The 144,179-nt window shown below is 40.6% G+C and overlaps 4 protein-coding genes across 10 annotated transcripts in view; 2 read left to right on the top strand and 2 right to left on the bottom strand.

The window, feature by feature from the left end:
- pitx3 (paired-like homeodomain 3) overlaps window positions 1-20,570 on the bottom strand; it is a 23,406-nt gene extending 2,836 nt beyond the window's left edge. The window contains exons 1-3 of one of the 3 annotated variants that reach the window (XM_018694671.2): window positions 20,329-20,570; window positions 12,876-12,993; window positions 5,679-5,884 (exon numbers count right to left, since the gene is read on the bottom strand). In XM_018694671.2, coding sequence (XP_018550187.1) covers window positions 5,679-5,884; window positions 12,876-12,984 — 315 coding nt within the window. In that variant the 5' untranslated portion in view covers window positions 12,985-12,993; window positions 20,329-20,570. Of the gene's footprint in view, window positions 1-5,678; window positions 5,885-12,875; window positions 12,994-15,239; window positions 15,301-16,915; window positions 17,047-20,328 lie in introns of those variants that run through there. The other 2 variants (XM_051076782.1, XM_051076781.1) reach the window with 2 other exon arrangements.
- An 11,361-nt stretch (window positions 20,571-31,931) lies between these two features.
- Window positions 31,932-108,809, top strand: gbf1 (golgi brefeldin A resistant guanine nucleotide exchange factor 1). The gene is given in 42 exon segments (XM_051076441.1): window positions 31,932-32,221; window positions 34,735-34,839; window positions 36,586-36,652; window positions 65,993-66,124; window positions 73,515-73,570; window positions 73,572-73,634; window positions 74,285-74,393; window positions 74,948-75,008; window positions 78,765-78,819; window positions 81,941-82,088; window positions 82,329-82,558; window positions 82,768-82,936; window positions 83,193-83,404; window positions 84,028-84,126; window positions 84,239-84,433; window positions 84,751-84,943; window positions 85,171-85,308; window positions 85,404-85,492; window positions 85,595-85,797; window positions 85,973-86,096; window positions 87,633-87,758; window positions 90,275-90,357; window positions 90,903-91,139; window positions 91,799-91,892; window positions 92,927-93,103; window positions 93,300-93,364; window positions 93,624-93,747; window positions 94,541-94,612; window positions 94,982-95,076; window positions 95,184-95,337; window positions 96,510-96,735; window positions 97,034-97,191; window positions 97,437-97,686; window positions 98,776-98,993; window positions 100,506-100,656; window positions 101,217-101,347; window positions 101,599-101,700; window positions 102,715-102,828; window positions 103,981-104,158; window positions 104,346-104,394; window positions 104,436-104,536; window positions 105,719-108,809. Coding segments are annotated over 41 exon segments (5,598 nt in total). The 5' UTR covers window positions 31,932-32,221; window positions 34,735-34,743; the 3' UTR covers window positions 105,973-108,809.
- A 2,261-nt stretch (window positions 108,810-111,070) lies between these two features.
- On the bottom strand, window positions 111,071-122,404 carry LOC108895758 (core histone macro-H2A.2). The gene is made up of 9 exons (XM_018694662.2): window positions 122,199-122,404; window positions 120,585-120,762; window positions 117,400-117,506; window positions 116,567-116,764; window positions 115,942-116,046; window positions 115,625-115,724; window positions 115,437-115,526; window positions 113,017-113,191; window positions 111,071-111,634 (listed from the first exon to the last, which is right to left on the bottom strand). The coding sequence occupies exons 2-9, from the start codon at window positions 120,754-120,756 to the stop codon at window positions 111,469-111,471; spliced, it is 1,113 nt and encodes a 370-aa protein (XP_018550178.1). The 5' UTR covers window positions 120,757-120,762; window positions 122,199-122,404; the 3' UTR covers window positions 111,071-111,468.
- A 5,902-nt stretch (window positions 122,405-128,306) lies between these two features.
- Window positions 128,307-140,711, top strand: LOC108895760 (cationic amino acid transporter 2). 5 transcript variants are annotated; one of them, XM_051076874.1, is made up of 12 exons: window positions 128,307-128,477; window positions 128,623-128,993; window positions 131,421-131,576; window positions 131,678-131,843; window positions 132,854-132,990; window positions 133,120-133,342; window positions 134,140-134,318; window positions 135,117-135,219; window positions 135,365-135,489; window positions 137,531-137,697; window positions 138,097-138,205; window positions 140,210-140,711. In XM_051076874.1, exons 1-12 carry the CDS (start codon window positions 128,467-128,469, stop codon window positions 140,230-140,232), a joined length of 1,770 nt encoding a protein of 589 aa, XP_050932831.1. In that variant the 5' UTR covers window positions 128,307-128,466; the 3' UTR covers window positions 140,233-140,711. The 5 variants fall into 5 exon arrangements, with proteins under 5 accessions (XP_050932831.1, XP_050932830.1, XP_018550181.1 ...); XM_051076873.1 differs by lacking the exon at window positions 140,210-140,711 and adding an exon at window positions 139,633-140,044; XM_018694665.2 differs by lacking the exon at window positions 140,210-140,711 and adding an exon at window positions 139,633-140,043 and having other exon boundaries at window positions 134,140-134,276.
- The last annotated feature ends 3,468 nt before the right edge of the window (window positions 140,712-144,179 follow it).

The raw sequence follows: 144,179 nt of genomic DNA, 5'->3' as shown, positions 1-144,179 counted from the left end.
ACAATAGATTAAATATAAAAATGACAACCAAAACAACAAAAGTAAGCAAAACACAGTGTAACTGTAATTTTAAAAACGGAGTTCTAAAAGTGACATAAAACATCTGTGTGTATTTGTAATGATTAAGGCAGCAGTCCATCTATTAAGATAGAAGGGGTTAAATTGTAACTGTGGAGGCTCATGCAGTACACACAAACACACCATTAAAATGCTGCTGGTCAGGTGAGGTCATGGTGAAAAGGTAAGGTGAGTCTGAAAGTTGACAAATGACAGTGAGAGCCAAGCGACCGGCTCACAGCCAGTCACTGATGCAGCAGGTGGATGGAGTGAAACATTTCCCTCACTTTGCAGTCAGTTAGGAGACATGAGACGCTTTCAGAGCTTCACTTAGAATTTAGATTAATATTATTTTTTGCGCACAAAGAAAAATAGAGTGAAGAAGTTATTTTCAAATGACTTTTTCTTTAAGAAATCAGAAAGAGTCAGGAGTCAATAAAGTTTAATTCTAAAACACATCCAGTCAGAGTATCATAACTCCTCTCAAATACTTTCAGTAATATTGTGTGCAAGTGTATTCAGAATTTTTGACATAATGATCCCAGAAAGTAAGTTGAAGTGTATCATCAAACAGTCATATTAGGCAAGGCTTATTAAAACTAATCATTGACTTATTTGAATAATGAGATCCCAATGAAAGAAATGTCAGGGAAGGGCAATCTTCACATTTGTCATTTTATGGTCCTATATTTGGAGGATATGAAATGGATTAAAGCTTTAATGGAAAACTGAAGGTTTTTAGAAATGAAAACCTGAAAGACTCTGTGGGTAAAAATCTGGACAAACTTTTCTAAATTAGACAAAAACCTTTCCTTGGAAACGAAAAAGGACAGAAATAGAGTATCTGACAGAAGCCTCGTGGCCATCTGTTAACACTTGTGTATTTGTTTTACATTAAAATTATTTGGTATCAAATAGTTCATCTCTTTAATCCCCATAAAACTTTTACAGGCACTTCCTGTGTTGATACTCAGCCATCTCTCTGTCCCCTTGGCATACATGCTGTGTATCATCCAATCCTCTGTTATTATAGCAACAGAATGCTGTTGATCATTAATATGTGCGTGTAAAGTTCATGACTCTGAGTTTTCCATCTCCCTCAGTGACAGCAGGGGAACCCCCCATTTTTACTGTGACTCAGTTTGAAGGTTGGTGGAAAGGGCCGAACCTCAAGGTCATGCAGTGGCTCATCTGCTGCCTCTTTATATGTCGTCAGTGAAACGATCAAGTGACTGAAAGAGATGGAGGTTGTTGAAGCCAAACTTATGATTTGATATCATTTTTAAAATGTGATTTTTATGCATACATATAATTAGTCAATTAATTATTGCTAAATTATTGTTGGAGATTTATTGATGAATTGGAATGTGGGGGCACAGACATTCCTATTTAGACAATCTGCAATCAACTGATCGAGGCAGTCGGCTGGTTTATAACAGCTCTGTCATGGAGCCTCTGTTTCTTATTTGTGGTAAATTCAAGCTGTTTTCTACTTTCGTATCAACTGTTCTGTACATGTCTGCTAGGAACCATGACATTTGTTTCTGGGCAAGAGGGGAAATGCATTACAATGAAGACTAAAAAAGAAGGAATGAATTAAAATCAGGAAATCAGTGGACTGAGAGTGATTGATATCTGAGCGCACTGACCCAGGCGCATATGAAAAGATGAGAGTGGAGCAAAATGACTCTTTAAGAGATCAAAATACTTTCTCTTAAAAAACTATGTTCAGCTGCTAGTCGCTAACTCTGTCCTACCATAACCATTCTGTAGTTTACTGCAGGAATAATTTAGTGATTCTGTATTTCAGTGATCCTGTGGGTGAGTGGGTACCTTAATATTCAACACCCCCCTCCCCCTTCACTCTCTATCAGGGTGATCCACACACCACTCTCAGCAGGGGTCACTCCCCCTCCCCCTTCCTGCCTCTCCATCACGTCTGACCAGGTGAGGAGGGAGGAAGGCGAGGAAGGCATCAGTGCCAGACTGTTCAAGGACTGTTCAGATCAGCACTGAGGGGTTTTTCTGTACATCTCCAAATTGAGCCTCCGTCTGGAGAAAGTTCCGCTCCTGTGGAAAACATCCTGCGTGGTCCCACAGGTACAGTACTGTCCCCCTTCCTCTTTACCCTGTACACTTCAGACTTCAGACACAACACTGACAGTTGCCATCTCCAGAAGTTCTCCGACGACACAGCCATTGTTGGGTGTGTCTCAGGGGAACGATCTGGAGTGCAGGGAGGTCATCGCTAACTTTATTGACTGGTGTGGTAAGAACAATCTGCACATCAACCCCAGCAAGACGAAGGAGGTGGCGATCGACTTCAGCAGGAAGTCACTTCTCACTGCAGCGGTGAACATCCAGGGTTTGGACATTGAGATCATGGAGGAGTACAAATACCTGGGTGTTTACATCAACAATAAACTGGACTGGTCTCACAACACCAACGCCCCATACAAGAAGGGCCAGAGTCATCTCCACCTGCTGAGAGGACTGAGGTCGTTCGGAGTGTGCAGGTCACTGCTAAGGACTTTCTATGACTCTGTGGTGGCCTCTGCCATCTTGTATGCAGTGGTCTGCTGGAGCTGTGGATGCTCAGAGAGAGACAGGAAGAGACTGAATAAGATGGTCAGACGTGCCAGCTCTGTCCTGGACTGGTCTCTGGACTCCACTGAGGAGGTGGGTGAGAGGAGGATGTTGGCCAAGCTGACGTCTATCATGGACGACCCCTCCCACCCCCCTGCATGAGACCTGAGTAGCTCCTTCAGTAACAGACTGCTGCATCCACGGTGCACTACTGCAGGTCATTTATTCCAACAACCATCACGACTGTACAACACCAGTCTGACCCAACAATAAACCTGCACTCTGGACTCCACTTTCTGGTCACTTTATTTGCACATACCTCACCGATTATCACCATTTTCCTATATTACAAACTGCACATTTAGTTTTTTTAATGCTGATTGCTGCACATTTTTTTTTTACCCTTTTTTATTTATATATATATATTTATATATCATGTAAATTTCCCACAAGTGGAATAAATAAAGTCTATCTTATCTTATCTTATCTTATCTTATCTAGCATACACCATGTTTCCCATACAAAAAATAGTATAGCTGGAACAGATTGGTCACATAGGCTCAGTGCAGCTGCGGCTATTTTGCCCTGTGTCAAAGAGCTGAATAGGTTTTGCATGTGGGGTACACCCTGGACAGATCACCAGTCTATCACAGGGCTGACACACAGAGACAAACAACCAGTCACACTCACATTCACATCTACGGGTGATTTAGAGTCACCAGTGAACCTACGTGTGTTTGGACTGTGGGAGGAAGACAGAGAACCTGGAGAGAACAGGAAGAACATGTAAACCCTGTACAGAAAAGCCTCTAGCTATGAGGTGACAGTGCTGACTACTGGTCTACAACAAACTTTTTATATTATAATTAGTAAAAAGTAATTCAGATTCTCTCATTCTGGGCTAGTAACATGGCTGCGGGGATGTCATGCTGTCTATCTGGCTCCAGCATCAGGTCAGAGTTTTACTTTGATTCTCATCAGCCCTAAGCTGTACTTTGCACCGCACATGCTAAACACACTAATTTAAACTGTGGTGAACATTATCTGCTAAACATCAGCATGTCAACGTTTTAACTACGAGCATGTTAGCATGCTGACCTTGGCACTTTGCTGAAAGCTTAGCTGATACAGCGGGGCTGTACACCAGAGCAGATAGCACAGGGGCTGATTTTGTGTCAGAGGCTTCTCTGAATGTCCCTTTATATGATAGTGATAAAATGTACCAGTGGAGTGAAGGCAGTTTTATTTATTCTGAAATCACAAATCAGACATTTGATTTCAAGGTCTTTACAGTCTGCACAGCATACAACTCCCTCTATGTTCTGTCAGGCTGCAGCTCTGATCATTAACAACAGCTCTCTGACAAATCACATGAATCAAGCTGACAGGTGAAGTATTTTGGGCATGTGGGAATTTGCCTACATGCAGGGGTTAGAACGGCCACTGATAGACATTAGGAACGAGACAATGTGTAGTCTGTTGTCCTTTCAAAATAACAACCAAGAGTGTGCGCTATGTGACCTTTCATGCAGCCAACATTAATTTGATCCATTACTTGTCAGGCAGGCCAGCGACTGTATTGTCATCCATCAGAATGTGTGTCCTCCTGCTCCATATAGCTACACTGACCAAACCACTGGGTGTGGGCACATTCTCCTGCACCTTTGACATTTAGGTTTAGTGTGTGAATTGAAGCTTTGATAGAAGGGAATAAAACATCTTACCCAGTAAATGAAATAATCTTTTTATCCTGTATTTAAAAAAAAAAAAAAAAAACATTTAGGAATCCTTTTCCCTGCAGGTACATCCCTGGAAACTGATTAATGTGATCTCACTGAGGCCCTCATGACCACAGCATGTCTACAGACCAGTATTCAGCCTTGGGAGTGATTATGGCATATTTCATATTATGACATATTTCACCCACCTCCTCAATGGAGTCCAGAAAGCAGGATATATACCTTATTAGGCATGGAACATGGGGACATGGAACACCTGCCTCCATGAGGTGATTGTAGCCATTGGCTTTCTTTTTTACATTTTTTTTTTATATACCATTCAGATTTTTCAGACACAGAGCAGCATTCTTATTAATTATGTGGCAGCTTTAAAGTTGAGCATGGAAGTTGATTCTCAACCTTAGAGACGGCAGTTTGACAAAACTAAAAGAAAAGGTTTTAATCACATCTCAAAGTCTTTCTCAGCTGATGGAAGACGACAATGGCACATGGTTGAAATCTGTGGAGACTCTAATGAGTGGTCTTAGAGTAACAGTATCTGCCAGACCTTAGGGTTCAGTCCACCCCATGATTCAAGAGGACTAACAGCATATTGAACATTTTGACATTAACTGAGGGCAAAAGACTAAAGTTAGAGTTAAAATAGTGGATAGGGCTGCGTTAGTGGGGGTGTGCTGAGCAGGAATGAGACAATGAAATTTGACTGGAGAAGTCCAGTTGGAGTACATTTATTTTTTATCACAATAATCATGAGGTAATATATGTAACAAGGTAATCTACCAGGAATGTGGGTGACTGGTGTTGTGTCAAAATGTTAATTGTCAGATGACCCTGCCTTATTTTACTGGAGCCCTCTGCTTTGGTGCCCTGCTGTGCAGATGGATTGAATCTTTTTTTTTTTTTTTTAATGAAGGTAAATGTTCTAAAAATGGCCTAAAAATGTTTGAGGGAGGCACCAAAAGTAGGACCATGGGGTCTCTGAGATTAGTTTAAATCCACCTTGGCACCAGAGAAAAACTCAAGGAACATGTGCTCCACTCTACATTTTGTTATGCACAGGATACAAGAGGGAAATTTGGCCCAATGGTGGTGCCAGATGAAAGGTAATGAAGATCGTCATGAGTCATAATCAGGGCACCACAAATATGCAGACCATGTGTCATGGAAACGTGGCCAGAGTGTTGAACAAATAACCTTGTTCAGTAACACAACACCTCACTGATCAGCACACCTTCAACCTCATCACCGCAATCAAGCTGTAACAAAACCACGCTGAGACAGTGTGTGTGTACCCACCCTGACCCGTGCCTCAGTGAGGTTGGTCCACACGGCAATCTCCTCTCTGGTGCTCATGTCAGGGTAGCGGTTCCTCTGGAAGGTAGCCTCCAGCTCCTGGAGCTGCTGGCTGGTGAAGTGAGTCCTCTGCCGCCGCTGCTTCTTCTTCAGAGAACTGTCCTCGGCACTGGACTCATCCAGCTGGTTGTGGTGGGACTTCTCTGTGTCTGCAGAGACGCAGGAAGAAAACTTATTTCATAAGGACACTGGGAGGTAGGAAGATAGGTAGGAGCAGACAGAATGACAGGATACACCAATAGTTCAACAAAAAAATGATGATGACCATAGTTTCCATGCCTCCAGGTAAGTTATATAACAACAAAGTAATCATGCAAAGTTATGAATTTCAATATTTTACAGTATTAACTTATTACAGTAAACTTCATTTGGTAGGCTGTATAAAAATTGAATGGATGAAAAAATAGAGTTTTATTATTTTAATATTCTCTAGGTTTATTTTTTAGACATAGCAACAGTTTCACTGATATGAAAGAAGATCAGGTGGTAGTGCAGGCGCTGCCCTCATCATTCCACTGTGTGATGTGAGCTTGTAAGAATCAGGAAAAAATATGGTCAGGTAACATATAGATACACTGGTAAAATATTCAGACCTTTTACTACACTAAAATTACAACAACAACAACAACAAAGTTCTGCATTCTCACTTTAGTCAAAGTGCAGCAGTGTTATCAGCTGAATCAATATGAAAAATAAAAGTAATCTTTAGGCAGAATTTCCATATTATTGTGTATATTAAATCACTGGATTGATTCTACTGATAATTTAATGTGTAAGCAGCATTTCAGTGTTGGTGCTGGGGGAGGTGGAGCCAATTTGATCAGTTTAAACTATACATTTTTTTTTTTTTTAAATCATCCAGTACAGTATGTTTGGTGTGTAAATTCTTAATCTGCATAGTGACCATTTTTACTACTGCTGTCAATCTCTCACTCTGGGGTGTGGTGGAGTAGAAGTATGAATTGACATCAGATGGAACAGCTAACGTAAAGTTTTTCCACATCTTCGCTTAACTCTGTTGTCTATATTTAAATGTACATGGTTTTAACCCTGTGGAGAAAATAACACAAAAGAACTGCTCAAAGCCAAGTAGCTGCAAAAAGTATTTAAACCAAGATAATTTACAATGATGAATATTCACTTGTTGAATTACATGCTTGATTTTTGATTTTCTATGCTTTGAGTAAAAGACTGTCTACCTCTTGGGTTTTGTTCCTGTGATGTTCCTTTATTTCTAATAATTCCAACATGTTTTGTTCCTCCATTTGGAATTGTAACTTATTTGTTTTTGAGCAAAATAAACAGTGTTCAGCACTTCATGTAAATGGAACAACAGTGGTACCAAATAATATCTGTGGTGTTCCAAGTCAAACTGATGTGGCACAAAAAATGCCTGACCAGACTCTGCACTCAATAAACTACAAGAGGATTTATTGGACCTGTACACACCAAACAGTAGTTCGACACAGCTAAGACCATGTTTTCTATTGTCTCCATCAGAACAGTTCAAAGCAGGAATTGATGTCGTCAGTCTGGGATATAGCACACTTTGTCAACCCCCTGGTCATCCTGACAGCATTCTCAGTCAACAGTCTGCCTCTTTGGAGAGGTCAGCTTAAGCTGAAGACAAATTCCCATTCTTTGACTTCCGGGCACAGATCACTGATCACTTCTCACACAGTCTGGATCATTCTCTGTTGTCTTCCACCTCTGACACTTCCTCCTCTAATGCATCTGCACTGTCAGCTTCATTTTCTCCACTTAACCAGTGTCATGATCAAAGATCTGATCATGAGCCTCACATAGAGTCAGTTGTCGTCGTTGTGACGCCAGAATGAAATGTGAGCAATGTCCCAAAGAATATTTTTCCAAACAAGGCTGCAACTGTTTGCGTCAATGACAATATTCCCATATGTATGATATTTTGTCTGGAGGGGTTGGTTCCCATGAGGGGTTCCCAGAAACACAGGAAGGGGCTGAGGTCTGTGTGTGTGTATGTACACCCAACAAGCACTTTATTAGGAACACCCTATTAATACTGCAAACTGCTCTCATGGCAGTTAGTGAAGTAGTCACAACATTTAATGTACTGATTCATTTACAATTCATTTCACAATGTGTTGATTTAAATATAATCAAAACCACCAACTAACCTTAACCAAAGTGATTTTGTTGCCTAAACCTAACGACAGGCAGGACTGGGTGTGAACCTCAGTCTCTCATGTTATTATCTGCCATCCACCAACCTGCCTCTTTGCAACTCTGCTTCTTATAGTGAACATAGCATTTCATTCAAAAATATGGCTCCAATGAAATACATGAGTTTGAAAGTCATGCTTACTGTCATGAGAAATGGCAAATTTATGTCAGTTTACACAAAGTCATGAGACAGGGTAGTTCCTCCCTGTGCTCTCTAACAGCCTCAGGTCTTAGCAGCATAGATTCAACAAGATGTTGGAAACTTTCCTCTGAGATTCTGCTCCATGTTGACATGACTGCATCACATCATTTCTGCTGATTTGTCAGCTGCACATTCATGCTGCCAACCTCCTGTTCTACCACATCTACTCACATCAAAGGTGTTCTACTGGATTCAGATCTGGTGACTGAGGAGGTCACTGAAGTTCACTGAACTCACTGTCATGTTCATGAACCCAGTTTAAGACGACTTTAGCTTTGTGACATGGAGCATTATCCTGCTGGAAGTAGCCATTAGAAGATGGTAAACTGTGGCCATAAAGGGATGAACATGGTCAGCAACAATACTCAGATAGACTGTGGCATTCAGACCATGATTGATTGGTGTTAAAGGCCCAAAGTGAGTCAAGAAAACATTCCACACACCATTACACCACCACCAACAGCAGCCTGGACTGATGACACAAGGCAGGCTGGCTCTATGGATTCATTCTGTTGAAGCCAAATTCTGAGCCTACCATCTGCTGCCTCAGCAGAAATCCAGATCCATCAGACCAGGCTACATGTTTCCAGTCTTCAACTGTCCAGTTTTGGTGAGCCTGTGTCCACTGCAGCCTCAGATTTCTGTTCTTGGCTGACAGGAGTGGAACCTGACGTGGTCTGGTGCTGTTGTAGTCCATCCACCTCAAGGTTGGAGGTGTTGATCACTCTGAGATACTTTTCTGCTCAGCGCAGTTGGAAAGAGTGGTTATCTGAGTAACTGTAGTCTTTCTGTTTTTTGTTTTGTTTCTGGCTCCATTCTGAGTAAAAACTCTGGAGACTGTTGTGTGTGAAAATCCCAGGAGATCAGCAGTTTCAGAAATACTCAAAGCAGTCTGTCTGGGTCAAAGGTCAAAGTCACTGAGATCACATTATTCATTAACTGAAGCTCCTGACCTGTATCTGCAGGATTTTATAAATACAACCACACGATTGGTTGATTGGACAATTGCATGAATAAGCAGGTGGACAGTTGTTCCTATTAATATACTTGGTGAGCGTGTGCGTGAGGTCTGTCCATTTGATGGATGGAAATCTTCCTAAACTCAACTTTGATCTGAATTGTAATGTCAGCCATTCATTTCCTTCGAATGGTCATTTTGGACAGAATTTAAATTAAATGGTCAAAATGTGTTTATGTGATCTGTGTGAATGATATCAAGAAGCATTCTGCCAGTCCAGTGAAATAAGCTACATTTTCACATTTGACCAGAGCACAACAAGATGGACATTTAGCAACTGAATCTCATCTCCATTCCAACTAAGAAATTACAGTTACATATCAGGTCTTTTCTGAGCGATACTTAGGATACTGTGGGACTGGTAGCATGTGATGAAACCAGTTAATGCGCTGTGAATTTAAAAAGTCCATTCACACACTCAGAGAGTTACTAAAATTTAGACAGGAAGTACCTAAAAGCTGGGCTCTTTTTGAACAGTGCTCTTGTTCCTGTAGAGTCTAGCTGGCTGAATTCTGCATAGAGAAGCAGAAGTGTCAACACTTGAAAGGCTAACACATTCTGTGTGTGTGAAACAGTACATTACTCTGACACCTTTCACCTTGGATCAACACTATCCAGTCCCAGCTGAAACCCACCAGATAATATTTTCAGATCAAACATCATGACAAGACAAAAATGACAAGGCTGGGTACGATATTGTCAAGAGAGAGTGATTCCAAACACTGCATTACAGTCAAAGATGTGCAGGAGCAGCAGGTGATTGCATTTGGTCCCCAGCACAGTGATTTTAAAAGACCACACATCCATGTTATGTCTGCCAGGGTTCCTCTCTGCCAGATCTGACTCCCACAATTTGAGGACCTCACAGAAAGAAGTGAAATTAGTTTGCCAGCTAATCCGTTGGATCAAGCTTTTGTGACTGGGGCAGGTTGGGCTCTGTTTGGCGAGGGCTTAGCTCTCTGGGAGCAGTTCAAAATGATCAGCGGGGTTTAAAAAGAGGCTCCACAGGGCCACCAGCAAAACCAATAAGGGCCAGGCCGAGGCTGTTATCTGGCAGTAAACTGACACTGGGTAAGCTGTCACTTAAGGCCAAAGTCTATAACACAATACAGAGGAAAGGGCAGCCCTTTTTAGAGCAACGCACTGACCAACAATAGGAGCAATCTGACTGATAATGCGGTGACATGACAGAGTTGTTCTAGGTCAGCTTCTCAGAGTGCTCTAATCTGGAAAATGACTCCAAGAGGCTTTTAACGAAATCACTTTACAACATCTGGAGAAAATGGCAAAATCCAGAATCAAAGAGCCTTAGCGAATTCACATGGACCATTAAATACATATTTTTCTCCAGGTCAGAGCTTTCAGAACTAAAATCAAAGCCAGTTTTTACAGGAGCTGCACCTTTTTTTTCAGAGAGAAAGCTTATTATAAAGACACACACTCAGGTCATTCAGTCATGGGTGTGAGATATTCACTTATCCATGCCTGCAGCATGGGCGTCAACTTGGTGTGGTAAGGTGTGGCAGCCATATTATACTTCACAATAACTGAATCCAGATGTAAGGTTGTACTTTATGATCATTATAAAAGAGAACAAATGCCAACAATGCACTGGAAGAAATGTATTTATCTAAAAAAAATAAAAAAAAAATCTGTGTGTTCATGAAGGGCCATAGATAGGACAGCAGACACCAAAAACCAAAATAAAAGTCTCTAAAATCTCTAACCTGGATTTTTCCAATTTGTTTTATTAAATGTACAAAAACATTTGAAATTGTAAATCTTATGTGCCACACTGCCAGTAACAACATTTTGGGGAGAAATTCTGACCTCTCTTCATTATAGAGTTATTTTGCTGTCCTCAAGGTTTTCAGATTTGAACATGTTAAGTTAATAAGTTTATAAAATACCCCCAATATTTTTAATTGTAAAATGTTTTGTCATATTATTAATATTTCATCACATTCTATTGCACAGCTGTGTTTTATTGAACAATGCAAAAATGTAAATATTTGAGGCTTTTACTATGAAAATTAGATTAATAAAACATGTTAATTGGATTTAGATTTACATATGGGCAAAATTATTAATTGTCCAATTTAAAAAATAATTAAACATCATCACCACATTTTCTTGATAGGGTGTCCCACAGTATTCCCTGGGTTATAGTTTATATCATGAAAATAAAAGCCTTCTATCAGTGCAAAGGAAATGTGCTTCTTTTCCTCTCCTAACAGACACCATCTGGGCTGGTTTTAATATAATCAATGTGACATTTAGGCTCTATAAAAACACACTGGTCCCATTAGAGGAATGGTTTACAGACAAGTCTTCCTCAGGACTAAACTCTTTAAGACTAATTTAGCTCCTCCTTAGGAAGAGCTGGAGATACAGTATGTGACAGCATTTTACACCTCATTTCTTTCCAAGATAGTTTGTGTTTGACAGTTTGTTAGGGCTGGATTTCTAACCACACACAGTTTAGCAATTAGACTGGGTTACACATACAGCAACACACTCACACTCACACACCACTGGACACAGAGATGGTTGGGTTAAGATGTTTGACAGAGTTCAGAAAAATCCAAGCAGGCGAATATTTGTTAATTGTATATAAAACACTGGATCATACAGTCGCAGGTTTCAGAATGAGAGGAGCAGGGTAAATCTTAAATCTTAATCTCAGTTAGGAAATAATCAAATATGATCACCTGGTTCTTATACAGAATTATCACTGACAAGCCACAGCTGATGAAGGCTGTGACATGAGGCTGAAAGCCCCTGAAAAACTGCAAACATTTTTTTTTTTTTGTCCCAGTAGCTTTGAGTTTAATGTCCTTCAATCATCAAACACTCCGCCATTTTCCAACACAGGTCAGTATTATATTATTTATTATTATTATTACACACAGAGAATTGAAATACACCATAGATCAAATACAGACCATTATCTCCATGATTAGAAATGAGATATTTCTTGACTTTATGTTGTGCTGAATCAAATCCGGCTCGGCGGCTCGGTTTCATTCAGCACGTCTCCTGAGAGCATCAGACATGGGTGTCGCTCTTTTGCAATTATTTTCATATTCAAAGTCAAATGACTTATATGTTATCACAGCCCCATCATCGGCTCCGGCTTCTGAGAAGGTCAGAAACCGGCACAAAATAATGAAAAGGATCAGAGTGGACTCCGTGGACTTCCGGATTGTGCGATTGCATTTAATTCCTCTCAAAGTGGTTTACAAGCTACAGACTCTGCGTCGGTAAACACATGTTGTTGTTTTGTTTGTTTGTTTGTTTGTTTTTTGTTTCATCGGCTCTGATTATTGTCGCCGTGTGGGACTGGTTCTCCTCTGTTACCTCTGTATGATCCGGTGAGCAGCAACACCACAGGCTCAACATCATTACTGTCTGTTTGGTTTGGAGCCAGTTTGTCCCTTTAATTTAGTAAAACTATAATAATAATAATAATAATAATAATAATAATAAATGAATAAAATTATTATTATCATTATTATTATTATGCTATCCTTGTTGTTGTTTTTGTATGACCTTAATATTATTACAGTAAACAGTGTGATCGGACGTTTCTCGCCTGTCTGTAAATGTGACCGTTTTTTCTTGACGTGTCAGAATAACTTGGGTCGGTCCAGTGGTGCACCAGGCAGACCGGGACATCCAGTAAACATCAGACACACAGATAGAGACGCATGCAACTGACCGCTGTTGTCCTGGCCTTTACATCCCTGGTCGTGCTGCGGGGTCCCGGAGTCGGAGAGCGACAGCGCCGGGCTGCGGGCTTCACTGTCCGTCAGCAGGTTAAAATCCATAACCAGGCTCTGCAGATACACACACACACACACACACATAAACACACACGTCAGGTTTCATGGTCCCAGCACCGACACATTGTCAGTCAGCGGGGAACAGGCCCTCTGTGACCAACAACAGCAACGTCGGCGTTTACCGCGGCCGCGATGTCTTTGTTGTACAGGCGCAGATTAAATGCAGGCCTCCTGTGTGATAATGATATCATATTATGACCGCTACAAGCACCATTATAATATCTAAATGTGATAATAATATACAGACGGGAGTGAATTTCCATTTTCTATAATATTTCAGTCTGAAAATCATTTTCGTTTCCGTCATTCTCCTGAGAACATGTTTATAATATTCATCAGGAAATGATGAATATTCTACATGAATATGTTGTTGTTATTATTATTATTAACCTGCTCAGTTCTGTCTCCGCTCCCCGAGATGTTTTTTTTTTTTTTTAAAGCTAATAACATGTAGAATATCCCAACACGGCACGGCACGGCACGGCTGACAGAGGATGAGCGCATCTTACCCTCTGTAAGATGTCCAGTCCTCAGACTGCCCAGCTGCCTGATACTCTCATGTCATCCTCATGCCACCGGTTTTTTTTCCTCTCTCAGGCTTCATCTTGACCACCCTGACCTGGAACTGTTGGACCCTCACAGTCTAACAGAACGTTTGCTCTTAATGTTTTTCTTAATGTTTATTCTCCTAATCTGAGACTTAATAACACAAAATGTGGTTTGAAGTACAGTTACTGAAATAATAAAATGAAATAAAATATCTTTAGTCTCTGTTTCCTCTACATTTCCTATTTTCCTGTAAAGTATCAGTTTAATAAAATCAATACAGACTCAGTGTGAGTGGGTTTGTGTGCATTTGTTTAATTTGTTGGTGCATTCTGTTTCTATTTTCTCCTTGATCTTTCCATTCACCCCTGGATGAGGTTGTAATCCTGATCCCTTTATAGGAGCCTGACATAAGCAGCTATAACAAGACCTGCCCTGAACTGCCTATTTTGAGCCTCATGTGAAAAGCAATAGAGTTATTGCTGTAAAATGTACAATGACATTTCCAAGCCAAATTCTAGCCGGTGAAGTGGTGGAGCCCAAAAATAGCATTGTTGTTTATTTATCTGAGAGCAGTTAACACCTGGAGATGTTGTGGGACACACACATTCTGTTGGAAGTGAGAGAGATTTAGAGAGTTTTTACAAAAGTTTTTAAAACGCTTATAGAGTCAAAAAGAAAGATTATATTTGTCTTACACTTCCAAAAAACTTCATAATGCACACACAAAACAATACACAATACAACCATGGCCTTATAATGTGCTTCTCACGTTCTACCTGTGATCTGATGTCAAGTCACATTTACAAGTTCTTCAAAGTATGAGACATAAGAGACACTCGGATTTAAAACCACTCTGTCAAACGTAGGAGAGGTGTATTTGCGTAGAGGAATAAAAGGGATAAAGCAGGAGTAAAGTAAAGGCTGAGCCCACCTAAACGCAGCGTGGTGTCACTGTTTACCCTCCTTTTCTATTTACCTTGCATTTCCCAGGACATCAGCGGGTAAAACCTAAAGTTTACAGCTTCAGAGCAGAGTCTTAAGGCTGCAGCAGACTACAATGAATCTATGTCATCAAAGATTTAAAAAGGTGATAAACCTCAACCCTGAAAATCAAACGCTGAGTTTGAGCAGGGGTTTAACCATCCCTGCTGCCTGTTTGGACATTGTCGGTCCCTGTGTGTGTAGTCAGCATTGTGGTTACGAGCTTTATACTTAGAAGCAGAGTATTTGCCCCCACCCCCACACCCCACCTCTCTTCGCCCCCTGGAGAATGAGCTCCCTTGTTGTGTTTCCCTGCGGTCTTTTTGCCATCATGCCAGTCCTTTGTGTGCCAGTCACATGTGACTTGTGCTGGGGTTAAATTTGAAGCCTCGTGGGGGGGTGGGGGTGGGGGGTTCAGGGTATGGCATGATGTCAGACAAGCCCCCACCACCACCACTACCACCATCAACAACAACACCACATTCTACAGCTTGGTTTAACTCCTGAACCAGAATCACTGAAGATGATTTGAATCCTCCTTCTCAAAGTCCAACACACAGGAAGAAGAAGATTCATTATTACGATGAATCAAATGCTTTTAGCCAGTAACAGTATAATTGTTTATACTTTCTATTATACTTTCATTTCATTTACTGTTTTGCTTAAATCAAAATCATCCAAAAAAATATCAGTCACCCTTCAAAACCCACCATGACTGAAAACTCCTCTTCAGGTCATTTAAACACCCAAATTCCCAGACACAGTATTGAGCACATGACCTTAGAGGGAGCTCCACCTGCCAGTGAGGACCCGGGTAAAAGTCAACATTCGATGTTCAAGACTCCTACAGGAATAACACAGTAAAATATGTTTTAGATGAAAGTTCAGTCTTTTAGAGGATACAGAATGAAATCTGTACACTTAATATTTGGCTTCTCACTCTGACCCTCACTGCACAGAGCTGCATCTCCAGTTTTCGTGTGAAGAAAAGAGTGAAAAGGAGCTTTTCTTACTGATGGCCAAACATCTTGAAAACACATCCAGCATATCTGAAGGGCGAATGGATGAATGAATATGAAATGTTTGTTTCAAAGAACCAGAAAAGCCAGGAGATACTTAACACTTGTACTGATTGTCTAAAACATATCATGTGTTTAAACTGTGTTTTTTTTTTTTTTTTTTTTTTTTGCAGTTCATAAAAACTGCAAATCAAATAGAGGCTGGTTTCATTTTTTGTCCTTCCAGGTTCCACAGAGATCCACATTCTGCTGCCGTCACTGAATTTAACACAGCAAAACACAAAAATGACCACCATCATCACTGTAAGTCATTAGCATCTTCCTTTAAACACTTCCTGAGCCTCACTTAACATTGTGTCGGCCTCTGTGACAAAGCAACACAATGCTGCGCCGAAGCCAACCTGCGTATCCTGATTAAAGGTTTAGCACCTTATTAGCACAGAGTATCTGTGACATCTGAGAGGTGGATCAACTTTTTCTTCTATCAAACACATCTGCCATCTTATTTTACTCAGACAAACAACGCCTCAGCTCTTAAAAATGCTGCCTAATGCACATTTAATATTTCACTGCTAACACAAGTAACATTTGCCGAAGACTTTAAAGAAGGAACATCTGTTCTGTGTTTAGTATCCGTGAGAATGATCGGAGCATTTCACAAAAGATTAGAAGACATGAAACCAGCCTCCGGCTGACAGCAGAATATCCCTGGGAAAAAAGATGCAAGACTGAGGATAAGGTCAAGGCTCCCAGTAGAGAGATTACCTTGGTAAGCACGCTGCCTCTGTGTTGTGGCTTTGGATTAATAAGCCTCTGATATGGATTTGTGGGTTAAAGTTGACTTCTGGGTCAGAGAGATCTGCTATCCCCTTGTTCATAACCACACAAATATTGGTATGTTTTTTTTCTGTTGTTTTGCAGAACGGCTCAGTAACAGCAGATGATGTGTGTCTGTGTTGGATTTCAAAAGGCTGCAGAGAAAATGTGACCGACTATTTCAGTTTAAGTTCATTTGTTGGCTTTTCCACAAGTGGTGAGTTTTGCGTGTTTGAGCGAGAACATTGGATCGTCCATTTGTCTCGTTTTGTCTTTGAGTTTTTCAAACGGCCCTGATCTGACCTTTCAGAGCTGTAGCACCGTGTTCATAACCTGCCCTGATAAACTGTTAGCAGCAAAGTATTCTTCAACATAACCGGCCATCACACCTTTAGGCTGTTATTATATTTATCTTGTTGAGAATGAGGTGAAACTGAGGGTACCCTTTGTTGAAAGTAGAACTCAGGGTAAATGTATGAATCCAACACACAAGCAGTTTCTATGTTTAAAATAAAGAGTAGTATTGAATTTTCTGTTTAAAGCAGTGTTACCTTTGCTGGTGTGTGTTGAGCCGCTTTAAAATCAAAGACTCTCCACAAATGGGTCGCAGTGACTGGTCAGGGTACTCGCCCGACAGAGCAACAGCTGTCCCTTTGTGAGTGCACAGCCCTGCCTGGTCCAGTATTTTGGTCAGAAATATGAATGTGAGCCAGTCCAGGGGCTATATCCACTGTGGCAGTGATGGATGGACAGACGCTCTGGTGTCAATGTGGTGCTGAGAGGTTGGCTGGCTTGGCAGCGAGGGGAGTGCGGGTGATGCAAGCCAGTCATTTTGCCCAGAACAAGGTGTCAGCGGCCCCTTTTACCCCCCTCCCCATCGCCGCAACCCTCCCTCACCCTTAACTCCCAGCTACAGCACATCAGGGGCTCCACATGATTATATTTCCAAAATCAAGCGCAGTTCACCCGCTCCCTCTGAGCTCAGTATGGCCAACAGGTCATCACTGAGATAAAGACAGTATCTGACAGTCTGATCACTGAGCCTCTGTCACTGCCACACTTGTGTTGTTGACTTCCCTCTGTGCTACATCCCACTGAGAGGTCACTTCTGAGTGATCTTCATGGAAATCAAAGGTTAACCTGGTGCATCTACCACAGTCTAGGCCCAGGCTATTTCCTGGAGCACTTGTGGCCACTGAAGCAGCCACCTTTCATTTCTCCATCCACCTGACCTGCTGTGTCCCGCTGCCTCAGGGCTTAGATAAAGCCTGAAACATTGCTGGGATGGGCCTCAGTGTTTACTCCTCCTGTTCATAAATGGACGCAAATCAACAGCGAGATGAGAGTCTCTGGTTTGCATAAGCTGCAGCGCTTTGCATAAGCAGTCGCCCCGTGAAGGCGAGCTCATTAAAATATATATTTGGTAATAATAATAAAAAATAATAATAATGGAGGCAAAAAAAATCCTCTCATTTTTCGGGAGATTGGCGGGTCCATCTGGTGGTGCGCGCGACAGACTGCTTGCATTTCCACGGACTGCAGGCATTAGCCCGGGAATTATTCATAAACGCTTCAAGAATTAATTCCCGGGATTAAGAGTTGATTAAGATGTGTGTCACTTTGCTGTCTGAGAACTTATTAAGGACCTCCTCGAAGAGGCGGCAGATGGAATTTCAGTCCAATGTTTGTAGATGTTAATTTCTGCCCTCCTCTAACAGCCATTTGCATATGATTGAGGCGGCGAGGCCGCGGCAGTCCTGCAGCTCACACTCTGGCTCCATGCAAAGAGAGCCGGGGAATAATTGGCTGTGCGAGCCAACACAAGTCCACAGCGGTGATTAACACACAGCCTGACTGCATCAAGAATTTATTATGGCTGATCAAAAATATATTTCACCGATTCCACTCAGTCTCTGCGTGTAAAACAACAAGGTTTATTCCTCTGATTCAGAAGAAACCACTGAAATTATACAGAAAGGAAGTCAGAGAAATCTATCGCACATTTTAGACATAATGAAGAGCAGGCCGAGATGATTTCATTCAGTCTAGTTTAGGGGTTGATGTTACAGGAATGTGATTTAATTACGTTTTAAATAAGTTCATAACAGGTAATTCATGGTTTTACATGAAATGAATGTGTAGAAATGAAAAATCACAGCAGGTCGGGTAAAGACATATTTCTGTCTGCACATTCCGCTCTGCTGAATATTTTTCAACGCCTTGTTAATATGTGATTTAATTGAATTATGGTAGTTGAGGCCAAATGCAAGTTCCCGCCTGTCAGGAGCTGATTTCTTCCGTATAATAACAAACTAACAGGGTAAACAGGAGTCCTGTGTATTTACAGAGAAACCTGGACGTCCACATGTTTTCTCGGACTAACAGACGCCTCTCGCCCTGTCAGAGCAGCAGGCCGCGGCCTCTCTGAGCACGGCCGGTCCTGGAACACTAAAAGAAATATTTATATTGCGCCCTGAGGCCAAACGTGAACTTCGATTAAACAAATCTTATTTTCATATGTTCTGACCTGGGAGCAGATGCAAAAGAGGCTCCTAACTGAAGGGGAGGAAATCTACGCAGGTGATTCCTGAAGGTAAATCTGGCCAGCCTTTGATTTTTTTTTAATTTTTTTTTTTTTTTTAATTCAAGAAAATAATTTAAGGAAATAAATTTTAGTAAAAGAAACAACACAGCCTGAAGCTTCAAAAACGGTACATGTATTTTTTATATCTATAAATATATAAAATATGAAGACTAAATCAGAAACCTGTGGGTTACAAACAGACAGTATTTTCTTCATGTATTATTATTATTATTATTATTATTGAACTGATGAGACAGAAAAAGCTCCAGGTTTTAGACTGGATCAGACCGCTCTAACCATCCTGGGCAATAAGACAATAATAGAAAAACTGATATGTCCAAAAAAAAAAATCAAAAACATCCATTCAGCGCTACAGTGAGGGCCTTACATTATTATTAATAGTATTCATTCACATATCATTATTATTATTATTGTTATTATTGTTATTGTTGTTGTTGTTGTCAAACTGAGAATAAAAATATTTAACATTAAAAAGCGAAATATTCCAGTCAGAATGATTATGATATTGATGTAAATATTGTAAATATAAACTAGACTGATACTGTGTGTGTGTGTGTGTGTGTGTGTGTGCGTGCGTGCGTGTGTGTGTGTGTAGACTGGTGTTTTTCTGTCCGCGGCAGCCACCTGCCACCTATCAATTTCCTCCACATCCCCCAAATATTTCTGAGCTCCCAGATATTTTCACAACGTCCGTTTCACTGATTCCCAGAGTTTTGGAGGAAAAGCCCCGGGCCCGCAGGGCAGAGGGGGGTTCAGTACGTTAACCCTCCACGAGAAACAATCCGTTTTCATAGGGCGTGGAGGATCTGCTTCACGCGCTTCCTAAACGCTCTGAACCTTTTTTTTTTTTTTTTTTTTTTTTCCCCAGTCAACAGGCCGCAGACACAGAGAGAGTCCTCATCCTCTGACTTTCATTTTGTTAGAGTTTGTTATCGCGGTGATGACTTTGTCTGAATGAAATACACGCAGTACACACTTTTATAAACCTGTCCCATATTTATTCGGCTGTGTCTCCTCTCATCAGCATCATGATCTGCTGATCGACACACACACACACACACACACACACTGAGAACTAAACTCCTGCTCTTCACTCTCCTTTTTCCCTGCGATTTAACTCTCAGACCCCCTGACAGCTGAACATGAAGAACCGGGCTCTGCTGGACTCATGGAAAGCTGCATATTCTACCCTAAAAGAGAGTTCACGAAGACTCTCCTCTACACCTCGGCAAGATTTTCTCAACTTTTACGCACATTTTTTTTTTTTTTTTTTTTTTAAATGGCCGCATGGATCCCAGATGTACTGAGACAAAGTGAGAGATGAGAGAGAAAGAGAGAGAGAGAGATGAGAACACTTACGTCGAATCCCGGTCTGGTTAAATAAATCCGTGGAGAAAGCAGAGAGGTGTGCTGCAGGCTGATGGCTGTCCTGGCCTCAGGTTTACTAGTGACATGGACAAAAAGTTCCCCGACGCGTCAGAAAGTCAGAAAAAAAAAGCGTTCAGTCAGTTTCCTTCTTCTTCTTTTTCTCCTCTCTGTGTTGTCAGACATGAAGGCTGTGGAAGAGTGAGGCTTGATCCCCACACAGAGTATAGCGAGGGAGGGAGGGGGAGGAGGAGGGGGTTGACTTCATGCTAAATATTGTGTGTGACAGGTCCACTGTAGAAAGGACGGCCCCCTACTCTCTCTCTCTCTCTCTCTCTCTCTCTCACACACACACACACTGAGCACACTCTCTCCATCTTATTCTCCCTGCAGCCTCCACAGCGCAGCTTGTTATTTTACCTGCACTGCTGTCAGTCAGTTCCTCACACAGCTTATGTGTCAACATTCAATTAGTCGTCGTCGTTGTTGTTGTTTTGTTTTTTTCCCCCCTAAATCTACACAACAACCCATTTAAACAAAATTATAATAACAACTCAGGCATCAGTAACATTTTAAAACACAGTCAGTCATGGAATATGAATATAAAAACACATATTCATTAATAAGGTGGAAAAGGCTTCATTTTCAGACCTAAACAATCCTGCTGCTGAAGATTTGCAGAGAAAAATGTGGAAATATTTTCCCACTGAAAATAGAAGTTGCCTTCATGTCTGAGGTGTAATGAATCTTCAGAACTGCTGCCGACATGACTGACACACATCGTGTGTGGTGGGTCAGAAATAACTGCACACGCACACACACAGAGGATGACTGTATTTTATTGTCAGTACTGTGGTGGTTGCTGCCTCTCTGATGAAGGCCTCACATTACACCAGCCTTGTGTATTTGATCTGATGGTCAGATGAGGGTCAGGCTCCTCTGTTGAATGGTGGTGGCTGCTGTTCGGACCTCGCGCTGCCTGTGGTCCACAGTGTTGTTGTTTTTTTTTTTTACTACATGTTAATTATGGGTGAAGATAAACATGTGGCTGCTTTACTCCTGCTGCTCATCTTAACCATAACAAAATGCTGCTGAGGATTTAAAGTTCCATTATTTGAAATGGTTTCCTACTGAAAGCAGTTGAAGCTGCAGCTGAAGTGGCAGTCTAAATGCAAATACACTAAGTGAGCAGCTTTCACAGGTAAGAATGGGCTGCCATCTTTGAGCAGGGATTTCCTCTTCTCTTTACTTCATGCATGGAGCACCTGCATGAGAGCATGTGGACTGTCTGAGCTCAGAGCATGCTGACATCATGTCTGTACTGTGTTTAACACCTTTGGTCCTATTTTTGTTAAGCAGTCACACACACGGTTATTATTTTATTATTTTATTTTATTTACTTTCTTACGTTGTTACAAAATCAACTCATTGTCAGGAGGTTGCCATTACATTTTCTCGTGTATAGATGCACATGCACATCCTCATGCAAGTCCACAGCTGTCCACATCCACATCTGTCCCAGAGAATGATCAGGGCCTGATGTCTAACACAGAAAGTGTTTTCAGTCATCTGTCTCAGAACAGATACTCTCCCACTTTCATCGACCCAGCTGTCTAAACAGGCCACACAACAGCTCACCTTTTACTCTCAGTATCTACCTGTAAACATGTCCTCAATCATATTTTTTACTCCGTAAGTCCAGTTTTCTCCTTTTCATGTGTAACTATAGTGATTGTGTATTGATGATTTTATCAGAGCAGCGCAGCAGCTGTTAGCTGGCAGGTAATATATCACTCAGTCATACTCAATCTGTTGTCTGACAGCAGAAACAGAACAAGATGTGTGTAAATGAGAACAGCTTCACTGTGAATTTGGTTGCTTTAAAACACAGACTGTGTGGTCACAGAGCCAAATGAAAAGAGGTCAGAGGAGAAGAGATCTGGCATTTTTCTATTGTTCAGATGTTATGCTGTGGGCAGAGGCTGGCTCCCCGAAGAAACATTTTTAAATTGATGGTGTGATGTAGACATAATGGTCAGAGAGATGAAAACACTTTAAACAGCAGCTGACATGTAATCACTGAGCGCAACTGAAACGTTAGTTGTGAGGTGCGTGGCTCTCTGCCTCTGCTGTCGGAGTTCATGACGGTTCAACGTTTTCAGCTCGCCTCGGTGTGTGACCATGGCAACCACACAAACTACAGCAGAGGAAACAATACAGGAGATGGTTTACCAGGGATCTGATACATGGTCACAACATGACAATGACCTCAAACACACACACTGAAAAAGTTTGTCAAGGAGAAAAAAGTGAAAGGTCTGACCTGGCCAAGTTTGTCCCCTGATTCAAATCCAACAGCAAAACATTGGATTAGAATAGAATAGTCTTTATTGTCACTGTTCCAAACCACTGTTCTAGAATGACAGATACATATAAAAAGTCAAAAGAATAAAAACAATTAGATAAAAAATATTTCAAAATATAGATGATATTTACAATGATATATAAGATATAGTACAGTGATATGCATGATATATACAGTGGTTTAGTGCAAAATGATAGAATGAAAGAATGTAAAGTGCAGAATCAACATTGCAAACAGTTTTTTTTTTATTATTATTTTAAAGGTGAAGGTAGAGAAACAAACCTCCTCCAGCAGAGAGCAGCTGAGAAGAATCATCTGTGAACAAGGACAGAACATCTCTCCACAGATCCATGTTAGACTGGTATCATCATGTCCAGGAGGATCCGATCTGTCATCTCAAACATAGATGGACAAAATACTTTTTAAATATAAAAGAATAGAATCTCATTAATGAAAGGTGCACTGACGTTTGTTGCAGGTGGTTCTTAAGTATGGATCTGTCATAGTTTAATCGTCAAACATTTCTAGTTTTCAAATGAATTGGCTCAATGAAGAGACATGGTCCTGGACCGAAATCAGCTTCATGTCAAACAGAGTTTATGACACTAGTTAGAAAAACTTGCTGTGTTAATCATGATGATAAAAACAACCAGGAGACAATAGACATATTTAAATCAAAATGTAAAACGATTATCAACGCTGTCGGGCACTAAGATTTGAATAAGTTAAACTGCTGCAGTGGGTGAGTCTCTCCAGAGTCGGCAGGCAGCAGGTCCAGCTGATTGGAGTACACAGGCTTGTACAGGTTTGCAGTCCTGATCAGTTTCAGCAGCAGTGAATCAGCTATGGTAAGCCACAGGGGAAAAACTTCAGTTAGTCACTTCCTGTACTGAAATTAAAGAAAGCTAAATGTTGTCACACAGCACTCAAATGAGTTCATAAGACTATTTCTGGTTGTGATGCCTGACAGTTTTTAACTGCTGTGTCAAGTTTCCTCCTTGACTGAGACAGTGCAGACTGCGTTGGAGTGGGAGCTAATAAATGTTGAACAGCAGTTACTTTTACTGAAAGTACTTTACTTTTTACTCTTTATTTAACTTCTCCTTGGTTTGGTCCATATTTGTTAAACTCAGTTCCAAAATGATGGAGGAGAAGAAACTGTGTGGCAGGATATGTGATGCTTCCATGTGGACCAATCAGAGAGATCAGACATGTCTAGGGAGGAGCACATGAAGCTACAGTGTGGGTTACAGCGTAGGGTATGTGGCTTCACTGTGCCTTTAGTTTAGTGTAGTTGGTATAGAAAGAACCTGAGGCTTTTGTTGGACCCATGGGGTTTCAGGTCCTGAACCAGCTCAGCCTGCATGGTTAACACTGGATCACTGATCACTGCAGTCTGGTGAATTCCATGAGAAGTGCCATATTTCATACTAATATTTTTCTAAAATGAAATAACTAAAGCATTGTTTATCATGTGTCAAATCTAAAATAAAATACACACATCACACAAGTCTATGAAAGACTACAGAGAGAGTTGTTGATTGGATACAAAGTAAGCTGAGGACACTGATGCCCCTTGGCTCACACTTCAGAAGACTGACATCCCAAGAAAAAACACCACACAAAAAAACAGGGCCATGCTTGTTGGAGGATTTCTCTCTTAATGACTGGGTGTTACCTGCATCGGTGCTCCCTGAGGGTGAATGACCTCAGAAGAAGTGGCTGCACTGTACACCCTCCTCACCATACTGCAGTGTTTACAGCAGAAAGGCTGTGGGGAGACGATGGGGATTTCTCTCCCTTCCCCCTTGATCTGCGCCTGTACCTCCTAAACTGAACTTTTTAACTGAATGCTACCATTTTGTTCGTTTATTTTGTTGGATGTGAAATGTCTGAACAGCTGTTGGACAAGTATGAAATTTGGTACAATCATGTTTCCCTCAGGATGAATTGTAAGTTCCTTAACATTTTATGTTGCATCTTCATCAGAAGTTTGACTACCTGCAAAACTAATGACACACCCATCAGCCTCAGCTGTACTCTGTTTAACATTAAAAATGAGCATGCTAACACACTTAAGTGCGATTGTAAACATTATACCTGCTAAACATTAGCATGGTAGCATTGTCATCGTGAGTATGTTAGCATGCTGACATTAGCTCCTCACAGAGCTGTGGACTCGACTCAACACTCTACTCAAAAATGAATTTCAATCAAATAGATTTTTTAAAAATGTGTAAATGTTTTATGCCTGTCATAACGAGGTAATATGTGTTCAATGCTAAACGTTTAAAACTCATATTGCATGCATATTTTCTAATTTTGCCTGTTTGATGGAAAGATGGAGAGTTTGCTGGGGATTTTTACTGTAAGGGCAGTGAAGTTAGGAGAGACTAATAGTCCTGCAGTTACACTGATTCACAGAAAGTTATGAATCACACTTATTTGAACAGTGTTAACACATTCTTAACACAGCTGTGGGCTTTGAGATATGATATAGGTGCAGCATTTGTCATCTTTCAATGACCTTTGCTGGTGATGCTGGAACTCTGAAGCTTGCAAAATCGACCGCCAGAGCAGGTTAGGTATGAAAATGACCATAACACGAATGCAGGTGTATTTGTTTTTCTGTAACACCTGCCGTGTGAAGTGTAGTTCACTCTGCACGCCAGCACTGATAAACTGATTGTCAGCACTCAGCAGTTCAGATGATACCAGTCGATACAGATGAGGACAAAGGTGTGGGGAAGGGAGACGGGGTGGGTGGTGGTGCTAGAGCTAAGAAACTGACGCTACAACCTCCCGTAAGAAACAGCCACCCTTTGGCCTTGCTGTCAGCACAGCAAGTAGTTCAATACACAGTAGCAAGATGTGGACCCAAATACATGTGCTACACAAAACCTCCATCAAAATCCTGTTTGATTCCCACTCTTTTAGAGTTGTAATCAGTCAAAAAGGAAAAATTTGGGGGAAATTTTTTTATTTGCTTTCTTTACATTGTGAGCATCAGAAGATCATCATGATGCGTTTAGTGCAAATTAGCCTAGCTTAGCATTAGACTAAAAGTTTTAACATTTTTTATGGAGATGACTTAACACACTTCACACAGTCCATGTTTTTACAGTGAGGCTGTCAGCAAAGATGCTCCCACACCAGTCCGGATTTAAGTCAGCCCATGTGCACTCTGGGCCACAGGAAGTTAGAGTAAAAACTAATTAGCTAACTTTTTGACAAAATACTTAACAGTGGATAGCACGCTAGCTGTGTAACACAGAATGCATGCATGGTTCATATGACTTTTCACTAAATATTTCACAAAAGTGGCTCCACACCTGCCAACCTCCTCTCAGTCTGTATGACTGGACAATGCAAAAAATGACAGAGTGAACTGAGCGTTACTTTAGTTCCAATAAATCCAACAGAGAGACGTTTTCTAACGAATTACATCATGTCACTGTCAGAGGTGGCATTCTCCCAGCTGATTCATATCATATCAGTGATTTAAACTTACAGCTTAATATTTTTCAGCCATGGCCCGCTGTATTTGGATCAAGAAGCCCATAAAATATAAGGTGTATGAGATTATCTAGGCTACAGCTGTGTAATTTAATGTGTCAAATACACAGGCTATTTAGTTGAGATTAATATATTGGATTGTACAGGGGGATTTGCAGACTTGACCCCAGTTTTATTATTGGTTATGGCATAGTGAAACTCTCCCAGCTGAATGATCAATACAAACGATGTGTTAGAAAGAATCTGTTTCAGTTCAATTCAGTTTTATTTACATAGCGCCAAATCACAACAGAAGTTATCTCAAGGCACTTTTCAAGCACTAGGCGACAGTGGTGAGGAAAAACGTACTTTTAAGAGGCAAAAACCTCGAGCAGAACCAGACTGAATCTGCCTCGACCGATTCAGTTTCTTCTATAAAATGTCAAAGGTACAAGCCTTTATAGCACAAACTAAAGGAGAGAAGTCAGCTATGCCTCACAGGTGCATTTAGGTAAGAAACATCCGATCAGACTGATGGACAAAACATGAATCCACAGAAACAAAAGTGAAAAAATTAGATAAACCTGTAAAACCGTGTATGCCATCATACAGAATGGGCAAAAACTGGTCCCAGTGGTCCCTCCTACTTTACAGCTCCACAGAGAATATTGGTGATAGGTTAGATTATTATCATCTCCTGTCATGTACCACAATATGCCCTGAGGCCTCAAACACTGCTTGAAAATGACCTCCAAGAATGTTCGAGGAACTTGGGATGAACATGCCTCAATTTATCACCTCCGCATCTTTCAAACAAGAACATACTCACCAAAAATGACGCAACTATTTTGAAACACAAAGTAGGGTTTGTATTACATTGTCTGGATTTTGTTTGTATGTTTTTGTATGTTTAAAGCCTACATGCTGATTCTTTGTATTCTTATCACTATGCTACTAAGCAAAGTACAAACACAATACGACATAGGTATCACTCACTGGAGCATAAAACTCTTACCTGGAGCCTGTCATAGTGATGTAACTGTGTCATTCTACTGTTTTGTTTGAAGAATTTTGGATCAAGTTCGATGGTGAAAATTAAAGGAGTCTCTCTGCTCCGATTCTCATGTCTGTAATTAATGATGAACAGGCTCACATCCAAGACACTAGCTAACATAAATATTTTCAGTTTGGATGAAGGAAATGTAATCAGGAGAAATCCAGCTGTTTCATATGTAGCTGTACAGGGAAAGGTCAGGGATAACACAAAGTCATGGTTATTAACAATGATCTCTTAGAAAGTTACTGTTTATTTGATGACAGCTGGGTCTTTAGGTAGTGATATTTAAATCAATCTGTGACCACCCACATATTTGTTTCCACATCATATATTTTCTATACTGTTTGTGAGACCATTGCAAATGGATATGCCAGAGCATGACAAACATATGAGGAGCAGAGTTGTTGTTGTCTCAGTGGTGCAGATATATCTGCTTCTGCGGAAAATGGCGTTCATATATTTGCAGATGAAATGTTGCAATTACAAATCCCACAGGTGATCAAACACTTTGCGGAGAGCAAACAGAGGTCTGACACAAGGAGATTCGACATGCTTTAAACACAGAGCAGTGCTTTGAGTGTAGGTGTTGAGTAAATGGCTGCTTCTGATTGTACACAGAGATAAGAGATTGTAGGATTGTAGCTGTGCAATCTTTGCACAGATACCACCATCCAATACAAAGCAAACACCCATACACACACTGTTTTGTGATTGATTGTTGGGTCATTGGATTAGATTGGTACATTCTCTAAAGTCCTTTGCCTCACTTTGAGCATGAAGTTTGTTCATGCAAACACAGAACAGAGCATAGCCAGGAAACAACATATGATCAATATAATCATATTAGCAATGCAAGTTCCTTAGCACATGCACATACGCACATAAACATGGTGGATAAAAACATATTCCAAAACCATCATTTTACCCAACTATCAGAAACAAAAGGAAAGACTAAAAATACATCAACAGGGGGAGAAATATTCCAATACATTCATTCATTCATTATCTATACCGTTTATCCATTTAGGGTCGTGGGGGGGCTGGAGCCTATCCCAGCTGACATTGGGGGGGGGGATGTACATCCTGCACGGCCAACATACTGTATATAGACAAATAATCTTTCACACTCACATTTACAACAATGCTAACGACTGCACCACTAAAATATTCCAATACGCTGACAGTTAAATCAAGGCATGCTTAGCAAACTTTAAGATCAATGTACCCCACAAGATTATTGCTGGTCACTCACAACATAAATACATTCTGAGATGTTCTTTGTATTACCCTGAATAATCTCTCAGGAGAATCTATGGTAATCTCTCATCGCACAAAGATAAAGTAGATGCAGGCCTCCAGTATATAACATAATACTGAGCAATCCTCAATGAAAGTATGTGAAAGTAAGCCCCACAGTGCACCTCCAGCACACTGACAGTACATGAACCACTGCATTAATCTTTATTTCAGGAGTTAGGTACATGTGATTTGTTAATGATCTTATATTGAACTTCATGTGATTTTTCTGCTGATGATTCTAATGATTCTTTTGGCATTGGTCATCTGAGGCCCTGCACCACAATGTGACATCAGTGGGTTAGCCAACTGTCTTTGGGCTTTACTGAGGTTTTCTGGTTTCACAAGGCTGGCTCACTTTTAATCAAGGTAGATCACCATGGTAACCTGTGATGCGCAGCTAACCTTCTCCAGAGTGGGTCAATCTCAATCACTGACCAATAAGACCACTGTAAAAATAGAGACAACATTTCTGACTCCAACAAAGAGCTGGGGATATTTTTATAGTTCAGTAAGATCACTTTCTGTTCCAGGCCTCTTTTGTGTCCTCCTTGATTTTAAAAAGGAGAGGGATAGTTTACAACACTAAATACATAATGATTATTCTAGCTGCATTTAAACTGTCAGTGTAAATGCTTTTACACTCTCTCAGCTCAGAATAACAGGAGGAGACATAACAGCTCACGGTTAAACAGGAAATAAAAACTATGCGCAATGAATCCACGCAATGGAACATTTTATTCACATAAACCTCATCATGCATTAATGCATTAACTCTCTCCTCTCCTCTGTTACACCAGCAAAAACAGTCTAACATTACTTTAAGATTTTTAACATGCATCACATATTCATGAAAGTTTGTTCATCACTGAAGAAAAAAAGCAAAATATTAACGACACTAAAGAAACATATAATAATTCTGGCAAGATTTTATTATAAAGCCTCAATCGTTTTATTTTCTTCTATCATATCTAACTATCAGTAGCAGTAGGAAACAACACGTTTTATTAGTAGCTGAAATTACAGTGAAAATCATAGGTTGTATTATGACGTGTTACTATAATTCCCACAATTATTTACAGCCTCTGGCTTACTTTTAATGCCTTAATTTTCCACAGTTTTATCTCATTGCATGGTAAGTACTTCATTTATGGTTCTGACTATTTCACTTTTAATTAACATTAGGCCTGTGTATTGGCACTGATCTCCCAATTCTATTACAATTCACAAAGTCCAGAATCAATTCATTTCATTTTGATTCAATTCTTGATGATTCGGTTCAGTTCGGAAAAAATACCAATGTCGTGTAAAATACTTCTCAAAATTTATCCTGAAAACTGTGGACCAAAGATTTATTTTCCACAGCAAATGCAAAACAACTATATAATAGATCTACATCTCATCTGCACTGCACACAGCTGTTAGCTAGTGTTAGCCCCCCAGCAGGTACAGACTGAACAAAGTAGAATCCACACATTGTTCAGTCGACTTCCACAGCCTCACATCTCACAGTCAGAGATAATATCTCTTCAACAAACACAAACCAAGAACTTAGATCAGCCTGCGGTGTCTTTTTTCAGTCTATCCCTCTCATAGATGTTAAACACCCTGAGTCTGGATAGTCCTGTAAACTGCAGCAGGTTCACATAGACTGCAGCAGCTATTATCTATCTTACTTTTTCACTTAAAATAACCATATTACACAATTTCCACCAAGTGGACATTTAGACATAGTGCAGACCTAACTGAAACACAACACAACGACCAACGGTCAGTTTCAACAATTGACTATTCAAATAAAAATTGAAAAATAATCAGAAAATTGATTTTTTTTTTTTTTTTTTTTATCCAGCCCCAATCAACAACTTTACCTCTTCTTACCAGCTCCATAATACCAGGGTCCATGTTAGATTGTAGGATGGTAGAACATCAGTTGTATCTGAACACCATACCAAAACTGCTCACAGAATCCACTGGATTCTATCAAAAAAGAGAGAAAGAAAAGAAAAGAAACAAAGAAAGAAAGAAAGAAAGAAAGAAGAGCATTTGCAAGAGTTTTAGGCAAACTATTTTCGACAGGCCTGTGATGAGTGCCCATGAACATTTATATTGGATACATTTTATAAAATTCCAAGTTGATTTCTCTACACCCAGTGTACACTCACCATGCACTTTGTTAGGAACAGCTGACAGACTGGTTTGAGTATTTCTGAAACTGCTAATCTCCTTGGATTTTCACATACAACAGTCCAGAATTTTTACTCAGAATGGAGCCAAAAACAAAACTCATCCAGTGAGCAGCAGTTGACCATGTTCATCCCTTTATGGCCACAGTTTACCATCTTCTAATGGCTACTTCCAGCAGGATAATGCTCCATGTCACAAAGCTAAAGTCGTCTCAAACTGGGTTCATGAACATGACAGTGAGTTCAGTGAACTTCAGTGACCTCCTCAGTCACCAGATCTGAATCCAGTAGAACACCTTTGATGTGAGTAGATGTGGTAGAACAGGAGGTTGGCAGCATGAATGTGCAGCTGACAAATCAGCAGAAATGATGTGATGCAGTCATGTCAACATGGAGCAGAATCTCAGAGGAAAGTTTCCAACATCTTGTTGAATCTATGCTGCTAAGACCTGAGGCTGTTAGAGAGCAGAGGGAGGAACTACCCAGTATTAGTATGTCACCAGCTTTCACTCCACTGCAGCACTGCATTAGGCATATACCCCTCTATTGTCCCACAGCCCTCACAGGGAAATATATATTTTATTGATAACTTGGCCTTGAATTTGAAGTAAAACAGAATTTGAAACTTGTGATTAACATTTGTGTGTACTTACTTGCAATACTTTTCTTGGCTGTATTTTCTGTTTTGCTGGGAATTTTAGTATTTGGTTGTGTTTTGTTAATGTACAGTGTGTTAGCCTCTCAGGGCCACGGTACCCAAACCATTTGGACCCATTTGTCACATTATTAGACCAAATGAAGAGAGTCAGTCCTGTGCTTGCTGAAATCGGAAACTGAGGCCCGTGTGACGAAAAATTGACAAGTAAAATAATAATATAGTATATATTCAGTATAGTTGAGATACCAGTGGGGGATTGTTCAGACGGTGCCCTCGTCATCAACCCGGCGCAACCAACCTAACTCCACTGCCGCTACCTTTGTCCCGCCCTTTTACCGCTGTAACACAAGTGATATATATATATATATATATTAGATTACTTGTTTTTCTATATAATTTCAAAAATATTTCAAGCGCGAATACAGCTTAGTGTTAAATTCTCTTATGTCTACGTGTATTCTATAGCTCCATATGGCGCTTACAGTGGTCAGTTTAGTAGCCTGTCAATCAAATCTCTTTCATCATGCTAGGTTGAGAGTGCAGAGTTTTTCCACGTCAGTGTGTTTACCAAGACCAGATTGACAGCCTGGGAAGGTGCAGAATTTATTGATGAATGGAGCATTTTTGAAGAGTGAATGAATAAGCGGTGTTTGGAAATATCACGTTATCAAGCAGTGGAATGTCCGCATTTTTTAGTTTGTCTATTTGTCGTAGTGAAGTGAACTTTGCTCATCTTCATTCACTGTTGGCCGACTAGCCTGACAGCCTGCCGAGCTAGGCTAGCATTAGCTACAGCAGGACTCCGTCTTTGAAATAACAGCCACACACAGGTAATATTTCTATGTCTAGAAGACCAGATAAGCGTGTTAACGTGTGTGTCTCTCTTTTGGTTTATTAAATACAAGTAATAGATGACTGTTGGGTAAGAGGACAATCCCTGAAGACACATCTTGTTACCCTTAGCAAGTTGACAGCTAGTTGAGCTAAGCTAGGTAGTTAGCTGTCAGGTTTCTGTGCAGGTAAGTAACCTTATTTATGCAACGACTGTGTTAACACTTCAGTACATTGATAGATGAATGAAATAGTATTTTTGTATCCTCTCATTTTGTTTGTGCTTGTCTTTCAGTCCTTCAGACCCCATAATGTGATTGAGAGCTAGCTTCTTAGCTTTGCCTTGGAGTAGACGCTACTGACTTTATCTCATTAGCCGGCTAGCACCTTCCTAGCTCACCTGACAGCCAAGTAACTGGATTGTATCATTTATTAGTATGGCTAGAATATGGCTGTATTATGCTACACTTAAATAACACGTGAAGGGGGTTTAATTATGACACGATAGATTGACGTTTGGAAGCGCTGGACTGTTGGTGTTGGTTGACTGTTTCTGTATCTCTGGTAAAGTTACAGGCAGAGATGTTGTGGTATCGTGACATTCAGCTGGTTGTTATCATAAGTCAACATGAACTGCCATCTGTCACTGGAATCCGAGAATAAGGGAGGAAGTCAAGTCCTGCTAGTCTGACTATAAGCACAAGCTAGCATCATTAAAACAGCCGTAGAAAACACCCGCCAGTGTAATAAACACTGTTAAAGGTGGATAGCTACTATTCTAAAGAGTAGGGAGTTCCTGTGGCCCCTCAGCTGTCATGCATGTGAACCTGAGTCTTAAGTAGCATAATTCAGAGTTCAGACTGAGGGAATTTGACGACATTCATTGAAAAGCCTACAGTATACACATTGTAAATCCCCCTCAGACAAACTTGTGATATTGGGCTAAATTAAATTAAACTTGACATGACCAGTTTAGGTGGCATCACTGTCTAAAGCTGCCCAACAAACCTGCAGGTAAATTGAAATAATAATTTTTTGTTTTACCAAAGTTGTGAAAAGAGAGGTCTGTTGTTTCTGAATTCAGGCTGCACAAATAATTCTGTATCATGCTGAAACAGCTGTGGCCAATAAAATGAATATCAGATGAATCTATCTGACCACTGACTGCCCCTGAGCTGTGGGCTCGGTGTCTTTTTGGCTCTTTTACCGTTTTCCTCTGACTGTGTCTGAATCTACCGTGTAGACTGTGCAGCTCTATTGTGTTGGAAAATATAATGTTAGATCAGGACTCAACATCATTGATTCAGATTACAATGGTGGTGTAAAAAACTTAATCGCTACATCCCTAGTGAAGTTTGATTTATCTGACCATCTTATCTGCTGTAAGCCTCTCACTCTGTCCCTACAGTCGAGCCTCTACCTATCATACCTTCATCCTCTTATTATTTTGAATAGGCTGCTTGCCATGAATTTGAAAGAATGTGGCCTCAGTCACCCAGTCTCTACACTCAAATAAGAGTATTATATGGTATGTTTTTTATGACACAAGGAAAAAGGTTAATCCAACCATTTTGAGATGTACTGCTTGTCAAATATGAACAGCATGTCATTTGGATTCTGTTTGGTTATCCATGTTGGTTTTAGGCATTGTCAATGTAGACATGGAAATTTGCTGTTTGGTTCTTAGATTCTGTATTCATTTGAAGGTGGGAGTTTTTAGTTTGACTTTAAGCTTGGTGACTACATTTTCATATACTTTTTGTAGCTTTTCAGATTTTTATATTCGATTTAGTTTTATTTAGTTTATTTATCACAAATAATGGATTCCAACACACACACACACACACACACACACACACATATATGTGTGCGTGTATATATGTGTATCTCAAGAACGAACTTTGCATTTGCAGCTTTTGTAAGTGAACATGTCCATCTTTGTTAAATGTGATGTGTAAGCAGTGGTTACTTGTAAGTGGTAGGGCTGCGCAATGTGGGCCTAAAAAATATAGATGTATTATGTATGTTTTTTGTGCATTTGCCAAGGAAAATACATTATTTTTGGACAGTTATATAACCAGGAAGTGTGTTTACAAATACAATTTTAATGTGCACTTTACATAATTTTATATTCAAGGAAACAGTTGTGTTGCTCATTTGTTGACTGTACAAGACAGGCGGTAGCTGTCATTCTAATGAGGTGTATCTTTTTTTTGTGTGATGGAAAAGTGACAGACATTGACACATTTAAAAATACTCTTAAAGCACTTTGGGACAAACTGTCCTAATGAACAAATTCCTGTATTTAAAAATATATTTTAATAGAATATAACCTGTTGTAATCCATCAACAATTAGCTGCTGTGAACCAGGACACTTAGAATTATGAAACAATGAGTATCTGTACCGAGTAGCTCTATAGAAGGACTATAAGTGATAATATAGAGATATAACCCAGCCCTGGCTTAAATTTCCTCTGAAACCAACCATCCCCACCTCTGTTTTTGTCTCAGAACAGCAGCATGGTGGACAAAAACATCTATATCGTCCAGGGTGAAATCAGCACTGTTGTTGGCGCTATCAAGAGGAACTCCAGATGGAATACTCATACTCCTTTGGTAAGTTACACGTGTGAAGTTTGGCCACTGTGAATTGTGAAAATATGCATCTGACCATAACATTACAATATTTACAAAAACAACACAGGTTGTCCTTTTACACTCAGACATTAGGAAAGGAAAACAAATGGTAGCAGTGGTTCCTCATCAGCTGACTGAGTTACTGTAGCCAGTCAATTCCTTTCTCACTCTCAGTTCTCTATCAGTGTATCCTTCTGGAAGTTTCTCCACCACCACACAGGATCTCTGGAGCTCAACCAGAGTGACCGTGAGGTTCTTGGTCACCTTGCTTACCAAGGCTTTCTGCCCTGATTACTCATTTGGGCCAGGTGGCCAGTTCTAGGAAGAGTCCTGGTTGTTCCAAACCTCTTCCATATAAGAATTGCAGAGGCCACTGTGCTCTTGGCAACGCTCAATGCAGCAGAAAGTTTTTCGTAGCCGTCTTCAGATCTGTGCTTTGACACAATCCTCTCTCTGAGCTCTGCAGACAGTTCCATAGACCTCATGGCTTGGGTTTTGCCCTGATGTGCATTGTCGGCTGTGGGTTTGTGCCTTTCCAGATCAAGTCAATTGAACTTACCACAGGTGGACGCCAGTCAAGGTTACCTGTGATGTCATCAAATTATAATGACATTTATGTTTGACGTAAATTAGGTGACGTGACTTGAGGTAAATCAGCTGTGACCATCACCATATACTGTGAGCCTGACCTGAGAGAGCTAAACTTATATTATAAAGCATACATGACCCTGGGCCAAAACCATTAGTTGTAATATTGACTTAATTAGTACCAATGTGGATGCTGCTTAATTTTGTAAACTTATGTTTTTCTGTTGTCACATCCAGATCTGGCCTATTTTTACACAATTTGTGAGCAGAGTTTATGTTATACTTTTTTTTGGATGGCCAATATGTCTGGGATTAATAACATATTTTTAAATAACCATATAATAGCCTACATATAAACAACAGTAAAGCACAAACATCATTATCCAACAAATGCATTTTATTTAAAGTAGTCAGCCTGATCTCCTTGAGGGATGCTTTGACGTGTCAGATGCTAAATGTAAATATACGAGTCGAGCCAAGTCACATGACCAAAGACTCTGAATGAAACAGTGGAGGTAAAACCAAACTTTTGCATAATATATGTTTATATGTAGAAAGGGATAACTCATGTTTTTGGGTGTAAACAATTGATAGGGACAAAATTCTTTGGAATTGGTGCAGTATTGATCAAGAACAGTGAACCTGGACACCATGAACAGCTGCTGCAGTGTAAACAAACGTTGGCATACATCCAGATCCAAGTATGTCGAGCGATTGCCAGTCACTGTTCTTGATCAATAATATAAGGTAGACTCTGTTTGGAAGTCACAGCTAACTATGTCTTATAGACCGTGACATCTTAAAAGTAGATGAGGTTTTTGAGATTGTCCTAATGCGATAGGTTCTCAATCCTGGTTGTATTCCAGCTATTTAATCAGGGACTGATATCTTTAACCTGCTAACCACATGAAAAAACAGTTGTAGTCCATAACTTGGAGCAAGATCTGCTGGCTCACATTGTTAAGCTATAATGCAACAAGGTGCTTTTTCTGTCAAGAGTCAACATGTTGGCTTTGTCTTTTTATGCAGAATAGAATTTTTAAAGTGATGTACTTATTAATAAATTAATTTATTCAAGTAATGTCTTAGATGATCCTTGCTCCCATCATTTTCTAATCATGTGTTTTCTCTGCCTAGGATGAAGAACAAGACCCTTTACTCAACAGCTTTGGCCATCTAAAGGAAATACTGAACAACATTAAAGGTATGTGGGGCTGTTGTGTGTAAAATAAAGGGATCAGTACCAGTTTGAACAGTGTGGACCAAGCAGTTTGACTGACAGCTTTCACACCAGCCTAGGTGAACTGAACCAAATAGGCTTTTAGTTAGTTTGAACTACACAAAGGTTAGTTGTGAAAACATCCTGAATTTTTCTGAAATATTCAGGATATTAGTAAAATTAAAGTAAATACTTAAAGTCTGATTCTGATACAGTTCATCAAAGAAGTGGGGACTAACCATCACTCCTGTCTGTCAGTTTTTCTTGTTTTAACATATTACTAGAATAAACCTTAGAGAGTTAGCACTGTGAGTGCCGTTTCCCCTTTGTTGTCTGAATAGTAAGGGGATATTTAATCAGGCGAGCTCTGTAAATTTCCACCGAGAAGCTGAGAAACGTCTTGGCTCTACAGACTTGTCAATGTAATCTCGCAACATTGCTTGATTTCTCCAGTTTCTCTATTGGATCATTTCCCAAGGTGTACCAGTATTGCTGTGTTTGAATATTATTAAAATGTTCTTATTTTGAGAAGACACTGAAGGTAAATGTTGTCTAGTGATAGAGTGCATGTGGCTCTGTACAAACAAGGGAGATTAAGCCATACATTGGCACAATATTAACCTGTAATACAGTTCAAAGTAAATCTCTCAACTCCTAATATCTGTTTAGTTGTTTTCATATATGAACTCTGATTAATATCCTGATAATCGGGTCCAGACATTCTCTGGAGATTCCGTATTACACATGCAGCGCACAACCTGGAGATGTGTTCTCACCTACTGGAAATACTCCATTTGGCTTAGGTGAGGAGTGGTGCTTGGGTAAAGCATGCAGGAGACACTGCAAAAGAGAGAACAGAAATGGCATCAACAAACCCACTGTGAATTCTTCAGACAAAGACCTGCTCTATTCATACATCAGCTCAGTCAGACATTATACAGATTTGTATTAGGGAGTTGGCAGGATAACGTCCTGTTTAATACCCGGTTCAACTGATTTGGAGATTTGCTTTCACACATGCAGCTCCTCCAGGTAATGTCCAGTGTTGCAGTGCATGTATGAACACAGCTTATTTTTTAAGATGTTACTGGTGTAGCATTCAAAGGAAAATCTGTCCTGTATCAGAATTCCTGTACAGTTGATCAAAAAAAACAGAAATATGTTTGTCAGTACTATTCCTTTATTTCCAGCAGATCTATGTATGTACCAATCATGTTGTTGCACTGATGCATGTGCGCAGTTGAGTTTTACAACATTTTCAACTGTCGGTGGCAAAAGGTGCAGACAGACTGGAATAAGCCTGGAAGAAGAGGATATTAAAACAAAAACTTGTGTGATGCATAAACTGTATTTATTTAAACATCAAACATAACCTCTTGAAAGAGTTCTGGTGGGATGAGCTAACAGTGTCATGTCATGGCACCTTGGATTGAGCTGTAAAAGAGGTTGGTATCATGAAACCTTCCATGAGTGGTAGCAATACTACATAACATGTAGAAAAGGTATTTTAAACCTTATTTTGGGGCAAAATCTCCAAACCTTTTACACAGTTTTTAAACAGATTTTATGTCCCAGTGACTGTTGAAAGTGAAGCTATGGCTCTCTCCCCATTCTTTTAAATAGAAGGAAATAACTCCTTGAGGCTGTTGCAAAGGTGGCTGCTGAGTGGTGAGATGTACCTAGAAGGACTTAAGGGTAAATATGATAGAAGTAGAGAACATGCCCTGCCTATTCTGGAGTCAGTGTTGTTTTTTAAATCAGAGTCTAGGATGATGCTTTAGATGTTGTTTTTCACAGATTTAGGTTAGGTCCTGACACCATGTGACGTTGTGTGAAGCTATGGGTAGGATGTTTTATGTTGCAAATTAAGACTTGATTGCCCAGAGTAATTTGAAATGTACACAAGTTGTATGAGTTTGCTCATGTTACCTCCTTGGCTCAGCTTTCAAAACTGATTAGACTACAGATGACTTTCAATTGTCTCACAGATTAATAACATACTGCTGCTGATTCCAGATGAATAGCTCACATGGGGAAAAATCTATTTTTGGATTATTGTTTTGGTCACAGTTGTAATGCTTAGCCTGTTCTTAATAAACACAAAACTGTATCAGATAAGAGAAAATTCTTTGTTGTTATTGTGAGTTTCCTTCTCATCTCACCAGTGTGATGATTTGAAGCTCAGGTAGAAGATGAGAAGGCTTACATTTGCAGATAGTAGGCCTGTTAGATTCACCAAGTTGTGCCGATGCGTCCAATATTAAAAATACTCTGCTGTTCCTGATACATTTTCATTCATACACTGCCCTGTAACTCTGATAAATATTATATAACTCATGACTTTTGCCCAGTCACACTGCAGTGTGTTGTACAGAGTTGTGTCCTAATTAGAGCTAAAGCAATTAGTTGATTAGTCAACTAAGAGAGAGAAGAGATAATTGCTAACTATTTTGATATTCAGTTAAAGGTTCAAGCCATGTCAGGCCCCAGTTTCTCAGTTGTGAGGATTAAGTTTGAACATGGACTTTCTCCAGTGTAATTGCTTTATCACTGAGTGTGATGACTGATAATTTGTGAGTCCACATATGCGTTAGAGTGGTGCTGTCTGACACCTCCTCCCTCTCTCTGAGAGACCCAGGCTGGCTCTGAGGACAGTCCTGCATGTTGTCATGCCTTTGCAATGACAGTCCTGGCAGCTCCCACAACCCTCCTCTACAGTTGTATAAGTCGTAAACAATGGGAAAGATGCAACACATGGGGCTGCACAGTCCGAGCCCCCACCACTGCTGTCTTCCTCCAGGGAATGTCTCTGCCACTAAGATGGACAGGCGCTGCTGGCTGAGGAGGAATCCACAGTACTGTTTAACCCCGCTCTTTCCCTTTCCTCTCCCAGTAACCCTTTCCCTTCAGCCTTCAAATCACCAAAAGCCTGTGTTCCTCAGTGACCATCCCTTGAAATGATTCCATTGAAGTTACTGTATTTGAGCAGAATGGAAGTCGAATATGAAATTGAAATGTTTTCTCAGTTTTCTTAAATCATTTGCATGAAGTAATGAGTCCATGTCAAGGATGTTTGAAGGCTTGGTTGCATCCTTAAGCCCAAATCCCCTGTGCACTCAGCCCCTCAAATGTTACTTCCATGCCCTGATGAGAGACAAAATGGAGCTCAAATAACCACAGTAGAGCTGAATTCTGTGCTTGACAGACTGATCAATTTGTTTTGTTTTTCAGCAGTATAACAGTCTTAATAGATCTCTCTAGCTGTGTCTCAGAAACAGCTAAGAAAAGACATATTTTGGTAGGAAATCTTGCGGGTGGGCTGTGTTGTGCTGCGGCTTTGAGGCTTTGCAGCAGCCCAGCTGTCTGCTTAATGAAAGCACAGTAATTTCATTCACTCTGGTGCGTATCTCTGTGCCCTCTAACAACAAAAGCCATCCAGCAAAGGAAATATGAATTAGCCCCCACAAGGTTTCTCAGCCCCAGTCTGTCTCTCTTCTCTTATTTTAGTTTTTTTCCATCTTTCTGTGTTGCTCTTTCTGTTTGGCTGAGGGTTTCGCTGCTCTGGCGGTCCTGCTCTGTTGTAACTACTGTGATTGACAGGACCATGTGCCATAGAGCTGGAGTCTAGTGCAGCTGGAAGTATATCATCTGCAATTTTAGTTGGGTAAATATAGCAGGGAGGCTTGTCAAGCAGAGAGATAAATTGTTCTGGGAAAGGAAGTGTTGCCTCTCTTTTCTGAAAGCAGAAAAAAAGTTTCCTTCAACTCCTGGAAAATGTTAGGTCCTCTCTCGACTCCCAAACAATGAGAGCACAGTTGAAGAAGGGCAGTGATGGACCATGTGTTGTGATGCCTCAGCTCCATCTTGCTCCATCAGCCAGGCAAATCAGCCCCAGAAAGCAGGAGTCTTTCCTCTGATTTAAATGTGGTGGGTTGGACTGAGCTTGATATCTAATGCCCCATCTCTAACCTCATTCGACCCGTATAATTGAATGCTTTCCGCAGTTTTGGGGCCAGCATCTGTCTAAACTGACTTGCAAAGAATTGTGGTGTTTTCTGTCCTACAAAGGTTTGTGGTTGTTAAACTCAAAGAACTGTGCTCCGAACATTGCACTTGTAATTAAAAAATTAACAAAACTGGGCAAAAGCTTTACAGTTACGGTTTTACATTTTTCAGATGGCCACTGGATGGAAAAGACAGCAGCGGGGTGTTCCTTTGTACAACATGAGCCTGTATAAATGCACACATACTGCTGAAAAAGTAAAGGCCAGCAGACTGAACTGTCGGATCAGTCCTGGAGTAAATTTTTATCATCAACATCTTGTAGTTGTGTAAGTTTTTATGTTGTGATGCTGAACCGTTTGGGACAGGACGTTCAGTTTAGTATGCTTTATAAGCATTGAGAAGTTCTTACATCAACAGTGGTTTTAGTTTTTCTCATTGATCATAGCAAAGATTCAGAGCTCTGACCCCTAATTTGAGCTTGTTTCTGAACCATGGATTGTGTTCACCATTAAACCCATAAAATCTTTAGATCATTGTTGTTCACAGTTACAATTTAATACCAGTTCAGTTCATGACATTTTGAACCTTTATCTATCTTGTGGTGTTGCATTGTGACCATGACTGTGTTACTGAGCACTAGAGACTAGTAGCCGCCACAGTGACACAAATGCCCATGTGGGCTGCATTAAGTCTAATCCAGGCACTGCACTGGAATTGAAAACAAGCAACTGATGGTGACAAATTGGCTCTAAGATTTGAATTATTGCCGCATATAAGCACAAACACCCAGTGTTGAATACTGAATATGAGAATGTGTGAAGAGAACCTTATTGTATTTGGTGTCCTAACATCTGCAGCATTGTTTTTGAGCTGCAGATTGAGTCTTTGTCTCTTATTTGACATTGACAGGGAGTCTCTCCCCTATAGGATTGTCATCAGTCAGATAAATCTGTCTCAGTCTCTTGTTGAATAATTCTGTGGATTTTTTTTTTATTGCTGGACTATACCTCAGACTGGAAGAGTGCAGAGGAGAGCCTTTGATTCTGGCATATGTTTTATTTTCTCTCCTGCTCACTTTTTTCAGTTGTATCTTTTTTATGCAGAAGTCACTGAGCTTCAGCTCCTCAAATCTTCACTTCTTTCCTTCCACCCTCCTCTCCCCTCAACCCCCTCTGCTGCAGCGAAGGGCAGATTTTTTGACAAGTCTGCTCCTAAATCCCTTCATTTTTATTCATACAAATACAGGTTTAGAGCCCCTCGCAGCCCCTCAGATACAAAGCCAGAGTGGCCTTTGACTGACAGCTTTCTCCTTTTCATCTACACACTAACGAAATTCACAAGCACACCTCTAATTGACCCGAATCACCAGCACAGCACCAGAGGAAGATGTCAAGGGGCATGGCAGTGGATTTGCAGCATGAACATTGTAGAGAAAGATTTGATTACTCTCTAGCTGACCTTTAAAATAATTATTCCCCAAAGCAAAACACAAAACAGAGCTAATTTGGCACGGAATAGTAGAATTATGACAAAAATAATGTATTTTTAATTATGTACTTAGAGGCCCCAACATGTAACGCTCTTTATCTGTTGAAATAAAATGGCACCAGTGGCACCCGTACAATGACATTTGTGTTTTGAGATTTCTTTCTTTTTGTTTTCACATAGCCTAATCCATGTGCTACTGTTAACCTCACTAATTCATCACATTTTACCGTCATGTCAGTCATCAAGATAGAATGCACACATGCTGTCCCACTTAGTCTCATTTCAAGGTCAAGCGTGTGTGTGTGTAGTCTTGGACCCCAGCTGTGGTCAGGCAGGCGCTGGCGGGCCTCCGGGGGTCGCAGCCTGAGCACTTGGGAACTGGTCGTGGCCTTTTACCCTCCTTCCTTCTCTCTCCAGTCCCTTCCTCTTCCCTGCCACCTGATCCTCACACATATATCACTCCCAATTGAACCGGCAGAAGGCAGCTGGCAACTGCCGAGAAAGAGGAACCATAATTCATGTCGCTCAGCCACTTATGCAAATATGTTTACTCATGAAGGCATTCTGAGCAAGGAGAATCTGCCTCATGGCAATTCTTTACATGTCTGCCGCGTGGCCCTGGTGTCCTGTAGCTTTAAGTATGAGATCAGGGGTCAGATTCTCAGTCCTCCTGTCAGTGTTATTTTTATGACATGGTCAAAAGACGATAAACTGAGTGGGTGGAGTTGTCACTTCCATTAATTGAATAATCCTGTCAGGTCAGGGTATAAATTATATACAAGTGGCATAATATTTGTAGATAAGCATGCACATAGTTGCAACTAATGATTATCTCCATTATCAGCTGATCAGATTGATTCATTTTCTTGATCACTAGTTTGGTTTATACAGTGTCAGAAAATATTTGTTTCTTAGCAGTTCTTCATATTTGAACAAAATTTCAGACATTGTTGCCTGAACAAGTATGCAAATTATTAATTGATCATTGGAATTATTGGTTTTCTATTTGACTGCTCAGTTAATCAAGTAAATGAGCTCAGGGTAACAATGATTAAAAAATTACAAATTCTAACATTTGTAACAAAATACTGACAAAATGATGATATGTTTCACACAGTCTTCACAATGTACTCATTTGTTTAATTTTTTAATTGTATTGCATTTTGGATTTTCTTCACTTCGTTGCAAAGACACACTAATTATAAACACTGAATGTCCAGACAGGGCTCCATACAGACAGACACTTCTACATATTGGTTACTTTTTAAGCATTAAATATTGGACTCTAATTTTGTCAGTGTTGTGAAATAGGTCTCAACAAATAATTAATTTGACTATTGATCAGTCTAATGATTGTTATTTTATCTATGAAATGCTAGAAAGTAAAAAAAAAAAAAAAAAGCTTTTTCTCTCAGAGCCCAAGATAACTGATTGCTTGTTTTGTCTGACCGGTGCCATGGATTATACAGGTGTTATACAGTGGCAAACCTTTGGCTCACCAGTTGAAAAACTCCCCATCGAGAGAGCTATGATTAATCGTCGTGGCTCTTCATCCCCAGACAGGCTGCCACCTAGTGCTGGTTAGTAGCTGTAAATCTGGCCAGTTAACAGCGCCCTAACCGGGGACTGACAGGAAGGCTTAGACTCAGTGTGAAGAGGGGATGCAACTGTTGTCCTGTCTCAGAGGCTCTCAACAATGTGCTGAGTGGATGGAGAGTCCCAGCAGAGGGCTATTAATCATGCCGCCTGGGGTGTCTGTTGGTTGGGGGGGGTTTCAGGCATGGAGGGAGCTGAGGGTTAGATGGAATAGAGGGGTTGAGGGTGCAGCGGAGAATCTGGATGTGCTGACAGGAACAGTGGATAAGATGTGAGCAAAACAAACTAGCTCCCCATAAGACCCAAAAGAGAGGAGGAGGAGGAGGAGGAGGTGGTGGAGGAGGAGGAGGTGGAGGGCAAGCTGGGCCAGGGAAACAAGAAATGTGCTGTGCATTCACACGAAAGCCTCCAGCATACATGGAGGAATTTAGTTTGAATCAGACGTTTTAATGCACCATATTGTTCACTCCACAAATGGTGTCCATGCTTGTTTGGTACAGAGCTCCAGCAAAAATCACATCATCTTCATTTTTATATTTTTTTCAGTGAAAATTAAATTTAAAAAAATTGTAAGGGATGTATGGGATCTGAATACTTCTTCCACCACTGAGAGTCACTCAATAACACAAATTTGCTAGGTAAACTGTTCTTGCTCAGCACTGTCCTACTCAATCATTTACACCCAAAAACACAAGACCCAGGTTCAAAAGTACCAGACTTATCTTTTCAATTGTCGTCATATTTTGTACGTCACACAATATTGGACTATTTATTTTACAAATTTTCACCATACATTTTGGCTATGTTAATCTAATGGACAACCACACATGATAGCAGATACAATACCATAAATTGTGATACACGATAAACCCCCCATCCCTTTAATCATTGAGTTCTAAGTTCTTAACTCAAACTGCTAACTTTTTCAAAAGCTTTCAACAAAATGACAATACAGCCATCTCAACCTGCTGATGAAGACTGTGAGATGCAGCTGGAGGCTCTGAAAAAAATGGACCTTGAGTAAAGATTATGATGTCAGGCTATGTCAGTATTTTACTTTGTGCTACTTGGTTTATTTTTGATAGAAAGACTGTACCATTGGTACACTGCTGTATGAAGCTCAATGCTTGAGTTTGTGGGCAGTCCAAATATCCAAGTATCTTTTCTGTATCCTCTGTGAAGTCCATTCACAGATCAAACACTGTTAGTGATGCACTTAACACCATTACATTTATTTCTCAGCCATTGATGATATTGGGAAGATTAGCAACAGTACAGGCAAAATTGAACCTTGTTTCATTGAGATAACCGTATCATGTGCCAGAGTCTTTTGGCATAAAACACAAGGATTATTGTGCTTTACACTTTCATTTTCCTGTCAAAAAAAGTCTAGCCACCCTGAATCTGGCTACCCTTGCTAGCATTAAAACATCTTTTGGTTTACTCATGAACCAGATTCATTCATCTTTAGTTAATCTCTAGTTGGTTGATCTGGTTGAAATCAGCTGGTACTATTTGTGTTCTCTGGATATTATTAGCTTTTGTATAATCTGTTTTCACAGCCTTTAACAACAGCGTACTACTTTGCCCTAACACTTGTGGCACACTTTAGTGAGGTAGGCTTAAGAGTTTATTGCTGGAAAACAACCCAACATAAACAGGGCTAAGCTCGCTAATGTCACAAAACTGTAGTTTGACCTCGGGCACTTTGTCAGGGAGTTGTGTTATGTGGACCGTGCATAAGTCATGGCCAGTTAATGGCATCTCCACCATTCTGATTTCTGCTGTGTTGCCATACTGGTGGTTGTAAAATGTGTTTGTGAGAACACAAACTAAAAAGGACTTTTAAATCTGCTGCACCTTTGACAGAGCCCTGTATTTTCATATTGACACTTACATAGGGTGAAGTGATACCCTCTAGCCCAGTAGTAGTCCACTGCCCTGTTGATCATTATCATAAACATACAGTGTACAGGGTGAATCACAGTGGAAAGTCAGCAGTAAAGAAGTGAGGCTCTTGTTGATAATCTTCTCAATAGGACAGTAAAGCTGGTCAAATCAAAGTACACTCTAGCACTAACTGAGGAAGCAGTGCTGCTGTAGAGGTGTTGGCTTCAGAGTGGGGAGGAGGGGAGGGTTGTTGTGGTAGAAAATAAGGGCCAATATTAGTATTTCGAGGAGGCACTGTCTTGCTGTCTTGCTTGTGTGGCGCTCACATCCTTAAGCCTTTGGTGTCTCAGTGTGAATCCCACAATGCCTTGATGGACTGGGTTAATAAACCTCTCAGCAGCTATCCCTCCCACACACACACACACACACACACACACACACACACACACACACACACACACACACACACACACACACACACATACATACATATACACACAGATACACATAGGCAGACAAACTGAGCACACACATGAAGTCTCTTGACACACACACAGCTGCTTGTTATTTCATGCCCCATAAGGGTGCTGTGACCACGGACATTGTAATACACATATCCAATTAGCTAAGCATAGCATCACACCGTGGTCTCAAGCTGGGAATCTCACAGATACATACATGCTCACTTGTACTGGACATTGAATTCATTTTCTTGTCAGTCTCTGTTCTGTAAACACTGCTTTTTCTTTCAAGCAGGACATATAGAATGTTAAACCATTTATCATTGCACACTACAGTCTTTACTGAATTCTACTTATCTGGTCACTTCTTATTGTTTATACTGTTAACAGATCTTCTGTGCTATTAGCGATTATGACATTTTGGTAGACTGTGGCAGGTTTGTTTATCGTGTGATAAAACCCTACGTGGCCCATATCACCTTTATTAAGAACTAAAATAACCAATTTAAAATGATCACTCCTCATTTTAAAGGCTCCATAGCATTAGTTCCTTCAGTTTTTACCTTTAGTGTGGAAATGAAAAAAAAAAACAGATAATAAACTGCTGACTGAAAATCCACAAGGCACCTTTATAGGTTCAATGCTTAACACAAAATGAGGGACCTGGTTTTAGTGTAGTCTTAATCTTTTGACAAAAATACAGTATTTATTTGTTTTAGTCGCCTTCTGGTCATTTGATAATTGTTGTTTGCCCCAGTTGTGTTGATGCTTCTTGTCTAATTTTTGATGGAATTACAAATGAATTGAGTTCATACACTTTTGAAGGAAGGATGTTGTTTGGAAGTGGAGGATATTGTTTTACTAATCAGAGGTCTGCTGGTCATTGAATAAGGTTTTGAGTTTAAACAGTGATTAGTTTGTTTGTCTTTCAAATAATTTCATTTTGAATCACTGGCTGATTTTATAATATTTGTAAGCCAAAGTTTTTGTGGTCAAAGGTAACTTCTTATTTTGTTTTTCCATTCTATTTTGTCAAATGTTTGATGAAATGAACATGCTATGTGGGCTTATTCAGTGAATATGGAAAGGGTAATACTCGATTTCATTTCAGTAAAATCACTTTACAAACTCTGCACCATCCATATGGTTGTCATCCCTCTCCTGTTTGAGCTTGGAACAGGACACTGGCACAAGGCACTCGCCTCTGAGTGGACACCCAGAATTAGAAAAAGCTGTCCTATTTCTGGGCTGCAGCTGGGAGTTTGAAAGGAGTGTGTGCTGTAAAGGTGACATGGGTCAAAAATTTCTTGTCGATGGACAGTGGGAGGGTTATGGTGGGCAGAGGAGGACAGGCATGCTGGTGGGCATTTACAAAGGGGGGGAGGGTGGGGGTGATTAAACAACTGGTCACATTTCATAGCACAAATATTGAGTCAAAAAGAGGTAACACATGCAGCAGGAGTGCTTTAAACGTGTTGACGCACCCCTTCTTAAATAGAGTGGGATCAGCGCCGCTGATAACAAATTTTGACAAAAGCCACCCTGCTGACAGGGGAGGGAGCTGAGCAGGCCGATGTGGCCCAGAGCAGCTGACGACGAGACATGCTAACAACCTGGGACAACAAGAAGGTGTTGATTGCTCTAAAAGCAAAATAGACCTGCTGATATGTAGAACCATGTTCACTCCCTGTTCCCTAGTCCACTGTTTTTTTTTTTTTCTACTGTACAGAGATGTGGCGTAGAAAAGGGTTTATTAATATGACTTGTAAACTCTGTAAAAGATAAGTGCTCTGTGTGCTCAGGCTGGAGAGGATGATTTTTTTAAGCAACAAATCATTTTGTTCATATTATGTGTAGGGAATTGATTCTGGCACTCAGCAAGATGTTATGCAGAAGTACCATGTTTTTATCAGCCTGAATTACGAAGTCTCAGTCAGGCATCCTACTGTTGTTGTGAATGAACACCAGTAGGAAGCTTTGTCCACAGGAAGAGGCTACCCTGTAAGAGTGAAAATCCAACAGTGATAGAGCTTTATATCCAGAGAATCCAAATCACGAGATTTAGCCTTTGGTATAAATCAGCAAACACTGGGCAGGTAGGTGATGTCTGCAGTTACAGTGTGTTATGAACGCTTTTGTTTTCATAACAGAGTTTCCAATTGCAAATCTTGGTATAAAATACTACACTGCCAAAGTTTCTGTATCCATTGAGATAATGCATCGTGCATCAAGTTTGCTGGAGCATCACAACATTGTATCTGTGCTAAATTAATAAATTGTATTTGCTCACTAAATTTAGATCATTGCTGCATTTTGAAATAAAATGCTCATTGTTAAGTGATGTTTTCTTTAACTATTAATCTAGTTAAAGAAAACTGACAGTTGACCACTGTATTTTGACTGAATTTTGGAAGTTCGGCTTTTTTCCAGAGTGGTGCATATTTTAACTTTGTTGTGGAAATTAAGCCAAAGCTATCACAGAAAATGTAAACCTCTTATATTTATTTCAGTATTAGGATTTTAATAGAAAGTAGAAATCAAAAGTAGATGATAATTTTTGAGTTAGACACCAGGGATGCAACAAATGCTCTTTTTTTCCTCTGCACATTTTAAATATACCTCCATGGTTTCCCCATAGGTGGTAATAGTGAAAAGCAGTTGGAGGTGTCTGTCCCTGGATTTATCTATTGTACTTCATAATCCCTTGTGAGAGGAGCAACACTCTGTGCTCTGGTCCTTCCCAGTCTGACCAGCGCCTGTATGCACAAGTCAGCCAGCAGCTATCCCAGCTATGCAGATAGGTCTATCTTGGTTTTAAACTGTAAAAATTCCTGCTAAACTGGCAGGGGCTGAGCTGGTTATGAGTGGTGAAATGTTACTAAATTTATGACTTTGATGGACTTACGGTCTGTGGTTGTGGGGCATCTTCTGGGTTGGTTGACACAGTAGACTTGAGGTGGGGTTGGTGCTGTAGGGTGGTAGGGGGTTCAGACAAAGAGGTCAAGGGAGAATGAACTTGTGAACTACTGGGAATCAGTGTTACAGTTGAAGTCAAGTATAGGTCAAACTAATCCAGGGCTCAAAGCACATATTCCTCTAAACTCAACACCACAGATGTATTGGTCTGGGCTTTACACTGCATGTGCTCTGAGAAAACAGGGTACACAAGTGTAACGTTTATACCTTTTCTCACAGAAGCTGTAGTACTTTCCAGAAAAGTACCACCCAGTTTCTTAATTTTAACTGTCCACATGACTAGTTAGAACAGCCTGCTGATCTCCTGCTTGACTATCAGGTATTGGGGATTGAACATACTTCAGTGACTACACTCACATCAACATACACAGTTTTTTGAGTGCATATGTTGCTGCTATAATGGATGCTTATAATAATCACTTTCAAAAGGATTCATCTTGAGTGTTTTTTTCGACAGTGTTGCTTGGTCACTTATTTTACCACTTTGGTCCAGAGTGAAGTATCTCAACAACTATTGGATGGATTTCCATTTTGGTACATTTATGTTCGCCACAAGATGAATTGTAATAATTTTGGTTATCTGTGGATGAAATGGATGCATTGCCAGGTGGCTTCCTCAAGTCTCCATGTTATTAGGCTTGTTAGAGCATGAATATTGCTGTTCTTCTCATGCTGAGCTGGTTCTCCTCTTACTGACTGCCCATTCATATAAATGGCATGAAAATAGTTTACTTCTGCAGCTTAATACACATACTGCATTAAATTGCAATGATGCAAATAGGGATGTCAGGTTGTTTCTGACATTTAAAAAGCATTATCAGGGAGGCCTTAGTTCTGGTCTGAGTCAGATCCACACCTTTATTTATTTAAATGTTAATTTAATATCTAACATTGGATATATATATATGTGTGTGTGTGTGTGTGTGTGTGTGTGTGTGTGTGTTTGTGTATGTATGTATATATGTTTATATATATTTACCAACAGATATCTTAATTTTAGTTTGTCATCAGGTTACTTATATATTTAATGTTAATTAGTGACAACTGATAGGACCAGACACCAGTAATGTTAGTCATTTTAATCAGTGAGTGACTGTCAGTGCTGACTACAAATAGGAAGCTGCTAGCTGAATGTTTTGGAAATTGTTTTTGAGAGAGAATGTGAGAATGTGAGAGAGGAGAGCAGATCCATGTGTTGAGTCAAAAAGAGACACATTCAGCCAACCCTGGTGTCTGAACCCCAGAATTACTTCACATTTACATCCAAATAATTTTTCACATTGACACACACTGATTTTTACTTGCATATGCACTGAAATGCTCACACCATAGAGAGGTCAGCTGAACATCACTGTCCTTTACAACATTGTAAACATAGCAAATGTTGCCTTACTAACACACTAAATGAAGCTGGTGAACATGGAAAGCATGTTAACATTTTCATTGTGAGCATGTACCATTATCATTTTTAGATTCTCTTTACCTTGACTGTTGAGGGTCAAAACCAAATTTTGAAATTTAGCTTCTATCCATTTTACAGTTAGCTTTTCCTTACAGAGAGTATTACAGCCTTTTTGATATTGACTATTTCCCTCTGTTGTACTACATGTCAACCCTTGATGAACAGCAGTATAAAAACAACTCTAATACATTCGGCTGTCCCTCAGTAGATTTATGTGACCATTGCAGGACAGATTGAAAGGGAATTTCATCAGATGTGACTGATAGTGTTGGTATCAGTGATTGACTAGGAATGTTCTTTCTTTCCTGACCTTTCTGAAGAATCTAGTGGGTTAAATAAAGGTTTGAATATGATATGTATATGTTTATTCTACATCTTTCTACTGGTGTTTACTGAGAAGCTGCATTTAGTTGTACAGATGCTTTCTGTCACTTACACCCACAGACCCATGCCATCTTCTTTAAAGGTGACAAAAGGGATAACCAATTGTTTTTCTGTTTATCAGAGGTGACATGACCAGTGGCGCAAGGGGGCGAGGAGGCCCTGTGTTGCCATAGCTAAATATACATCCCTGACAGCTCCATAATAGGTTCCAGGAAGTTCAGTCGAAAATAAAAACAAAGCAACATTTCTAGCTGATTGGCTTTGAAAGGCCGTTTTTCCTTGCTGAATGGGAAAAATGTGGACTTCAGCATTCCATGGCCGTGATGCCAGTCGGATTGGATAGGCGCAGCCTTGCGTGTGCAGAACGAGCTTGGTGAGTGGGAGACACATTGCACTGCAGAAACCAACTTTATGGGAAAGAATTTGTCTACATGTTTGAAAGAGCTCACAGCATACAAAAATAACAACAATACTTTGAGCTGTGCACATCTCTCTGCCTTATATGTTATTTTGAATTGTGCAAGTGAGTGTTGGCATTTCTCTGCTTTTAACACAATAGTGTAGTTTTCAAACATTTATTATATTGACACTGGCACCTTTTCTCTTTTTTTTTTTTTTTTAACTGTAGAACATTGAGGAGTATGGGGCCCACCATTTAGTGGTTTGGAGCATAGTGTAAGCCAAAATAAGTGGAAACCATATACTCATAGTTTTCATGTGGCTTATGTTAGGTATCTTCTCACTTTAAAGTTTGTTTTTTTTATTTGATGTCTACAGTTTTCATGTGTCATGGCTGATTGTGAAAGGGTGGCGAGTGCAGTGATGGTGACACCAAGTTTCTCTTTTCACCCGGGTGATAATGCAGGCAGAAGTTAAATGAGACAAATAGAGGCGCATTAAAGCCTGCTGAACGCTCTACTTGCTCTTCAACATTTTTCTGTAAAAGCAAACCACAAGACAATGTGTTTACAAACACCTTCGCCTCGGTCACTTTCAGTACAAAATTTAGTCATGAATTCATAAAGATAATGCACTCCCTGGATCCCATCCCATTTGCTCAGCTGTCTGACATTACCCCACAGTATCTTTGAGGAGCCACTTACTGCTGCATGGTTTAGAATTACTGCACTCCTGGCAAACAGCCTCAGTATTAGACTCCAACACGCCTTTAGTAAATTATGTTTGTATTCCATTTTTTTCTCTTTCTGACTCTCAAGTTTGGTGAAATTATGTGCTGAGAGATGTTTTATGACAAACAGCAAGCCCTAGGGAAGTGCACTTTATACATCAGTGGAAGTGAGCTGCCATGTGAACAGCAGTGAAGTGGCTCATTTTTTTCTCCTTCTCAACCACTCAGCCCTCTTCTTGAGTTGACATGCTATGAAAAACGAGGAGACTTTCATCCCATGGAAGCTGAAGTAGAGGGCTGCAGCATTAGAGAGCTTGTTCTAAAGTCATGTACCAATTTATTAGAATCATTATCATTAAGGATATATTCATTTGTGTGGAGATCTATGAATGTAAAAATAGCAAAAATTCCAAAACACAAAATCCCTCCCTAAAAGTAAAAAAACTACATTTTTCTTGCTGACTTCTCATTTAATATAGGTGAAGAGATCCAGCTCTGTTGTCACTAAGTTTCCCTAAAACTGTTTCTTGTATGGCAGACATGTGAGCCCACAGGGGAGTAATTTATGACAGTTGTCGCCTTGGTCTGCTAAGCCAGCACGGGACATCTCCAACCACTCTGAGCGGGGCAATTCAGTGCCCCACTGGGAATAAACCCGATCGGCTTTAATGTTTCCCCGCCATGGAGCCTGTGTGGCATCAGCAGTTAGAAATGTCCCCCGCAAGCCTCTGTTGTTCGACAGTCACCATGTGTTGCCATGGAGAGGGCAACCTGTTGCATATGGAGAGCTTACATTACACTAAGGCTTGCAAGTGACATTAAAAACATCCAGTACATTGGCTCTTCATGGTAAGTTTTAATGTAGAGAGTTGTGTCACATTTGAACACTAAATTGTGTTTTAGTTAAGGCTTCAGTATACTTCAATGAAGTGTCAGATAGGTCTGAACAATTTTGGGGAAAATGTATTGTAAGATATTACAATGCGATTTGATTTGCGATATAATTTTTGAAAGTCAATCTTCAGTCCAGGATTCACTATATACATGTAAAACATGTGATGAAGCATTACCATTTAAACATAAAATTTGAAATATCAGCTGCTTTATGTACTATTCCAAGGATGAGAATGAAAGTAACAAAAATATCCAAAATGTATTTATTCCAACAATAAATGGAAGAGAACATACACATAATGAACCATAGAACAATTCTCAAAAACAAACTGCATGCATGAAAGTGGCATCTTGGTCATAGCTCAGTTATCTGTCTTGCCGGCCTGTTGACACTGTCAGTCGGTTTTGATTCGATAGTTTCCGCTTTAGCTGTGTCTGTTCTTGCAGCGGGCATGCAGCTCTCAGCAGGTAGAACTCACCCGCATTGGAGCGACTCACAGTGTCTGCATGGCGCTCTCGTTCTGCTCTCTGTTTTCATCAAGTATCTAACTCTGCAGTTAGTTTTGTTGTTTGGTCATTTTAAGACCAGATTTGGTTGTAGAGTGTACAGCCTGTTGCTCTGTTGCTCCTGCAGTGCTCCGTGTGTGAACTGTGAGGCAGCCAAAAAAAAAAAAAAAAGTGTAACGTCCCGTCCACTGACTTGGAAGCTCGTGGAGACTCATCACCTTACTAAGACACTTTTTGTTGTTTTTTCCTTTAATTTATCGTCTGTCTGTAGGTTTCAGTAAAGTGACTTAAATTATGGGACAAAACTATTTAGGTGCTATATATAGGGGAGGCATTTGATGTGTGTGCTCAGGAGTAGCTAAAGAGCATGTAGTACTAATGATGGATCATCAGCCAGGGTTTTTGTTTATTTGGCAGTGATAAGTATGCAAAACCAACTCAGTAATGTACTTGTGCTGTTTAGGAAGAGACTGACTTGCTGCTGGCCAGGGGAACACACGCTGCCCCGTTGTCCCCTCTGACCACCCACCCCTTCAGCCCAGGGTAAACTGAAACAGCCAAGATTAGTATTAATCCCTCTTAATGCAGTGGCTCATAATTAGGTGACTTGAGACTAAGCCATCCCACCTAACTGCTGCGATTTATTAAACACACACAGAGGATTTGCTGTCAATGCTGGGAGGGTATAAAGTGAGCATCATGTCTGAATACAGTGGTATCAGCCTATTAATACTGATGAGCTGTGCTGTGAATGATGTGAGTGGTTACATTCAAATGAGGGGTTCTCATACTGAGGCAGGGATAAAATGAGATGACTGGGCTCTCCACTGAATCCTGCTTTCCTGCACGTTGTCAAAATTCCTTAGCATATTTTTACAAACACCTCACCCGTGTAAAATGAATTACATATCAAAATCAACTACATACCCATCCAAACTAAAGAGCTTTCAAGAAGTGAAACAGTGTTATTATGGTGTGATCGTCACTCTCCTAAATCTTACATCTGAAATACCACTGAACACATTTTCTAGACTTAGGTCATCTCTCACTTCATACCACACAGGGGCCTTTTGAACTTCAAGGCTTATGTGTTGATTTACTGCTTTATCGTCATCCTCACCCAGCCTCAAGAGCAGGTGGAACACCAGCAGTGATGGTACAGCTGGTTACAACAGTAATGTTTCGAAAAATCAACCATGGCCCTGAGACTTAGTCCAGTGGTAGGTGTAGAGAGATTTCACTCTGGAGGACTGCCAGAGTTTTGGAACTCTAGATCTGATGTGCATGGACGTCCTCATGCTATGAGGATAGTAGAGGTTGAGTTGGGCAATATTAGTATGATATGAAACCATGTGTTCTGTGTTGGTGATTAGACAGTGGTTTCATTCAGGGCTGTCGTCAGCTTACATTTGAACTGATGGACATCGATGATGTTTGTCATTTTGACTGGTCAAAGTGACAGTCAGTGCTGGCTGGCCTGCTAACATTATCTGAATGTTTTTTACATTGCACTTTGCTCATAAAAAGAGTTAGGAGAGACAAATGGTCTCACAATAGATTTGCTAGCCTCAGGTCTTAACAAATCTGATTGATTTGCATATTAGGTTCAAAATTTAATTAGCAACCCTATTACAATTTGATGTATATTTTTGCACACTACTGTCGTACTGAGATGTTACTTTTTCATTTTGGCCTACCAGTCTGGCCATTTTTCTCTAATTACAGTCATTAAGAAGCTGCTGTTGCTGTCAGTTTGTTCTTGTACATTACACAATGCTCTGTAAACTCTGGCTCATGTAGCTCACAGGAGGATGACTGTTTCTGAGATACTGGTACCACCACTTCAGACACCAACAAATCATTGCATGTTCAAAGCCACTGAGATCTTGCCCACTTTAACCTTTAGTCAAACTGTACCTAAATCTCTGACTACATGCTTTATAAGTTGAACTGCAGCCATATAGTTCACTGGCTAATAGCATTAACAGCTGAGTATACCAGATAAAGTTGGCATTGTGTGTATATAAATTCTATAATAAACATATAATATTTTAGCTCATAGACTAAATCTAAAAAATCAGTAAATGAAACAGTGGAGTGTTTCATGTGAAAAGATTTTATCCATCCAACTGCAGTTTTTCAGACACCACATCAGTGTGCTCATATAGGCCGTGTGCGATTCCTGGCAGAGTGCAGTTGCAGTGCAAGCCTGTGTGGCAGTGGTGTATCGTGTCTTGTGTCTTGTCGTGTGAACACAGTAGAGTTGGTCTGTATAGCGCATGGTTTCTGGAATCTCTCCTAACCCATGGGAATGCCATTAGTGGGGAGCTGAAGGAGTGCAGCAGGTGAGACAAATAAGGACGATAACTCCCCACTCCTCTACACACACACACACACACACACACACACACACAGCTTTGTCTCTGTGTTGGCTGCTTTGCCTCAGTCTTTTTTTCCCCTCTCCCTACATCTCACATACTCTTGCCTTATTTCTCTCATCAACTCCTGTCTGTCTACATTCTGTTTTTCCTCAGTGTCATTTGGTATCCTTACTGTGGAAATTAATTCCCTCCTGTTTGTACAGACAAAAGCAGCCGTTTGTCAAAAAAAGCAAACCTGTGTTGTAATCTTACACACACACCATCCCTGTTACATGACCATCTGTGTCTTGGCCCAAAGTATGGTCCAACAAAACTGGATTTTAAGGATAACACATCACTGTTTGAAAGTTTAAAAATCTGATAACAATATATTGGCTGACAGTAAATGTTTTTTTTTTTTTAACATAAACACTCAGTGCTGTTCAAAATTATTGGCACCCCTGAATTGTAAAATACATAATTTATAATATCTTCAGAAATAAATCCAATTTAACCAATTTTCTTTATAACCAGAATATTTGAATAAAATGTCAGTTATTGAACAACAAAAACAAATAATTTCATATCATGAAATAAAAATACATAAATACAGAAGATGCAGTTAATGGCACCCTTTACTAATATTTGGTTGCAGAACTTTTGGCAGACATGACTGCCTCTAAATGTTTCTTGTATCCATCTGGGAGCTCTTGCACCAGTCTGCTGGTAGTTCTTCTTCCATTGCTATTCCTTCAAGCTCTTTTAGGTTTGCAGGACTTCAAAAGTTTTCAGTGGGATTAAAGTCAGGAATCTTTGCTGGTCAATTTCAAACAGTCCATCTTTCAACCATTCTTTTATGCACCTGGATGTGTGCGTTGGGGTGTTGTCCTGCTGAAAGAACCAAGACCTTCCATCATCATTCTTTTGATACATTCAGTGCCTCCAGTACCAGAGGCAGCAAAGCAGTTTCCACCATGTTTTACTGTAGGTCAGGTGTTCTTCTCATTGTTGGCTTCATTTTGTCGCCTATAAACAAACTGATGTGCTGCATTCGCACAGAGCTCTGCTTTGTTTTCATCTATCCATAGAACATTATCTATAAAAGTGATAGCTAGTTAATTTTTTATCAATAGTGGTGTTCTTCTTAGCCTTTTCCATGGAGTCTACTGTGGTTTAGTGTGTGATGTATGGTATAGGCTAAGACCACCACTCCAGATTGCTCCAGGTCAGCTTGAAGCTCTTTAGTCTTAGTGTATCTCCCAAAATCTGCATCAACCTTCACAGACTTCTGTTGTTGAGTTTCTTCTTGATACCACGTTGTCCAACAGTTTCATGGCTGTGAAACTTCCTGATTACATTATAGAACTGTAGAAACAAGGATTTCTAGATCATTTGGTGATTGCCTTGTAGCCCGTAGTGAACTTCCTGATCCCGTCCTCATTTACCTTCTTCTTTCCACCCCCAGTACCTTAACCAAAACACATGCTCATATTCGGCAAGGGTGCATCGTTAAAAGGATGGAATGGAAATGATCTTGCCCTCCACTGTTTGTTCCTCAGCAAATACAGGCGATAACAAAACCCTGCCTCATCTGAAGGGCACCTCACTGTGTCACCACAAGTAAACAATTATGCTTCAAAATGAAATGGAATGATTTGGATGTGATGGCTGTGTTTATTGCAAGGTATCATTTGAAGAAATGTTTAAGGAGTTGATGCTTTGTCAGCTCCACTGAGGTACAAAGATATTTAACCATGGATGATAAATTCTAGTGAGGAATGTTATTTTTCATGGATGATATCTTGATGAATTATTTCTTTGAAGTCGCAGTGTCACAAAATATTTCCCTCCTATATACCACAGAATACAGAAATGTTCATGTGCACTCTGACAGGTTTAAATTGAGCATGATAAAACATCTATTATTTATAAATATGCTGAGCGTAAAGTATGTCCATCCATCACAGAGGGGACAGCAGGCTGTGAAACACATTAAGTGCACGTTGGGGCCTGGCCTCTGTGCAAAGTATGCAGCATAGAAAATACATTTTATGTACAGGACAACAGGTGCAAAGCAGCACAGTGGCTGTGAGGCTCTGGCCCAGGCAAGGTTTGGTAATGAAGTCATGCTGGTTGAATGCACCTGCTTTATTTTTACTGGTTCTGCTTTTTTGAGGTGAAACAATTCGGCTGAAAGGAATTGCCTTTGAAACTTTATGGGAATGCAAAACTAATGCAGTACTCCTTTAAGTAGAGCACTGACATCCAGTTTAATAATCAGTTTCAGTAGAGACAGGGCAGAAACCAAAATCAGCTCACTAATTAATTTACTCCCATCAGCGTGATACCACCAGCAACACTGGCTAGTTAGTATTTTATAGCTGGTTTTTGGCATGGACAGAATGAACAAAATCTGAGGCGGCTTCAAAAACTTTGTGGAAAAAGTATATAGCTAAAAATCATGTGCAGGGATTTTGATCTCAATGCACCTGTATGTTCTCATGCTAACATGTCATAACATGTTCTAACATGAACCTTTAAATGCATGCTGCAGCTCAAAAATAAACATCATAATTTAAACAGTTTTTCCCAACTTTTTCCATTAACTTTTTGAAGCCCCCTCGTAGAATCTGCACACTGCTCAAGTGACTACTATGGCTTCACCTCTCATTGATAAGATAATATCTCAGCAACACACACACACACGAGCACAGATTAGTGTGTGATTATAAATGTGATGACATGGTTCCTCCCTACAGGGAGATCAAGGAGGCCATCATATGTCACAACAGCTTACAACAGTTAGGGACACAATATTTGATATTTTACACTTTGTACAAAAGTCTTTGTAAAGGGTTTCAATAAGGTATGATGGCAAGGCAGAACATATGTATATACATATACATATAAGATATAGATAAGATAAGATCCTTTATTAGTCTGTTGCAACAGGTTACAAGAAAAACAGTTTAAGAACCTCAGAAACTTGAATGGACATAAAATTCTCCTGATTGAGTCATCTGTATAGAAGACGAGGAACTGCATTAGAAATGATCAGTTTTTTAAACAAGAAATTTAACGAAGGTACAAGACTGTACATAAAAATGTAAGCGAGATCCCAAGATTATACTTTTTCAATTTTGCCACTATGGCACCCTGTTTTGATTCCAACTGCAACAACAGAGTGTTTTGAATTTTCCACAGCTCTGATTCTTCTCCATAAAGCTACAGTATTATTACATTATCTATTTTTCTGAGTATTGAATATTGAAACTGTTTCAGCGAAGAAACATAGAACTGTAACCAGCAGCTCCTCCATAGAGTAAATGACAAACCAATATCAACCTGTTTGACATGGTAATGCATCACCCCAGAATTATCCATTTCACATTGGATTTTGTGGGTTACATTTATTATAACTAAAAGTAAAATTTCAATGCTGTTGTATAAAACAGGATAAAACACATTTGTCACTCAAGAAGAAATGTGAAGACATGTTTTGACTTGGTGATTATTTATGCTTCAGGAGCTTTTAAGTACTTATAAGGCTATTGGTTCTCTGCTTCCTGATCTTCCTTCCTTGAACAGACCAGTAGTGTTCTTGTAAATACAAATGCAAACTATATTCCACGTAGTCCTTTAGGAAATGTTCTCTTGCAGTAGCCATTACAGCCGTGCTCCCAAGCATTTGGAAAAGTTTTAATTTCTCCGGGGCTTTCAAATTGCCTGTTTAGTTTGCACAGAGGCATTGTTCCAGGCATCTATAAAATACCACTGTGGCCCAATGAAATGACTGTATGGAGCTCCATAGCATTGTTCAATCCTAATTGCCTCCTTCTACAAGTGTCCAGTTTCATTCAGGAGAATACAGGGACCGAGAGCAAACAAAAAAAAGAATGAATGAAACAAGGGTGGGGGCCAACAGCTAAGGAGGCTGACATTCATCAAACTTCTCCCGACAGATGGATAAGAATACTGTCGTGCAAGACTTTGTTCAGCAGATGAACAGTGGAATTCTCCCCGGATTTCATTTAGCCTTGGTGGTCTTGTTAAAGGTTGCCTCATTCCTCAGCACGAGGAGCCTTGGCATTGCAACCAAGGACCCTGACTCTTAATTTTAGCAGCTGAAGAAGTCCCGATCAATAACCATCAGTGTTTGGTTTTGGGCCGCTGCGTCGATCAAAAGGGGGACTCACCCCTCCCTTGTCGCTGCTCCCCCTTTCCCTGTCTTTCTTGGACTGTTGTAGAAAGTGTTATTGTGTTAAATCCATTTTTACTGACAGCTTGCGAACTGTGTCAGGGCCAGGGCTGAGATTTATGTGTATATACCATACACACAGAGATACACTACCGGTGACAAGTGTAACATCACCCCCATTTTAAAGATTTAATTGAAATGTAATCAGTTCAAATCCAGTGAATAACCTCAAATGGTACAAAGGTTTGGTCACCAAAAACTAAAATATCATGTAAATGTCACAGATAACAGGACTTTTTCAGAGATGAACTAAAAGCAGCAATGGAAGTAAGTGAAGCCTTGAAAGTTAATGCAAACAATTCCTACAAATGACCCAACAGTTGTTGATGACTTTTAAACCCTCTGTCTGTATAAAGATGGTGGTGGAGCATACTGTGTTACTACACCGTCTGATGAATTATTAGGACAGTACTGTACAGCAGGAGGTAGACTTGTATATCTGATATCAGAGTGGTGAGAAAAAGGCTGTGTCAGAAGGAAGACAGGATGGTTGGTCAGAGGTTCATCCTATAACAATATAATGATCCCAAACAAGTAGAAGAACAGAATCAGATGAAGGCTTTGCATGATGAAGAACAGCACAGTCTCCAGACTTAGACCTCATGGAGCTGGACAGAGGGTGAAAGCGAAGCAACAAGTGCAACACATCAGTGGGAACTTCTGCAGCAGTGTAGGGATGAACTTTCCAAACAACATTTCATTTCCATTGGAGAAAGAAGGTCAGGAATGTTTGACTGTTAGATGGGCTGTAGATATAGATTCAGTTTAGATTCTATGATTCTCTTGATCTTAATTATTTGTGTGTGTGTGTGTGTGTGTGTGTGTGTGTGTGGTGTGTGGGGAGGGGGGGGTCAGGTGAAAGCACCATAAGCCAGTATTTTTCAACTGGATATACACTGGCATAGGACTGGTACTGATGATAAGTTGATAGATGATAAAAGCTTTAGAAGATATAAAAAAATTTGAATGATTATCCAAAAGTCCAGTACCCAAGTCCAGCAGAAAATGTAGATGGTAATGCAGTAGGAGCAGAGGAGTTTAGATTCAGTTCTCTATCCTTTTGTGATTTTAATGGATCAACAACAAATGAGCTTCCAAATTCAGCGGCTGCAGTGTTTGTATTTCTTTGTGAATAGCTTCCCCCTGCCTTCTGCACCACTATACCTTGATCATAATTACTGTGGCAGTTCTCCATCATAAGAACACACAGCGCACACATCCCTTTCGTCGACTGACTAGTTTGGAAAATTGGCTTTTTGTTTGTACAGCATCACACACAGAGAATCTCCCTCAGCTTGTTTAGTCTCATTGTACATCAGAATGGAAATGAACAAAAAGAAGATATGACTGGAAATCAGACTCTAGGTCAGTATAAAATGCTCAGACCTTAAGATCACATAATCTCTATTCTCCCCAGTTAACATTCAGTATTTTTAGAATTGTTATTATACAGTGTTTTTGAATGTTTTATTCAATTATTGGAGGTTCTGATTTAAACTGTGAAGGTGATAATGTTAACTTTATGATATAAATGAAGGTTGATACAGTTTCTGACTGCTGAGATGAATGATTGTTTCAGCAGAATTCAACACTCTGTTAAGTCTTTCTGACCTGCAGAAACTCTCAGAATATACGTAGTTACAGAGTTTTTTGTGATTTCTGTGTCTGCATCTCGACATTTTGTCGACTGTCCAAAACTGTGAGGGTCGACATGCATCATGTGTAGATGCTCAGAATTTGAGTCCATGTGGACGGTCTGCACCGCCATAGTAAACTGGACTCAAAAGGCCATTTCACACTGAGGGCATCTTTTTCACACGATTAATTTGCATTAATAATTTTTTTTGAGCTGTTGTTGTTTTGCTTTGGCACATGAAAAAAAATGCTGAATTTGTTTTTTGTTTTGTTTTTTTTTTTTTGAAAGGAGGTTGATTTTTCTGAGCTTTCGTACCGCAGATAAAGGCATCACAATCACACAGACTGCCTCCTCAGATGTGGCAGTTGCATCCCCAGCAGGACCTCAAACTGTCACACCTAAAATATGTCTGCAACTGGCTGCAGTGGAGCTTCAGCTTCTGTATATAGGGTTAGGTTTAGGTTTAGGGTTAGGGTTATGTAGTGTGGTGTAGAATGTAGTATGTGTCATTTCAAATTTGTTTGAACTTGATTTTTTGGAAGAAGTAGTCTCCCTATGCCTGTTTTGTGCATGATACATACTGTATGTACTGTATATTTCTCATACTTGGTGGTACTCTTGTTCAGCCTTTGCACACACGTATTTTTTTTTTCTCTGTTTTTCAGCCAAAAAAACAAGGAAGAGCTGCTTCCTATTCTCAGGAGGTCACCATCATGTTTTGTAGTGTTCACTAGCATATGCAAGCAAAATGCAAGCACTGTAGGGCCTTAGTTTGAGTTACACATGTTTAAGTTTGGCATTCTTGGACAGTATTCAGTGTGTTTTCTGTTTAACATTCTTTTGTAAGAGGAGGAAGTTGTTCAGTCGCAAAGCCAGAACTGTAGGAATGTAATCCTCCTCTGCTTTGATGTATTATCCATTGAAAGAACTTGATATTTTGCTACTTAGCGCTCAGCTCTGCTACACTGTGATCCTGTGAAAGATGGGCCTGTTTGTATTTTCGACTTTGCTTAGAAAGCCTTGCAAAGACTCCTTATACAATATTTGTATGTTTAAAATTGGGATGGTCTGGTTGGGTTGGCTGTGGGGGGTTTTTGTGTACCATTTCTTGATGTTCTTTGTGCATTTTTTCCTCGTGTTTTCTGGACAATAAGGTGTGCCTGCAGCTCAGATTTATCTCCTGCTGTTGCTCCCTGTTTCCTAAGCCTTTTCTGCTCCAGTGCCAATAGATGTGCATGTGTTAAAGATGGCCTCTGTTTTGCGGTTAGCCGGCCTCATCTTGAGGTGCTCTCCTGGGGCAAAGGTTCACCCCCGCCTTCCCTCTCTGTCTTTGTTGGGGTCATTTGGAGGGGTAATCCACACATGGCTGGATACTCTCACTACAGCTCCGAGCAGAAAGATGAGGCTCCAGCATGGTAAAGGTAGATAGGATTAAGCTCATGGTGAATTGTAATGGGCTCATTTCACACACATCTTTTTTTCTTTTTTTTAAATCGGTTAAGCTAAACTTGAGTTGGACTTGTACACACCCTTAAATCAGGACCTGTACCCAGTAAACCCAGCCCTTTGATGGCAACATGCACAGCTGGGTGAGCTGCTTTAATCCTACGTTTTTTTTTTTCCCTTGGTCAATGTCAGCCAGAGGTCAACCTGGTTATAGAATGATTGCCTCACCGTGGCCACAGCCGTCGTTATTTATTTCACTCCACTCCACAAGCCCCGGAGATTGAGTTGAAGTACAGAGCCTGTATTTAGACTTTATTTAAGAAGATTGGTTGTGGCCACCGACAGACTGCTCCAGTCAGCCCTGTGTTCACCGATGGCCAGCCGGATCAATACAACACAATTGAGTTTTCCAATCTGTGGTCTTTGGGAATGCAGCCATAGCACTTACAGGGTGATCGCCTCTGATGAAGTCTTCATCAGGATGTATTGACAGATTCATTTGAGCACCCTCATTCCACCCTTACTACATGTTTTTTCACACTGTAAAGTAATGGGACACTAAAACCCTATTTAAAAAGTTTTCTGGCAGCTGATGGACAGATTGAACCAGCAGAGCTATCTCACTCTCTGAAGTTAACACTGGTTCTTATTTTTATTTTGGCTGAATCCTAAGTTTATGTTTTTATTATATCCTTCAAGGGGCAAAGTGTTTTTTTGTGCAGTTGCTAAATTTAGACTCAATCGTTCACCCTTTAAACCAAAACCTCTCCACGCTTTCAGATGTAACTGTTATTACAGAATGTCAGATTTCAGGAACTGTTATTAAGATACATCATAATAATAATAATCAAAATACCAGATGAAAAAATATTCAGTAAAGCAGCAAGCAAGACATTTGCTTTTGAAGGTGAACCTAAAAGTGACCTGGCAGCTGATAAAGGGACTGTTTAAGTTGCCTAATAATTTCATATTTAATTTCTAAACAAGCCTCAGGGATATTTGATATCACACACTAATTCACGGCCGTCACATGTGTGCTTTGGAAATTGGTTGGACACTCTCCTCTGTGCTTTTGATGTACAAGTTGTTTTTTCTCAAGTGGAGCTGCTCTTAAGAAAGCCATAATCCTCATGGTATTGCTATGGCAAGCACTCCTCTGGCACAACATTTCCCAGCGGCGTGCGTGACTCCACTGATTTTCCCCATTGTTGTTTTACCTGTTTTGTATTTTTGCTCCCCCCCCCTTGACCCCCTTTTTCTCTGAATTCTCAAGAGAAAGAGAGACTATTGAAGTCAGGGTGGATTGACCAAAGGTGGTCTCCCAGAGTGGAATGCCTAGCGAAGCGCCTTTTTCTGTGAAATGATAACTGCAGCTGGATTTAATAAACTCTAGGATTCAATTGGTAGGGCTTATTGACATGAATGCTGATGATTATGGTCTGCTTCCGTTGATATTTTACTGTGGTCAGTTATTTAATGGCTCAGCATCTTGAGTTTATTAAAAAAAGAAATGTGTCGTTATTTATTTTCATCATCATTATTTAGTTTTAAAAACAGTACAAACACTGAAGCCCTCTGCATTTTCTCTTCATTCTACCATTTTACCCTCTTCACTGTGGGTATTATTGAAAACGCACTTAAAATCAGTTCAAACCAATTCCTCCTTTTAGTCAGAGTCTGTAGCCAGGCTAGCGGCTCTGCGAACATCAGCATGCTAACATGCTCACAAGGACAGTGCTAATGTGCTGATGTGTAGCATGTACAATGTTTACCATGGTCACCCTAGTAGTTTAGTGTGTTAGACTTCACATGGTTAATCTACCACATATTGTGTAGTTTGTCAGTTTTGGGTGGAGATAAGAGGCAGTGGATTGGGCAGCAGTAACGAGAGGTATTTGTCCAGTGAAGTGTCAGGATGCAGCAGGTTCCCTTCTGCTCAAACAGAAACCCCTGTAGACTCTCTCTGTTTCTTTCACTGGCATCTTTGTGTTTTTTTTTTGCACATTCATTGAGTGAATGAATGGCGCAGTGATGTAATGCAGTCACAGGTGTGTGTTTATTACGAGCATTTTACAACAGGGTCGAATGTGGCTCAGCAGTCCATTAATAGTTGTTGAGACAGCAAAATGTTAGACAACAAAATGTTTTGGGATCACCAAAGTCAGTGGCTGTTCTGGCACTTCACAGTGATAATAATAATAATGATTACCAACCAATATTTGTAGTAATTTTTGGAACAATGGATCTTTCATGTAAGACAGAGCAAACCTCCCATTTTTAACCAGAGACTCTTGATTTTCTCACAGGCAGATTTTGTGATTCAACCGCAAACTGTTGTTTTTACATTTCTGATCATATAGGCATTAAAGACGATACAGGGTGTAAACATGTGATCTTAACAGGTGTTGGTAGGTGTATTTTTGAACTTTGGACAGATCCAGGCTAGCTGATCCCCAGGCCTGAAGTCTTTATGCTAAGCTAGGCTAATCACGTCTCTGGGATTTGTTTTTCTCCATCTTTATCTTGAAGTAAGGAAATTAGAAAGCACATTTTCCAAAATGTTGAACTAAAAAAGTACATGAAACTCCACACAGCACATTTGATAACTCTGTCCTGTTTGTTTGTGTGAGCAGTAGTGTGTAAGGCCTTCACATTACGTTCTTTGTATTTGTGATCAGGTCAGAAGTGTTCTGCATCATATCATAATGTTCACATTGTGTATGATTTTTTACTTCTTACTGAATTTGAACCTTTTGGTAAATTAGTCCATATATGTACAATTGCATGTTTACATGATATATAAACTGTTGTGTGTGTTTTTCTCTTTCTTCAGAGCTGTCAGATATTGAACCCAACATTTTCCTGAGGCCCTTCCTAGAAGTAGTCCGCTCTGAGGACACCACTGGACCAATCACAGGCCTTGCCCTTACCTCTGTCAACAAGTTCCTGTCCTATGGCCTTATTGGTAAGAACATTAGATTTTTGTAGGTTTTTTGTTAAAGTTCCACTCTATCCACGTCTACTTTGTATTTTCAAAAGCACGTTGCCCTTTTTATAGTTGGATTAGCTTATGAATTGTTTGCAATATTAGTTTTGACTTAATCATCATCATTTTTATTCATATTTGAACATACATTGGCACTTATTAGTTTAATGCAACAGCCTGCTGTAAAGCCTCCTTAATGAAGGTTGTAATGTTCAGTTTGTGTTGAAAGTATTTTAGAGAAGCTGGAAACAGTTTAATGGGCCACACCAAAACACCAAATCCATATGAATACAAAGACATGGTAGCACAGATGCTGAGTTTGAACAGAAAGCAGTGGAAATGACTGATCACTGACATTTCAACAGCGTATCACTGGAAGAGCCCACCTCTCAGACAAACAGAAGCACTTGTCTGCACCATGCCTTGTTTTTCTCACTGAATTCTCTCCCATTGGAGGGAGAATCAAATCATGGCTCTGCTGCATCTCTCAGATTTTGGGGCATTTTAAAAATCTCTTCCTTTCAGAGAGGAGGCAATATCATCAATACACTGTGAAGCAGAGAAGCTTTTTGGATATACACACTAAACACAGTGGAACCACATGGACTTAATGAAGAGCTAAGCCTCTCATGTTATTTGTCATCCATGTTCTATCAAGTGGAATTTAGTTTGTTGAAGTGATTGTTACCTATCGTTTCTTGTTAAAAGTAACATTTTGCTGACTGGTCCAACATATTGTTTCATGTTGTGGCACCTCCCCTTTTGAAAGAGTGCTGCTAACAGATTGGCTCACTGAGTTATTTCCCCTAGTGACCAGTGAGAGTCTGCTCTCTGTATAACGGAGGTTACTGAACTTTTTAAAATCTATGCCATTGCAATTTGATTCGGAAGTGTGCATCAAAACGTTAGTCATGCACCCTATCAATAAATGACTAAAGTGAATGGTGTGCTGCCGTATTTTATCTGAGTTCAGGTGTTGAAAAGTTGCCCATTGAACTGAAGTGTCCAGTGTACTGTTCTATTCTTAGAGCACTGGCCTCCTCCTACACTAAACCTGGTCCTTATTTCTGTTCACTCGTCAATAATCTGTCAAGACTTAGATAACAGGTGATGTTGATACAGCTTAGGATGATAATCAATTGGCATTACCTCATTAAGTGAACATGCCCACATTGTGTTATCATTACCAAATTAGACTCTCTGTTATCCTGCTCCAACCACTGCACTAACCAGAGTCAAAGTTGAAGTACTTCTTAGACCAACTGAACTTCCAGTAATTTAGACTCCCCTCAACAGTTGATGTTAACTAAGCAGCTGTTACTCTTTTGTAGGGTTTTGATTGCACTCTGAACTTGTCGAGACTCCTCTTTGATGAGTTTAATGATAAGTGTTTGTACACAGACTCATACATCCAGTTTAGACCTTTTACTATCATGCATTCTGTATATGGACGATGCGTTTTTATTAAGGAAAAATATGCTATGCTCATGTATCGCCTTAGAGCTCTTGAAAGTTCTGAGTTTTCCGTTGGGAAGCTAAGGTTTAGGCAATGCTATTGCTCATCGTTAGGTCAGTCCAGGAATGCCAGGAATGGTCTATTCTCATCATTGATGCAGAAGAATTGTGCTGGCGTACAGTCAGGACTGCCTGTCCTCATTAGCCTCATCATGGAAATATGGCCCAGTGTCTGCCAGTTGTTTTGTTAAGTGTGAAATAAGCATGCATCACCAGATGTTAGTCTAAATAGCAGGGGTTGAGTCAATGTTACAGTGGTGTCAAAACAGCTGCAGCCATTGATACACTAGATAAGAGCCTAAGATTATAGGAACATTGCACACTATTATAAAAGCTGCTGGGAATGTACCTGCATTCCTGGATCCTTTAAATAGTTTGTGGTATTCTTTTTCCTACGTTAGTGAGAGACCTTAGGCGATGGGATTTTATGTTGTAACTGAAATTTCTTTAAAATCATGTATGTGTAAGTGAAACATTTTCTAGAACAGATGAGGGCTGAGAATACTGAATGTTGATTTGAACTGAAGACCAGGACTTGGTGCTTTCCAGACTGATAATAAAATCCCTCAGAGTACAAGTTAAAGAGGACGTTTGCCAAGGCTCATACATGTACACACAATATCTGTTCAAAGATCACCTCACAAATCGCCCCCCAAGTCCCAGAGCCTCTGTCTGTCAGTCCGGACCTGACACCAGCTCCCTTAATCCCCACCACCCCCATCCTGACGCCACTGCAGCACCACCAGCATCTCATCAGCACTGTTCCAAGGGATTCTCAACTGTGGCAGTGCAGCTCAGTTGCTCTCGAGGCAACGGCTCTCACTTTCCTCTTGCAGGAAACATGAGGTTCAACAACTTCATTAGTCCTGCTGCATCTCTCTTTGACTTTTGTTCCTCAAACAGTGCAGTCTCCAGCAGCTTCGAAACACACTTGCCTCTCCTCTTGTTTTACTTAGCCATGAATCCTTTTTCTTCTGGTGGTGGGGGCAGGGTGGAGCTATGAGCAGCATATTCAATGTGAGTTCAAAGAGAATTGAAACCTAATCTGAGGAATGTGTCAGAAGCTCCCAGAGGATACTAAAGACATATTTTCTTATGCAAGTGTAGAATGACTGTGTGTAAGATTTAGCTTCAGTGAGAGTTATTTATTCTGTATCAAACAGTAATTTGAAGTCATCTGTATAATAGCAAAATTATACATAGCTTTCCAGCTAGCTTTTTAAAAAGTGTTTTTTTTTTCTCTGTAATGGAGTTCAGTGCCCACGTTTGATTTCTGTTTGATTTTAAGTGAGCACAGTAGTTCTACATTTTGTTCTGCAAAATTTCAGACCCCAACAGATTTTTTCTGTGTTTTAAAAATATATGCTGGCAGTTGCAGTGGCAGTTTTTATCAGAGTATTTTCCTTGTTTGACAGCTGTATCTCTGGTTGAAATGTATGTATTTTTCATTTCCTAAATCAATATGTGTAGGGATAAGAATAGATAGATGTGATAGATACAGTAGATAAGCAGAATTGTAATGAAAAATTGTAATGTTACGCAGCAAAGTCAAATAAATCGCAGAGTAAATGAGGAAGGTAACCCAAACTAACTAGGACTTTACACATGCTCCAATCCTAGCCCTAACCTACTGTGTATGTATTGAATACATGCTGTACAATGATAATGCCCCATGACATACTGTACATTGGCAGTCCAACTAGATCATGTAACATTCATTCAGGAAAAACATAATCCAAGCAGTAGGAAATGATACTGTTAAAAAGCAGGTTGTTATTTTAATTTGCACATGTTCCCATAATTCTAGTTCAGAGTAAATCATGAAAGTCAAAACATAAAATATGTCTACTCTCAGGATAGCTGAGTAGATTTGAGTGGTAATTGCACACACAGTATAACAACACTGGTGTTGTCAAGTACTGCCATCTCCTGGCTGGGATCATATCAGCATTAGGATTACTTAAGATACCTCCTGTTCACATCAGTTTTATTTACCTGCAGTTAGACAGATGCTGTTCAATGTGCTTCTGTCGGTGCACGTTTGCTCCAGGATTGTGGTTCTTGGTGAATGATTCATGTTACTCTTATGTCTCGTAAGCTTTCAGCAAAGAGTGGAATGTGTTGATGTTGGGGTCAGTTATAGGCTTAGACATATTACACTATCATCCCTCTCTAAATAAATCTCAAATGAGGAAACAGCCTCCAGCAGGCAGTTGTGTTCCTATTTATCCTTGGGTGCTGTGTTGAATATGATCCTCCCCTTCAGGGTGTCACCCTGAACATTTTCCCCCTTGTCCCGCCAATATACCCCCTGCACCAACTGCACCACCCTCTTTTTTTTCTTTCTTTCCTTTTTTTCGGCTTGTCTAAAGTCCAAAAAAAAGGAAAGGTCTCCCCCACACATAGTTATTTCACTCATTCATTTCATTTAGTGCGAGGTAATTCCTCTAAATCTGTGGCCTGAGGTCTACTGGCATGGAAGGAGCAGCAAACTAAGCCTCGGTGCTGACAGATATCCAGATCTCTGCTCTAGCCTCTCTTTTCCCATTGCTCATCTCTTGTCCCCTGTTCCTCCTTCATTTTCCCTCTGTTTCTCCTGCCCAGCAGAGTCAGCAAAGCCCCTCACTGAGCTGCTAGCAGCCGCATGGTCACTAGTCCACATAGGGCTCAGAGCGAGGCTCAGCTAAGGCTTAAGCTGCAGCCACTGCCAGAAGAGATGAGCTTAGAGTGCAGATGTAGCCTGCTATGACTTTAAGGTTGAATAAATTGTTATTAAATAAAAATGGCTGTTATAATAAAATACATCATTAGCATGAGCAGCAAGAAAGTTCAGCAAAGAAGAGCAACACCTACTTCACAGGTTCTAGATTTGCCTGCGACCTTCCCCTGTGGTGTTTGCATGTTCCTCCAGGTGTTCCGGTGTTCCTCCGACAGTCCAAAGAAAAGCAGGTTAGATTAATTGGCATAAGTAGGAATGTGAGCATGTGTTGACCCTGTGATAGACTGGTGACCTTTCCAGGTTTTATCCTGTCTCTTGCACAATGTCATCTAGGATTGGCTCCAGCCCCCCCCACCTCTCCAACCCTCAAGGATAAGTGGTATAACTACTGGACTGACAAAGCTGCTGAAGCATTTTGGACATGTATGTAGTCAAAAATAGTCCAAATTAAATGAGATAAAACTATGAAAGGAGAAAAGATAAAAACAAAGAGAAAAATAATAAGATGAAAAGAAAGGAAAAAAAGCACAACTAGTCTTGCAGTAGTGTTCAGTCTGTAAATGCCAGGGGATATCTTTTGTGGCTCTAATGATGTCATCAGGGTTATTTTATTTAGTTTCCCTGACTTAATGTAAATGCAGTACTAAACAGCGAGAGTACCCCTGAAATTAAAATAAAAATACATGTAAAAAATGACTGAAAAAGGCTGATCTTTGGAAAAGGAAATGCAAAAACACCACCACTCACAAACAGGAAAACAGAATCCTATAAGTATATGCATTGCATGTATTTACCATTGTGCACACTAACTGTGTAGCTAAAGCTGGGAGCAGAGCAGCGTGGTTGAAAGGTGATCTTGTGCTATTCAGAAGATGAACAGGTGAACAAACTAATTTTCTTCTCTGACCATGGAAAATGCAGCAGTCCCTTTGTTTGATTTCTAAAGATGTATTGGCCCTTAAGCAGTGTGCAGCTCGAGAGCTTTTTGTGTTGCTCACTTAAAAAACAGCCACTCTGCCCTTTCTGTTCGCTCTCAATCACGCCACGTCTTTGATTTTTGTGACCAGAGTCTGATATACTTAAATTTCTTTATGTGGCAGCTGGTTCAACCCCCTATTGACTTTGCCCACATACCCTCAGGCACGTACACACATGTTGAGCCTCTCCTTTCCTCAGTGTTATTTTAACAAGCCCCCCCCCCCAGCCCCTCCTTTGGACACTGCTTGTGTAGACTGTGTGCCAAGAGAAGGATTAGTGTTTTATATCACTTATGACATTCTGCCGGATCCCCCTGTGGCTCCAGTTTCTGCGTCTGGGCATTGCATGTTTTTAGCACAACTTCCACGCTTGTTGTCACCCTCGCCTCTGGAGGGATGTTGGCATTGTTCTGTCTCAACGGCCTTAACCACATGTACCAACTTCTTACTGACATACTGTGTACTCCAGTTCTTCACAACAGCCATCAATTACTAAAATTTCCCAAACATTTGCTAAATGGATAGTTTCCCAAAACGTCACTTATCTAAAGTCAGCAAATAACCATGTGCTCACACAGAAGTGTCACTACAAACCCTAAGTTGCCCATCTTTACCACACATCATGTCTTCATGTCAACTGATTGCATTGTTGTGTTACAAGAAAAATCTTGATCTGCACCTCCTTTTCTCCATCTCTCCCTCCATCCCTCTGCTCCCTCCTCTCTCCCCCTCTGCTTATTAGTTAATGGATTACTGCTCCTAAGGGCGATGGGAAAGGAAAACAGGCTGGCTCCAGGCAGATAGCTGGCCAGCCGCTCAGGTTTCAAAACACTGGCTCCTGTTGCTCTGACAGCCAATTTGTCCCAGCCTGCCTTCAACAAAAGACCACATTTGGTCATTAGATCCGAGGGTTTGAAAGACAATGTGGATGGACCATACTAGATTTGTCCAGTTTTGTTTATGTGTTGAGCTGTGTTCTTGGTTGTTGTGTTTACTAACAATAATTACCCACTAACATTAATTACTCATTATCTCACCCAGCCTGCATTTACATTACCACTGAAATGGTGATGGATTCTGATTTGTTTTGTGTCATATTTGACACAGAATCGTTTAAACTGAGTGAAAATTTCCTTTCAGAAATTGAATTTAAAGACGTGCAGTGGGTTTCCACCACATGCAGCATGTGAGGCTGGTTATACACTGCTCTCCTCTACCTGTTTTTGCTAACATTGGATGGTGGAAATGAGTTGCCCGGCAGCATATGAAGGTGTCCCGTTCCACTGGGAATCAAGTGTGCACCTCTCTGATGTAGTAGACATAACAGCTGCAGACATTAACAGGCTGCTACAGATACCCTAATGCTAATAGACCTTGTAATGTAATATTACTATAGAATTGTCTGTTTTACTCGGAGTCATTCATGGATAGAAAAAATGTCTGTAGGATGCAGTATTTACAGTTTGTAATACATCCCTGTGTAGGCTACAAACAAAGGGAGATGATGGATGGCACATACTTTGTCTTGGTTGCAAAGATATTTGATTCTCATTGCAAATAACAGTTATTTTTTTAATCTAATAATTATTTTCTCCGCTGACTGATAAATCATGTAGTCGGCAAATAACTACAACTGCTCCAGACGAAGTTCACACAACCCACTAACAGCCCTCATATGATGTCTTTACAGGGTCCTGTTTTGTTCAATCAGTTGTCCAAAACCCAAAGATATTTGGTTTACTGTCATAGAAGAAATCATTCATATTTGGAACGCTGGATTCAAGTACCAAAATAGTTGCCAATTCACTGACTAAACACTTGAAACACCCTTCAGTGTAGTGCAGTTCAGTTCATTCTCACCACATTAGTGCCATCTCAACAGTAAACATATAGTTACCATTTAAATCTCTGTGTCACTAAAGCCCATCTCAGCTGCAGGTATCACTGACATGAGTTGACTCAGCATCAAGCACAATGTTGTTTGTCAAATTTTCCATACACATAATCAGTCTCACTCCAGCTGCTGTCAGAAACATGACTTCCTTCACTGTCCTTTCCCATTAAAAGCTCTCATTTATCAGTTGAATCATGTTTGACTTCAAGTTTGAATTTTCTATGTCATCCTTTTGAGAAAATTGTGTTTCTTGCATGTTTACAGATGCTAACCATGAAGCAGCAGCAGAGGCCATTGAGAACATGGCAGATGCAGTCACAGCATGCTAGATTTGTGGGAACAGACCCTGCCAGTGATGAAGTTGTTCTCATGAAAATCCTACAGGTATAGTATGTCAAATGAGAGAGTTGTGAAGTTTATAGTTTCAGCTTTGTTGTCAGATTGAAGTTTTCCTGGCTGGATATCAGAGATGAACGCTGGTTTTTAATGACTTTTAAGTCTTTTTAACTGATCTACAGTTCAGCAGTTACTCTTTAACTTGCTGGGTCTCATTCCAGTAGTTTAAGCCGCTGACTGTCACTCAGTTAGAAAGAGATTGTACCTGATCACCACAGTTACACAGAGAAGCAGCAAGTCTTCAGATGACTGAGGCTCCATTCTCCCTGCTACACTGAACCATCACAGTGTTCCTGGAGATTTACATGGTGTTGTTTTATATTCATGTTGACGTAGTCAATAGAAATGAGAGGAGCAGGTCAAGATGGCTTAAACATAATATCTCTATTTTTCACCCTTCTGACAATATCATATTTTTATGTTGATACACATGTTTTACTAATACAATTTTTTTAAATGACAACAGAAACTTGGATTAATCAGTCTTCAAATAAACCCCACATTTTTCAAGCTCCTGCTTTGTGTGTCCACAGAGTTTATTAGTGAGTTCCGTATCTTAAACACGACTTCTCTGTGCTGAATAAACATCATGTAAGCTTGATGAGACATTTTATTACAGTCGCATTGTGCTGTTTCAGGTCCTAAGGACTCTGCTGCTGACCCCAGTTGGAGCCCACCTGACCAATGAGTCTGTTTGTGAGATCATGCAGTCCTGCTTCAGGATTTGCTTTGAGATGCGCCTAAGTGGTGAGTCACATCAGATATTGATGAAACACCTTATGATTGTCATTTCCAAGAATGCTCACAACCTGGTATGAAATTGTTTCACGTCATTTACAATCAACTCATATTGCAAAACATTTAAGCAGCTCATATTTTTTGGCCTATCTTGTAACGTTGGTCTGCAGTCTGGGATAAACTTGATGGTTCATGAAATGACTAGTGGGTTAGGGATACAGTCAGAAATATTTTCTGTGATGCAGAAGTTTGTTTGTTTGACTTTTCCATAATCTTTTTGATTTTATTGTCAAATACTTCATCTTTTTAACTCCTCATGCCTCTAAAACATATTTAAATCCAACAATCTGAGAAAGGAAAGTACCTCAGATAGTACTTAATCTGTTAAACCTGTGATGAAGCTCACAAGTATTCTTTTATTTTCTGCTATCATAGCTCTGTCTGGTTTGCACTCCCCTTGAGGTTTGTCTAAATGTCTCTGTCTGGCTGTCTCTCACTCTCTACTGTGTCTTACTTCTTTATTTCACTCTGTATGGTTCTGTCTGTTTCTCCTGTGTTTGCAGAACTCCTCAGGAAATCAGCTGAACATACACTGGTTGACATGGTGCAGCTGCTGTTCTCCAGGTAAATGAACCATAACCCTAGGATCAAGATGGTTATAGATGTGTTATGATAGATGTTTTTGTTCAGTTAGATCTTAGTGGGTGTACTCCTGAAGTGGTTAGGACTCAGTATGTTAACACCAACTTTATTCAGATATGTCAAAGCATAGTTCCTGTTTAGGGGCTGTTTGTAAGGTGAACTATCAAATCAAAACACTTCTTGTAGGGATAGAATTGATGCTGCTATGGAATACTTTTTTCCTTTCACTTAATAAGTAGGACAGGAAAGTGAAAATCGGTTTCATACCCCAAATCTAAAGATGTCTCACCACAGAGGAAGAGCAGGTTGCTCCCTTCTATCACTGCTGGATCATAGAGCAGAGGCTTTCTGCATATATTTGTCTCTCAGACCTCATTATTCCCTGTGAAGCTCATGAATTTTATTCTTCACTGAGCACAGGTCAGTGGGCCACAGATTCACTAATGTCATAACATGGTTTCTCCTCTGGCATTTAGCATAAGGAGTCCTCCATCACACACACACACACACACACACCACACACACACCATCCCCACTAACCCCTTCCAGATGCATCAGAGTGCCAGTCACATTCAGTCACAGACAAAGGGATGAGCCAAGAGAGATGCACACTGTATGATCTGCATATAGATGAAGCTGGTCTCTGCTTCAACAGCAAAGCTCCCAGACCCATAAATACTAAGAAGCATGCTCGCTCTCTATGCTCGCACACACACACACACACACACACACACACACACACACACACACACACACACACACACACACACACACACACACACACACACACACACACACACACACACACAGAACTAGCATTGCCAGTGATGGCAGACAGAAGCAATCAGGAAAACAAGCTACAAAAAAGCTTGTCTGCTCATCTGAATGTGAAGGAGCACACCTGGAGAACAAACAGAGCTCAAAATAAAGTTCCGGTGTGATTCATCTCCTCCCTGAAGGCGCGTGTGTCTCCACCAAGACTATTTGATGCAGGATTTGTCACAAAGTGACAGTGAAGTCCAGGGTTGGTTTTTGCCAAGCTTGTCGCCATTCGCTGACGCTCCCTCCAAGCATTCTTGGCCTGTTTTTATTTATTGGCAAGACTCTTGTATGGCACCTTGTTATCATGTCCTCTCAAAAGATTTTACTGTCTGAGCATAGAAATAGAAAAGCATGGCAGCCAAAGTCATAAACAGAGGCATCCCTGCACTTGAACAGGAAATACAAATGTAGTGTGAGCTTTTTACTACATCCTTCTGATACGGCTTACTGCTCACACACATACACACACACCTCCCACATCTCATTTTGCTCATGTTCAACCCCCAGCCCCCACTTATCCACCGACCATATGAATGGGTCTGGGCTGCCCCCCCCCCCCATCAGAGAATAATGAGCTGCAGCTCTCTTCAGCCCCTCAGAAGAAGTCTTAGATTGCCTGCTGAAAGTATTAGGCATGTTAATCTGTTGGACCCACAGATCATCCAATAATCGTGCTCGCAAGACAACACTCTATTAACGCTGAGTTGATGTCAGAAGGAGGCTGCTGGCTCCTTTTTTTGTTTGTCTGTGTGTGTGTGTGAAGAGAGAGAGAGAGAATGGGGGTGACATCTCATTTTCCAGCAAAGCTTTAGAGTCCACAGAAACCTAGTGGCGCACACACACACACACACACACACACACACACACACACCACACACACAGACACACACACACACACACACACACACGCACACACACACACACACATACACAGTCTTTGTGCAGTGCCTGAGAACAGCAGCCAGCATTTCTCATCAAATGCTTGAAAAGTTTATTTGTGGCTCAGGTAGAAAATGGGGATATTATGACTGTCATCCTGCTTCTTCAGCAGCTCAACACCCCTTTGCACTAATTGTTTAATATTTTTTGGGTTAAGAAAATACATTAAAGAGATACCAAAGCAGAGGGGGGCTTGGATATGCTTGTAGAACGGAATTAATTGGTCAGTTAATCAAACAGTCCTCTGCAACAATCATGACAATCTGTTAAATGTTTGAGTAACTTACTGAGCAAAAATAGCAAAATTCTACTGGTTCCAGCTTCTCAAAGGTGAAACAGAAGATTGGGCTTTTGGACTTTTGGTCAGACAAAACAAGACATGTGTCACCTTGGACCCTGGAAACATGGAATCAGAATTTTTCACTATTCATAGACCAAGTTATATGTGATTAATCATTAAAATAACTGCTAGATTAATCATAGTTGCAGGCTCCAAAACAATGGATCATACATTCCCGCTAATGCAACTCGTAGTATGTAAGTAAGCAGACTCCATGCTTTCCCTGGCAACAATGGACACTACTCATTAACAGAATTCCACAGCAGAGTACTATATTGAAGTCAGTGAGAGTGAATGTAAAAGTGAACCACTGATTATAAATCCCACACATCTGAATCAATCAAACTCAGATTTCTTCTGTTGTCTAAGACATGAAAGTGAACAAAAACAGAAACAATGACAACGTGCAAGCTATATATTTATACTTTAACGTTTTCCACATCCCCTGGGACTATGTAGAAACACCACTATATAGCACTACCAGACTCCACTGACAAATCTGCATGTGTGGGGATCCATGTGGGGGATATTTTGGTTGTCATCTCAGACTCAATTGAAACCTTACACTGTTATATTGAAGATGTGAATATGAGTATGTGAATGTATATAATAAGAATAAACTGATTTTTAATAATAGCTAAGTTAAAGTTTGTTGATAAGATATAATTATCTGTGACAGGTGTAGGTCTTTGCTGTTTGACAGATTTTCTCCCTGGTTCATTTCTGCAGTTATGAGTAGTACTGCCCAGGACTAAAACTGACTTTTTGTATATAGTTGGTACTTCCAGGGATATTGCTGTTTTTGCTGTTAAGCTCAGCTGGCGTATTCTAACTTGCTGTCTTAAAAACGTGATGATGGCTGAAGCTCTTAGCAGTGACCATCACCACCACCTGCTCCTGGGAAGAAAACATGTTTGGTGGCAGAGAATACTTACAAATAGCCCCTTTAAAAAGCAGCTTCCCTCCTCTACTCTATGTAAAATTCAATTATGCAGTATCTAATCAGAAGAGGAAAGATAACATTTCTCTGAGCCTCCTCTTATTGTGGCATGTTCTGATATTCAAACTATAATGTACTGTAATGATTGATGTTCCTCAACAGTTATTCAGTCAATATCTAGTTAACTGCTGTTGTAAACATCTGCTCATAGAGATGTCATTGCAAGGAGGAAAATTTGTCACCAACACACAACAAGAAGCTATTATTTGTGCTAATTGCTGATAAAGTAGCAGGACACTGGCTTATGCTTCATTCACACCAAATCACTTCAACAACCCAGTGAATGACAGGACAAGCTCTATGTTTCACTATTAATGTAATGATGTAGACACACATTTTATCATTTTAATGTGTAATAATTACAGTTTCACATTTAATTTGGAAAAAGTCACATCACATAATTCTCTCTAACATGGAATATGCTCCTAGGAAGTTTAATGTTTACACTATGTTGAAAACTAAGGAAGCAACAACATAAAATCAATTAACAACTGCTGATGGCATTAGCAATTAGTTATTTTGTTACAAATTCACAATCATTTGTACTATGAGGATGGTACCTGCACAGTCTGCAATGATTTATGTCAAAGGTTGTTCCAAAGACTGTGTTTACTAATTGTATGTTTTTTTCTGACAGACTACCCCAGTTCAAAGAGGAGGCCAAGAGTTATGTGGGCGCCAACATGAAAAAGGTAACAGGACTGAGATGTTGAATGTGTTTGCTAACTGTTATCGTGTTTTTTTCTCTATTTTTACTGTCTTGATTTCTCTCATTATCATTGTGCTGTTTTGTAGATTCCTGTCTGAACATTCTCTGTGCCTGTGAAACACACTTATTGAGCATCACTTAAGTGACTGAGAAATGTGAACTTGTCCTAAATATCAAGATCAGCCATATTATCTCTGCATGTTGAAATCAACTCTTTTTACTTTACAACTTCTTGGCTAAAATTGCCTTGATTTATTAAACAGTCTAATTAAGGACTCAAAAGTCTGGATAAACCTTAACATACCAATGGTTGTCGTGTTCCTGCTACCTCTTCCTGACAATGCAGCCCTCTCTTATTTCTGCTCTTGCTGTTAAGTTTTCCTTTTTGAAATTTTTAGTCTTTGAGTTGCCCATCTTTCAGTTCACCCCACCCTGTATCCTTGACACTGCATTTTATACTGTATGTGCAGAGCAGTCTAGAAAGAGTTAGGATGGCTCAGAGAGGGTACTTATACTTACTTATACTAATAAAAATGTGAACCTTAGTTTTAGTACTTGTCTAAATACAAGTATCAAATGCTACCATCACCTATGTCTGTACCTAAGGTGGTTGAGCTGATGCCCTTACTCTATGATTATAGACAGCTGAATAAACACTTTATCAGATACTCAAAAAATATGTCCAGGAATGCACTGAACATCGCAAACTGATAACTCTGTATACTGGCATATCTGCCTGAAAAGGTATGTGTATAGCAAGGGGTGCAGACAGGTCAATAATATTTCAGGGACTGGATGGAAATATCCTTATTTGGGAGCATCTAATCCACTGCATGGGAGACAGTCCCTGATGCTTCAGAATGAGAATGAGATTATGCCCTGTTTACACATATGGACATGTCACTGGAACCCTGACAGGATGCAAGTGACTGCAAATAGGTGTTGGGCAGTGCAGTGTGGGGCAGTTGTCAAATATTCAACAGGTCAGGTCAGGAAATAAGCTACTCTGCTAAGCTTCAGTATAGTGGCAACGTGCCAAATGTGCCCAGGTAGAGCGATGTAAGCCTTCAGCCGTAGCATGTTCTCCACCTCAGTTGATATGCCAAGCCAGAATTTGCTCAGTACTGCTTCTTGTGGCTGTAGGTCTCAGTGAGAACAGCACAGTGTGTCTGTAGCAATGAGCCCTGCACACAGTTGAAAACAAACTTGGACAAGCAACACAGCCACACAGTTTTAGGATTTATCTGGTAATTTTTTAAACAGAATGTTTTGGTTGTGTAAGAAAAGAAACACACAATACACAGCACAAAATAGTCTCCCAAGGCTTTTTAATGGGGATATTACAGGACTTTCCCCCATGTGGTGGATGAGACTGTCCCAAGCTCAGTTCAGGCTCAGCTGAAAACAGCTTTTCATGTATTTTGATTTCTTTTAACATTTCCATTATTTTTTCTGCTGTGGCTCATACGAGCAAAAACAAAGTACATACTGTATGAATATACCCTGACCCAAAATGCCCCTGTTTTGCTGTTTTGTTTGAATGGCTGTCATGTTGCTGATATAGATGTAGTATTTCTGTGAGACCTGAATATTGAGCTGGAAGCAGTTGATCCAGCAGTTGTTGCTTTTTGCATGGTCTGTCTGCCTGTCCACTCAGACTGCCTTTTCATTAGCTGGCTGCTCATTCCCTGGTATATAGAGTGTATAGTGTATAGTGGCTGTGTCTGTGTCTGTGTCTCCAAAGCCTGGGACCTGTTTGGGTTCCAAACCCCTACCATTACGCATAAACATGTGTGCTTGAGTGTGTTGGTCCCACTGCTGACATGTTACCCATCACTAATTACGGGCACCTGCCTACTCCCCTTCTCTTCTGAGGCTTACAATATCTTGTGGAAAAACAAACGAGTACAGGTAAGGAAGATGACTTCAAGTATTAAGGCTGGACAATCTCTCCCCCGTAACCTTTACCCCTCTCCCGTTCTAAGACCTCACTAACCTCCCACTTCTTCAGCCTGTAAACATGGCTGGAAGAAGGAACTTGACATGTGCTGTACTTAGTAAATGATCATCTGTTATTGAAGAACAAAGCAACTGACGATTAGATGATTCTGGTTAGTCTTTATCATGTTAAACATAGGTCACTATGACATGTCACATTACATGTGTATTATTATTACATTTTGTTTCTAATTAAATCATCCTTTGGTTTACACCCTCATGCATATGTCTCAGCTTCTTCTATATCATACCATCCAAATGCTTTCTTATCTGTTGCAGGATAGAGCATGCCTCAGTAGATTAATGTTTCATTGAAGAAAAGTTAGATTAGATCACAAAACAAATTCAAAAGACAGAAATATGATCACAGTGAAACAGAACCTTTTCAAATAACAGCACCCCACATCAAAGTAGAATAAGTGGCTGTGGCTCTTAGTGTACATTTGTGTGCATGTATATGCTATGATGTTTTTTCTGTACATTGTTTTATGAAATTATGTTGATCCACACCTGAAGCTATGCTCATTTTAGGCTGTGATGACATAGGATTTCTGTTTTGAACTGCACTCAGTATCGTCCGAAAGTGAGATCACTCAATTATGTGTCTGGGAATATTGGCTACCCTGGTAACCAGAGGGGTTTTATTAGTTTTTTTTTAGCATGTATCTTTTATTCATTTAACCTTTATTTAACCAGGAAGTCCCTTGAGAATACCATCTTCCCTTTTTGTCCCAGTTACATTATACAAGATGATTATGTTTGCTTCAGTTTTGTAAATTAGCTTTATTTGTCTGATCATAATCAACTGTAGTGTTGCCAGAGCTGTACAAAGTTGTACAAAGTTAAAAGAATAAATGTAATATATCAGAATCTAAGAAGATTTCTTATGAGCCTCCCTGAGACAGTTCACAGCACTCCACTGATTTAGCATCACACTCCCAGAACATTGTCTGGTAGATGATGGACAGTTCAATAAAAGGATCAAAATCAATGCTGGCCATGTTATTCCAAGAGAGGCTAATGTAGCCTCAAGTGGAGATAAAGAGACTGCTCTAGAGGTCTGGTAAGCTCACTTCTTACTCAGTCATCCACTCTGTTTTCTCTAGTTGAAGATGCGTGCCGGTGGAATGAGTGAGTCATCCAAATGGAAGAAGCAAAAACGTTCACCAAGGCCCCCTCGCCACATGGTCCGAAGTCCCTCTGGTCAGATGGACCCAACCCAGTCCAGCACCCTCAGCAACAACAACCTTTCAGGTAAGAGACATTCTGTTGTAATAATACACTCACAATCATTAGTGGCCCCTCCTCTGTGTCCAGGACTTTTCTTAGGATAAAGTTCCATCAAATTCTGCAGTTTTTTGTTTTCTGTTGAAAACTGTGGTAGGGAAAAAATAGACCGTGAAGAACCCTGTCCAGTGTTAGAGAGCTCTGCATGTGGGAAACTGGTGAAACATGTCATTTCACACCATTGTATGACTGCAATTCTTTTATTAGGTGGTGTCCCCTTCATTGAGCAAGGCTTGTCCACCTCTAGCTTACCAGCCTCAGACAGCGCTGGCTCATCCATTTCCAGTCCTACAACCACAGACAGCGGCCTGGACACCTGCTCGAAAGCCACTTCCAGGGAGGACCTTTCTGACCTGGAACAGTGTAGCTCATCTGCAAACACCCCTAGCATTTCTACCACACTCCCTGGGACTGAGCCTGGCTCTCCAGATGCACAGGTAGGAATGTTTGGAATATATCGATCAGGAGACAAATCTCTCTATGACTGCGACATTTGCACCACAAATACCGTACTTATTTTGTCAATAACTTTTTAAGCTTTTCCCTGTCGACTTGTTCAGGTTGTGTAATTGTGCATATTGTTAGTGACTCTGTGTATGTGTACTCAAGTGACTCTAGTGGGATCCATGTTTCCATTTGTGTCTAGTCTGAGGGCAGGCAGGTTGAACCAGCTCAGTCGGCCTCAGTGGAGTCCATCCCTGAGGTTCTGGAGGACAAAGACTCTATTGCTGAGCAGTCAGACAACACCTCTGTCCATGACATGGACTATGTTAACCCTCGTGGAGTCCGCTTCACACAGTCCACACAAAGAGACGGTATGGATATTGAAGGTTTTTAAACCTCTGATTTCTCTTGTGCTGTGACTTTTTGACCTCTGTTCTGTTTTTTATCGCTTCATGCCACTATTGTCCAGCAAGAGAAGATTACCTGAAATTGTTTTGTTACTGTTTAACAGTTAACAAGCAAACATTATACTTTACACACTATGGTCATTTTCTTTACTTGTCACGTTTCATCTCCAGAGTTATTAAATTCATCTTTATTCTCATCCTCCTCTTGCCTCCCTTTTAGGAGCGTCCCTCATCCCTTATGGCCTTCCATGTCTAAGGGAGCTTTTTCGCTTCCTGATCTCACTGACCAACCCCCACGACCGCCACAACACTGACGCCATGATGCACATGGGCCTGCAGCTGCTGACTGTAGCACTTGAGTCAGCGCACATCGCTAACTACCAGTCATTACTAGGACTGGTCAAAGACGAGCTCTGCAGACATCTCTTCCAGGTAAAGTAGCATGTTGAGAATAATGCTTGTAGTGTGTGTACCTGTGTTGTCATTTTTTGAGTTGATACTGATGGGATGTTTTCTCTAAATCAGTGAAGAAGCTTAATTTATTTATTTAGTTCAATTCAGAAACTCTTAGAATTTGGAAGAATAAGGAAATTGCAGCACCTGCTACTCTGCATTGGTAAACTCCAAGGTGACACTTGGGGATGTGCTCTGGTGGAACCCATTATATGTTTAAATCTGTCACCTTGTGCAAAGTTTTGCTTTGATTAAGATTTTTGTGTTTGACGGCTTGAAATGATCCTTAACCTATTTTACCATGCTATTATGGCATATGTGAGCTGCTTACAAGCTAAAATATTTGGTAATGGTTACATAACAGGAGGGCCGACAATCTCTGCCACGTCGTGCCATCCATTTGTTTGTCAAGAAATCTATAAACTGAAAGAGGTTGAATGTATCATTTTCTGATATTCCAGCACAGTTTCAATCATTTTGATTTCGGTCTTCCATTCAGAGTCAATGAAGGAACAAATATTCAATCATGATGAATGTATTAATATTATTACTCTATTAATATTTTAACATCCCTTTTCTGATTATTCCTGTCTGTGTTGTAGTTGCTGAGTGTTGATCGTATGAACCTGTATGCTTCTTCCATTCGAGTTTGCTTCTTGCTTTTCGAAAGCATGAGAGTTCATCTGAAGTTTCAGCTCGAGGTAACATTTTATTATTTGTGTTATTAGTGCAGTTACTCATATGTAATTCAGATATATTGTAAAACTGATCCTGGGCACCTAATAATCATTACCCTGTGTGCTGAACTGGCAGATGTACCTTAAGAAACTGATGGACATCATCACATCAGAGAACGTTAAGATGCCCTATGAGATGAAGGAGATGGCTCTGGAAGCTCTGGTCCAGCTGTGGAGGATCCCCAGCTTTGTCACCGAGCTGTACATTAACTATGACTGTGACTTTTACTGCTCCAATCTGTTTGAAGACCTCACTAAACTGCTGTCCAAGGTAACATGTTTTTAAGGGGTCACGTCCAAGCATATTGATGATTTTTGAATTCTTGCTATTCAAAACATGATAAATTCTTTGTTTTAGCAAGATGTGGAAATCCTCGTTGGACAGGCTAAACTTCAGACAAAGTGCTTTATTTCCATGTTTTTCAAACATCTTGAGGGAATTTATTCAATTTGGACTCAAGGATGATCTGATTAGCTTTAATTAAGGGTGAATGAGCTGCTTCCCTCTGTTGAGAGCAAAAAGGTTAGAACCTGTGAAATGCCACTTGAGGCTGTAATTGAAAAATGTTTTTTCCCCTCTTGCTACAGAATGCGTTCCCCGTGTCAGGGCAGCTCTACACCACCCACCTCTTGTCACTGGAGGCTCTACTCACAGTTATTGACAGCACCGAAGCCTACTGCCAGGCCAAAGTGCTCAGCAGCACTGCTCAGCAAGACCAGTCAGAAACACTTCTGGCAGAGGGAGAAGGTTCAACCAAAAGTGGAACTGACACTACAACTGGTATACACACCCCTGCATTCATCTGACTGTGACTTTATGGACAACTGCTGTTTTTTCTAGAATTCATCTTTTTCTTTAATGATAGTAATAATTATTTAAAAAATAATTAAAATGTAAAGATACAAATATCACAAATCAGACATCCATAGCTTCAGTGCAAAAACACCAGTGTTGACCTTGAAAATTGTTTTGTTTTTTAACAGAGCATATTTTCTCTCTGTTTTCAGATCTTAGTAGACAGAGCAGTACCAATGGTATGAGTGTTCCACAAACCGAGAATGCACCAGTATGTCCACCAACCAGTGGACATCTGATGGCAGAGAAGATGAAACTGGGGAGACAGGATCAAGGAGACAATGATGCTGGTGAGACTTTGATCTTGAGCACAGTTTAAGCCTTCCTGAACATTGGATGGAAATTGAAGTTGAAACTGATATAAATTCTCATTTTTTTTATCCAGTTGAGAAGAGACCTCCCAAGAAGCCACAACGTTTCTCGACATGTTTACCTGATTCCCAAGAACTGATGGAAATTAGAACAAAGAAAAAGGTGAGTGGTTTTGATTGATCTAGATTTTAACGTGACACTTCCACAGCCAGTGATAAAATGTACCTCTACACCCTCAAACTGCTTTTCTTGTTATGTGTCCAGCTGCTGATCACAGGAACAGAGCAGTTTAACCAGAAGCCCAAGAAAGGAATCCAGTTCCTGCAAGAGAAAGGCCTCCTCAGTAACCCCATGGATAACAACCAGGTGGCCCAGTGGCTCAGAGAAAACCCCCGACTGGACAAAAAGATGATTGGAGAGTACATCAGTGATCGCAAGAACATGGAGCTCCTGGACAGCTTTGTGAAGTAGGGGGAAATTCCAGGGCATATTGTGCATTTGTTCATTTTTACAATCTGTTCTCAAAGGATACAGAGGTTTTGGTTCCTGTGATGCTTCAATGCGTTTTGTGTTAATAATAAAAAATGCTTAAAGCATTAAAAAAAACTGAGGTTGCTTTAATGATGTGAATCTTTTTGGCAGCACATTCGCCTTCCAGGGGCTTCGTATTGATGAGGCACTGCGACTGTACCTTGAGGCCTTTAGACTACCTGGGGAGGCTCCTGTCATCCAGAGACTCCTGGAAACCTTCACAGACAACTGGCATGTAAGGCCCATTTCCTTAGCCTCTGAAAAATGTCTTAATGGTTCTGTTGTCATGTACCAGCAGCATTTGGAATCTTCGACCCATGGACATCACCAGATGCTTTGTATCTTCCCTGGTGATTCTCTCCCAGGTCTTCACTGCAGCTTCCTTCCCCTCTTAGTTGTTGTTAGCCTTTAGTCTGGTCTTCAGCAAGCAGAATGCAGGTCAATGAGATTGAGATCAGGTGATTGACGCGGCCAGTCAAAATCCTCACCCTGAAAAGACCTTTGGCTGCTTTTATCATATTTTTAGGATTGTAGTCCTGCTGAATGATGAATAGAGGTTGATTTTTCTTTCATCGTTGTTCCAGGATTCTACCAGTTGTTGCATGTTTTTTTGCAAACTGCAATCTGGTCTTTCTGTTTTTGAGTCTTACCAGATGTTTGGATCTTGTGATGAATCCCCTGATGTTCTGGTCATTAAGTTTTCTCTTGATTGTTGACAAGGAAACATGTATGTCTACATCATGGAGAGTATTTGTGGCCTTGCTGTGCAGTCAGAATGTGTCAGTTTTTTTGCTTATTGTCAACTGTGCAACTTCTGAGCTTTCTTTTGCATTAACTCCTGTTGAAACAACACACCAAGAAACATTTAGCCAACTGTCCAATTACTTTTGAACCCCTGCACTTTGGGCAGTACAATTTGTGTTAAATATATCTCCCACACAATTCTTAAAGTATTGTTGTAAACCCACTCAAATTAAAACTGAGATTCAACACTAATGTAGTATCCATTAGGGTATTTCAGACTGAATGTGCTTACAGCCAGGACTGTGGCTTACAGAGCAGTGACTTCTTTGTTGCACCTCTATAGACTTGTGATTTGTAAAACAGTGACTTGGTCCAGCCTGCTATACGGCCTACACCATATCTTAAAACACAGCTGATACTCATGTACTCATAGCTCATTTCACACACACACACACACACACACACACACACACACACACAGAACCTTTCCTGCCATTTCTATCCAGCAAAGCCAACCTTGTCACAAATGATCTTTTCCATCATCAGATAATTCCAGCTGTTGTCAAGCTGGCAAAAATATAAATCAACCGCTGTCACATGATTAACCCTCCAGTTTATAGTAGTAGGATGACATAAGTGTTAACACAGACACACACACATATACCCAATGATGGATAAAGGACAAACTCTACAGGGGCGGAACATCTGACTTCTCAAAATAGCCGGAGGAGCCATGTTACCTGGAAACTATTCATAGTAAAGGCCTTTTCTTAGGCTGAGCACTTACACACAAATAGAAGCCTCGAAAGAGCTAATGAGTAATTTTAGGCTGTGACACTGTAAATGATTCCACTCTATGGGGTCACAGTGAGATTCAGTCCAGACACAAAGTTAGCTGTTTTTCTGTACCCTATAGTAAAACACTCCTCCAGTTTGGTGTTTGGTTAGACACAAGTGGTTCTAAGCGTCAGGTGATGTACTGTTTATTGTGTGTTATATTGAGTCTACTGTATGTGTGTGTTTGCAGAAAGTGAACGGCTCTCCATTCATGAGCAACGATGCAGGCTTTGCCTTGGCCTACGCTGTCATAATGCTGAACACTGACCAGCATAACCACAATGTCCGCAAGCAGAACATCCCCATGACTGTAGAGGTGAGTGATCTCTGTGACTCGATCTCACACGCGCGCACACACACACACACACAAACCATGTTCACATGCTCAACAGTTAGGTGTGGAAAGTTGTGTATTTGTAGAATATATAGAGGAGTGGTGAAGGTCACCACTTGGGGATTGGGAAGCTGGAATTTAACCTAAGTACGTTTTACTTTTAGACTGTGTGATTGCTGTAATGCCACTCTAATAGTGATTCAAGCCCCTAACCCTGGCTCCTGCTCTCTGCTGTCTGTATTATTTCACCATGTAGTTAAAGTTGTGCACTTACCAGAAATGATCACAAGATGTGAGCGCCATTTTCACAACTTTGAAAATAGGTTGGTGGTCCCTCCCCCTCCACCATGTAGCCAAGATGGCAACCGCTGAGGGACATTTGTTGTGTTTGTGCACTCATTTATTCAGGTTTTTCCTGTTTTTGTGACTTTGTGACAGAGGTTTTTGCTTTAGGGGAGGATGTTAGGGTTGGGGTTAGGGACAGGAGAGAAACGCAATAGTAAATGACAACCCTTTCATGCATGAATTATGAAATCCTGTCAGTATGAAAAAAACTGTTATGAACTTTGATTTTTTTAAACAGATGAATTAGTTGTAATTTCCTCCTAATATAAAATCAATACTTTGAAATTTTAACACTGGTATTACTCCTTAGATGTACTTTATGTTTGCCTGCAGTGGTCTCCTTCTATAGAATGATTGGTTAGATATTTCTGAGCTGCTCAGCATTTCTGGCCATCTGTAATCTGACTCCCTGGCCATCTTGGTTTTGAGTAATTTGTGTTTAGACTTACAGCGGCTGCCCAGTGGGTGGAAGTGTATGGAACAGCACTCTGGCTGATGTGCAACTTTACCATCAAAACCCATGCATGTACAAGACTACAGCTTTTTAATTGCTGCCCACTGTAGTGACCACTATGCATGAAAGGTTTAAAACATAGCAGAGACTCGGATTGAGCTGAAATGAAACGAGTGCATGTAGGTGTGTGTGTGTGTGTGTGTGTGTGTGTGTGTGTGTGTGTGTGTGTGTGTGTGTGTGTGTCAGGGCGTGGGCTGGCAGCAATCTGTTGTGTTTGTGCCTTTGTGTAACAAAAGTTTATTTGCAGATTTAATTCTGAAAAGGGAAAAAACATGCTCTGTGTCCATATATCTATTTTTTTCTCTCACTGGGACACACTACCATTTGTCTCTGATAGTATGACATTCCCCTGTGAGTGCTAGAATTTGCACTGGTGCAGCTTGGCGGCTCAGAAAGCCCACAGCCAACAGCTGTAGCCAGTGGTGGTCCGTCTGAGAGGTGAACTCATCCTATACAGGCGGCAGAGGGCTGGGGTGGAGGAGGGGTGTCTCTCTGTCTCTCTCTTCATCTCCCGTCTCTGTTTTTTCTGCCTTTGATTGACAGGGGATGAAGACTAAACAGAGTGTCTGGGGCAGCTTGTCAGTAGATTGTGGGTCGGTCACTCTCACTGACAAACAATAGCAAGAGCTTGCTTTCTCTTTCTCTGTCTCCTTCTCTTTTATATACACATAATTTGTAGAATTGATCCTTCTTGAGTCAAGTCAAACCTGATCATACAGCCAGTGCTGTATGTTGTTATCCCTACACATTCTCGAAAGGTCAGTGGCAGTTTAATGTAAAGGGCTTGTTGAACTCCAGGCTCAGACAGAACAGGCAGAGGCTTCCACACAGTAGTTTGGAGAGGGCCAATAAAAGTGGCGCCTAACACGTCAGTTACTTAGCAGCTTGCAATGTATAGTATTCACCACAGCATGTGTTGGCAGTGGAGTTATTTTTGAAATGTGAAAGCTATGCCCAGCATTACTGTGTCTGTATGTGATCTTTTTCCCAAGGATCTCACAATGACATGTCATGTTTAAGTGAGGAACGGGATAGGTTCAGTGGTACTATGGTTATTTTGTCCATAAAACACACCATGTGTTTGTTTTGGCAGCCTGTGTGTTCGCTATCATTAGTGACTCTCTGACAGTGAGTGTCCCTGATATGGGATGGCATGAAAAATAATCCTGATCCTTGGTAACCTCCTGCTCTCTCTGTCTTCACTGCTCTCTGTTCCTGCAGAGGAGCCCCTGCTCCTCCTCCTCATACCTGCCAACAGGACAAACCTGCCAAGTCAAGGCAGAAAACCAAGCCTTGAGGCTGTCACTCATCGCCGGGTGGTTATGTTTGTTTACAGGAGGCTCTTGGCTCTAATCCCTGTTTTCCTAAAGCTTCAACTAAAGTGTATTAAGTGACACATAACAAGTGTGTTTCCACCCGAGGCCCTTTTAATTGTTGATTCGATGCTCGGTAAACTAAGCACTGAATGACAGAGGCTTGGCTGTCTGAGCGAAACTCCTGTGTTGAGATGCATTGACTGATATGTTGATGGTGTGTGTTTTTCTTTCAGGAGCACATGAGGTTGTCAAAGTAAGGTTTCTGCCAGTTTGACAAAGGTTGACAATTTAACTAACTGCAGTGTTTTTTTTCCTTAAAACAGCAATTCAAGAAAAATCTGAAGGGAGTAAATGGAAACAAAGACTTTGACCAGGACATGTTGGAGGATATCTACAACGCTATCAAGTAAGCTGCCAACATAACACAGCACTCACCTCAGCCCTGTTAGCCAGCATCTCTGATTAAGATGAGAAATACCTAATATTTTTTAATTGGCTCATCCACCCATCTTCTGAGTCCAGGTCACATTAATTGATTCATTCTGATTAAATGTATCACTAGATATTATTTACACAGTATACAGCTGGGAAGTACTGACAGATATAGGGTCTAAGGGGACAGTTCAAAACCAAAAGATGTTCAGGTTATAATGATAAACATCAAAAATGAAAGGAGCCAAGCTGGAACTGGAGATATTACACTGTTCTTGATTCACACTTTTCCCTTTTTTAAACAATTTAATTAAAGCAAGTTTTATGTACTTAACACATGAGAATACATCAATAAAATATTAATTTGATATCAATACTAAAACTCAGGTGTTAGGTCAGGACAGACACACTGCACACTCCCCACACCTGCTCCTAAGAATTCATTCATAAGATTTGACAAAGGTTCACTTTCTAGCCTTTTCAAGAATGGTGTTACAGCGGAGATGTTTTCTTCTGTAGGAATGAAGAGATTGTGATGCCAGACGAGCAGACAGGTTTAGTGAAGGAGAACTATGTATGGAGTGTGTTGCTACACCGCGGTGCCACACCAGAGGGTGTTTTCCTCCACCTGCCGCCTGGCAGCTATGACCATGACTTGTTCACCATGACCTGGGGTCCCACCATCGCTGCCCTCTCTTACGTCTTTGACAAGAGCCTTGACGATAGCATCATCCAGAAAGCCATCACTGGCTTCAGGTAAGCAAGTTTAAAATAATCAGCAGCTAACGATGGAACAGGGAGAAAGCAATTTAAAAAAACACCATGAAACCACCCTCATATGTCCTCCACCAGTTGTCAACGCCACAAAATGTCCTCAGCCACTCAAGGTGTTTGTAGTTGTAGATGTTAGTCTAAATGTCAGTGACAGGCTGCTGCGGCAGCCAGGGTCAAGATGCATTTGGACAAGCTTCATTTCAAAATGACTACACACTATTTAACTGTTAAATGCTAAAGTCCACTCAGTCAAACTTTCCCTTCTAATTTTGCTTCTAATTTTGAAAATGGAAAAAGGCTTTGGCTGTACTGGAAATATCAGACATTTCTTCTGTCCAGATAAAGTATCTACACAAAAATGCTTTTGATAAGATATTATTATTCTTAGTAGTAGTAGTAGTAGTAGTATTTTTATATTTTATATCCACAACAGCTGATGAGAATATTTTAGTTTTTGAATTTGAGTTTCTAAGGGGGAGATTTGTGTCATAATTTGAACCTTCCTCCAGTCTGCTGATTGGTCTAAGAACTACATTCTGAGATGTAGACCACCTCACCTTTATATCTGAAATCCTCAAGAATACAGTATGTTATGTTAGTGAGGTTTGAAGGTGTGTATTCATATATTTCTTTCTTTGCAGGAAATGCGCAATGATAGCAGCTCACTATGGCTTCAGTGATGTTTTTGACAATTTGATCATCTCCCTCTGCAAGTTCACCACTCTGAGCAATGAGGTGAGGTCTGTTCAGAAAGGTGTGCTGATGTAATCCAGCTTGTTTTACCACAATAGAGTGGAGGTCAAATTTTAGTTTGCAGTTCAAGCTGACATTTTTCACACTTGAACATGCTGTCATATATAATCTCTTGCATTTGAAAGTGAGAGAGCAGTGTATCAGTTGTTGTTTTTTGTCAAGTTTACAAGTTTACAGTTTCATGCATGTTCTCCCCGTGCCTGTGTGGGTTCTCTCCCGGTTCTCTGGCTTCCTCCCACAGTCCAAACACATGCAAGTTAATTGGTGACTCTAAATTGTCTGTTGGTGTGAATGTGAGTGTGAATGGTTGTTTGACTACATGTCCAGGGTGTCCAATGTCAGCTGGGATCGGCTCCAGCTCCCCATGACCCTTAAGGATAAGCAGTATAGATAATGGATGGATGGATGATGTTACAGTTTTAGTCAGCACCATCAGACTTGCAGTTAACACTGTCACTACTGTATACAGCACAGTACACATAATGGGTCCTGATTTTGGCAAAAACATAAATTAACTTAAATGAAATAAACATTGTAATCATAATTATGAATGATTATATTACTGGGAATTATTGTTATATACAGCTGGGAAGTGCTGCCAAGAATTTGAATTAAATGTCAGTAAATTCATGTACAGATAATTGTAATTCTTTTTTATTCTGACTGGTTTTCCATCACTCCTCCACCAATATGACAATGAAAAATATGTTGAATTGCATTCTGTTTGGTATTAAAAGGGCAAGGTTTACATATATATTGGTGAAGCCTACAGAAAGTATAATTGCCCATATTGTAACCATAACCTTTGCTTGTGCCAAACAGACAAAGGGGAGGCGATTTCAGAATATAAAAAGGACAATGAAAAAATACTGTATGATGATTACACAGTTCCAAAAACCACACTGCATGGTCCACAAAATATGAAAGAAGGTGCCCCTCTGTTTTTTATACCTTATGTTGAAATTGTATTGGTAATGTGAAACTGTGTTGTGTTGGTTTGTCCTCTCCTCCTTTAGTCTGTGGAAAACCTTCCTACAGTGTTTGGCAGCAACAGTAAGGCACAGACAGCAGCCAAGACAGTGTTTGACCTCGCCCATCGGCACGGCAACATCCTGAGGGAGGGCTGGAAGAACATCATGGACTCCATGCTGCAGCTGTTCAGAGCTGAGCTCCTGCCCAAAGCCATGGTCGAGGTCAGGACTCCATTTCTAAACTCGAAACACTCTTTTCCATTCTGTCAGTGCCTGGTGACTGCTTTCTGATAACACTGCAGATACAGTGTCTGGGTTGTAGTTTGTGTTCCAGAGAGAGAGAGAGAGAGAGACGCTATATATTATGTGTTCTGCTGCCACCTGCTGCTGTTCTCAGACACTGTGCTTTTTGCCTCAGGTGGAGGATTTTGTGGAGCCTAACGGGAAAATTTCTCTTCAAAGAGAGGAAACGCCTTCAAATCGGTATGCACAAATTTCATCCACCACCTGTTGGATATCTACACTAGAAGATAATGGGAAAATGTTGTCAAGTTATCGCAGTATATTTTTACAGATAGAGCTACAGATATATAGTAATGTGTCTTTCCAACCGAGGATCTTTCTCATTTTTTCATCAAGTACTCTCTCTTTCTATAGTAAGGGAGAAACTTATTTCATCGATAAACTCTGACCAAGAGGGCCAGAAGTAAAAATGTAATTGTCCTTCTCTGTTGTCTGTTAGTGGTGAGTCTGCCGTGTTGAGTTTTGTTAACTGGCTGACGTTGAGTGGAGCCGAGCAGACAGGACTCAGAGGCCCGTCCACAGAAAACCAAGAGGCCAAGCAGGCTGCCATCCTCTGTATTAAGGTACTGAACACTAAGCATGATGCCTCAACACCATCTAAAGTCTTTTATTGTTTATAATAATACATGAATTTGTTAATCAAGTTATTCACATTGTTACATTTTTAAAATAAAGAACTTTCATTTTAAAAAGTGCAGCAGATAGAGTTATTAGAGGTTTTAATGTTTTTTTCTTTGTAGTGCAGCCAGGTTCCTACCTGCTTTACTAAATACAAGTAGAAATTAGAATTTTCTTCACCGTTAATCTCTGGGTCTGAGTCAGCGAGTGTAGAGAGACAGAATGACTTTCTGCTGATTGAAAACAGTTGTTTATCTTCAGAGGATTTCTTTATTTTTTTTTTTTTTTGTTAAACCCAAGTAAGAAATGTACTGATAATTCATTCAGTCTTTTCATATTGCAGTAGTAGTCAGCATGTTATGCTGACCTGCTATGTGCTGACTAAAATTAAAATACTCTCTAGCTTACAGTAGTGTAGCAGTTAACTGGAATTAATTTACAGGAAGTGTAGGACTTGTTTTACCCAGAGTTAGGGTCACAGTTCTTTGTAGGAGGAGATGATTAGTTGATAGACCCACACATTACAACCTAACTGTATTTGCCTTTTCTTTCATGCACATTAAAGCATGGACAGTAAAGGCTTTTGTGGTTTGTTCTAATGACTGTATTATTTACACTGTATTAGTATGTGATTATTTGTCTTTTTAAAATATGCAGCAGTACTTTCTATACTGTTAACCAGTTACTCATTCAGGTAGTATTCTTTGTATAAAATGTTTTCTGTTTCTCTCTTCCCAGCAATGTGACCCAGAGAAGCTGATCACAGAGAGTAAATTCCTACAGCTGGAGTCACTACAGGAGCTAATGAAGGTTAGGATATTTTCTTACCAACATCTCTTATAACCACACTTTACATCTTTGATGATCTATCAGCATGTTAGACAGACAAACCATGACATTCTGTCCCTTTCCAAAGAGCCCACATTTGCCCTGCCCTTTGCCATGTTTTTATTGACCAAAACAAACCCATGTTGTATGCTGCACCTGTGCACCTGCATCTGGGTGACTGGTGCTAACTGTGATTGATGTTGGGCAGAGTTGTAATCAGACATGGTTTTAATGGTAATTAACAGTAATACTAACTGCCAGAAATTTTGCCGTGGTTTAGCGTGAAACAGCAGGGTCACTCATAAAGACAACAACACAAACAAAGTGGATGAACTAGATTCTCCTCCTCAGGCTCTGATATCAGTCACCCCAGATGAAGAGACTTATGATGAAGAGGATGCTGCCTTCTGCTTGGAGATGTTGTTGCGTATTGTTTTGGAGAACCGGTAGGAAATCATTCTACAATAATACTGAGCCGTCACAGCACCGTCATTTGTGATGTCTCAGTCATTTTTAACACAATGATCATCTCTGTCTCTGTTTGTGTGCGTAGAGACCGCGTGTCCTTTGTGTGGCAGACAGTGCGAGACCACCTCTGCCACCTTTGTGTCCACGCCAATGAGAGCTGCTTCCTGGTGGAGAGAGCTGTGGTGGGACTCCTGCGACTCGCGATCCGCTTGCTACGGCGAGAAGACATTAGCTCTCAGGTACACGCACACTGACTCACACACCTGGACACAAACATTGCAGCAGAGGTTGATGGCTGTCCCAGTGGTTAGACTGAAAGGTCAGATTAATCCAACAGTGGACAGCTGTTAGTCCACAAATGTGTCTTGGTGATGTCCTGGACTAGCTGACTTTGATAGCTGAAGATATGAACTGTGGTCTGTCTTTGATTAAAAACCTTTGCAGTAGATTTGATCTGTATGTTTATTACAAACATATTTATGTCCAAATCCTGCTGAATATATAGATTGCAGTCCTCATGCCCGGCCGTTCTTGAGCAAGCTTGTGTGTTGATTTGTCCTGCGTCCAGCTCCTCTGTGGGTCAGGAGAAGTGTTTGGTCATAGCCCGCTGGTTGAGCCTGACATTGCATTTCTGTCAACAAAATGGAGCATATGTTCAATATGCCAGTGAAGAGGATGTTTGAAGCTGCATTAGGAACACACTGAGCATTCAGACTGATAGTGGAGAAGTTAGTTATGCAGGAGGAGTGGCTGCTGCACAGGTACAAACTTCATAGCCATCCTTCAGGTGTCCGTGAGTATTTGATCATTGAGCCTCACAACACATGCTGTAGTTTATTTTGACTCAGTGCCACATGCGTCACCCTGCTGTCAGAAAACTCTGCTAGAGCACCAAAGACAGAGGGACTAAGACTTTACTACAGGCATCAAAACAAACTGAGCAGTAAATAAAACAAATACAAAAAACAAGGAACGTGAATAAAAATGTTTGAATTTGATACTTCTTGGTTTAGTTATATGATGGAGCATCAGTGACATACAAGTAAATATAATGTAAATATAAAACTGAGTCCTTGTACAAGAGTGTTGTGTAACTGTTTCATTGTAATGAAACAAGTGGTTTCAGCCTAGTTGATGTTGAAACCCCAGAAAAATAGAAACAAACCAGGAGGAGAACTTTAAACAAGCTTTGTTTCCCAACCTAAATCAGTCTTTTTATATTAACCATGGAGATGAAGATCAAGGCACACTTAAAAGTTACTGTATGTACTGTATGTCATGACACTAGAGCTGAAGGCTGCTCTGGTATTGTTGTCTATTCAGAAATGTTTGAGTATGTTATTTCATCATGGATCTACTTACGTAAAGGTAGAATTGGAGAATGTAATGTTCTCTCACTGTACACCCACAGGTTCTCCACTCTCTGCGTCTCCTGCTGATGATGAAGCCTCATGTCTTGTCCCGAGTCAGCAGGGAGGTGGCCTATGGCCTTCATGAACTGCTGAAGACTAATGCAGCCAACATCCACTGTACAGACGACTGGTACACACTCTTCTCCCTGCTGGAGTGCATTGGAGCTGGAGTGAAACCTCCCGCCTCCTTCCAGCTCACCTCCACCACTACTGACAACGACACAGGTCAAATATATTTCTCTCACCTTCATGACTGTGTCTGATGTGTGTATTTTAGTTTACAGTTGCTTGCTCTAAAGTGATGTAAGAAGACAATGTCCACTGTAGTATCCAGTAGAGAAAAAAGCTAACACTTAAGTTTGTTTAAATCCACTTTTCATCCATTTTCTAATATCTAAAGCAAACAGTCACATATAACGAGTCCTGCTTATACCAAACAGCCAAGCATGTAAAACATAGGAAAAATGAAAAGGTGCTGAACTGAAACTGGAACTGAAAAGAACTGTCTGTTGTGTGTCGACAGGTGCCCAGTCTGACAGTGAGCTGTCCTCTCATCATCCCAGTGAGCTGAGTTTAGACCGCGGCTACACGTCTGACTCTGAGGTCTACACTGAGCACAGCAAGACCAGGATCTCTCGCTCTACAACTGATGTGGATGTAGCAAGCAGTGGATGGCTCGTGGTCAGCACGTGCACACACACACACACACACACACCCATGCACAGAATGCCTGCATGCTGAGCAGTGAGGCATCTTATATATTGTGTATACACATTCACTGTAGTGCAGTATCGCATATAAACCAATTTGGTGCTCTAACATTAAAAATACATTTTACTTTACCTGAACCTCTTTTAATAAATAATGTAAAAGATGTTTGGCACTGATGTTTGATGCATATTTCTGTGATTTGTATTTTTTTCCAGGTTGGGAAAGACGACCTGGACACTAGTAAGACTGCTCCTGTAAGCTCTAAAGCTCAGCTGAATCACCCACTGGTCAACCAGTACAGTCTGACTCTGGGTCAGGACTTGGGTCAGCACGACACAAAGTCTCTCATCAAATGTGTGGAAACACTTTCTTTCATCGTCCGTGATGCTGCCCATGTCACCCCTGACAATTTTGAGCTGTGTGTTAGAGCTATCCGAGTGTTTGTGGAGGCCAGCCTAAATGGAGGTGAGACATTGAAATAATGTTTTAATTTCACAGGTGCTTTTTGAAAAACTTTTTTTTTTACTAAGTACTTAACAGACTGAGGAAAAAGTGATATTGACTGAACAGATAAAAACTACGCTCATTTACCTAAATGTTATTGTCATCTCCAACCTAACAGGTTGTATGATTGCTCCTCTTTTTAATAGTAACCCTGTACCCATGTTCAGTCTGCTTTGTTTTTCATCCTCCAAGTTTCCTTGTCCTTGTCCTTTATCCTACTTGTCAGTTGCCCATCAAATATCTTCTTCCCTTTTTTCCAGTCATCCCTCTTTGTGCTGTTGGTGATCTACAGTAAAATAGTGAAGGCTGAGAAATGGCAGCGGTGCACTTGTGTTAATGCGTAGCTGTTGGCTGATTCATTTCCTCGCAGAGCCTCAGGCCACGCTGTCAACAGAGCTTTACATAGACGAACAAAAGCCATGGTTCAATCAAAGCACTGAGCTACGCTAACCTGTATGAGATGCTAACAGAAAGAGCAAAAGCTGCTATTACTCTATTGAGTGTGAGTGGTCTGACCTCATATCTTTTTGTTAAAGATGATTTCAAGAGAAATGGAAAGCTTTTGGAAATTGAGGATGTTGTGTGTTATTACTTTTTGACATGTTAATGGACTGTACCAGTTAACACAGGGGAGTGGGCAACTGACAGTGCGAGTGTAGACTAGATGTAAAAGATGGCACAGTAGCCTGTAGGCAAGTCGATCATGGGATGTCTAGATAGGCTAACACTTCATAGCAATAGCTATAATTAAACTGTGCTGTGTTACGTCTAAGGAAAGTCAACAGTATTGTCCCTAGCAGCTGTGCATCACATCCTCACTGGTATTCATGAACACCTGGGAGCTTCTCAGTTTGAATACATTCTTGTGCTCTTTAGATTCTTGTGTAATGATTTTAATCAACAGTATGGACTTTAGAAATATGAGTTTTCAGCAGTTTGTTTTCTGGTCCCAAATTACACTGAAATACACCAAAACTACTTCTGCCTCTAGCTTTAGATCCTAAATAAGATTGATCTTTTTTTTTTTTTTTCAATAAATTGCTTCCTCAGGTTACCGCAATCATGATAAGAAGAAGAGCCACAAATACGACTCCAAGTCCCGGTTGAGGAAGAAGGCAGGTGGTAGGGAAAAGGAGGGTGGAGGCAGCACAAGGCGAGGCGGCAGCCGTGCATCCAGCCAACGTCCATCCCGTTCCCACAGCGACGAGGAGGAGGATGAGGGTGTCCCAGCCAGTTACCACACGGTGTCATTACAGGTTAGTCAGGATGTAAGTACAACAGCCCTCTTCACCCTTCTATCTTATGTTGATTTGTGGGCATCTGGTTTTACCCACAGGTGTTTCCTGTGGGTAAAAGCCCTGTCTTCTCAGTGGCTGGGTAAACAGTGCTTTAGGCTGAGGTGATGGTGGCATCAGGATGTTTTTGGGAAACCACCAGAACATTTTGGACAGGTGTAACTTTATGTAATGATTGTAATAAAAACGGTGCATAGTGAAGCTCTCCTTACAGCTGTCGTGTGGGGAGCATTAGGAATCAGTATGTAAGTAGAACATTACACCGCCCCTGATAGTATCTGATTTGTCCCTTGCTTCTGGTGTGACATTGACTTGGGTTGGAATGTTTTATTAAGGGATAATACCTGTGCATTTTTATCCTGATGCCATTATTATTATCCAGAGTTTCCAGCTGTTTTCAGAAAACATAGTTCTGATTATTATTGTCACACACAATATTTCACCAGTGATGTACAGTGGCTGCAGAAGGCATTCAGACCCTTTGCATACAACTTACCTAAAAAGGCTCGCAGATGCAGTGGCTGACAAAGGGGCAATAGCAGTACTGAATTAGGCGTCTTAACACAGATTTTGTCATTATGGATTATTGGGTGTAGATTAATGGGCAAAAATGACAATTTTATCCATTTAAATTGAAACCTAAAACAAAGTGTTGAAAAAAAGTTAGAGGGTCTGAATACTTTGTGAAGCCACTGTAGTTGGCATCAAACTTTACATTTGAGTTTCCTTTTCCATGTCAGTGGAATATAGAATATTGTACTAGTATTAAGTGACACAAACACTTGTAGGATATGAAAATGTCTAAAACAAACATGTAAAAATGTTGTCTGGCCAAAGAGCTACAGTGAGATTGCATGAGATCTACATGCTACTGTGGACATTTGTTAGATGGCATCAGGAAAAAAAGAATATTACACCAGTGTTATCCTTTTATTTGTTCTAGAAAAACGTAACAGGTCTGTGAATTATTTTTTTCCCCTTTCTAGACACAAACTTTCACAGTCAAACCTTCACTACTTTTAATACTGCTGGTTGAGAGTCTCTGTGTCTTCTAACCATATGTTACAACTGCTGTATGTATTCCTCTGGTGAGAGTGAAACATGTCCTCTTATCACACTCTTTAAAACTTTAATGATCTTGAGGCAGCTGGTCTTGGTGGTTAACGAACATGGATTTTAAGGCTTGTTTTAAGACATGATCAACTTTTTTAAAGAGGGCTGTTTTCTAGCAATATCACTTGTAACTGGCTCTGTCTATAATACACAATACAAAGCCATGGTACCAGATTGTATCAAATAGTTGAAAGACAGTGATATACAATACTCAATGCTCCAGATATATTTCCAGATATATCCAGTATTCACTGGGCTTCACCTGTGTCAAGTCATCATCCCACTTTTGACTTTTAGCCTATAAAGACTTTTAGATATAAAGATATATATGCTGTTATTGTTAACATTGGTGTTTGTGTTGTGACGGTGCAGCTGTTAGACCTGATGCACACACTGCACACCCGGGCTGCAAGCATCTACAGCTCCTGGGCGGAGGAGCAGCGTCATCTGCAGGCTGCAGGCAGGAAAATCGAAGCCGACTCCCAGACTCTGTGGACCAGCTGCTGGTGCCCGCTGCTGCAAGGTAGGCCCTTCTCTCAACATACAGGAGATCTAATACAGTCCATGACAACGGCTCTTCTAAATAGTGACTTAATGAAGGTTATAATGTTCATTTTCGTTAAGATATAGCTAGAATAATACATGGTGCCTGAGGGCACTGTTGCAGAGGTCAAATAAACTGGACTGCTAACTAAACTAAAATCCCAAAGTGGGATTGGCTGGAACCTGGAACCTGCTCCTTAAATCTTACTGTTGTCACACCTGACATTTCAGACACAACTGGTATATTTTGTGATAACAAAGTACTGTGGTATTTAGACCGAATGTACAGATTGTCCTTAAAGGGGATGTTAAATATGAAAGTTAAAAGCTGTCCAAAGGCCATAATTAGATACTGATATTTGTGAGCTTAGCAAAATGAGATCATGATCTATTGGCTAAAATTAATTTCTTCACATAAACACATAAAGAAAAAAGAAAAAAGAAAGGATACGAGGAGGATAAGATTAGATCCAGTGACAGGCTTTAGTCAGTTTGAGTCTCCACTTCAGCAGATGTCTGTTTCGTTGTTACCCGCTCCAGGCATTGCTTGGCTGTGCTGTGATGCCAGGCGACAGGTTCGAATGCAGGCCCTCACGTACCTCCAGAGGGCGCTGCTTGTTCACGACCTGCAGACGCTCGATGCAACAGAGTGGGAGTCCTGCTTCAATAAGGTGAGAAAGGAGGAGAAAGGCCACATGTCTTTACTTACTATCAAATCCTTTATCTGTTCCTGTACACTTACAGAGAAGAGTTGATACAGTATGCTCAATGGTCATAGATTATCGTGAAATCTTCTACAGTCCCTTTTCTGACTCTGTTCACTTACAATTTTAGAACTTTGGTTACACTTGTGCTCATTTTAAAGTCGGTAACTTTTCACAGGTTTCAGGACCTTGCTGATGTTGTGTGTTTGTGTTTGCAGGTGCTTTTCCCTCTGTTGACAAAGCTGCTTGACAACATAAGCCCAGCAGATGTGGGTGGCATGGAGGAGACCAGAATGAGAGGCTGCACACTCCTGTCAAAGGTTTAAAGCAACACACACTGCCAACAACACATAGATACATCACATACTAATCATCTTACTGAGCACTTTATTAGGAACACCTGTACACCTGCTTGTTTATGCAATGGTCCAATCAGCCAATCATGTGGCAGCAGACTGGTTTGAGTATTTCTCAAACTGCTGATCTCCTGGGATTTTCACACACAACAGTCTCCAGAGTTTTGACTCAGAATGGAGCCAAAAACAAAACCCATCCAGTGAGCAGCAGTTCTGTGGGCCCTTAATGCCAGTCAGTCATGGTCTGAATGCTACAGTCTATCTGAGTATTGTTGCTGACCATGTTCATCCCTTTATGGCCACAGTTTACCATCTTCTAATGGCTACTTCCAGCAGGATAATGCTCCATGTCACAAAGCTAAAGTCGTCTCAAACTGGGTTCATGAACATGACAGTGAGTTCAGTGAACTTCAGTGACCTCCCCAGTCACCAGATCTGAATCCAGTAGAACACCTTTGATGTGAGTAGATGTGGTAGAACAGGAGGTTTGCAGCATGAATGTGCAGCTGACAAATCAGCAGAAATGATGTGTATGACCCTGTGTTAATATGATGTTCCTAATAAAATGCTCAGGGAGTAATACTCAAGAGTGGATCATTTGGATGTTTTAACATATAATATAGAACATATAACTAACATTTACAATGGACTGTTGAATGGCTTTTATATTGACTTCCAAATGTCCTCCAGCTCTTTTACTGCAATACTGTGTATCACACTGAGTCTCTACTGTATCAAGTTACATCCTTCCATCCATTTCTTAACAATTAAGGTGGGAAACAAAAAGTTGCCGTCACCACTAGGAATAAAAGTCAGAACTTCAAAACTAGACCGAACCAGGTCATTAACACTCCTCTGATCAGCCAGGATGTTGGATATATAACCGTTAAACATCCAGAAGCTGTTTTCTGACAGTAACTGAGCTCATTCCTGTGGCAGCAGGTTTGACTGATGTGTGATTGTTTTCTATATGTTCAGGTTTTCCTCCAGCACCTGTCTCCCCTGCTGTCCCTGCCCACCTTCGCTGCCCTCTGGCTCACCATCCTGGATTTCATGGACAAGTACATGCACGCAGGATCCAGTGACTTACTGGTGAGGACAGTGATTCAGTAGATAGTGCTCGTTACAGTACCTTCAGTGTAGAAATGCATCACTAACTTCTGGGTGTTCATTTGTCTGTCATTAGTATTTCTCACCAAGCATTTGTGAGTGAACACATTAGAGAATAGAGACAGGAGAACATAGTATAGTGCAGATTCCACGTAAAAATGCAAGGTGGTATCAATAATACAGTAGTGGTGATAAAAGTAATGACAATTAAAGTAGTAATTACAAAAGTAGCAGTAATACTAGAAGCAGGAGGATATCAAGTTAGTAACATGTATTTATGGGATATGAATCCATACTGAGAGAGAGCGAGCGAGAGAGAGGGAGAGAAGCTCAGTGCATCATGGGAGATCCCCCGGCAGTCTAGGCCTATTGCAGCATAACTGATGGTTCAAGCCTGAGCCAACCCTAACTATAAGCTTTATCAAAGAGGAAAGTTTTAAGCTGACTCTTAAAGGTACAGAGGGTGTCTGCCTCCCGGACCCAAACTGGGAAAAGGTTCCACAGTAGAGGAGCCTGATAACTGAAGGCTCTGCCTCCCATTCTACTCTGGGAAACACAAGAAAACCAGCTTCTGGGAGCGCAGAGTCCTAGTGGGATTGTAAGGAACTATAAGCTCTTTAAGGTAAGATGGTGCCTGACCATTAAGGGCTTTGTAAGTGAGGAGGAGGATTTTGAATTCTATTCTGGATTTGACTGGGAGCCAATGCAGAGAGGCTAACACAGGAGAAATATATGATCTCTGTTTCTAGTTCCTGTCAGTAGTTGTGTTGCAGTGTTTTACATCAACTGGGGAGACTTTAGAGACTTGTTAGGGCCAGCCTGATAATAATGAATTACAGTAGTCCAGCCTGGAAGTAACAAATCATGACTAGTTTTTCTGCATCCTTTTGAGACAGAAAATGTCTGATTTTAGTGATATTACGCAGGTGAAAGAAGGCAGTCCTAGAAGTTAGTTTTACGTTGGAGTTAAAGGACATGTTCAAATAGTAAAGCCAGTAATCCTGGAAGTTATCTAAAAATGTACAAACCACCAAACCTGGAGCAGAAAGGAATATGTTTGCCAGGATGTGAAGGTCTGGTGCTGAATGGCTGGTTGACCTTGCTGATGTGCTGCCTCTGTGCTTTTATGTGTAGTTGGAGGCGATCCCTGAGTCTCTGAAAAATATGCTGCTGGTGATGGACACAGCAGGGATCTTTCACAGCGCTGACTCCAGGACAGGATACTCAGACCTGTGGGAAATAACCTGGGAGCGAATCGTCTGCTTCCTGCCTCACCTGAGGGAGGAGCTCTTCAAACAGACTGTCATACCAGGTACGCAGCAGACACACAAGGATGTAGGAATGTAAATGACTTTATCTGCTCTCACACCACCGTTTCAGACCAGATGAAGTTGCTCTTAGAAGGTGAGCAGCTTCATGTGGTCACATGACAGCGTGACATCACTGTGTTGTGTTACCAGGAGCTTGACCCCGGTGTTTCTTATGTAATCCTTTTTTAGATCCAGTGCCCAGCCCCAGCAGAGACCGTGCAGCCACCACCCCCAGCAGGTCGGCCTCCATCCCCTCAGGTGTCTCCACCGCCTGCCCAGCCGCCCTCCCCCGGTCCCAGTCCCAGTCCCAGTGTCCCCTGCAGAGACACAGACTCCCAGCAGGCCAGCATCACCCCAGGAGCCCCCAACCACCACCACCGGTAAAAACACAGCATGACAAACATAATGTTTGTGGACACTGTATGTGGCTGATAGTGCGCCAGTATTCACTCATGGACAAAGATAATATTCAGAAATGAGACCTCTGTCCGGCTGGAAGACACTCAAACAGTGAAACCAAACTTTAAATGCAATCAGAATTCTTATGTTTGCCATCATATACGTGTTGTGTTTGATGGAGGCCGGCTGGAGTGGAGGGAGAAACAGCAACAGTTTTTAAACTCACTGAAATGAATTGTGTCTGTGAGGCAGAGACAGATTGAAGACAGGGCAGGAACACTCTGGGCTCGATGTCAAATCACCATAACAGCTGTAGAATCTGATGTTGCTGCTTGGTCTCATTTCAGTGGGGTATTTACTAAGACTGATGATGTAAATTCATTTAAACACATTTGTGCTGTTTGAGGCCCAGTGTGGAGTCAAAGTCTAACACTGTTAGAAACTAATGATCATAGAGCTACAGTCACAGCAGTGCTTCACATACACTGTTTCCCTTAGATTGTCTGTCGGGGGGGGTTGTCCAAGCGGGGGTGGTCGTGGTTATATTATAATCATATACCATATATTATACTTCTATAGTTATATTTATACTATTATAATATACTTATATATTATTTATACTAATATAGTCGGCAGATAGCGCCCGTTAAAAAAACACGGATGTTCGGATGTTTAGAGTTGACGTCTGTCCATCTATGACTTACAGAGACTTGAAACACGGAAAAGCCGTGTACCTATCTCTTCTCCTGGCTCTCCTGTGTGCCAACGTAAATTATCTTTACATTTTTATATTTTTTTCTTTGCCCAAGAAAAAGATAACAGTTATTTTTTAAATAGTTTCTGATTAATCACTTAATCAATCTATAAAATCAATGAAAACAGAACAATGAGAAATATTCTTCACAAGGTCTCCACAGATTTGGTGGATGTGATGAAATGTCTCGTTTTGGTTCCTGTCATCTGTCACTGTGCATCATGTCCATCGCATGGTACAGGGACGACGCTGAGCAGGCCTGAGTGTGTGTACTGAGACACTTGTGAGAATAGCTTTTAAATATGCTCCAACAAGGAAGGATCAGTGTAACTCTGCTTTACAGCTGAGTCCCATATACACCAGTGGAACAGTTAGTGAACTGAATTAAAATGTCTGTTCTTTTTTCCAGGATCAGAGCGACCGTCTTCAGCCTCACCCTCCATCCCTCCCATGCCGGTGCCGTTGAAAACATCCCCCGCCCAGGCTCCCTCACCCTTGAGCCAGTCGCCCCTTATCCTGCAGCCCCTCGCTTCTCCCCTGCAGGTGGGAGTCCCGCCCATGTCCCTGCCAATCATCTTGAACCCCGCCCTCATCGAGGCCACTTCCCCCGTACCGCTGCTTTCTGGTCCCAGACCTACGAGCCCCTCCGACGAGGTCAAGTAAGAGAAGTGGTGCTCCCACCCCCCACCCCCACGCCCCATCACACCCTCTTTAACAACTGGACCCAACAGATTTCAACTTGCAGAGGTCACCAGGTTTTGAAATGATGAAGTCTGTATGAGAGGACAAGTTAGATGTGACGCTTCAGTTATACCACTTTTGATTTCTAGGGTTAGAGTTAAACATCTGACACCATGCATTCTTTGTGCCATTTTTGTGTTTGGTATTTTCTCATTCCTGTGGATCAAAGACTAAATGGAGACAATGTGACATCATGTTGAGATTTTCAGGAAGAGGAAATTCAGGACTTAAGTAGAAGGAAGGAAAAATGTTCCATGTAAAACTGTGAGGTGAAGTGTGTTCACTCAAGAATCTGGGGGGAATCTGGGTGTTTTGGAAACCTGGGGAGAGTTAATATTATACTGCACATTGTGAACGTTTTACCGGCTGATTCCGGTGTTTTTAAACTCAGTCCATTCGAAACATTTTAGACTAATATGATACCACAAAGTTCCAGAGATTCAGCATGTCCCCACAGTTTTATTCTTGCCAGTGTGAGGATGAGGCAGGTCTTAGTCTTTATTTTTCTGGAGTCAAAATAAACTACAGTGTGTGTGGTGCTAATGAAGGAACACATCACCCAACAGTGGAGCTCTATGGCACAGAGGAATTAGACACACACACACACACACACACACACACACACACACACACACACACACACACACAGAGTACCTGTCAGTGGTGTTGGTACTAAGACAAATGTAAAGCATCAGCAGCTGTGGGGGACTCGTTCTCTTCACCTCAGTGTTTCTGAAGTTGAGGCCGTGGCTGAACTCCTGAATGAAGCTGATGGAATAGTTTTCACCTGTGACGCTGGAATTGTTCCTGTCGTCAGCATCAGGAGAAGAGATTTAGGCTCATCAGTTGTTTTTGTGGAATCTCAAACACGAGCTTCAGTCCAGATTCATCAGTGTCACTCCCATGTTTTCTCATCAACTTGGTGGAAGTCTTAATGAAGAAACAAGTACAGGAATACACTTCTTACCTGAAGGCCAGGTTTCAGTGGACCCCCCCCGCCCCCCACCCCGCCCTTATAGATTTGAACTTGATAGGACCAGGCTGACCTCATGGCTTTGCTTGTACGCCTGTGCTTCATGTTGATATATAGATTTCAGGCAGGGACAGTAAAGATAGGTACTGCATGTTGTTTTCCAAGAGCTTGGACTTCAGTGGGATGTTCCACAGAGCTGATATTTCACACCACTGATTGAGAGCTGTACAGAAAAACGACTTTATTTATTCATCAGTCAGTTTTAGTTTCAGAGGCCTGTGTAACATCCACAGGCAGACACACTGGACTGCACTCTGTATTTCTTTTTTTAATTCTACATGAGCTCTTTGTCCCCAATGGCAAAAAAAAAAAAAAAACAAGCTTTGATTTCAGGCACCTTATGAATTCCTCCTCCACCAAACAAAGATGGACCGGAGATGTCGCATGTTCAACATTCCAAAATGTAGATACTTGAGTCTGCCATGAGCTCGGCCCACTGTACGGAGGTGTTAAGACATCCATGCAGAACCTTTATGGTTCATGATGAATCTAACAAATATTTTACCTTAGTTCAGAAGTGATGTCATTTTATCATGTTTATGTAGCTGGCTGCACAAAGAGCCTGAGGAGCTTTTTATGGAGCGAGGCTGGGTCACTGATCATATCACAACAACATCTCTGGAGGCAGAGAAAGGCAAGCAACTTCAGACCTTACTGCTACATTTAATCATCACTGAGTACTTGGTGCTGAAGTTGAATTACTGTTGAATTTCTGGCATCTGTCTTTGGAAACCATCAGTATCAGTTTGTTTGGTTTGAGCAGCGGGTCACGTCAGGTGGTGTCATTTCAGGAGTCTGATCTCAGTTCAGTAACTATCCCTGCTCAGCAGGAATGTTAAAAAGCACAGAGGGAGACTTTATCTGAGGGGTGCTGCACTGTGCTCTCACTGACAGTAAAACACGTACCCATCAGTCCACATGACTTCATCTTTACTGATCTCAGTTGGTTTGTAAACGATCCTGGAGGAGAACCAAAAGGCAGCAGAGGATTTTATTTTATTCCCTGGTCCAGATCGAAATGAAGCAGACTACAGATCAGATTTTATTGTCCTGACTTGAATCTTTAAACCACAACTTGCAACTTGGAACATGAAACACAAACCTTTGTGAAGTGGCACCACTCTGAATTAGCCTCATACCAGGGAGGACCTCAAACCACATAAATGAAGATAGATGGTTTTCAAAGTAAAGTTTTACTCTGAGGTATTTCCTCGTCCATACTAAGTCTTCAGTTGTGCTTAAATCTCACAATCAGCATTTCATCTGCTGCAGCTTTCCTGCATAGATAACTGTCGACACTGTTGCATGCTGACTGTGTCACGTGTACAGCGACGTGTGCCCTGACAACCTGATGGAGACTAATGTACCGTTTTAATGCCAAATGTGCGTCTGTGGTGTAGGTGAGGACAGAGAGCTGAACATCCATTCAAAGCGTCCCTGGGATTCTCTCCATGATGTTTAATGTTAATGTTATTTATTGAATTGGGAGAGTAGAGGGACTGTCCGCTGCAGTACAGTTGACGTGGATACAGTGTGTACACTACAGCCTTATAGAGTCACCAACGTGAGATATTTTGTAAGCTGTGGGTTTATTTGTCGTACGGGACTCTTAGATATATCAGCTGATTCTTGCTTGAACAGGAAATTACATGAATATAATGTGTATATATATAAATGAAAGGTAATGTACTTTTTACTATGTAATAAATAAAATGTAAAGAAAGTGCTCGTTCTGGTTTTTGTGGTTTTCCAGTCATAGTCAAGTCACATTCAGCCATTCGTATTGCACTTATTCTATATGTACACACATAGACACACACATGCACGCGCACAATTTGGGGTCGAGTATCTTGTCCAAGGCAGGTGGACTGGAGGAGCCGCTGCCGCTCCCTGGTGGAAGCTGCTGGAAGCAACTGTTGAGCTCAACGTCAACCTGGTGTGGCTGACAGCAGTGTCACATCACGAAATCATTTCATCAACACAGACAGACTGACAGTGAGACAGACGACTGAAATAAAGCAGTGATCCTGACTGAGGCAGGGAGTGTCCACTTGGATTGACTGTGAGATTTAATGTGTTTGACAAAGGTCCAACCTCCATCTCTAAAATCCTAGAAATACAGTTGCAAACCAGTGATGTGATTATTATTTGCAATAGGAGTCTGTCGTAGCAGAGAAGCAGCACAGGTGGAAGTTACCGACTCTCATGGCCTCTGTACCTGTCCTGGTTTCACTGGGACTAAAGGAACAACAGCAGGTGGATTTCAGTCATATTCAGTCATGTTAACAGTGACTCCTCCGTGTGCACTAAAGTTAGTCACGGAGCTCCACAGGGCTCTGTGCGAGGATCAGTACTTTTCACCCTCTAGCTATATGCTTTAGGCAGTATTATCAGCAACTTATCATACAGGCCTGGATGACCTGTAATGTTTTACTTTATACCTCCTACAGACATGATCTAGTCATACATTTGTGAAAGTTAAGAAACATTGGAGTCTTTGTGACCAGGACTTTGCCTCACACATAAAACAAGTGTCTAAGACAGCCGCCCTCCACCTGCACAATACTGTGAAAATGAGAAACATTATGTCTCAATGCCAATGCATTTGTCACTTCTAGACTGGATTTCCTTATTATCAATTCAGTGAAAAGCCTCCAGTTGATCCAAAACGCTGCAGCGTGATTACTGACAGGAACTAGAAACAGAGATCATATTTCTCCCATGTTGGCTCCCTGTTTAATCCAGAATAGGATTTATAATTCTGTTTAATCCCATCGTATTTTACAGAGCTCGTTGTTCCCTATTATCCCACTAGAACACTGTTTTCTAAGTGCAGGTTTACTGGTGGTACCTGGAGTCTCCAGGACTACATCCCATTATCTTCTCTATGAGAGGCAGAGCCTTCAGCTATCAGGCTCCTCTCCTGTGGAAGCAGCTCCCAGTTTGGGTCCAGGCGGCAGACACTCCCTCTATATTTAATGTTAGGCTTAAAACTTCCCTGTTTGATAACGCTGAGTTAGTGCTGGCCCAGCTGAGCCCTGAAACATTGATAGGCCCAGACTGCTGGGATGCTCCTGTTTCTCTCCTCTCACCCGACAAGTCGAGCAGACGTCCCCCCCCCCACCCTGGTTCCTGTTCCTGGTTCCGTCAGAGGTTCTTCCTGGTAAAACGGACTTTCTCCTCTCCACTGTTGTCAGGTGCTGGTTCTCTCTATATACTGTATGCTTTTATCCAAAGTAACTTCCAAATGTGGGACAACACTGAAGCTTCAGTGCAGAGGGAGATCTTGAGGTAAGAACTAACACCAAGACCAGGAAAGAAATGAAAGAGGTCAGTCAGTGTTAGCTGAGCATGTCAGAGGTTGTCAGGAGAGGAGGCGATCTCAGACACGCTCAGATCCTCAGATAGAGAGGGACGCTCCCGCTCTGATAGGATTTGGAAGCTGGTTCCACCATCGGGGAACCACAAACCAGAACAGTCTGGACCGAGAACGCCTTGTGTGCAGGGATGGTAATGCCAGATGATGATACTTGGAAGAACAGAGTGGCTGAGAAGGAGCATCAGTCTGTATGACTGAGTCTCTCTGTGGGCAGCGTTTGACTTGATGTTGATATTGTGATGCAGAAACTGACTGGTTGGAATGACTCAGAGTTCCTATACTTATAACTAAATAAGATACATGGTTGCTGAAAAGCTGTACAAATGCACTGTTGCACTGGGTGACTTGTACCCAGCTGTTTGATGAAATCACTGAGAATTGTTAGAAAATGAAACTATACATTTATATACATATACCTGGGAGTAAAGTCAAAGTATTGAGAAAGATGAACACGGTTGGTTTGGGCTGGGTCATTGCTCTTACTCCAGTCAATGGTATCAATTTTGTATTTTTACTGTACTGTACATGTTACATAGACTAATTTGTAAAATGCAACAGTTTAAAATAATGTTCTCAAAAATGAGACAAAAACCAGAAGAGAACGAGTGTTAAAAGTCTGAACAGATCTCTGGTGTAAAACATCTGAGTTTTTATTTCAAAGCAGAATGAGAACCACAGTTTTTTTTTTTTTTTTTTTAGTAAACTAATTGTATCAGAAACTACAGAGGCCAGGAAAAAAAAAACTGTTATATTTGTACATGGAATGTAAAAACATCAGTGAAACAAGGAACCATAATGGCAAACTGTACGGATTTAAATTATCTAACTATAAAGAATGCAATCTGTTGAAGGGACAGTGGAACAGAAATGTGAACAGCACTCCACTCACAAATATTGTTGTTTTCCTCGTTAACCGAGACAGAACCAAAAGCCCTACTGTCAGATCGCCTATCTACACCATCAGCAACAAACGACATATAGAAAAACAAACCCTAAACAACAATCCTCACTTGGCGTCCAGCTTTGCCATTTCCTGAAGGTATATCCCAATGCTCTCACTGTCAAACAGAACAAAGTAAATGTTTTTCAGAGAGGAGCTGGTGGAGGACACAAAATGGTTGGAGATGGCCTTGAGGATGAGCTGGGCGGCTGTTTGCTTTGGAAATCCGTTCCTGTGAGAGAGAGAGAGAGTCAAGTAGTGAGAACAGAACACCTGTTAACAGAACAGACTGATGAACATGATCTGCAGCTGCCTCCACATCATTACTGTTACTGTTACTGTTAAAGACAAATCCATTTTCACAAAGAATGTTTTTATTTTGTCACCAACATACTCAAACTGCCAGCGCTGAACAAATAATGACAGTGCACAGTCAGATGAGTGGGTTAGACTGAGAACAGGAAGTATCAGACAGCACTTATCTGCACTTATGAGGATAAAACCACGTGGTTCACAGTCACACCGAGTGTTATATATTAAAGGTTGGGTATTCATGCACAACTGCTCTAAGTTTCCAGTAAGTGACGTCTTCAGTTCACTGCTAGCTGCTCACTGAAGTGCACGTGGTTTTGCTAAGGCATCAGAAAATGATTAAGCTTAAGAGTTGAGCATTAACTTGAACTTTTTAGTGAAATTGAACAAAACAGCAGCTGAATCTTTTGGTACATTGTATGGGGAACACTGCATGTCACATGCACGTGTGTCGAACGGCACAAAAGATTTAGTGAAGGCGGAGAGGACGTCCCAAGACGATGAACGCTCTGGTTGCTCATGCACATCGAAAACTTCTGGAAACATTCAACAAAGTGAACAAATAGTTGGAAATGATTGAGGACTCAGTATAAGAATGAGAGCAGAAATGGTCTCCATTGATAAAGAGACAGACTGAAAATTTGAAGTGTGTGCCAAAGTCGTCCCAAAACTTCTGACTCCTCATCAAAAGGAAAAGCAGTTTCTGGCCCCAAAAACAAATCCCAGTGCTTGATCTCCCTCCCTGTTCACCTGATCTAGCACCGTGTGACTTTTTCCTTTTCCCTAAGATCAAATCTGAGCTCAAAGGAACACGTTCTGAGTCTGAGTCAGAAGTTAAGAGAACGACAGAGCTTCTGAGACAACTGTCTGAAGAAGACCTACTGCACTGCTCTGATCAGTGGAGGACCTGAATGCAGCGGTGTGTTGATGCAGAAGGGGAGTATGTTGAAGGAGAAAGACACTGAAAAATGTTTATGTTCAATAAAACTGTATTATAGCATCAGTGTTGTTATTTAATAGCCATACATCGTATGTGTTCATTCACTGTTGGTGAAACCAGCCAGAAAAAACTACATTCGGCTGCTGGGAACCTTCAACCAGTGCACGGACATTTCAGAGTTCAAATTCATGGAGTCGCTGCTGTGACTGACGCTGAGCTTTGAAATGTGGAAACACACACACTGTGAAGCAGCTGTGAGTGTTCAGACCTCAGGTCAGGAGCGGGTGCCTGAGTGAGCCGCTCTCCTGACTGACACACACAGAGGCTTTGAAGGTGAGCGGCGTGTCGGGAGTGGAGCTCACCGTCCAGCAGGAAGCGAAGGGAAAGCCACAGACTTGAGCTTCTTCTCCTCTGCTGCTGAGAGGCAGTTCTTCACCGTCTTCTCTAGCTGGTCTTCGCACTTGTCAGAGCCCCACTGAGGGACGTTACAGTGGATGATGAAGCGCGCCGCCATCCCGCTGGCCTGGCTCACCGCCACTGCACACCGTGCACACACACACACACACAAGAAAACACACACCAACACTTGAGTTTAGCCTGTATTTGCAGAGATGAATAGAACACTGCTCAAGCCTTAAATCTCCTCTACACTTTTAATGATTGGTAATAATCATTCATCCATTCATCCTCTGTCACTAACTCTCTGCCACACCCACCTGCCCTGCAGTAACCCCAGCCCTCTCCACCCACCTCCTCACCTGTCTCCACCTGTACTCTACCACAGCCTCCCAGCCTCACTGGCCTGTCGTCATCCTTCCCTGTTTTTGCTGCTCAGCCTGAACTGTAATCTCTGTCTCTGAGTTGTGTATTTGAAACCTTGTCATTAAAAATGACTGTGTTTATTATGTTAGCTCCCTGTCACAGGAACATGATGGTGTCAGCTTCACCCTGTTTGACAGGGAGGATGAAAATGTGTCTGAGGCAGCTGATGGTTACTGTGCTGAGCGATCAGTGCGATCACGTCGAAGCAGAGCTGTGGCTGTGGTGTATGAACAAGTGTAGGGATGTTTCTGGCTCCGCATTAACACAGGGACAGCGATGGAGTCAGGCCTTCGGTGACACGTACACAACCTCACATTTTCTCTTAGACGTGAACAAAATTCCCAGCTGGTCTGAGGCCCTGTTTCCCAACAGCCACCAGTCTTAGAGGAGAGTTTACAGTTTAAAAAAGTTACTAAGCCTGTGAACGTCGGCTGTGTGTGACGAAACAAAAAGCTCATATTAAACAGAGACTTGTTGGATTAATTTGTTCATTATTAATTAACTGTCTATTTTCTAATTTAAACACAATAATGATAAACATACACACATGATAAATAAAAAAAACGTGTGTACAATTCATATTCACTTCACCAGCTTAGTGTGATGTGCATCATGGCTGCCAAACAGAGAGTTAACGTACAGATGTTTTGGCAGCTCACAGTCCAGCTGCTGTCTCGTGGCCTTTAGGTTTATCATCAGGTGTTTTCTCTGCTCCATCGCCCTGGCTGTCAATTGCGTGGCCTCCTCCCTTAGTCATACTCATCTGCATTTTAGCCATTTGCTTCAGCATGTAAGTTCAGAATGTAAGTTGCCATTTTGTATCACCTCTTTTTCAGGTGTGTCACAGCGCAGAGCGATGACGACACTAAGCTGTTAGCTGTGGTAATATTCTCCTCTGTGTCTGGTCCTCTAAACACTGACACTGCTACATGGGTTCTGTTTCTGTTTGCTGGTTTCTGACAGCAGGACGTGAAGCTCCACAGAATGAAATTCTTCTACAAAACTGATGCTAAGCCTTAGAGCTAGCTCAGGCAGCCCAGCTAGAGTCTGCAGCACACACAGTGGCTTCAGAAAGTATTCAGACCCCTTCACTTCATAGATTTCTCTGTAAATGGATAAAATGTTGGGTTTTTTTTTTGCCATCAGTCTCCACTCAATAATCCATGATGACAAAGTGAAAATATGTACTTAATGTACTTAGGTATTCAGACCCTTCTTTCATTACTTTGTAGAAGCTCTTTTAGCAGCATTTACAGCTTCTCGTCTCTACAAGCTTTACATTCCTGGATTTGGGCAGTTTATCCCATTCTTCCTGACAGATCCACTCAAGCTCTGTCAGATTGGATGGGAAGCATCTGTGGTTCTGCCATCTTCAGCTCTCTCCACAGATGTTTTATAGGACTTCAGCTGGGCCACTCAAAGATAGTCAGAGACTTATCCTGAGGACACTCCAGTGTTATCTTGGATGTATGCTTCAGGTCATTGTCATGCTGAAAGGTGAACTGTTGCCCCAGTCTCAGGTCATGTGGACCAAAGAGCAGGTTTTCTTTAAGGACCTCAGTTCTGACCTTTCTCCCTATCCCTGCTGCTTCAGCATCATTCATCATCAGTCAGGCTTTAGCTCTGCAAAGACCAGCAACAATCTCCAGCTGTTACCAGGTATTACTCCTCCTGACCTAGACTCCAGACAGATTGCTGGTGTAAAGTGTCGGAAAGATGAATGAATGAACATTGGTTTAATGCACATGCCTCATCACAACTTTATCACACAGGTGTACAGAGAGTTCTCTGGACTTGATGACTTGGTTTTTGCCCTGACATGCAGTGTGAATTGTGAGACTTGGGACTTCCACAGCAAAGGGTCTGAATACTTTTGTAAATAAGTAGATACTCTATTCACTTTGTCATGTGTTATTTGACTGAGGTGTCTGAATACTTTCCATGTATAAAGGCTGTGTACCTGATGCCACCTCCAAAGGCCCCTGTGCTTTCCGCAGCTCCTTAACTCCCTCCAGGAATTCTCGACCTCCAGCTTTCTCCAGGGCGTTACCTAAACACAGAGCAGAGCCGCGGGTGAGCACGAGACCAAATGGGTCGAGGTAACTGTGTTGATAAAAAATGAAATACACAGGAACACGTCCACCTCACCCACTCCGTCCTTGAGGTCCATCTCTGCATTTGTTGGGTTTATTATCCCTTCCACCTTGATCGATCCGATTTTGCTGATTTCACTCTCTGTTAGAGAAAGCTGTGGATTCACAGAGTCATCAGCTGCTGTACTTTTCTTATTCACTGAACATGATGAAGGCTGTGGATTAGACTGATTTATTGCTTGACCTTTTATCAAAACACTGTTGTCACTCTTGGAGGATCTCGATTCTAATGGGTCATTTTATTACTCGTCACCAGCTTCAGTAACAAAATATCATCCCTGGCCTTCAGTGAGTTTAATCCACGCACGTTACCTTCTGTCCGAGGAACAGGCTCTTTGCTGACAGGATGGTGAATCCATCTCCGGGACCGTCTTCAGCTGTGGAGTTTGGTACAGACTCTTTGTCGTTGTCTGTGCTCTTTGCCAGATAGAGAAAAAAATGAACATTTAAACCACACTCACACAGCAACAGGATTTATACTTTAAACAGAAGAATAATACAGCTGGTCATCAACCCTCAGTACCAACAGAAGTATGTCTGTAGCACTGAGTATCAGTGTCTGGAATCAAAAGACGGCATCTGATACTTTTTTAATTGTTGTTTGTACATGTTCATGATTTTTTTTTAATCTTATTATATTTAATGGCAAAGATCTTGATTCAACATCACTTTGACTTCCTCTGTTAAATAAAACAGGGTAAATGTGTTCAATGTATGAAAGTAGATTCTTTGTTAATTCTGACAAAATAATCTCAGCTGCACTTTGTGGCTTTTTCTGAAGCTTTAAACTCCATCTCCTGGTCTGCTTAAAGGTGGAGTAATCTAATACACTTTGTTCACTTCAGAGAATATCTCCTCACAGTCATTGTTTACATTATTTACAGTCTAAACTAAGAGTCCATCTCCCTACAGATTCTTTTCTGTTGAGTTGACTGACCTTTGGTTTTCGGCCTCGTTTGCCTTTAACCTTCTTGAGGGATTTGACGGGTTTCTTGTTCTTTGAGCGCTCTTCCTGCTTCTCGGGGATGGACGACTGGCTGTCCACTTTCGCCCGGCCTCCCCTCTTCTTTGAGAGCAGCTCTGGGTGGATCCGAGGCAGAACACCTCCGTTTGAAATGGTCACGCCCCGCAGAAGCTGATGGACAAATCAGAAATACAATACATAGTTTCACTATGTTGTGTATGTTTTTTTTTCTTCATAGGAATGAAATAGCTCAGAAAATGGTGACCTGTCTTGTGTAAGCAGGTGTGAAACCACAGTGTTGAAACCTTTACCAGCACCATGCCAACGCCTCACACTCAGCAGTTACCATGAGATTACAGTGAGTTACAGAATTATGAGTAAAACCCAATACCCATACATCATTTGTTATGGAAGCACCATTGCATTCATTAGTAAGTAGTTGAGTCACTCATTTAAAAGTCACTTCCTGTGTGGAGACACTTTATCAGTGACCAAACAAACAGTTTAAAGCTGCCCTCATCCATATGTTTCTATGAATACTGGATGAACTGACTGTGTCTTATGTGACAGGTGTTGCTTATAGTGATGAACAAATGTCAGATGTCAGATGTGATTATTACTCTACCCCCATGTGTCCACACACAGTAAATGCAGCTTTAACATCTGGATTTATAGATAGTCATTATTCTAAAAAAAACATTAATATGTTGCTGTTAATTTGATCAAAGATTTGGATGACAAGAAGATTAAAAAAAATATCAGCTGAATAACAAAACATTGTCATAGTTTTTTCTGTGCTGTGTTACCTGGTTGAGCTCCTCGTCATTGGCCACAGCCAGCTTGATGTGCCTGGGAGTTATTCTGCCTTTTTTGTTGTCTCTCGCTGCATTTCCTGCCAACTCCAAGATCTCAGCTTAGAGGAAAGAAAACACTGTGTGGAAACCCATCAAACATGCAGTGTGTGTTCTGGTATAATACAACAGTCAGGAAGATTAGACCAAACGCTCCTGTGAGGAAACTTATTGTTAGGTGTTACACTGTAATATGTGAATTAAATGTATAGGAAAAATATTAACACAAAAATGCCGCTGGTTTAAGTATTAAACATAAGACAATCAGTGATTAATACACCAGATCATATTCATCATGAACACATTAACTAAAGGGGCAAAATGTGTGCAGTATATGACAGTGGGAAACATAATACATGATCGTGTGATGCCAACCTACTGTGAGGTGAAACTGGATTAATTTCCATATTCATATCCCATATAATTAAAACTAGCATTTGAAAGGTTGAAAGAAAATTTCGATATCAGTATCACAGTGATGAAACTTGCTTTGCAGACATCCAACACACTGCTGTGAAGAGTTTGAACTCACTCTCCTCAGAGATTCAACAGTCAAATCTGCTCTTTCAGCTTTGCATCCTGGGATTTCTGCCACATTTTAACAGGGGAAAAGATCTGAAACTTTCAGAAAACAGTCAGACTTCAAAACTTCAGACCAGCCTGGGTCAGACCTCCGACCGTAAGCCAGTAACAGCTAGATAAGATAGACTTTATTGATCCTGTGAGTGTCACAGCAGAACCACAACTAGAAATGTTACTGAACAAAAATAATAATAAAAAAATATATACAATACATATAAGAGGAAGAGTATTAATCAGGAATGAGGTGTGAAATTTACAAGAGGTTGGAAGGCAACAGGATCTGGGCAAAACACAGCAGCAGCAGTGTATCCAGTAGAAGAATGATACAGACAGTGTGTACAGGTGGTAGTGCAGTGTGTTCACCTGTCACACAGCTGAGAGCTGATGTACAGTGTTATGGTGACTTCTTTAACAGTTTTTGTGACAGTGGAGCTGGAAGAGTCTGTTAGAAGACAAGCTCCACTGTCTGTGCAGTGCAGCACAGCCAATGATACAGTACAACATGTGTAGGAAGTAGATGTTGCCTTGTGACAAACAATGAAGAGACTCAAAGATACCTGAATAAAAATTGCTTCCCTGGCATGAACCAAAAGTTTCCGAGCTTTCAGGTTCACTTCTATGTTGTGTGTCCCACGGCACATGCACATGCACATTTACAGTGTTTCTGCCATCGGTCCTGCCTACAGACTTTACATGGGGTTGATGTCAAGAAAATAAAACTCACTTTTCTAGACTCTGGCAAAGTTTTATGAATATATAACCTCCATGAACAAAAAAATCATGACATAAAAAGAGTGTAAATATCCTCAATATCCTTTGTCCCTACTGATCACAGTAATTATATATGTAGTGAGATATGTACATACACTGTCTACAGTGGTGACCTATTATATACTAGTATAGCACTGCGCTGTGTATTACACACAAATTCAATTTGCTTACTACTGCCTACATACAGGCACTCCATATAGAGGACAGCAGAATCGTAGACTAAGTGCAACAGAAACACAGTAAAGGAGACACTCCTCTAGAGTCACATGCACCTGGTTTACACAAGTATAATAATTTCAGATCCCATACAATCAGTGACAGCTCTGTAACATCAAGTCCAATCAGTTTTATTTATATGGCGCCAAATTATAACAGAAGTTATCTCAGGACACAGGACATCACCACCATCTTATTCAGCAACAAGAGCTCAGCAACATAACTGAAACAATACTACAAAGTCAACTGCAAGCACAATGAGAACAGGCTGCGCAGTCATGACATGCTCTGTAGAGAAAAGCAGTTGAGTATTTACTGGTTCTCATTCCTGGCCTGCTGCTTGAGGCCAGCAGATGTGGTCCACGCTGGGGAACAGCAGGGGTCTGGAGGAGTATTTCCACCAAGCTGATGTGTTCAGCTGTGATGTAAAGAGTGGAGATGACACTGGGGAGCTGCATGTTGCCATGGTGAAAGCAGATGGGAGTCTGAGGAGGTAACTGGTTGGAGAAGAGAGGTGGAGCTCTGCCTGATGGTACAGTACAGTCAGACACCCTGCCTACTTGTTGTTGGTGGTGATTGTGGAAACAGGTGTGTTTATGCATCAGCCTACACATAAAGGACCTCACCGGACAAATACTGTGCAGGACATTTATTGCATTTGGAACATCTTTTTAGATTGTAATTTACATTCACATTTTCGAATGCTGGTGATTTCTGACACACATTTGTGTGATCTGAAATGACAACAGATTTTAAAATGATATCAAAACACACCTAATCCTCACATCTGGACAGCAGGAAATTGTTTTTGGGACTTAAATGAATATATTCCACATAGCCATACATTAGCATAAAACATAATTACTTGTTGATAATCTTCTTGCCTCCACACTGTATAATCTTATGGAGCTATTGCATCCAGAAAAATGTGGCTTAAAACTCAGTTTGAGCTCAGAAACTACTGTGATTAACTGTCTCACTCTGCACCAACAGCACCATTATCAGTAAATAACACTGGGTTTTGTTTTCTCCTGCTTTAGCACAGCAGATTTTAACCTGTCTATTAACCTATTAATCTATTTAACCTGTTGCTGCTGTGACATAGCTCACTAACTGCTGGCTACAACAGCAACAATACATAATTTCAATATTCAACAATGTTCACAACAACCAGACGGCAGCATTAGCTCTGAGCTGGTAACATCACAATTCAAAACTCGAGACATGAACTTCCTAGTTTAGATGGATTCCTGTTAGCACACTGGCTTACACTCTATTAGAAATCAGGTGATAGGTAGCTTCTGCCCAGGCTGCTCTGATCTTTAAATGCTTTAGTCAGCAAACTGTAAGAGCAGTGTGTTAAATGTCTGCAAAGCAAGTTTCATCACTGTGAAGACACAGATTTGTAACACTGAAAAGAGTGAACCAATTATTTCAGACATTAAAATCTTACTTTTGAATATTTGAATCCTACTTTTCAGTTTTAGAACCATAGTTACACTTTCAAAATTAACTTTCAACCTTAGTTTTAATGTTAAGGAATATGAACCCAACTTCACCTCATACCCTACCTGCCAGGTACTCGATGACAGCTGCCATGTAGACAGGCGCTCCCATGCCAATGCGGTATTTGTGCGTGCCAGTGCGCAGGTACCTCATCATCCTCCCCACGGGGAAGATGACACCCGCCCTGGCTGAACGGGACAGCTTGGTGGCCTTCTTCTTTCCTCCTCTGGCTGACATCCTGCTCTGGACACAGGGAGTACAACCACAGTCAATAACAGAAATAATGACACACAAATACATACACACAGTCCACACAGATGGGTTTTATACATGCAGGCTTTGACACATGTGTCTCTGCCTCCACATTAATACAATGGTGGTATCAGGAACAGCTCCCTCCAGGAGCAAAGCCCCCATTACTCAGGATAATTCACACCATGGAGACAGTTTTCTTTAGGTGAAAGTAGTTCCACTGACTCTGAACAAATAAAAAGCTAAGTCCATAGCTCACTTTTGGCCACTTTTTAGTCATTCAGGTTAACTTACACTTTATGTGTTATATCTGATATCTTACTATAACTAACAATAGATGAAGACAGAAATTAAGGAAACTGGTTACTTTTCCATAAACCCTTGTGCTTGGACATTTACTTAATAACAGGATAATAATTATTTAACAAATGATTTATGAGGGCTGAAGTAAATGTTTAATAAACTGACCACAGAGGATGGAAAGACACTTGAGACTTCAATAGATTTTTTTTCACTGTCGTTCAACCTTTATTTATTCTATCAAATCCTGAAGATATCATTTTTAAATATTCAAGTGTGACACATGAGGAACTTCTGAGTGTGGGAGTACAGGAGGACTGTGACAGTTAATGTAAAAGCTCAGTGGAGCAGCACCCAGTCAGTCACACTGAACACAACAAAGTCTTTAACTATACTCGACCAACTGAGTAGTTTTGTATAAGAAAAAAATCTACGTCACGTCCGTTACTTCTATCTCGGTACCGTGATGAAGACCAGTGTTTTCTCCCCTGTTTTCCCTCCTCAGACCACACGCTGTGTGAGCGTGTCAGGAGGGAAAGGTTCCTGTCTAATCTAAGCCGCGGCCTTCACATGTCATTTCCATGTTTGCACTATTTCACACGGGAGCTCGGTGTTGGCGGTAAAGGTGGAGGGATATAATGCGCGCTGAGAACCAGTGGAAAGAGACGGGAACGTGAGCAGGGCCACACAGGCTAACCTGGCTGTACCACCGTCAACAAACACCTCCTCCACGCAGCTACGCACACCGCAAACTGGACTTTTAGGTCATTTAAATAGTAGACAGGCCTGGCACGGCGACACCAGTGTCCACGGGGACGTGTATAAATATGTAAGCGCTAATTACACAGAGACAAGCTACGGTTGACTGTTAGCTACGTCAGGTCGGCTGTGTTTAGCTCCACAGAATAACTGAACACGCCAGGCACTTCAGTGAGTTATCCTACAATAGAGACATTAACCACAACGACCCATTTCTTTAAACAAGCCCCGCCCGCCCCCCTCTCCTTTCATGTAGCCTCCAGTCCTCTGCATGTGTGTAATCACATCAGACGTGGAAAGTAAAGCGTCCCCGTCACTCCGGATATGCGCCGAGGCATGAAAAATGAAAAACCCTCCCAAGTTTCTACCTGTTTTGTCCTCCTTTGACGCGAATCAACGCGAGCCCGAGATGCTCCTGCACGGAAGACAGACGGATCCCCGGTGAAAGGCGGCGCGTTTTGTTTTGGTTCTGTTTATTTGCTGTCCTTGTGCGTAATCTTGCTTCCCAACCTTAGAGAAAAAAAAAAACACAGAGCAAGCAGGAACAACGTAATCTGGTCGGAGGCTGGCTCTGTGCTACTGATGCTGCTAAGGGGAAAAATTCAATACAGGGAAAATTGAGTGAAAAACGCCCCCTTAACATGGCATCAAGAGGGACAGTGTTGGTTGAAAGGAACACGATGTGCCCAGAGATACAAACAGAATAATGTTTAAAGGCAAAGAAAATATACAGATAACCTATATCAATAAGACTAATGTCTTCTACAAGGTCTAACAGATGCAAAGCAGTACCCTAAAATGACCCCACTAAAAGGCCTAGGAGTGTGTATATTACAACAGTTTGGTGGTTTACTGCAGGCTCTGTATAAACTGTGAATGGAACCTGTATGATTCCAGGTCTAACAGGTAGTGAAACAGTAAATGAATATGTCTCCTCTGTGGACATGCAGACTGTGGCAGTGAATCAGACAGATGATCCAGGCAGTCTCTTTGACGCATCACAAGAGAAACCACAAGGGACTGAGAGAGTCACAGCATCCAATCAGATCACATGATCCATCTTTGATATGTCAAAGCCAATAGATCCATGGAAGGGGATGACAGCCACATCTACTCACTCAGGGTATGGCACTAGTAGTGGTGGGCTGTCAGGGCCAGCAAGGCCTTCTCTGCTGGCCTTGACACTGTCACAATCATTTAATTATATTTTTATATGTTTTTTTTTTTTTCAATTAATACTATATGCATTAAACTTTTCCCAATAGTCTCTTCTCTTCATCTCATAGCTTTCCTCCCGGTTGTGCTGCTTCCAATACAGTCTGTTTATGTTAGAGCTTTTTATCCAATCAGATTTCAGCCCTGTGTTGTCAAGTTAACAGAAATCTCCCTTCAGAATCAACATTGCAGGCTCCTGTAATTTAAAATGGATGGCGATGAAACTGTTGCCTCGCGGATCCTTTAACCAATAATATTTCGAGTTGAGACCAAGGGCCATCCACTGGGCCTGCCATGACGTTGCAGTTTCATGTCTTTTGATTGGATGGTCAGAGAGCATACTGGTCAGAGTTAACAAAGCACATCTGTAGCTGCTAGCGCAAGCTAAAACATGTTAGTATAGGTTTAATAGCTGTTAGCTGAAGAGTTCAGTGACTCTGTTTTAGAGTTATCTGTGTATCTTAGTGTGTGCTCAGCTGTGGCTGCAGACCTATGAATGTGTTAATTGGGTTTTATAGCATTGACTTAGCATGGCATTTATTCTGGCTACATGACATACCTGACTGTTCTGCAAAGTTCTGTTATACTGAGTTTCTGCATATTGTTGATGCTTTCTATAGCCGTGACATCATAATGACGGTATTAAAGAGATGGGTTAATTCCGGTAGGACACCAGTGAAGGCCTGGGTGTGAAATGCACAGCCTGTCACTACATTGTATTGACGATCACATCACATAAAACTGTTCACCTTTCATTGTCACTTTCTACTAGGTGATGCAATAACAAAGAAAATCACCAAACTCTTATAAAGAGAAAAAATCCACTGGCATGTGGAGGGCGACTTTGAAATAAACAGACATTTCAGCATGATGTAATCCTCTTCTGTTTTTTTTTTCTTACCTCAGCCATATATGGCAATCAACAACACAAAACACAACTATGTCAGACCAGGCTCATTTGATGGATTGACAAAATCATAACTTGCTGAAATGAATAATAATAATACAATAAATATATAGAATAATGTCCTCACCTGTAGGTAAGCCAGCATCATTGGCAGTGAAAGCAAATGATTCTGTCAATGCAGAATTAAACTCTAATTTCCTCTGAGACTTTTTTTTTTTTTTTTTTTGGATTTATCCATGGTTTGCATACCTAGGTAAAGAGAAGACTGTGGGAGGTCAAGGTTGACCTGCAGGGAGAGACAGTGGGCCGTAGACGTAGGATGTGACACATATTTCAGTTGACAAAACAGTAGTGGTGTTAAGTGGGTGGAAATCCAACAGTATCATCGCAAACTCCAAGATATGAGGTGTTCTCTTTGAAAGATTCTCCACTGTGCAACAATAAATAAAAAAAGTTGAAATGTTAAAAAGTAACCCTTATTTATTTCCATGGTGTTTTTTGACAAAGCTACAGGGAGCAACTGCACAGGGGCTGAAAAGCTGCAAGCAGCTCCAGAGCCTCAGTTTGCTGACCTCCGATGTAGAGAGTTTGGGAATATTATCCTCTACATTGTGTGTTTCACCTAGCAGGAGCACTGCACCATTGGTGGTGATTGATCCTTATATGAGGAGAAATGGAGGAGCTAACATCAGCAGATCCAAAAATCTGCAGACTTACACACCATCCCCACCCTGTGTGTGGCAGCATGTGGTAGACGCTGTGAATGCTGTGACCTCAGAGGGTTGAACTGTAGCTGTGGAAAAAAAAAAAATCTGAAAGTGGACGCCTAAAAACACAAAGCGTTACACATACAGAATGTCTGTGGCACCAGTGGGAGGGAAAGGTGACCCTGGAGCTCACTCTACGTTATGAGAAGGCAGAGAGGGATACAGATGTCCAAGACGCACCAGATGACTCAGGTACACAAATTAGTGTAAACCAAATGCAGGTGTGTCTGTAGGCTACATTTAAATACAAAAATAATTCAGACTTCATTCACAAAAACATTTCAAGTTCTTGTGGTTGCTGCATGTCCCAGCGGGGTGAGTGTACCCAGTGTCTCCACTGCACCTCATGCACCCCAGCCCTCCAGTGGTGGCCATGTCCTCACAGATGCAGTCCTACAGATTCAAAGGGAGACAACTGACTCAATCAACAAGGTTGCCAAAGTATAAAAAATGTGCTGTGTGACATTAGTTGCACAATTAAGTACTGATTAAATGATGCCTGTTTTCCACACCTGTGTTTTTACAAGCAATGCACTGCATCCAAACGTTGACGCATGGCACCAGCATTGCCTGTTCACCCACTGCGTAAGGAAATTTTATGTGCAGGTGCAACAAACCAATTACACCTCCTAACACGTCTGGTATAACACAGTTAAGGTATGGCAGAGATATCCCCAACCTGTCAGCCAGTTTCCAGAAATCCAAGTTGTTAGAACTTGGATTCTGCAGGTGCTCCGTAATGCTGGAGCCAATACATTACAGAGAACCAGGAGAACAGTTAACAGAAGTCAGAACCAGTCCATCAGCCACTCATCATCATAGGCCAGTGGATCTTGCTGGCCTCTAAAGATTTGTTCCCTCCAAAGTCTTCCATTCGCTACATCTTCCAACAGTATCAAATCAGCCATTGAATGTCATTACACATTGTGATTACATGCCTTTTTATACCCACCCATTTGATGTATCTGATAAGCTACAGGTGTGGAAATTACCCAGATTGTAAATGGCTAACAGTCCTGAACATGTGATAATAATAATAATAATAATAATAATCTTTATTTTTTATTTAATATCTTTATTTGTATAGCACCTTTCAAAACTGTTACATACATTTAGTATTAATGGAAAAATGTAGAAAAATATAAGTCGATGATTGTGACAGTGTTTAGGCCAGCAGAGAAGGCAGCCCACCACTGATAAAATCATATTATTTTATTGTGTGCACAGCAATTGCTTCCTCACCTCTGCTAGTGCATACAGATCATATCAACAAACAAATCTTATCATACCAGGCATTAGGAGAATGAAATGAAATTTAAAAAATAGAATAAAATAAAATTTAAAAACAAAAAAACAAAAAAAAAAAACAGCCGCTGGTCACCCATAATAACAGCATTCCAGAATGCTGGTGCAGTATAAATACAGTCGCAGAGCTCCGGACTGCCCTTTTCACCAAGATCTTTGGAGGTGAGTCATCTCTAAGCTCCATACTAGGCTTGGTTAACTTAGCTAGCTAGCTTAATTAGCTTTGTGTGCTAGCACTAGCATTAGCGTCTCGGCTTACTATTACAATATTTTTTAACAATAATTATTTATTTAACGTTATTTTTATTGCCTTACCATTTTCACTACATAAATTCTAGTTTACAATGTTGAGCAACACACCACTGTGTGCCATTGAAACATTACAGTGATGTTAATAACGCTGTGACGAAAAATAATTAACCGTCAATCTGTCGTTCTTTCTGTTCATGAATACATTTATTTGTTTCCGATTTTTAAAATTAATGAATAGTGGGTATTTGATTGCATTTTTACATTTTTGTCCGGAATGTGCATCTTTTGAGTACAGCACGGTTCAATGGTCCAGGGTGCCATGTTCGAACCCCGGTTCACCCAGAGCTTGTCTGTGTAGCCGCCTGCATGTTCTCTTTGTGCCTGAGTGGGTTCTCTCTGGTCATTCTATTGCCTGCAGGTGTGAATGGCTGTTTGTCTATATATGTCAGCTCTGTGATAGACCAGGGTGTACTCCTCCTCTCGCATGTCAGTGGATACAGAAAATTAAATAATGTAATTGTAATCTAATTTTTTTAATATAATAAACATGCAGAAAATACTCAAAAAAAAAGTCACATGGACCATTAACATGCAGCCTGGCTGATTTTATTTATATAACAGTGTTCAAGAGCAGATATCACATCAATCACATCATCATCAAAACAGAATAGAAGAATAGAAAACAAAAGAGGAGGAGAGAAAAAACAAGACCAAAACAAAAACAGAACAAATTAGAAAATAGTCAAGTTTAAACCAGGGGTTAAAACAGTTAGGAAAAGGCTAATATAGCTATTATATATAATAGTAATTTAGAATAAAGTTATTTGTCCTCCGATGAGGGGGTGGTGGTGGCAGGATGACATTTTTAAAAAAAGGAATGAGAAGCGTGCAAGATAATTGTTTGTTTTGTGTAAAACAGAGAGATAAAAAGTATGAAAAACATTTGCAGTGTGCAGGAGTGGGCAGCCATCTTCATAGAATGAAATTTCATTTATAGATATCAGACTATTATTATTCAGCCTAGTGATGCATGTAGAAGCATTGTCCTCCACTGTACCATATATATCTTAATACATTACCAAGATTAGGTTTTGTTTTAATCTTTCTTTGTTCTGGCTGCTTATTTAGTATATGTATCCCCAGAATTAAATTTCATTATAATTTTGAAATCTAGTAATTATTATTATTGTTTTAATTAATGTATGCCAATGCCTATCATTATCAAACTGAATTTAATAGATAGTGTACTGGTCTGTGGGGCATGCATGTCATGCACAGTAATACAAACACATGAATGAGACCACCAGAGGGTGCTGCTGGACTAGTTGAAATCATGTGGAGCCCCCAAGTCGCCACAATATAATAGATATAAATAAAAAAAAAAAAAAAATCACAGTACATTACTAGTCTGAAGAGTTCAATCACAGGTCTTAGCAGCAAAGAAATATAGATGTGGCCAGCTGTGTGTGCTGGCTTGTTGGTCTAGGTGTATGATTCTCTCTTACGAGAGGTCACGGGTTCAAATCCCAGACAAGCCCTGCTTTTAACCTGTGGGGGTCACACACAGCTGAGAAATAGATGTACAGTTAATTTCTGTGGGAAAAGGAAAAACAAGGCTTCAACCTGTGAATTTCAACTTGTACAAAAGCTGCAAGTCATGTACATACAGGTGGAATATATGGCAGATGAAAGAGGAGCACAAACTAACAGGAGAAAATATCACTCTCTTTGCTATCAGAATGCTTAGCTTTTCAGGACATTTAATCAACTTTTTTCTGCTATCTATACTTTTAAAAATATTCAACTTTTTCTGCAAAAATGTTGCCATTCAAATGAATGCTTCAGCTGTTGTTCCAAGTTTTGCTGTTTTTAACGCTGTTGATTTTTAGTCATATCCTATTTAATGCCTACAAAGCATGTAAATGCCAACTGAATTACTCAGGGAAACGCACAATGTGATTTAGAAGATGTAGAAGCAAATGATGTCAGTCAGGTGACTTCCACCTCAGTGCACTGATTGCTTAAATTGATTTTAGGTGTGCACCTGCACCAAGCAGCAAAGCTAGTGCTATCTGAGGGAGAAGGTGGTTTTCTCCTCTGATATTTCTCTGTGTCAAACAGCAGCAGTGGATCTATGCTGTTTTTTTGTTTTCCCAATGTTCACAGCAGTTTGAACTCACTGGCTTGAAAATGGCTAGCAGGTAATATTCACATCAACATTACATGTCACTTTGCTAGAGCCTTAGTCAACAATATTACCAACAGTGCTGCATTCCATTCTTTTCATTGCATTTCTTTACTTTGCATTCTCATGTTGTGATTAAATGGCCATGCTGCCGATTTCAGATTGTCTTGTGCCAAAGTGTTAGGGTTCGTTCGAACCCTGAACACTAAGATGCCTTTGGAGCCAGAGGGAGAGGAGTCCAATTTCCGCCGATGCCTGACCACCTTGGACCTGGTGGGTCTAGGTGTTGGGAGCACACTTGGAGGTGGTGTTTATGTGCTGACAGGAGAGGTGGCCAGGAATGTGGCTGGCCCTAGCATCATCATCTCCTTCCTGGTGGCAGCGGTGGCTTCAGTCTTTGCAGGGTTGTGTTATGCTGAGTTTGGAGCGCGTGTCCCCAAGACGGGCTCAGCTTATCTTTATTGCTATGTGACTGTAGGGGAAGTATGGGCATTTGTGACTGGTTGGAACCTGCTGCTGTCCTATGTTATTGGTAAGTAAAGCAGATAATAAAGGTACCTGTGTAATTTTTTTGTGGTAAATTGGATAAATATGTAAAAAGTTGCATAGACCAGTATGTGTGACTTTAATCTGCTGATAAAAACACACATTTCTACAAGTGCCCAGCTTTTCCTCTGATTTTAGCAATGGCCCTAAGATCACCTGTGATTTATGGCAATGTATATGACCAAATATTTGTCAATTCAGTATAACAATGGACTAATTGGCGTCGTGGCTGTAAAAGACATCCCACCCCAAATGCTTGAGGCAGTAATGGTGGCTGCATGGATTCATTTATTTTATATTCATTCAAAGATTGAGTCCAGTACACATTAAAAACACTTAAAGTAACTTTAACAAGGCGTGGTATTGCAGTGATTACCATTGTCACTTCTGGGTTTGAACCTGCCAGCTGGGCCCTTTCTGTGGAGTTGGTCTGCCTATGCCCTGGAGGGTTTCCTCCCACAGTCCAAAGACATGCAGGTTAGGTTAGCTGGCAGAGACAATGTTCAAATCCTTAAAAACTTCCTCCTCTTCAACTTGTTTGACATAATTTATGCTAGAGACGTCATTTCAACTTTAAATGGCTTTCAGCTCTTAAGATGATCCTTCATTAGTCTCTCAGCAGGGAAAATTACAATTTGTTGAACTTACATTCAGCTTTTTCATGTCTTGTGTCAACTTCTTGAGCTGCATCTATATGCATTGTATGCACTGACTTTGCTACAGGTACTTGCAGTGGGTGATGCGGAGAACTTTTGTATACCAATATTATCCTACAACAGAGACTGTTTGAAATACTAAAGTCTTGTACTTGTTATACTTACAAGATATGAATGTTTTGACACCGCTGGGGTAGGAGCTGAAAGAATATGGTTAAAACTGTAATCTAAGCAAAACATCAATTCAAGTGGAATACACAAACATAGTCAGATCTACTCATTTTTGCCAGCTGTGCTTCTTGCATTTCATATTTGTCTAATACTATAGTTTGCTCTTCTTTTGTAAAATATGTCGCTCTGCTGTCTGTGGTTTGTGATCGGTCATATGCTACAAATTATGCTGCTATTATGTGAATGTGCTTGTGGCTAATGTGAGAAAAGCTGGGTAGACTTCCTGAGTTCAACCACTGACAAGATGTCCTGGGTACATAAAACTTGCTTTGTAGTAAAAGACTCAGGTCTGAGAATTTTTGCCCCGAAGTCAGGACATTGTTTGTGCAGTTTATCTTTTTGTCCTCTAGATGTTACCAAAGCTTTTTAATAGATATTCTGTACATGATGCGATATGTACTGCTCAGTTCATGTTCCTCTCATAGTTCCTTTTATACAGCTCATCTGAACTTGAATGTTGTTTTGGGGATTTCAGTAGGCAGGAATAAGAGGTTACTGGATGTTCTTTCATAAAGAATTGCTTCTTACACTATTTAGTAAACTGAAAACTCAATCTTTTCTTCTGAGCTTTGAAGTATGCCTTGCCACTTGTTTTATTTGCTTTCACCAGTTACAGTGATATAATAATTGGTGTACCTAGGAAGTTAGAACTGTCAGTACTGTTTGGCATCAGATGTGAAAAGCAACTGTACCAACATACGGAAGTGGAATGCTGTTCAGAATGTGTAGAGTCTTCTTCTGAGTGTATTCAAGTGTATTGAACGTGAGTATGGAACAACAATACTGGTGTTGGAAAGCGCAGGGGAAGTGGACAGGCAGTGGAGTTGCACTCATGCAAGGTATTATGCAACTGTACCTAATGTGAAAACACTAGAAACTTCTATCTTCTGTCGTGTGTGCATGAATCCCTGTTGTGACTGTAAAGCACTCATTCAGCCAAGTGGCTGAAAACTTTGAGGAGCACAGTGAGATGAAAGGCTGAATGGACTGGTTTGAGAAATGAACGAGCAGAGAAGTTGAACCTAGAGATTGCGGAGGATTTCTGCGCTGTCTACCATTGTGATGTTTAATTCTGCTATTTATTCCAGAAAAAGTGGAAGGCTATTTGATTTCTCAAAGGACCAGTGTGAAGGATTTAGTGGCATCAAGTGGTGAGAACGCAGATTGCAACCAACTAAATACCCATCCCCTCACCCCTCCCTTTCCAAGTGTGTTGGAGAGTGTATGGTGTATGGTGTCTGTGTAAAGTGAAGAGGTTCAATATTAAAAAAAATATATATATATATAGCTATATTCAGATATTGTATTTAGTTGTTAGTCTGTTAACAGTCTGTAGCTGCATGTAGTCTTTCCTATAGGTTCCTATATTTGGTTGGTATATCTGTGCTGGGCTTCTGTAGAAATATGGCAGACTTTAAAGTAAGGTTTAAAGTACAAGTACTTTTTACTGAAGTACAATTTTCAAGTACACTTTCTACTCCTGGAAATGACTAATCAAAATGTCTTTACTTTGTTGTTTTTGTTAGGAACATCAAGTGTAGCAAAAGCCTGGACGGGGACCTTTGATGACCTGCTAGACAACGTTATTGCTAAAACTCTGGCAGAACATGCACCCATGGACTCACCTGGCTTGGCTCCATACCCTGACTTCTTTGCTGCTGGGCTGATTATGTTGCTTGCAGGTAATGTTTGTAATTTTGTGTGAAAGTTCTAATTCATCAAGAAGAAAAAAGATGGCAAGCTGAAATTCGTTAACAGTTCTTGACCTTTTCTTTAATTTCAGTGATACTTTCATATGGTGTGAAGGAGTCTGCAGTCCTGAGTACTGTTTTTACTGCAGTGAATGTAGCTGTATTGTTTTTTATCATCATTGCTGGCTTTATAAAAGGAGATATCAGCAACTGGCATATCAGTCAGGAGACTATCCTGAATGCAACTCGACAAATGGAGTAAGTTACATTTATTTGTCATTCAAAATCTACTTCTGTTTATGTACTTAAAGGGGCAGTACACCTAAAGAAGAATCTTACAAAAAAACTAAATTACTAAACTGTTTTGGACAGATGCAAAACCTGTCAAGGAGTGGGATATACACATAGGGTCAAAGGCACCTGAGGCTCACTGATGCACACAGGCAGTGAAGGCTTGTCTGTGTGGTAGCAGTCCCACAAAAGAGCTACTGTAGCACAGATTACTGAAAACTATAATACTGGCTATGACAGAAAGCTGTCAGAATACACAATGCATTACAGTTTGCTGTATATGGACCTGCTAATAGAAGTGCCCACATTGAGCCCTGTTCACCACAGAAAGTGCCTACAATGGGCATGTAAGCATTAGAATTGGATCATGGAGCAATGGAAACAGGTCATCTGATCTAATGAGCCATGTTTTCTATTACATCATGTGGATGGCTGGGTGATTGTATGTCATTTACCTGGGGAGGAGATAGCGTTAGGATGCATTATGGGAGGAATACCAGCCAGCAGAGAGTTACTGAAGTCTGCTACTTGTAAGTGGTGTTGGAAAATGAGATAAAATGTAAGTTTCTTCAGATATTATTTCAGATATCATCACTTGAACACATATAAAACAACCACAACCTGAATACATATGAATATTTAATAAAACAGATTTTTAACAGATCTGATCATTTTCATTTGCTATTTTCCAGAGGAACAAGTCCACCAGTGGCTTATTCAAACTATATATTTACATGTATAAGCTTTTGTACTATGAGCTATTCTTTCTATTTAGAAAAACATCTTTACATGTGTTTACTCAAGTTGCAGTACATTGAGCTCTCTTGGCCATAGATCAAAATCACATCAAATAAAATGAAAATAAAATGCTGACATTATCTGACCCAAAAGGTATTGGTTACACAATACCTTTTGGGTCAGATAATGTCTATGAGCTGAAAGATAACAGCTGATAAAGGCCATTTTTCTTTGTACAGGAACATGACTTCAGCACAAAATGAAACTGTTGACTTCGGTGTTGGCGGCTTCTTCCCCTTTGGCTTTGATGGAACTTTGGCAGGAGCAGCAACCTGTTTCTACGCTTTTGTGGGGTTTGACTGCATTGCCACAACAGGTACTGATGAGTAGGTTCACAACAGTATGAATAGATTGCATTTTCTTAAACTACTTAAAAGCAGAGTAATAACAGGTCAGTTGTTGGACCCAGGCAAGGAAGTCTAATGCAAATGACCTTCTCTTTAAGGTGAGGAGGTGAAGAACCCTCAGAAAGCCATACCTCTTGGGATTGTGGCATCCCTGCTAATCTGCTTGTTGGCCTACCTTGGTGTGTCAGCTGCTCTGACATTTATGATGCCCTACTATCTGCTGGACAGTCACAGTCCTCTACCTGTAGCACTTGAATATGTTGGCTGGGAGCCTGCAAAGTATGCTGTGGCTGTGGGATCTCTCTGTGCACTCTCAACAAGGTACTCCCACAGACCTGTAGACCTATAGATGGTCCTGTCAGGGAGAGTAAGGTTAACCATTCAGCCAATCATGGTAATTTTTTCGCTCTGGGAGAGGAGTGTTGTGTTAGTTCAGTTTGACCTCCAGGGGGAAAGTTGGATCAGAGTTCATGGAGAGGGAAGAGAAAAGAGGTGGTTACAATCTGCATTTTTTTGTGTAGTACTGTTGCAAATGACTGAGAAAGTTCTATTTTCTGTCTACAGGTGCTTGAGATGACCAGTTGCTACTTGCCTGTAAAAACAGGAACATAAATACTAAACAACCCTCCTTACTGTGATGATCAATACTCAGAAAATTAAAATAAAACGGTTTAAGGTTGTTAAAGCCAGCTTAACTGGTGAGCGACTCTGTATAACAAAAGACTTTAAGGCAGTACTCGAGTGGTTTAGTATTGTGCTTGCATAAAGTTGGGGCGTTCATAAGATACAGATGTTTAAAAGCAGCAACGGCAAGTTCCCCTTACTTGAAATCTCGACTAGAGATTAAGCTCTTAAAAAGCTGGATCCTGTGTTTCCCATAATGACAGCAATGGCATCTTTAAATTGAAACTATCCTTACCTCTGACCCCCAGTTGAGAATATACCATTCAGAGCTGAAAGAGACCTCACACAAATGTTTTTACAGGCAGAGCAGAACTACTCACACTGTCTGAATAAGCTCCATTGACTGCTTGGCAGAAATTAACTGAATGTGTGACCTGGTTGATGTTGGCAAGCTCCTTCACTTGAGTGGGTTTTTTTTTCTTTTTCTTCCACAGTCTCCTGGGTGTGATGTATCCAATGCCACGAGTGCTGTTTGCTATGGCGAGAGATGGCTTGCTCTTCAGTCCTCTTTGCTACATGAGCTCCAGGCAGAGTCCTGTCTTAGCCACGCTGTCTTCAGGAGCTGTGGCTGGTAAGGCGGCTGTACTACACAGGGTCACAGATGATGAAGCCTGTAAGCCACTAAGACCTGCTTATAGGAAGTAATGTGCTGCATGTAAAGTGTATCATCACATCACTGTTTTGTAAAAAATAGAATGATGATAGGATGAACTTTTAAAACCACATCAAAGAAAATGTTGTACCATGTTATTTATGTGATGAACTGTCACTTAAAACCCCATTTGGACAGGACTAAAGTGGAGAGTAAAATATTCACTGTGCTGCTCTGTAATTTAATTCATTGCTCTGGGTGGCTGAGGGCTGAAGCCTAAAACTGAAATATCACAGTGACAGAAGAATTCAGACTTGACACTTGAAATTTAGCTGACCATTTGACAGTTCATTGGACATGATTTGGAAAGGAGCTCCATATATGGTCTCTCTTAATGCATTTGCAAAAAAAATCTGTTTTTGATTTGTCAGTTTGGGGTATTAAGTGCAGATTGACGAAGGAAAAAATAAGATTTTTTATTTCATTTTAGCATAAGGCTGCAACATAACAAAATGTGAAAAAAGTGAACGGGTCTGAATACTTTCTGAATGCACTGTATATCGTGCATATTTCAAACAAGAACTGCCAATGGCTAATTCAGCATACTTTGGAAGACAATACCAGCACCTACCTTTAGCTGACATTACACCCCAAGCTTTCACAGAGTCTTGCTCTCCTGACTGCTTTAATTTTAGAAACATTTTAGATTTTCTACATTTTTAGGCAAAAGTCACCAAAGATATCTCTGGACAGGATTTCAATTACAGGAGACAGAATCTTGTTTAGTCAGTAACATGTATATTTGAAATGTTTTTGCAGCTTTCATGGTCCTCTTATTTGACCTAAAAGCACTGGTTGACATGAGCTCAATTGGAACCATCTTTGCCTACACTCTTGTTGCAGTGTGTATTCTCATATTAAGGTATGTACACTTGGTAAACCACATGTTAACAGAATCAGCAATTTAAGATTTAGAAGAGTTTTAGACTTAAAGGAATAATGTATTCTGCCAACGGAGTCCTGTTCTACCTCAGCTGTTGTATAAACATGTTTTGTTTTCCTCACAGGTACAAAGAAGAAACCAGTTTTGTCCATAGATCAGATCCATTTACAGTAATGGGGCTGCTCCGGCCTCCGTCTCAACCCACTTACCGCACATCTAAAAATGTCAACATAGTGACAATCGTTGTTTGTGAGTAATCCCTCATTGTCACTATTTTCCTTGCACCTTTATGCTGCTGTGAATTGTTGTCTTCAATTGTCACGTGTCATAGTATGGTGGAAAGCACCAACATTTCTTGCCACCCATTCTCATACATTTTTTATGAGAATAATTCATATAATTCTTCTTATTTATGACAATATAGTTAAATGCAAAACTTTGCACAAACCTGGGCAATTTACATTTTTAGAAAACATTTTTTAAAGCTGGAATAGGCAAGTTCTGAAAATCAAGTGAGTGCTAGCATGAGACTCAAAAGCAAAACCACTCCACTCCTCCCACCCCTCCACGCTCCGGCTACATCCTCGTCATGTTCACTGTCCCATCTAATGCAACAATCAGGAGCTGACTTTTTCTGCAAACTAATAATACCTCTCTACATTAAGATATGTTTTGGAGCATATTTTCAATAAAAAAAAAAGTATTAGAAAAAAGTCACATTCTCACCCCTAAACCCACATTTAGAAAATGCGCCTTTTCCCCAGATGTTAATGCACTGTTTCCACTGTGTGAAATGTCATTAAGAAATGGAAGTTAAGGGGAAGTGTACAAGATCTGAAAAACCAGAAAGAAAAATCTTTCAGATGCCAACGTGACCCCTAAGGTGGCCCACTTTGCCAACGTGACCCCTGTGTAACCTCAAAGGACGGTTTAGCTGGAACAGGAGTAGAGGTTTTCCCTTGTGCAGCATCAATTCACAAACACAGTCTACATGGCAGAGTCATCAGACGGAAATCTTATCTACAGTATCATCACAAAATGTAAGAATTGTTTCGGAATAAGTGCTGAGGACAGATAAAGTTAAAATTGATGTTTTTGGCCACAATCATCAAATGTGTATTTTGTGAGTAAAAAAAAGAAAGGAACAGTATTTGATGAAAAGAACACCCTGACAATTGTTAAATAAGATGCCAGTTTGGTATGCCGCCTTTCAGGGTGCTGTTGTGTTGTCCTGGCTATGTGGCTGAAGAGTTCAGTGGTTGTTCCTTATAATTAGCTGCTCGACACTAACAACACTTTATAACTCTTTTTTTTTTTTTGTTGGTAAGAACTCAGCTGGCAGATCTTGTGTCGTACCTGCTGTGAAGAATTACTTATGAACGGTTTAAATCCTTTGGCAGGGTCTGGTGTTGCTACCAAGGGTCAGTCTATAGTGCAGGCCTCATGCAGGCCTCAATGCCCTCTTGAGCAGGAAGGAAAAGGGAAGAGAACAGCTCCTCTCTTGTCCTTGGAGAGCCACATACAAAAGAGGACCACTGTTCTGGTTGGGGTCTTGCTGTCCACACAGAAGTTTATCTGCTTTGTCATGCTGTTATAGAGGTGATGTCCATGATCTTCATGGGTACTCACAGAGTACATTATAGTTTGTGGACTCATAAGTCTCACAACCTGTCATTAAATTACACTCCTCACTGTTGTTGTGGCCACGCTGCTGTAGTGAGAAGCACCAAGTTGTGGTGCGAAAGCATTTCACTATTGAGTTTGTGATCTAACGGAGTTGATGTTGTCACATGCTACATCTGCAGCAGTTAATGGTGGGATGTAAATAGCAATGGCAATGGTCCAGTTACAGAGACGTTCCTTCAACAGCAACATCTCCTAGAACACCATCTGTTGTTCACAAGCACTGCAGTCCCCTCTTCCATCTTCTTATGGCTCTGCTTGCAGTCTCTGTTGGTCCACACAGTTTGAAAGCCAGTGATGATGGAGTTGGAGTCTGGAATAAGTTCCTGCAGCCAAGTCTCAGTAAAGAGAAGCGAGAAAAGTACTTTCATTTATATACCAAAAAAAAAAAAAAAAGTTACACTGCCTTAAAAAAGTCATTTTGCTGTAGGGTTGTATTTACTATTTTTTAATATGTAATCGCCCTAGGGTGGCCCACTTTGCCAGAGATATGGACACATAAATGCATAAAAACATTTTCACTATCAGAAATTGGATGTATGTAGAATGTAGAAATGAAACCTTGATTTGCAAAAAGTTTATTCTGAAGTCTTTGATTCCTTTTCAGTGGTCCTGGTGATCATTTTAAGCGTGCTACTGTCCGAGGCTGTGGATTGCCTCCGCAAGCGGGAGTTTTGGAGCGTGCTGTTTGCCTCTGTCCTAATGCTGGCACTGGTTCTTGCTGTTCTGCTTATCTGGAGGCAGCCACAGAGCACAACTAGAGCTGCTTTCATGGTAAACAGGCAGGGCTATGGTGGTGGGCACTTGGCTCTAAATGCAGTTTTCATTGAGGATTTGCACCTTTACAATTAGGGATATCTTGTTTGGGTCAGTTAGTGGGCCTTCCTAAATGGCTGTTGAAGGGCACTCAAAGTTTCCTGAGCATAATGTGATGTGCCCATTGAAGAGAGGTCAACCTAGGTTAAACTATACTATACTATACTAACAATACTGAATGATGTGTAGGTTTCTGCTTGTCACAAATCTTTGAGAGCCACTTTTGTCACAAATTACTGAGGCATTCAAAATTCTGCAAGGAACTGTACATTTTTGGCTGAACTATTACATATGCATGCAAATTAACTAATGATGTTTCAGAATGCAGAACCAATTACTTTCTGTGGCTTTCTTTAGGTTCCCTGTGTACCTGTAATTCCAGTTTTAAGTGCCTTAATCAATACCTACTTGATGGTTCAGCTGGGAGGAGAAACATGGATCAGCTATGCTGTTTGGATGGCAGTAGGTAAGGAAGTGCTGGTTTTAACTGCCCTACATAACCAGCTTGATGTGGAATGTTTTACTTTTTCAGTCCTTTAGTCCTTTAAAGTATAAACCTGGTGTTATTTAATATTTTCTTGTTGTCAACTTATCCCATGGAAAGACCATAACCAAAAATACTTTGACTCCTCTGCCATGTCTGTGAATCTTAGTCCTAATCTCTGTGGTTCTTACTAAAGATGTAATTTTGGATTTTTCTTTTAAAAAAGGAGGCTCATTAATTTCCTAACACAGCTGTTTAACTGTAGTTATTTAGTGTTATTTAAACAAGAGGAAATAATACATTTGTTAGAGACTGTTCTCCACATGTGGTGCTGTAGTGGTTTGTGTCAGCAGGATGGTGTATGTGGGACTGAGTCAAAATAAACTACATGTGTGTTCATGGTAATGCAGGAACATGTCATCCAATGCAACACTGTGGATCACTGATGTGTTTCTCAATACTTTTTTGGACAACAATGGAGCTCTATGGCACAGAAGAATGATAGACAGTATACAGCAAAACTGAGTACACTCCTTGTCATTATCTCTAAAATATTAAGTAATAACAATTCCCCAATTAATTTTGCAGCTTTGTGCAGTGGTGGTTTTCTTCTTGGATGCTGTGTGTAGGGGTTGACTTCATGCGTTGTCCTTCACACTGTCTGACCAGTCACTGGAACAGTTTCCACTGATAATCCATGTGCCAAGTCAGAGGCCCTTACCTGTCTGTTTTCTAATGCAAGGCTGCATAAATAGCAAATTGTCCGTGACACCATTATTGGAGGACAGCCACTGTACTTTTTGTTATTGGTAGTATGACTCTACCTGCACCTGTGTTTCAGCATGTGCTCAGCAGCCTACTGCAGTCTGGTACTCTCTCTGATCTTGGTCAAGTCTCCAAATCTGGTTTATCACTTGTTCACTTGCTCCTTAACATGTGGAGCTATGTTGCTTTGGAGACAACTCAAGCCAAAACTACAAAAGTTGTGGCGTTCACAAGTTCACAGTTTTGTAACCTTGTTCATGCAATTACCTTTAACAGGAAATCACAAGCATAATCACTATTGTTGAGTTGATCATAGGTAAACTGACTTTTATAACAGTGGTGACTTTTGTTGCATTGACGTTGTACTTTGGGGCCTGTATTATGAACTATATGAATTATGAACCTGTTTTTAATTATTCATAAAAATGATAGTAATTAATAATACAGTTATTGTAAGATGGCACAACTTTGAATCATTTAACCTTCAACCCTGGTTTGGTCTTTTTATGGCATTTGGTAACAAGAAGAAAATGTTCTATAACATACATTGCCAGCTCTGTCTTATCATCATTTCTGGTAGAGGAGTCTTAATAAACAAAGGCATCATTTTAAATCCCTAAATAACTTCCCATCTCTGTGCTCAGGCCTCATCATCTACTTTGGCTATGGGGTTCGTTACAGTGTCCAACAACAAAGAATGCTAAATATTGCTACTGTAAACAACAATGTTGTGCATGCTGCTGCTTGATGTTGTGTATTGAATAGTGTGATGTGCTGCTGTCTGCTTACATGGAATAAGCTAGCTACAGAGTATGTTCAAGGAATGGCCTTGGAATTCTTTTAGCATTTTATTCAGGGTCAGAGTTATACTGATTTAATACCTGCATGTTTTTATTACTAACAAATGTTTTGCTAAAAGACAATGTGTTGTACCTGAAAATACATATTATTATTGTTCTTTTGGTACACTGTAACTTATAAATATCATAAATGTCATCGTATAAATGTCTTTTTATCCATTATAGCTTGATCAGTCATTCAAGACTATGCAGTTATGGGTATTACTGTTTATTGTCAGTCTTAGACAATGATAAAAATTTTGTATATCTATGCTGTAATTTAAATGAGTAAGAATAAATGTGGTTAACTAGTTTAAAGAGATAATAAATGTGACTTATGTGGATATCAGTTGAAGTGTTTTTTTTTTTTCTTTGAATTAAGGGAGTATGAGTGGCAAAAGCTAGGCAGCAAGCTGACACTGGAGTCCTAAACACAGGAGACGACTGATTAGCAAAAGCATGAGAGAATAACTTGGGAACACATGGCTGTGAGTGGAAGGAAGAGCTAGGAAGCTTGAACTGCAGGTAAATCCACTGAATGAGAAGGTGTGTCCAAACTTGTGACTGGTACTGTGTATAATCACAGAAGCAGTCAGAGTAATATGGCCACATCTTAATGTTTTTTTGTGAAAGATAGAACAGAGGAAAGAGGGGCAGTGGACCCAACTCCAGGTGGTGCTATTTTTCAGAGACTGAATCTGTGTTTCTGTAACAAGGGTGGTAGCTGCATCTGTGTTCTGATATTTCACCAAGCTAATATCTTTTTTTAATCTGGTCTCCATGTGAAGGCAGTTCATTATTGCACAGTTCTGGAAACTCACATGTAATGAGTCTTTCATCCTGTTTTTACCTGGAGCAGTGGTCAAAAAACACAATAATAAATAATGGTATTTATCTTGAATTTTGATGGATTTTGTCGCTTGGGCTTAGGCTCAGCATATTATGATGCTTGACATTGTGATATTCAAATGACTTTCTATCAATCAATCTATCAATCTTAAGTTGTTCAGGTCTCAAAGCTGTCCATCTTATTTCCATTTACTTATGTTGGAGCCACTGGGAGCTGAGCTCCATAATCATACATATGTGCAGATGACTGGCACATTACCAACAACCGTATATATATTATTTATGTTAACAAGATAAAAGAGACATGTCTAGTGTCCAGCTGAGACCTACACCACTTGCTCCTGTGAATGACAGGATCACTGCAATTCACCACCAAGCCACCATGGGGCGCAGTGGAATGTTGTGCAAAATATGCATGTTGAGAGTGTGCAAACATGCCAGCGAGAACTCATTTGGATGAAGAACAACTACATGCAACAACCAACATTATCTTTGTAATATACTATGCAAATGTTCAAATCTTAAGACACCCACCAAGTCAGTCAGTACTTTTGTCCCCAAACATTTACTGTAACTTGCAAATAGTGTTTTCATTCTTGTGAGCTCAAATCTTTAGTATTTCATTGATTTTAAGGTATGTTTAGGACACGCAAGTCTCTCTCTCTCTCTCTCTCTCTCTCCTCTCTCTCTCCTCTCTCTCTCTCTCTCTCTCTCTCTCTCTCTCTCATGGAAGGTGCACCTCTAAGGCTATTATTTATTCATATATCTACACTCCAATGTTATTTTATTAGTTAGTTATAGTTATATTAGAGAGCAAAGCTCAGATCATAACTCCCACTCCCACAGTCCCACAGTGCACCTGATGTACCACCTACATCACTGACTTGTTAGAAGATGGTGGTATTTATGAAACACTCCATGGTTGGAGTGTTTCCTGTAAAACCATCAGCCTGTAAAAACAGTTACTGTCTGTGCCTCTGGAAAAGATTTGTCAAGTCAGTGAAAATAACCAACAACTCCTGCTGACTGACTGACAAAATATGCTGTTTGTCATCGACTTGTACGAGGACTTTCCAATCTTCCAACATTACGACTAAAGATTCTTCTTGGTTGAGGTTAACTGATAACTAATTTTTCCGTGGTTTTTTTGGATGTAAATGATTGAGAAGGATGGAAATCTTTGGAATCAATACAGCTGTGAGCAAGAATGGTGTACCCAGCAACTGTGAACAGCTGCTGCAGTGTCATCCAATGGGCAGCTGTCCACATCAAAGTGCATCCATTAAAGGGCTTGTGTTAGCCACTAACAGGCCTGGATTGTCATTGTAAATGTTTTTCTTTACTCTTTTTATCAATGAATAAGCCCTTTTTTGTTTAACCAGAAACATCACTGTATATCACTACTAGACTCCACTGACGAAAACAATTGTTTTACCTTGAAAGAACATGGAAGTTGCTGGAATACCACTGCCTTGATCTGTTAGTTAGTTTGTTTCTGAGGCTCACCTGAGCAGCTGCCACCACCAGTGCTGAAAATGAGTCCATCAAGGACACACGCACACAGTAGTGCAAATTCACCCCATTAGCTCCTCCAGATTGGCCATCCTGAGGGCCAGATGCCTGTGACCTCCCTGTGCCCTCTAAATGCAGAGTTATTGTGATTAAAGCATGATTGGCAGCGCTGGTTATTAATTCTAATCTTGGGCACATATGTGGGGTGGTGGGCAGAGGGCAGGCAGAGGTGTGTGCCAGGCGGATGCTACACAGAGGCTAATTCACTGTGACACCCTATCAGAGCACAGTCACACACACTGCATTCTGTCAGCACACAGACACTGTGTAGGCTTACTGACACTTTTCCTCTCATGTAGAGGAGAAGTGCTTTGAGGAAAGGTTATCTTTAAACCACACAGACACACACACACACACACACACGCGCGCGCACACTCTCACTCGCAGATTTCATAGCACTTCAACACAAACAAATTTACTGAAAGCTATAAAGTAGATGTCATTTGAAAACAGAAACAACATGTTTTTAGAAAAACGTTTCTATCCTGACTCATTTAACAGTCTTTCCTTTTACTTACTTAGAGATAGAAACTCAAGTGATGGGTTATTTTGTCACCTCAAAACTGTCTTAAGTTTTTTCCCAGGTTAAGATGTCCTCCTTGTGGCTGGACTCAGCAGGAATATTACGGAAGGAATGGACTGAATCTGATCACTCATCAGAGTGATATCGGCATTACAGAACAAAATGAAAATAACAGTTATTTAAAAGTATTCAAGTTGAATTGCTCTACTTAGCATCTTAGCATTAATTTGGTAATTTACAACATAGTACATTCACTCAAAAAGAGTGAGTGAACCTTAAGCTAAACTTTCTAACATAACTAGAAACTATGAGTTCATTTTTATGTGACCGGAAACAAATTAATTAAAAAAAAATACTTTTTTCAGAATTCCATTGATTTAAATCCATTGATATAAATCTGTTGAGACAGACAGAAATCAAATATATTCTTTATGTGAGCAGGCATGCAAATGATTTAATGTAAGATCTAAGCAGACTGAGACAAAAAATAGTATGTACTCCTATTTCTCCTGCAGAGGGCATTACAATATCAGGCAAATGAAAGTGCATCTGCTCCTGGAAATGACATGGTGAAAATGTAAATACAAAGTTGGCATCTGGCAATTGAGGGAATAATCATGAGGAGCATTTCCTCAAATGTTTATGCTCTGTTACTTTTCATTTCATGAACTTAAAAAAACAGGGAAAAAACCCTTCTACTTGTCTCAGAACTTCATTAACAAACCCTAACAAGTCAATTACATTAACCCATAATTGACTTGTTAGGGCTTGTAAGGCTGTCAGCTGATGACAGTTCCAGAGCTTGATATATTCTCTGACTATTAAAACCTTGTAGTAACACTCAACAGCTAGGAGCCTCTCTAAAGCAACTGACTGAGCCTGAAGGTCATTGATGCTTACAAAGCAGGAGACGGCTATAAAAAGGTATCAAAGCACTTTCAGCCTTAAATTTCCACAATATGAAATGTCATTAAGAATAGCAGTTATGGTTACTGTGACAAGATCTGAAAGTCTGAGAAAAAATTCAAATAAAACTGCAGAAAGAAAGAAAGAAACATGACTGCAAAGGAGTGTGAGAATAAAATTAGCATGAATCATTTATCATTTATTCTTTGTTTTATCATCTCTTCAACTTGTTTCATTTGAACACTGTGTGCCTGTCAGTTGGGATTTACATAGCTGCAGAGAAGGTAACGACATCATGCTAAATGCATTCCAGATGCTTGGTGAAGCTTCTTTTCTCTGTAATACAATTCCTGTTATATATATGTTATATATTCTAGCATACCAGACACTTTGTGGCTTTTGCTTTTGGTTGTTTTTAGGCAAATGGCCAATCATATTCTAGTTTATTGTTTCTGAAAAACCTGGTGAGATTTTGTTTTTTGTCCTTGAGGCATCCTTTTGG

Source organism: Lates calcarifer, linkage group LG16_LG22 (genome assembly GCF_001640805.2).
Source record: "Lates calcarifer isolate ASB-BC8 linkage group LG16_LG22, TLL_Latcal_v3, whole genome shotgun sequence".
Taxonomy (NCBI): domain Eukaryota; kingdom Metazoa; phylum Chordata; class Actinopteri; family Centropomidae; genus Lates; species Lates calcarifer.
The sequence above is the reverse complement of the archived record's forward strand: the minus strand, read 5'-3'. Positions and strand labels throughout refer to the sequence as shown.

What these genes read in the sequence shown, in the direction of transcription:
- LOC108895758 (XM_018694662.2), bottom strand. Translation starts at nt 120,756, where the DNA reads ATGTCAGCCAGAGGAGGAAAGAAGAAGGCCACCAAGCTGTCCCGTTCA. An exon ending in GCCTTTGGAGGTGGCATCAG is followed by an intron (nt 113,192 to 115,436) that starts GTACACAGCCTT and finishes CACGGTGTGCAG; the next exon opens with TGGCGGTGAGCCAGGCCAGC. An exon ending in CCTTCGCTTCCTGCTGGACG is followed by an intron (nt 111,635 to 113,016) that starts GTGAGCTCCACT and finishes TCTCTCTCACAG; the next exon opens with GAACGGATTTCCAAAGCAAA.
- LOC108895760 (XM_051076873.1), top strand. An exon ending in GCTGCTGTCCTATGTTATTG is followed by an intron (nt 128,994 to 131,420) that starts GTAAGTAAAGCA and finishes TGTTTTTGTTAG; the next exon opens with GAACATCAAGTGTAGCAAAA. An exon ending in CTCTGTGCACTCTCAACAAG is followed by an intron (nt 133,343 to 134,139) that starts GTACTCCCACAG and finishes TTTCTTCCACAG; the next exon opens with TCTCCTGGGTGTGATGTATC.